The sequence below is a fragment of the Garra rufa genome, chromosome 18, assembly GCF_049309525.1.
Source record: "Garra rufa chromosome 18, GarRuf1.0, whole genome shotgun sequence".
In the NCBI taxonomy this organism is placed as follows: domain Eukaryota; kingdom Metazoa; phylum Chordata; class Actinopteri; order Cypriniformes; family Cyprinidae; genus Garra; species Garra rufa.
In genome coordinates this window covers 13,272,886-13,380,169 of record NC_133378.1, presented here as the reverse complement: position 1 = coordinate 13,380,169, position 107,284 = coordinate 13,272,886, and the positions used below count along the sequence as shown (strand labels likewise).

Below are 107,284 nucleotides of genomic sequence, written 5' to 3'. Positions count from 1 at the left end.
CTGTTTTGGACATCAGATGTTTGGTCCGGTTATTACTGTCAATCATAGCAATGACTCGTGCATATTTAGCTGATTTACTTGTGTATTGAAACGGTATACATGGACGTTTGGTCGTCTTAGACGAACAACACTTTTCTTCGATTGTGAATGGATTATGTAGAGAAAACGAACAAAGTACGCTCATATTATGGCACAGTACAGTTGACCGGAAATTACTTAGCTGGTTTGTCTAAACAAGGAAGTAACTCGTGCATATGGTCAATTCGTTTCTAACCCCTGATTTTAGACAAGCATACATGATATCATTTATATATTATTGCTTGAATAAACGTTTAAAAATAGTGCTAGAAATGTTATAATTAAGGAAATTAAACAGACCTAAACATTTGAAAAATGTGAAAAATAATAAAAATGTGTTTCAACGTTTCAATAGGTAAAACAGGTGTCAAATAAAAGTACCGGTGTTGTATTTTGGTGCGGCTGGAGAGCGCGGGTAGGTAGATGCTGCGGTTGTAGTCCACTATTTTTTTTTTTTTTTTTGTTCGGCAGAATTTGTCCAGTCGTGACTCACCAATCGTTAAGTGTGTTGTGTATTAAGAGTGACTCAGTCATTAGGTTTGTGCTCCTTTCCGATTGTCAAAGACTAAAATCGGTTCCAGTCGGTGGAAACAGTCGTTAAGTGTGTTCAGGTCAGTCTTAGAATGTTTCTGCTAGTTGTGTAGTGTGTCCCCAGCTTAAGAAACCTAAACGTTTTCTGTCCCTCAATTGAAAATCCATAAGGACAAACAAGAACAGTTAATTTTCTATTTACCATATTTGATGATTTTATCTTTTGTTGATTTTAATTGCTTCCATTGTCCTCTTTTGTAAGTCGCTTTGGATAAAAGCGTCTGCTAAATGGCTAAATGTCTAAATGTAAATGATGTGCCCAATTTATGCAAGTCATTAATGTTTATATGAATCTCCTCAATTCATATGGATTACTTTTACAATTTCTTTATGAATCATCAGCATTTTGGTGCACTTTATGATACAGCTTATCCACTGGCACATCTTACCCCACCCTGCCCTCTACACAGTTAAGGTCAAAAGTTTATATATACCTTGTAGAATCTGCAAAATGTTAATTATTTTACCAAAATAAGAGGGTCAGTACTTTTATTTAGTACTGACCCGAATAAGATATTTCACATAAAAGTCATTTATACAGTCCTGAATAACTATTATTTTCTCTGACATTTCTGTTATTTTATCTGAATGTTTTACAACTGTGTTTTTCTTTTTTTTGTGAAAGTTGTTCTTGAGTCCCCGTTTGTCCTGAACAGTTAAACTGCCTGCTGTTCTACAGGAAAATCATTCAGGTCCCACAAATTCTTTGGTTTTTAAGCATTTTTGTGTATTTGAGCCCTTTCCAACAATGACTGTATGATATTGAGATCCATCTTTTCACACTGAAGACAACTGAGGGACTCATATGCAACTATTACAGAAGGTTCAAACGTTCACTGGTGCTCCAGAAGGAAAAACAATATATTACGTACTGGGGGTGAAAACTTTTGAACAGAATGAAGATGTGTACATTTTTTTTTTTTTGACTAAATATCATATGTTTTTTATTTAGTACTGCCCTTCAGAAGCCACAGATGATACTTACATGTTTCCTCAAAGACAAAATAAGTTAAATGTACTCTGATCTTCAAATTCTAAAAGTTTTCACCCCCTGGCTTTTAATGCATTGTTTTTCCTTCTGGAGCATCAGTGAGCGTTTGAACCTTCTGTAATAGTTGCATATGAGTCCCTCAGTTGTCCTCAATGTGAAAATCAAAAATTGTATCTCAAGGGGTTCAAGTAGACAAAAATGCTGAAAAACCAACGGATTTGTGGAACCTGAAAGATTTTTCGCTGTTTTTCGCTCTTTCGCTGTCATTCAGATAACATCACAGTATTAAGAATCAACTGTGTACAAACTTTTGAACGGGATCATTTTTATAAATTCAACTATTTTTTTCTCTTGTGAACTATATGCAAACATCTTTTATGCGCAATATCTTATTCAAGTCAGTACTAAATAAAAAATAACATGCATTTTGTATGATCCCTCTTATTTTAGTAAAATAACATTTTGCAGATTCTGCAAGGTGTGTGCAAACTTTTGATCTCAACTGTACGTCTTTATAGGTTCTCACACAGATGATGTTTAAACATAATATTTATTTAACATCTTAACTTTTTAACAAAACAGAAGGAGCCAGAAAAGGGCAATAAAATACCACTGGAAAAATCCCTCAGATTTATAGTTGGGCCACATTTTTTGACAGCGACAGATTATTCACAGTCGTGTAAAACTTCAGTGAGAGTTTAATTGGACAATTACTTTGTGTAAAACCGCTACATAGTTTCAGCAGTGCAATCTGAGCAGGACTGACAACACTGCTTTATACACTAGCATGACAGTAGCTCAGACAATTTTATAGCTTAACTGCAGTAACAGCCTGTTTGATCTAACAAGTTGTGGTAAAGTTTGTGAGAACATGGCTGTTTTTTGTATTGCACTGGAAGAAAATAATTGCACATACTCCCAAAATGCTCTAAATGCTTCTTTTATCTATATAGAATTGAATACAACTAATGTTCACTCTTGATGTTAAGGTTGCTACTGCCTCTTTTAATGGCTTCGATATATGTGGCTTTATGTGAGTAGCTGTAGTGTAGCCAACTACATTTCAAAAGAGTTAGAAACTACAAATTTGTAAGAATTCAAAGCGGTTAAACTAATTTATTAGTAGCTTGTAGCTTGGAAAGATAGTGTTTCAAAGTACCTCAACACTGGTTTTACATCACGTACTGTGACACATGTGGCGCCGTGTTTTCATCATATCGGATGAAGTAGCAGAGAAAATTTGACAGTTTTATTATTGAGCGTTTGTAATTTTCAGCGGAAACTGACTGGCTAGGGTTCACAGTAATTTGTACCTCCTGATTCCCTGTGAGAAATCGGACTGAAATGTTCAGACGGACTGAAATGTGAACATTTTTCACCCAAAGAGCAGAATTGTGTTTAGCAGCGGAGTTATTCAAAACCCCTCAGAAGTTTAATTGCGTTTCCATCTGTCCGAGTGTAAGTGTGTGTGTCGTCCTCTGTGGGTTGGGTTTAGGATATTTTCAAGGTCACACACCAAGAACAGGCAACTTAATACCACCCAAGAGTTCAACAATCACCCTCAACGGTCCATTAAAAGACCTCAGATGTGTTCTGGTCATTACGTCCATACACTGAGCGTTCAATTCTGGCCTGGTCTGTCAGTGTGTTGTACTTTGTGGTTACTAAACACAATTGGTGACACTGAAAGTTCACTGTTTGAAAGTTATTGTTTTGAGCCCTCAAAGAGCCCTCATGTCATTTCAAACTTGAATGAAACTTGGAAGATATGTGAGAAATGCCTCAACGGTTTAGTTTGTCAAAACAATCAAATTAAATGGTAACCAAAATTGTTTGGTTCAAAATATCTTCTTTTGTGTTTCAAGAAGGGGTGTGGACGATTAAAATGTCTCCGATATGCTTTTGAAAAAATATCGTAGTATCGTGCTACAGTGTGCCTCCGTCTTAATATACTGTACAACACGACATACATTCACTCACGAGACACTGCACTTATTTACAATCACAAAAGTACCTTATTTGCATGTGCTTTAAAGCCTTGCCGGTTAAATAGTGTTATTTCGCCCGCGCGCTGTTCTGGAACGCGCTTCATAAGGGCGTACACCTGAAGCGCGCTAAAAGCCTGTCAAACAGCACCTGATTACTGGACTATCTTTCGCATCTGATTCGCTAATACTGTCAAAAACACACAAGGTTTACATATAAACACAGTTGGTTATGTCTAAAATGAATGTAAACAGCTGAGAGAAAAACGGACATGCGCCTGTATATATTAGATGCGTGCAGCTCTTAAAGCTTCAGAACTAAACATGCTGCCGATTGTCATTAAAGGGGCAGTTCACCAAAAAATTACTCGGATGCAGGGGCGTAGCATCTGGGTATGCAGGGTATGCAGGTGCATATGGGCCCGGGCAGATTAGGGAACTTTTAATTGAAACGAGGGAACGACTAGAGTCCTGCACAGGCCCAGCCCTGGCTCGAACCTTGTCCTGGTCTGACAACCTATCAGAACAGAGCCCGTATTGCAGCCATTAAAATAGTGAAGTTTTGGATTTTAATGGCAAAGTGATTAGATTTTGTTTCGTTTCTTTATTAAGTTAATTTAGAAATATGTTTGGAACATTTGATGTTTGTTAAATTCAGCTTTTGTTTTTTAAAGTAATGAACAAGCGGTCAGCGGCATTGAGTTGAGCATGTTTGATCAATTTAGCCTTGCCTAAAATAAAATCTGTAGACCTAGAGCACTTGATGCATTTCAAAATATTAATTTAAACATTTAACCTAGATAAATGTGCCCTGTTAGATGCATATTCAACCATTTGTGCGGAGAGTGGAAGCTAAAGCGCGCTTTGCAGGACATCAAAGCGCCAGCGCAATCAGTTGCATTTTTTTCTTAATAACAGTGGAAACCTAAAATACGCCATCATTTTTGCACATAAAGGTAAGAGTAATACATCATTCGGAACTGCAAGTCTACTTTTATTTGTGTGCACTCACAATATCAACAAAACGTTGTGCTTTTGTAAAGTAGCTAAATAAAACAAACATGCGCTTTCTGCCTGTCTGGAGGAGGAGCACTTCACAAAAATGATCCAGAACTTAGCGAACATTTGCCTCACAGACATGATAAATATATCTATAGAATGCCTTAAATTACTACTTTAAATACTAAAATGAAATAATTCATGTAATAAAATCCCCCCCCCCCCCATAAAAAAGAAATATAGGCTTGAACTCAGTTAACTGGCTGATTTATGAGAAAAATAAAACAATGTTGGCAAACATATGTGACCCTGGACCTTAAGTCGCTGGGGTATATTTGTAGCAATAGCCAAAAATACATTGCATGGGTCAAAATTATTGAATTTTCTTTTATGTCAAAAATCATTAGGAAATTAAGTAAAGATCATGTTCCGTGAAGATTTTTTTGTAAAATTCCTACTGTAAACTTATCAAAATGTAATTTTTGATTAGTAATATGCATTGCTAAGAACTTAATTTGGACAACTTTAAAGGTGATTTTCTCAGTATTTTGATTTTTTGCACCCTTAGATTTCAGATTTTCAAATAGATGTATCTCGGCCAAATATTGTCCTATCCTAACAAACCATACATCAATAGAAAGCTTATTTATTGAGCTTTCATATGATGTATATATCCCAGTTTTGTAAAATTTAACCTTATGACTGGTTTTGTGGTCCAGGGTCACATATAGGCTTGTTGGCTTTTCTGAGGTAGGCTAAATATTGTTTCTATTATTATGACTTATTCACAAGATGTTTTATTGACGTTTTTTTTTTTTTTTACTCTGATAATTTTTTTAACATGCCTTCAAATATTTTTTCCATGTTCATTTCGTTCTGCAAATATTAACACAGAAAAGATCGTTGATTCACATGCTGCTTGATCTGAGGCGAATATAGTTTTCTTACTACAAATTAAAGATCGTAAAAACACATTTATTGTTTGTATTTTATCATAAAATTGACAGAATTTATATAGAATTTGTATATTATGTGTATATGTGATGTAGTCTATCGTTGTTCTTATTTTGTTATTTAAAAATAACAAAGATTTGTATCTTCATCCAATTTAGCATAAACATCTGCCATTCTTTTTTTATTTTATATTTCACTACCTTGTAAGGCTTTGGTTTTAAAATAGGGAAATTAGTTTGGCTGTGCTGCTCAGACAACTTGCAAAATAGTAAAACAAACATGACAAAGAATCGTGATAAAATCGTGAATCGGGATATTTCTGAAAAAAATTGTGATATGATATTTTTGCCATATCGCCCACCCCTGGTTTGAAGTGACATGAGAGTAATTGTTGAAAGAAATACATTTTTTTTTGAGATCACATTATTGTTTTGTATTATTTGTACTTACACCTCATACAATATTGGTGTGTTTTCAGGTTCATGAAATATTTGACTGTACTGACTGTGATAAAAAGTTCATCTCCACGAATCAGTTGAAGCGACACATGATCACACACTCTGGTAAACAACACACACTCACATACAAGTAATGTACAGTAATTTGTGGTTTATTAAGAAGGTGTTGGTGTTGTATTTGTAACGTGTGTGTAGAAAAGCGTCCGTACACCTGTGACATCTGCAGCCGAAGTTTCAAGCGTCTGGATCAGGCCACTGCTCATAAGATCATCCACAGTGAAGATAAACCCTACAAGTGTAAGCTGTGCTGGAAGGAGTTTGCCCACCGCAACGTCTACAAGAACCACAAAAAGGTACCGATCTCTGTTTGTGTGTGAGTGTTTGTTTTTGACGTCTTGAGAGGCCTTCGTTTCAGTTCAAAGTCAGGCAGAGCAGCAGAATTAAACAGGAAAGACAGATGGTTGGACGGACAGAGAGACCGATAGATCGATCTGACAGATTTTTGGCTAAATAAACTGCTGGCATCTTATCTTAATGGTGATCTGGAGCCCAATCAGCCACTGTGGAGCCTAATCAAAACCTTCAGCCTAACCCTGACCTGTAATGACCTCATGTGGCCCCTGACCTTTACACCCTGCAGATAACATTAACCCCAAAACCCCACACAGCTCTGAACGGAGAGAGTGTGTGAAATAGAGAAAGAGAACAGAAAGCACGTTTCAGATCTAGAGGGATAACATTTACTTTCTTAATAAATGACTCCAGTCCAGACTTTTAAAATGTATTAACTTTCTGTGCTTCTGAAATTACCTTTTTGCAGATTTAACCAAGAATCCCTTGTTTGTCCTGAACAGTTAAACTGCTTGCTGTTCTTCAGAAAAATCTTTCAGGTCCCACAAATTCTTTGGTTTTTCAACATTTTTGTGTGTTTGAACCCTTTCCAGCAATAACTGTATGATTTTGAGATCCATCTTTTCACACTGAGGACAACTGAGGGACTCGTACGCAATTATTACAGAAGGTTCAAATGCTCACTGATGCTTCAGAAGGAAAAACTATGCATTAAGAGCCGGGGGTGAAAACATTTGAACAGAATGAGGATGTGCACATTTTTTTTTTTTTGACTAAATATCATGTTTTTCATTTAGTACTGCCGTTCAGAAGCCACAGAAGATACTTCGTTTTTCCTTCTGGAGCATCAGTAAGCATTTGAACCTTCTGTAATAGTTGCATATGAGTCCCTCAGTTGTCCTCAGTGTGAAAAGATGGATCTCAAATTCATACAGTCATTGTTGGAAAAGGTTCAAATACACAAAAATGCGGAAAAACCAAAGAATTAGTGGGAACTGAAGGATTTTCTTGAAGATCAGCGGGCAGTTTAACTGTTCCAGACAAACAAGGAACTCATGAACAACTATCACTAAACAAAAAAAAAAAAAAAAAACGCTGTGGATCATTCAGGTAACAACACAGTATTAAGAATCAAGCGTATGTAAACTTTTGAACAGGCTCATTTTTAAAAATTCAGCTAAAATGTTCTCTATGTAAACTTTTTTTTGATTAATTTGTGTTTTGAAGATGAATGAAACTCTTACAGGTTTGGAGCGACATAAGAGTGAGTAAATGATGACAGAATTTTTTTTTTTTTTTTTTTTTTTTTTGGTGAACTAACCCTTCAAGTGCACAACAACTTTGATAGATTTAATTTCCCCCACTTTCCACTCTAATTTTTTTCACAGTCCCCCTACACCCTCATTTGCGGCCCCCTTGTTTTATAAACCGCTGTTCTATGTCTTTGCCTGGGTGTTGCTATGTGGCTTCTAGGGTGTTCTGGTTGATTAATTGGTGGTTCATACAACCCAAGTCAGTATCGTCCACCAGAGAAAAGTCTGAAAAAGTAACACAAACCTCGACAAGCCATGGAAATATGTCACATTATGGAAGTTTAATGTATCATGAATGGTGTTTCATGTTATTTTTAATTTATAAATAAAACCTTTGCCTTCTTAAAACACTTCTCTGACCTGTTTTTCTGTCTGCAGACTCATTCAGAGGAGAGACCTTTCCAGTGTGAAGAGTGTAAGGCCTTATTCCGCACCCCGTTCTCCTTACAGCGCCACCTCCTCATTCATACCAGTAAGTGTGTGTTTGTATGATATCAGACAACTCTCCAAACACACATGCAACACGGGCACTCTGTATTTGTGTGTATACAGTGGTGTAAAAAAGTGTTGGCCCCCTTCCTTATTTTTTTTTTTTATTTTTTTGCATGTTTGTCACACTTTAATGTTTCAGATCATCAAACTAATTTAAATATTAATCAAAGATAACACAAGTAAACACAACATGCAGTTTAAAAAAAAATAAAATATTATAAAGGGAAAAAGAAAATCCAAACCCACATGGCCCTGTGTGAAAAAGTGTTTGCCCCCTAAACTTAATAACTGGTTGGGCCACCCTTAGCAGCAACTACTGCAATCAAGCGTTTGCCATAACTTGCAATGAGTCTGTTACAGCGCTGTGCAGGAATGTTGGTCCACTCATCTTGGCAGAATTGTTGTAATTCAGCCACATTGGAGGCTTTTTGAGCATGAACCGCCTTTTTAAGGTCATGCCACAGCATCTCAATAGGATTCAGGTCAGGACTTTGACTAGGCCACTCCAAAGTCTTCATTTAGTTTTTCTTCAGCCATTCAGAGGTGGATTTGCTGGTGTGTTTTGGATCATTGTCCTGCTGCAGAACCCAAGTTCACTTCAGCTTGAGGTCACCAACAGATGGCCGGACATTGTCCTTCAGGATTTTTTGGTAGACAGCAGAATTTATGGTTCCATTTATCACAGCAAGTCTTCCAGGTCCAGAAGCAGCAAACCAGCCCCAGACCATCACACTACCACCACCATATTTTACTGTTGGTATGATGTTCTTTTTCATGAAATGCTGTGTTACTTTTACGCCAGATGTAATGGGACACACACCTTCCAAAAAGTTCAACTTTTGTCTCGTAAGTCCACAGAGTATTTCCCCAAAAGTCTTGGGGATCATCAAGATGTTTTCTGGCAAAACTGAGATGAGCCTTTATGTTCTTTTTGCTCAGCAGCGGTTTTCGTCTTAGAACTCTGCCATGCAGGCCATTTTTGCCCAGTCTCTTTCTTATGGTGGAGTCATGAACACTGACCTTAACTGAGGCAAGAGAGGCCTGCAGTTCTTTAGATGTTGTTGTGGGGTCTTTTGTGACCTCTTGGATGAGTCGTCGCTGTGCTTTTGGGGTAATTTTGGTCGGTCGGCCACTCCTGGGAAGGTCCACCACTGTTTCATGTTTTCGCCATTTGTGGATAATGGCTCTCACTGTGTTTCGCTGGAGTCCCAAAGCTTTAGAAATGGCTTTATAACCTTTTCCAGACTAATAGATCTCAATTACTTTCTTTCTCATTTGTTCCTGAATTTCTTTGGATCCCAACATGATGTGTAGCTTTTGAGGATCTTTTGGTCTACTTCACTTTGTCAGGCAGGTCCTATTTAAGTTATTTCATGATTGTGAACAGGTGTGACAGTAATCAGGCCTGAGTGTGGCTAGAGAAACTGAATTCAAGTGTGATAAACCTTCATAAACAAAACCTTCATTTAAAAACTGCATGTTGTGTTTACTTGTGTTATCTTTTATTAATATTTAAATTAGTTTGATGATCTGAAACATTAAAGTGTGACAAACATGCAAAAAATTGAAAAATCAAGAAGGGGGCCAACACTTTTTCACACCACTGTACTCATGAATAAATGTAAGCAGCTCAAAGCAGACTGACAAGAGCCCCTCCATTGGCCCCCAGCGCCCCCCCACCCCCGAACCCTGAGCTCTGTGACTGCGGGTGCAGGGGCTCGTGGAGCCGACTGGTCCGGGCAGGATGAACCTCAGCGCTGCTCTGCCCGGTCTAGACTGATCACACTGAGATTATTGAGCTGGAGGAATTTCCTGCTGTCCTCCCCAGAGACACTCTCTCACACACACACACACACACACACACATATATATATATATATATATATCACTGAGAACTACTGGGCTCACACTCTTTTATGTATCTGGAGGACGGGGTTACGCAGAGAGAAACAAAGTGTTGTGTGGGTTTGGATTTGTGAGTGGTTACTCTGATGTCGGCTGTATTTACAGTATGTGCGTATGTGTGTGTGATCACTTACGGCCCACTGTGACATAATCTGATCCATCTGTGTCAATATTTGCTTTTGAAATAAAGCTGTTTTTGTGACCATCTATTAAACACACATTATCGTTTTTAAAAGGCCCGAGTGGCTCAGTAGGGTAAGTCCTCCACAAATATTTCACAAACACCCCCCTGATTGTGTGTGTGTGTGTGTGTGTGTGTGTGTGTGTGTGTGTGTGTGTGTGTGTGTGTGTGTGTGTGTGTGTGTGTGTGTGTGTGTGTGTGTGTTTGTAGTTTAGATCTTCATCAGGGCCTTTTGGCAGAGTGTCTTTTACACTTAATCAAAGATCAATATTTATATTGCAGAAGCTATTCACAAATCAACTCGTTTTTGTTATTTTTGGTTTTGTTGTTGACCTGACAAGACCGTAATACCCAGTTACTTATAAGAAGGTATCACACAAGCTTATGAACTCTGATATGTGTCCAAATACTGACAAAACCATCTCAAGAATGCAAAGATCCCTTATGAAATATAAGTTTATTCAAGTGTGCTATTAGTATACTTCTTTTAAACTAATATAGGAATGTATACCTTCAGTCTACTTTTTATTTACTTCTCAGAAATGTACTTAAAATGACATTTAAGTATGCTTGACTAAGTATATTTGAGCTATACTTGTGCTCTGAGAATCCGTGTTTTCATTGTTATACGCTAGGGGCACTGTTATATACCTTTAGTACAGAATTTTTTCTAAAACACAAGTGAAGAAGAAACCGAAACAACAGATTGTCGGACATAAAACAGCATCAAAACCATAGATATGTAAAACTGTTTTTATTATCATGTAGTTTTTAGCTTTTTGTTTAAAATGTTGTTTATTTTTTAATTATGAAACTTACTCACATTCAAGTGTTTATAAAAAAGAATACATGAAGCTAGAATTATTATTTTTTGTTTACAAGCAGATACCCTGTTCTTTCTTTTGATGTTTTGTATGTTCAGATATTTATATAACAAAATATATACAAATGAATACCTAAATAGGGACATAGTAGTATACTTAAAGGATGATGTAAAGTTCACTAAAAGAAAACTTACGAGTATACTTAGAGTATAAAACTACTAAACTAGTAGTTTACTGAGACTGTACTTCAAAATGTACTAAAATGCATAAAAAAGTATTTAATTAGTACACTATCAGTATATATCCTATAAGTTCACTTTTAGTATACTTGCAGTAAAAACTAAAAACATAGATGTAAACTAGTTGTGTACTCAGGTTTACTACTGTTATACTTAAAAGTATACTTGTATATACTAGAAAGTGGGCCAATTTAGCTTCAAGGAGTATTGAAATAGTACACTTCAAAGTATACTACTAGTACACTGATATTTCTATACTTACTACATAAAGTACACTTAAAATATTCTTGAACTTTACTTTAAGTATACTAAACTTCTTTTTTGTAAGGGATTCACTGGTACAGAAAAGAAGGAAGATTAACATCTCATATGATGACAAGGCTGGCGTAGCCGTTCTGCTTGCCCATTAATTTTAAAAGAATTTAAAGGTTTTTATAACCCAGCATTCAGTCTGTTCTGCTGGTGATTAGATGCGGTGACATGTTGGACTCGATTCAACCATTTATAGACCAGAACTAGAGTTTTGGCACAGATTCTGCGTGTTTGTTACAGAAGACATTGTTTGAGCAGAAGAACCTCTATAGAGCTTTTCACAACACATATCTGCAATTTTGTGGGATTTGAAGAAAGTTTTAGAAGAGCAACAGAAAAGAATTGTGACCTTCTCTGAGAGATAAACATTTCACTGCTTTTCCTACCTGATCTTTTATCACTCCTCTTTAAACCTTTTCCAAAACAACAGGAAATAGAGGTCTGACATCCTTTTCTTCCAAAGCAAAAAGTGGCTCATAAAAGGATAATGGGACTCACTTTGTGTCCGAAAGTGGGTTCGGACACAAAGCGAGTCCCCGGTTAGGCTACGCTTTTAAATGGGGTACAATGGCCGTGAACATTTTTCTAAGGGAGTCTGGGTGTGACGTTAGAATGGGATGCTTGAATCACAGTGGCGCTGTGACTGCAATCGTATGCCTTTTTCTGCTCTTCTCCGTCCAGGTGAGAGAACGTTTAAGTGCGACCAGTGTGACGCCACCTTCAAGCGCAAGGACACACTCAACGTGCATATTCAGGTCGTACACGATGGCCACAAGAAGTACAAGTGTGATCTGTGCGAGAAGGCCTTTGTTACACCATCTGTGCTCAAGAGCCACAAGAAGGTGAGTTCATAATTAGAGACATTTGGTACTAAAATACAGAATAATCCAATAATAATGTTTGTCCTGAACAGTTAAACTGCCTGCTGTTCTTCATAAAAATCCTTCAGGTCCCACATTTTTTTTTTGTTTTTTTAGTGTGTTTGTGTATTTGAATCCTTTCCAACAATGACTCTATGATTTTAAGATCCAAATTTTCACACTGAGGACAACTGAGGGACTCATATGCAACTATTACAGAAGGTTCAAACACTCACTGATGGTCCAGAATGAAAAACAATGCATTCAGAGCTGGGGGTGAAAACTTTTGAACAGAATCAAGATGTGTACATTTTTCTTATTTTGGTTAAATATCATATTTTTTTATTTAGTACTGCCCTTCAGAAGCTACAGAAGATACTTAACATGTTCCCCTAAAGACAAAATAAGTTAAATTTACCCTGATCTTCAATTTCCAAAAGTTTTCACCCCCTGCTCTTAATGCATCGTGTTGCCTTCTGGAGCATCAGTGATTGCTTGAACCTTCTGTAATAGTTGCATATGAGTCCCTCAGTTGTCCTCAGTGTGAAAAGATGGATCTCAAAATCATACAGTCATTATTGGAAAGGGTTCAAATACACAAAAATGCTAAAAAAACAAAGAATTTGTGGGACCTGAAGGATTTTTCTGAAGAAAATCGAGCTGTTCAGGACAAACAAGGGACTTATCACTAAACAAAAAAAACACAGCTGTAGATCAATCAGGTAACAACACAGTATTAAGAATCAAGTGTGTGTAAACTTTTGAAGGGGCTAATTTTTTTATAAATTCAACTATTATTTTCTCTCGTGGACTATATGTGAACATCTTTTATGTGAAATATCTTATTCAGGTCAGCATTAACTAAAAAAAACAACATGCATTTTGTATGATCCCTCCTATTTTGGTAAAATAATTAACATTTTGCAGATTCTCTAAGGTGTATGTAAACTTTTGACCACAACCGTGAACTGTATTTATAACATGTTTTGTAAGATTCACCTAGTGTATGTTTTATGGAACAACTGCAATTTCAGTATAAAAAGCAGTTATGCTCTTTTCTGATATAAGCACATATATTTCTAACAATTTATTTTTCATCTGAACTTAGTTCACATATAATCCAGCACATTAATGTTTCCAATCTGTGTTTCCACACACGGTGAAACTGAATTCCATAATCATCTTATATCCTGCATATTGTATAACCAGCATTCACTCCAATCATAACGGAGCAAAGCTCGATCATGATTTATTGCCCCATTTACACAGAGGATGATTGTATTCACATGCCATCAACTTCATATTTAATTTCATCTCAGATTTATACTTCAGTTAAAACACTTAATATGAACAGCAGCACAGTGACACCAAACGCCTATATGGTTTTTAAAGCCGTGTATGTGATTACAGTTGAGATAGCATGGGCTGAATTTGACATTGTGTCATCTAATTTCAGACAGGACTGAAATGTGACCTGCTGCTGGCCCAAGAGTAAAGCAGCTTTATCATATTCAATTACTTTCTGACAGAATAAGGAGAATAGAGGCCCAGCTGCACATCAGATACACCATCACTAAGATGATACTCTTAAACAGGAGTTATGATCATGAAATCAAAATCGACTGTGCACAATTCACCAGTGAACACTATTCCAAGGAAAAATATGTTGGTTTTCAACTCTACTGAGAGTTTGAATGCCATTTATTGATTAAAGGGTTAGTTCATCCAGAAATAAAAAATAGACCATGATTTACTCACCCTCAAGGCATCCTAGGTGTATATGACTTTCTTCTTTCAATTGGAGTTGCATTAAAAATTATCCCTGCTCTTCTAAGCTTTATAATGGCACTGAGTGGGTGTTTCTGTCCAACAGTTCAAAAGAAGTCCAATAAAGTGAATCCATCCATAATAAAAAAAAGTGCTCCACACGGCTCCAGGGGGTGAATAAAGGCCTTCTGTAGTGAATCGATGTGTTTTTGTAAGAAAAATAGCATATTTAAAATGCTCCGCTGAGAAGTGACGAATGCAGAAATGCAGAGGAGAGAGCCAAACAAAACAACAGACAAAATTAGAAATTCAAAACGAGGATTTGTTAAAAAAAAAATGTCAGAGGATTTCGATATAAGCCAAGAGGAGACTGGTTTTCCTTTGCTAAAGGAAGGAAACTTTTTGTGTGTTTGTAAGAAACAAGTTCATCATTAAGACATTTTAACCTTAAAACTGTTGCTTCCGTATTAAATATGAATCCATAATCCATACTATTGTTTCCTCCAATGAAACCTAAGAGTGTAAAGGTGTGATCACATTCCCTGCGAATGACATCTAGTAATTTTCAATAGGAATCCACACAATCCCGAAATCTGTGAGTGCAAAAGATTTCAACACGTTTTACAGCAGATTCAAAAGGGAAAGCTGCTTGATTTGAACGTGACTTCTGCGTGCATGATTCATCAATGCACTTTGTTCCAAAGACAAAATGTGAGTCTTCTTAATCTTTTAAGCAAATGTTACAACACTCCTGGCATCTGTAAGGACTTTCGTGCTAGCATAACTAAGACCACATGGGAGGAGAAAATGTCTAAACAAAAATAGCATAGCTAAGCACATTTCACTTACATTACAGTATACTATTTGTAAAAGAATAGTGAACCCAAAAATGTAAATTACACAATTTATTGACTGTCATGTCATTTCAAAACCTCTTTGAACGCCTACCAAAGTAATTGCATTGTAGAAGGTTCTGACTGTGTGGGAATGGACTGTATCAAGCTCAGTGACAAAATTGTAATCTTTGGGTAAAGTATTCCTTTAATTATTTATTTTGTTTTGTTTCCTTTCGGTCCTTAGTTAGGGCAGAAGTGGTATCATACGCTACCTTACCTTGTGTTTATCACTCCTTCCTTATAATCAGTCTCTCTCTCTCACACACACACACACACACACACACACACACACACACACACACACACACACACACACACACACACACACACACACACACACACACACACACACACACACACACTCACTCACTCACTCACTGCCATGATAGATAGATTTCGGTCTTTCTTTTCTTAACATTTTAAGCAAAAAGCTCTTTTATCCTGATGGAGTGTGTGGCAACTGAAACTTTACTGTATTATTACAGGATTACATTTGTGAGTGAGTGAGTATTTGTGTAATATAGTTATGTAAGATATAATATACACAGTTAGCTGGTCATTATTGCAGAATAAAGTTTTTTTTTTTAATATATCTGATGCTCACTAAAGCTGCATTTATGTTACTAAAATATAGTAAAACAGTATTTTTTTTTTAAAATATTACAATTGGAATTATCTGTTTTTAAAACAGAATTTTCTTTTAATATATATTAAAAAAGTAATTTGTTTCTGCGAGTTAAAGCTGAATTTTCAGCCTCATTACTGCAGTCTTCAGTGTCACATGATCCTAGAAATCATTCTAATATGCTGATTTGCTTGTTAAAAACAGAAATCTTTATAATAATGTAAATGACTGTCACTTTTGATCAATTTAATGCATTCATGAGGAAAACAAATGTTTATTCAATTTAATTTGCTTAGTTATTATTACATAAGAAGAAATCAGAGCATGAGAAAGATAAGAAATGTGTACAGTATAATACAAATCTATATGTGACCCTGGACCATAAAGCCAGTCATAAGGGTCAAATTTTTTAAATTGAGGTTTATGCATCATCTGAAAGCTGAATAAATAAGTTTCCCATTGATGTCTGGTTTGTTAGGATAGGACAATATTTGCCCGAGATACAACTACTTTTTTTGTAAAAAAAAAAAAAAAAGTTGAAAAACTTAAAATTTTAAGTTTACTCAACTAAATATCCACATTTTCCACGTAGTACAACTTAACATTTCATGTTGACTAAACTTAAAATTTTAAGGCAGCACAAACACTTACTTTTTAAAGTTGAAACTACTTTTTTCTACAGTGTATTTTAAAATCTGGAATCTGAGGGTGCAACAAAAATCTAAATATTTAGAAAATTGCTTTCAAATTTGTCCAAATGAAGTTCTTAGCTATTCATATTAATGATTTTTGGCATAAAATAAAAATAAATCAATAATTTGGACCTATACAATGTAATTTTGGCTATTTCTACACATATACCCATGCTACTTAAGACTGATTTTTGCTACTTAACAGTGCAGAATGCCACAAGTGACAAATTAGAATCAAGCATTGCAGGAAGCTGTGTAACAATCATATACATTTCAGTCATAGTACAGTCATAAAAAGGACTGTTGAAGTGTTTTACATAATGTTAAGTGGCGTGTCCAGCACCGTGACGCAAACAAACCCTAACCTAATGGTACACAGACGCATCTGGTGGACATGTGTGAGCGTCCGTGAGTGTGTACAGGTTTTTACACAACATCACGGGAGCATTTGGAAAAATAATGGTGTTTAAAACTGTCTTTCTACACTTTATGAGTGAGTGAGGTAGACGGGGGGTCAATATAGAGGGAGAGGAAAGGAAGTGATGGAGGTGAGGATGTGGAGATGGGAGGGGAGAGATAAGAGGCGGGAAAGGAAGTGAGAGGGAAAAGGGAGGAAAAGAGGAAAAAGATAAAGAGATGGAGAAAATAGCAGGAGGTGGAGGAGCTATTCCCTCTAGCGCTGTTTACATCAGCTTTGTGGGAATATGGCCTAAAAATGATATGATTCATATGTTTTCCTTAGACTGCAACAATAGCCTCATGTTAATGCTATGAATGCATGAGTATATACATTCTTAGCGGTTTACGTAAGTGGTGGGACCCAAATAGGAAAATTATCTCATCATTTTACATAACTCATACTGGTTTAGAATGACATTTATTGTCATTTTAAACTAGATTGACTTTCTTTAAAAAAAATCACATGCTCACAGGTTTTCACTCCGTTTACACATAACAGTTATAGTGGCCATGGATGTTAAGCCCCCAAAATGAAAAACGCCATAAATGTGACTCATGTACTCATTTATTTAGGTCTTCTAAATCCATATGGCAGCTTTGCATGAGAAAAAAAAATCCAAAATGTAACCATGTTATTCAGGGGTTATATTCACCCTAGGTGAGCTGAACTCAAGAACAAGAGCAATGAATCGTTGGATTATTTTCAGTCAACCAGTTGATCCAGTTTAGAAAACAGGCTGAATTGTTTTGGAATGTTTGACATCAGTTCAGTTCTCTAGTTCTAGCTGTTGGTCAAATTAATTTATTTTAGATGATTTTAAATCAGTTTACCTCAATTCAGATCACTTCTGTTTAAATCAGTTCAGATCACCTCAGTATAAATTAAATCAGTTTAGATCACTTCACTTCAAATGAGTTCAGATCACCTAATTTCCAAATCAGTTTAGTTCAAATCTTCTCAATTCATATCAGTTCAAATTATGTCAGTCACTTGAGTTCAAATCAGTTTAGGTCAGATCACATCAATTCAGTTTCATTTCAGAGAATTTTACTTGAGAACAGTTCAGATCACATAAGCCCAGTTCACATAATTTCAGAACAGTTCAGTTCAGCTCAGATCAGTTCGGTTAGAATTAATTTAGATCGCCTTAGTTTAGAAAACTCAGTTCAGATCTGTTTAGTTCATCAGTTGATTTCAAATCAGTTCAGATCAACTAATTTTGGATCACATCAGTTCAGACCATAATTACTTCAATTCATTGGTTTATTTCAAATCAGTTCAGATCACTTCAGGTCTTCAGTTTAGATCAGATCACTTCAGTTCATCAGTTTATTTTAAGTCAGTTCAGATCAACTCATTTTGGATCACATCAGTTCAGATAACATCACTTCAGATCAACTTATTTGGGATCACTTTAATAAATTTGAGACTTCAGTTTAGATCAGATCAGTTCAGATCACTTCAATTCATCAGTTTATTTCAAGTCAGTTCAGATCAACTCAGTCTGAATCACATCTGTTCAGATTACAACACTTTAGGTCCAGTCACCTCAGTTTAGATCACTTTTGTTTTCAGATTAGTTCAGGATTATTTCAGTTCATTGGTTTATTTCAAATCAGTTCAGATCACTTCAGGTCTTCAATTTAGATCAGATTAGTTCAGTTTAAATAAATTCACGTCACTTCAGCTTCAGATCTGTTCACATCAGCTTAGTTCAAGCTCAGTTCAGATAACCTGAGCTTAGATCACTTTAGGGGCCGGTTGCATAAAAGGTTTAGACTAGTCTTACATTTTTTTTTCCTTTAGGAATGGCAATTCTTTTTTAAAATTCAGTTACATTAAATCGTAGATTCAGTTCAGATCAATTCAGTTTGGATCATTTAATTTTCGATCTCTACTGCTTCGATCATTTCACTTAAGAACAGTTCAGATCAAATAAGCTCAGTTCAAAACACAATTTCGGAACAGTTCAGCTCAGCTCAGATCAGTTCAGTTTAAATTCATTTAGAAAACTCAGTTCAGATCGCTGTAGTGCATCAGTTTATTTCAAATAAGTTCAGATCAACTTATTTCGGATCACCTTAATAAAGTTGAGACTTCAGTTTAGGTCAGATCACTTTAGTTCATCAGTTTATTTCAAGTCAGTTTAGATCACCTCAGTTTAGATCACTTTTGTTTTGAATTAGTTCAGGATTACTTCAATTCATTGGTTTATTTCAAATCAGTTCAGATCACAGGTCTTCGAATTAGATCAGATTACTTCAGTTAAAATATGTTCCCATTACTTCAGCTTCAGATCTGTTCACAAAATAAGACCAATTACTCATTTGTTAACTGATAGTGGGTCAAATTTGTATTTAAAGGCACAATATGTACGTTTTTTTATGTATTAAAATATCCAAAAACCACTAGAATAGTGTTATATATTTTTGCTGACTTGTGTACTTACATTATCCCAAATGATTCGAAGAATGTTTAAATCCAGAGAAATAGGCAATTTAAACTAGTGTAATGGACCGTGCCATTGCATCACCTGCATATGATGTACACCCTTGATTTTCCAGTTTTATTTTGTAGAAAACATGGAAACCCCAAAGACACTTTAATATGTTATGCATTTTATTAGACAGGTGATAAATGCACAGAATAGCATTATAACAGAACTTTCAACACACTCAAATGCACCTACTATAATAACACAACGCTGCTTTTTCTACATACGTATGAATGGAAGGAACGGAAGCACTTGACTGTGGCATACAGTAATAAAAGCTCCGCTGCTTTTGAGCCGTGTATTGCACTCATCCTTCATTAGCAATTGCTCCAGCGTCCTCATTTCGCTTCCAAGACTTTCAGTCCCACTCTGCTTCATACTACAGTAACCTTAAAAAGTCTTTAATATATTAGCTCATTCGTGGACATGATTTCTGCCCCAAGTCTCGACAGATTGCATCGGCTGTGGGGATAAAGACAAAAACTCCCATGATTCCACACTCACAGCGTCACCAAACTACGCATTTGTTTCTTTGTTTGTTTTGAATAAGCACCCTCTAGTGGTGAAAACATGTTGTGCCTTTAAGACAGACTTTTAATGTAGAGGCTAAGTTTATGCAACTGGCCCCAGATCACTTCAGTTCAACCAGCTTTTATATAACAGATTGTCAGGAATTTGTGATGATTAATAAAACCACCAGTGTGAGAAGCCCAGATGCTGATTTTTCATCAAAGATGAATCATACACAAGTTAGATGATCGTTCTCAAATGTTAACACTGTTGTATTGTGCTTATCCCTTTTAGACCCATACAGGAGAGAAGGAGAAGATCTGTCCATACTGCGGCCAGAAGTTTGCCAGTAATGGCACACTGAGAGTGCACATCCGCAGCCACACAGGTAAGTAGCTTCTCATACAAACGTACACTGTCTGCTGAGCTTTCAGCATTTACTGTACCCCAGCATTTAGTTTACAGTGAGGGAAAACAATTATTTGATCCCCTGCTGATTTTGTATGTTTGCCCATTGATAAAGAAATAATCAGTCTATAATTTTAATGGTAGGTTTATTTTAACAGTGAGAGACAAACACATTTAAAAGAAGTTATAAATTGATTTGCATTTTAATGAGTGAAATAAATATTTTATTCCCTTATCAATCAGCAAGATTTCTGGCTCCCAGGTGTCTTTAATACAGGTAAAAAGCTGAGATTAGTAGCACTCTCTTAAAGGGAAAAAACAAACACACAATAACTGTCAATCCCCCTCAGTCTGGGGCTCTATGCAAGATCTCACCTCGTGGAGTTTCAATGATCATGAGAACAGTGAGGAATCAGCCCAGAACTACACGAGAGGATCTTATCAATGAGCAGCTGGGACCAAAGTCACCAAGAAAACAATTGGTAACACACTACACCGTGAAGGACTAAAATCCTGTAGCGCCCGCAAGATCCCCCTGCTCAAGAAAGCACATGTACAGGCCCATCTGAAGTTTGCCAGTGAACATCTGAATGATTCAGAGGAGAACTAGGTGAAAGTGTTGTGATGAGATGAGACCAAAACCGAGCTCTTTGGCATCAACTCAACTCGCCGTGTTTGAAAGACCCCAAGAACACCATTCCCACCGTTAAACATGGAGGTGGAAACATTATGCTTTGGGTTTTTTTTCTGCTAAGGGGACAGGACAACTGCACCGCATCAAAGGGACAATGGACTTCGCCATGTACCGTCAAAACTTGGGTGAGAACCTCCTTCCCTCAGCCAGGGCATTGAAAATGGGTCATGGATGGGTATTCCAGCATGACAGTGACCCACAACACACGGCCAAGGCAACAAAGAAGTGGCTCAAGAAGAAGCACATTAAGGTCCTGGAATGGCCTAGCCATCTGTGGAGAGAGCTGAAGGTTCGAGTTGCCAAACATCAGCCTTGAAACCTTAATGACTTGAAGAGGATCTGCAAAGAGGAGTGGGACAAAATCCCTCCCGAGATGTGTGCAAACCTGGTGGCCAACTACAAGAAACGTCTGACCTCTGTGATTGCCAACAACGGTTTTGCCACGGTTTCGGCGATACTTATTCCACTCATTAATATGCAAATCAATTGATAACTTTTTTGAAATGCGTTTTTCTGGATTTTTTTGTTGTTATTCTGTCTCTCACTTTTCAAATAACCCTACCATTAAAATTATAGACTGATCATTTGTCAGTGGGCAAATGTACAAAATAATTGTTCCTCACTGTATCTTTCCACAGAGATTAGTTAAAACTCGGTATCAAACAATACTTTAGATGCTTATTTCATGTCATGACAACAGACTATGAGTTCAAGAAAAAAAAAAATATTGCATTAGGAAGATATATTGTATACCACCCCACAACAGGAGATGCATTGCATTTGGCATGTTTCTTTGTCTCCATCTTTCTCTTTTTGAACATCTCAGCGTGGACATGGTGACAGAGAGCATGTTCATTAAAGAGCCTTTATAGTGGAGAGCCCAACATTCCTGTGTGCAGCCATAACAACAGACTACAACACACACACACACACACACACACACACACACACACACACACACATATACATATATATATATATATATATATATATATATATATATATACAGTATAAGAACTTGTTTTCTAACCCCAACCCTACACATTGTTCAACAAAGCCAACACATGCCCAGTGGAGTAAAAACACTGTATGTTCCGTGCTGAAATGCAGTAGACATGGTGAGAGTGAGTGATGCGCCTGAAAGAAAGAAACACTCTTTGTAGGCATCCAGCATTGTGACTCCTGACCTCTTCTGCCTGTAAATCTGACTTGCTGTGCTTTCAACCGCACTAGTATTATTTGCTGGTCTGCTTTTTTTAAAGAGGCACATTCTGAAAACATCAGTGTTGTGCGGTATCTTTGTCTACCTGGTCTTGATAAGACGGCCACCACTAAAAAAGAACATGATTTTTACTAAATAAAGAATAGATTAATCACTTTTATTTATATAAACATATTTACATATAGTAATTATCAATATAATATATGCCAAAACCAGAACTTGTTTGGTAAGCAAGATCATTTTTTGTGTAGCTTAAGACATCATTGCATTACATGTGTTGAAAGACCAAAACCACTGATGAAATCAGCGATAGCAGGAAAACAGATTTCTGTGGTAGTTGTGTCTTCCTCTGTCCTTCCCCCAGCTCACCTTTTCTCCACGGGGTTAAAACCCCACGTTGACAGCCTCTCTGGTGGTTCAAAGGGTTAATCTTAAGATTGTTTGTTTGGTTTACCTGCTTGATTAGAAGCTTGATTCTGAGTCTTCTGCCAAAGTTAAACTCAACCCAGTACTTCCTATAAATGAAATCATACCTAATTAAAACATCTAAACCTAATCATAAACCCAGCCATCTGTTTCTCAGATCCGCACTTAAGCTCAACTAAACACAAAACGTTAATTCCACCCGCACATTAACCTCCAAAAAGCTGTTTTTACCTCTTTTTAATTTCTGCGGTGACAGCACGGCCTCTTCAGACACCGCTGAATGTACCATGTGTGTGATCAAGGCTGTTTATTTGGTAATGCCAGGTTTGGATTTGACAGGGCACAGAACAAATCACGCTATGTCTGGCTGCTGAGGAATAATGCAAATCCACCTTCGCTGAACTCAACGTGTTGATGATGTCATCATTGGACGCCACATGGGATTTCACTTGTTAGCCAGCATGTTATACACAAACTACCTTTAAAAACATATAGCCTCACCTCATTTCAATTTTATAACGCCACAACTGTACCACTAAACAGTGCTATGAATGATTTTATTCTTTTCAGCTAATGTATCATACAAGATGTCCATATGTCTTGTGACCTATATTGAAAAGTCTTTTGAAGACTCTGAAAAACTTGTAACCTGCAGTTAGTACCTCAAAAAGCCATTTTTATTAATTTAACCCCTATTCCCACCAAAACAGTTTTGGCTAGATTGTTACCCTGGACCACAAAACCAGTCATAAGGGTCAGTTTTATGAAACTGACATTCATACATCATCTGAAAGCTGAATAAATAATTTTCCATTGGTGTATGATTTGTTAGGATAGGACAATATTTGGCTGAGATACAATTATTTGAAAATGTGGAATCTGAGAATCCAAAAAAAAAAAAAAAAAAATTTAGAAAATCGCCTTTAAAGTTGTCCAAATTAAGTTCGTAGCAATGCATATTGCTAATCAAAAATTACGTTTTAATATACTTCGGGTAGAAAACTTACAAAATGTCTTCATGGAACATGAGCTTTACTTAATATCCTAATGATTTTTGGCATAAAAGACAAATCAATCATTTTGGGTCACAGTTTATGTATGTAGGTTGATTCAGTGATACAAAATAATATTTTTTTTCTTACTTTAAATAGACATGAAAATGCACTTAAATGCTTGTAATTCATGAACTCTTTGGGATACAGGCCTAAGGTTGTTTTCGGAAGTGCTGAAGTAGACACATTAACAAAAAAAAAAAAGTTTACTGCACTGAAAAAAATATATTTAATAAATATTTTACAAAACATTTTGGAATCTAAAATTGATAAAAAAAATCAAAGCCATTTGTCTAACTAAGTTATGTTCCAAATTTGAAGTTGATATCACAAAAATGTAGATGTTGTTAGGCGCTAAACCAAAAATTGCCACCCAAACTCCAATTCATTTTTTACATATTTATACATTTCTGTCACAATATTTCTTATGTCACAAACTAGTTAAAAAAAGCTGAGCGTTAACAATTTAAAGGCCCATACACATCAAACTGACATCAAAGAACTAGCACTGACAATAATTGTGGTTTTTGCTCACATCACTTGCGTCAGGGCTAAACATTTGTGCTTGAAAACATGGCAAAGACTACAGCCACTGGCCAACTAGCTTTTTTTTTTTTTGCATCTGTTTGAGAAGAAATAACTGTCCATACCAGCAGGTGGCAGTAGTCTGTATTCGTTATTCAAAAAGAGAAACCAGAACTAACCCTGCGTCCCAATGTGCATACTATCCACCCTATCTGCCCTAAATAGTATTGAAAATTACTACTATCACATAGAATTTAGGATGGATAGTATGCACATTGGAACGCAGACTAAGACTGTTGATATAAAAGATGAGAAGAGCCTGCATGTGTAAAATCTTGACTTAACCTCTTTGATTTCATCACTTCCATGTTTTCTTGTGCACTGGTTTGCTAAGATGAACAGCCAATCAGAGCGATCTCTCTCATTAATGGCATCCACTGCCAATTCAACATGTTGAATTGGCCTAAAAGCCGCTGATAGGGACTCAGGGATGGGCAACTTCGTTTAGTTCCAATCCTGATGAAAACTCAGCTTTCTATTTGCCCTGAACACATTAATAAGCTTATTTAGGTGTGTTTAATTAGAGTTGGAGCTGATCTACTCAGAAAAGTGTCCCTTTTGTTGTGACTTGTGTCATTGGTGCAAAACACCCTGCAAAACTAGACCGACTGATGCTCAACACCAACCCAACATTGGCCCACCTTCGGCTTGATGGTGTCATGGCCGTAAGATTGCCAAATACAGTACAGGACATCAAAGCGGATGGAGACTGGGCTGTTTTAAGATGGAATGGGTGTTTCTGTTTAAAGGTTGAACTAAAAACACTGTCCAAACAGATCCAAGGACTCCGGCGTGAATGGATGTTCTGTTTGCATGTATGCATTAGTCTTAGTTTGCACGCTTTGCTGGGTTAGCGTGGTGCCATTGGCAGAAGGAATGCAGGAGGACCTAAAGGAAACACTTATGGAATGTGAAGGGCTGAATGACATCATGTGAGGTGTCAAGGCCTGGAAGAAGCTAAAGTTGCCATGGGTTTACATCTCATTTACGCAAAACTGAAAAGAGCCATTGTACAACCGTGATGTGTAAGCGGTGTGTGTGTGTGTGTGTGTGTGTGTGTGTGTGTGTGTGTGTGTGTGTGTGTGGAAAAGCCTATGTGTTTGCCCTTAGGACAGATCAAGCCACATTAGTCTAGTGCCCTCATCAGTGAAAGTAGTTCAGCCATGAGGTCAGTGCACATGCTATTGATAGTTGTAGGTGAAAGTGACACAAAACATTAGCAATGATCTGAACATTAACGTTTCCATAAAACTACGTCCCGTCTCTCCTACATCCTGTTTGGTATGAATGAAGCCCTGAATCTAGCATGCCATTAGGGATGGATTTAGATGTAGATTTTCTCAACTGTCTTCGAAAGGAATTGTTCAATTCAGTTAGAAGTAATATTCAAATCTGGTAGATGTTTTTAAACTGTTGTTAAACAGATTTAAGCTGCAGTGTAGCTATTAATATTTTGAATTAGCTTTTATTTTTATACTGCATTGTATTTTTTTTTTCTAAAAGGTAACCATCTGAGGAATCATTGTTAAAACAAAGTATCAACATTGGACTAGATTTTCAGATATAAAGAATCCCTGAGCCTTATATTAAAACTAAACCAGAGGTGGCCTTTTTCTTGCTCAAACGCTACATGATTATGTTATTTATTTAAAACAATAGTCTAATTTACCAGCCCAAATTACATTATTTACTGATATCTCTTTCTATTTGATGTTACTTACAGTTATTAGATTATTTCTTTACTTGATTTCCTTTCTTTTAGGAAGAAGCTAGTTTTGACGTCATTATTGCCATTTGTTGTAATAAAATGATCACAAGTATGTCTCAAACCATCATATTCTTTGTACCTGTAAGAACTTTTTTGCAAGATGTGAAATATGTATCGGCATGTACGTTTCGTGACATATTCGATGTGAAATGTCCACTGACTGGCGTTAAAAGAGTGTTTGAGCGTACATATAGAACGTTTTATGTGATGTTGGTATTGCATTTTCACGGCATTCGTACCCAATGATTCCGCATACAAGTCCAATTCCGTGCCAGGAGCTACCGAGCAAGCTTGTTACGTCTGGAAAGTTAAACATCCCTTACAAAAAAGAAGTTAATTCAAGTGTGCCATTAGTACACTCTAAAAAGTGCTGGGTTATTTTTGTAAACACATTGCTGGGTTAATTGTGCTGGGTCAAAATTCTGGGTTGTTTGAGGCACTGTAAACACACAGTTGGGTTGATCATGCTGGGTCAAATGGACTATAAGGGGTTCTTTCACTATGAACACCTGGGTTGGGTTATTTTGACCCAACCGGTTTGTTTATTTTTTTCACTTCATCGAACATTCTGGATTCTTCACTCGTCTCGTCGCCAGGCGGTCACGCACCTCGCAGCAAGCAGGATTATAAGGTAAATTAATATTTATGATTATATAATTATTTACCTCTATTTTTAATAAGTAGTGTTTTAGAGCACACTGATTTCACTGTTTAATGCCAAATTTGATATGTCGCTGTGCGGGGTTGGCATTTTATTCCGTGAATGACGACCGTTGTAACTTAAGCAGCCTAGCGATGTACTTTTTTGCCTCAACAATCGCTTTATTGTTATATAAAGTGTGTGTAGTGTTATTTGTATAACTTACAGTATACATATGGCCTTTATTTTAACGCCTTATGGAAAGAGTAGGTCAGAAATACGGGGGTAAGTTCCTTTACTGTCTGCATACTGTATGTATGGCTTTGTAATGTTTTGTCAAAATTAGATAATTTCATACAAAAATTGATCTTTTAAGGGCATATTTTTTTCAAGTAAATGTCTGCGACGTGCCGAATCCAACGATAGATACATATGTTTTATGTTGAGCATTTTCGCGCTTTTTTCCTTGAGGTAACTTATCTGCATTAGCTAAAACGCTATGTCCCTTACTTTAATAATGTTAAACCACAATATGACTGGTATGTACTATTGTTTATTACTTAAATGTAATGTTGTCTTAGCTACAGTATGTAAAGTTAGACTGAATCTCTCGTGGTGTATGTGGCCGTTCACATGTCGCGTTTTTTGCGCACTGAAGTTAATAGACGTTATGCGCAACATTCTTCCGGGTTCTACAAAACAGCCTTAACTACTTCCGGCCGTCCGCTACTGGTACAGCGAAGATAGGGACGTTCTAAAACACTTAACGTGAAAAACGCTTAACGTGGCTTAAAAAACGACCAGGAAACCCCAAATTTATGTCAAACCTTACTTCTAACAAACACTAACTACTGTCAAAAGAACGAGCCCTTATTCCACAGATAAAGTGAATAATATCACGTTAAGCGTTTTCTCCCCCATTGAAGCCCATAAGGAGACAGCTTAACGTGGTTTAACGTACCTCAACAGCGATCAGGGAAGACCAAATTTATGTCAAAATGTTACATTTAATAAACACTTGCTGCTGTCAAAAGAATGAGCTCTTATTCCGCATATAAAGTGAATATATCACGTTAAGCGTCCCCCATAGATAAGGAAATAACGTGGCTTAACGTATATAACATTAGAAATTTCTGGAGAAAATGTGATGGTACGCAAAGTTGCTCCAAATTCATGACTTCTTTATAATAAGTAAAATTTGACAGAAGGTACGCTAAACCAGCCTGAGTCCATGCACTATGGGGAACGCGTAGCTTGATATTATTCTCTTTATGCTGCTCGTTCTTACAAAATAAGCTGCTGTTAAAAGAATGAGCTCTTATTCAGCGTATAATGTTACGCGTTATTCCCCATAGAAAAAAAACAAACAAAAAAAACACGTTCTGCTGTCAAAAGAACGAGCAGCATAAAGAGAATAAAGTTACGCGTTCCCCATAGAAGTCCATTATAAGGACTCAGCTTAGCCTGGTTTAGCGTACTTTAACCACGTCTTCTGTCAAATTTTACTTATAATAAAGAAGTCATGAATTTGGACCAACTTCGCGTGCCATCACATTTTCTCCAGATATTTGTAATGTTTTACGGTAGAGAAAAAAATAAAATATTCATTCTATTCTATTGGGACAATCGACCACACAAAAACGGAGCTGCGGTTGGCAACAATAGATTTATTTTTAAACTCTGCTGCCAAGCAGGGTGAGAGGGACATCACTGCATCGAATTGTTTTTGTTATTTCTAGGAAGGGGAATTAACGCTTAACGTGATATTATTCACTGTATATGCTGAATGAGATCTCATTCTTTTGACAGCAGCAAGTGTTAATTATATGTAACATTTGACATAATTTTTTTTTCCCAGTCGTTGTTAAGATACGTTAACGTTAAGCTTTTTTTGTAATGGAATAGGGGAGCGATTACTTTATATGCTGAATAAGAGCTTGTTCTTTTGACAGCAGCAAGTGTTTATTGTATGTAACATTTGACATAAATTTGGTCTTCCCTGATCGCTATTGAGGTAAACCCACGTTAAGCTGTTTCCTTATAATGGGCTTCAATGGGGGAGAAAACGCTTAACGTGATATTATTCACTTTATCTGTGGAATAAGGGCTCGTTCTTTTGACAGTAGTTAGTGTTTGTTAGAAGTAAGGTTTGACATAAATTTGGGGTTTCCTGGTCGTTTTTTAAGCCACGTTAAGCGTTTTTCACGTTAAGTGTTTTAGAACGTCCCTATCTTCGCTGTACCAGTAGCGGACGGCCGGAAGTAGTTAAGGCTGTTTTGTAGAACCCGGCAGAATGTTGCGCATAACGTCTATTATTTCAAATGTAGATGCCAATATACGCTCATAATGGAAGCAGAGCCATATAAAAAGAGAGTTGCGACACTCCCATAGGCTTCCATAGGAACTGAGGAATGCGGAAGTAAAGCGTGTCATGGAGCGGTCAATAGTTCCAAACAACCAATAGCTCCTCCATTGAAGCCCATTCATTTCAGCGCTTCTCAAGCACAGTCGCAAGTATATTGAAGAAATTATTGCATTTCTTTACATTTTAACGCATCAGTTGACCTCTCGAAAAACTGGCCAATAGTGGTGTTTTATGAAGCTAGTTATAGTTAATGTTTATCGTTAAAAAATCAACAGTTAAACTGTAAATGCAGCTGGATAACGTGAGAAACACCGTAATAGCGACCATAACCAGATACTAGTTGTCATATTTTTATGTTTTTAGTCTTTCTGCAATCTTTCTCTCACTGTAGGAGGTTGAATGAGTTTCAGTGAAGACTGCATTCAAGAAACACGATAAAAATGTATGCTGAATGCAATTCGTTGCCTTGTGTTTTTTTTAAACATTATTTTCATCTTTTCTATTATGTTAAATGCCATTTTTGCTTGCCTTTTATAATATTCACTTATGTTGTATATTTGAATATCATAAAACAAGAGTAAATTACTTTTTTTTAATTTAACATTAAATCATTAAATCGAAACATACTGTATGATCATGTCCAAATACACATGCAGATGTATTTAACCTTAAAGATTACACTAACTGTAATCTAAATACTATATTAGAAAATGTTATCTTTTAAATGGTCAGGATCATTATTGCACATATTAAGTACAAAAAAACCTCCTCAAAATATTTACTAAATAGAACTTAACTATATATATTACAGTTATTTAATTGAATAAAAGTTACACTTAAGGTGTTTGGTCACATTTGACTGCAATTATTTCTCTTTATCACTCCCCAGAATAAAATGCGATTGTAAAGCGTATTCAGAGAAGTTATCAATACACAATCAATGCACATTATGTGTTAATAATTACTCGAAATTGCTGCAAATATAGTAAAACTGCTGTCTATCCTATTTAACTCCATTCAAACACATTGACAGCGCGGAGCTCGTTGGAACTATTGAGAGCTCCATGAACCACGTGACCGTGCGGCGGCGAGATCAAAGCGTGTCGCAACTCTCTTTTTATATGGCTCTGAATGGAAGCTCGTTTTTTCCAGGCGCGGGACATGGTTGCTTAGCAACGGCAGACGCCATGTGAGAGCAAGCTGCGTTTTGGAAAGAATGAGAAACTGATGAGAAAGCGACGCCTCTTGCGTTTTCACGCGTTTTTAGGCGCGGCATGTGAACGGCCCCTTACTCTTCCTCTGTTTTAGTGAATGCCTGTGTTGCATTACAAACTAGGAGACCAGTATAAACCTTAAACTAATTGAACCACATTTGTTTTTCAGATTTGATCAGATTTCACAAGACTTTAGGAAGCTATATCCAGAGTCAGACTTTTTGAAGACTGGGCTACAGTTGCAGACCTAATTCTTGCCAGTGCTCAGCAAGGTGCATTCCTGGGTGACATGACTTAAGGTAAGCTTTTTCTTATAATATGTCAATCTGTAAAAACAATATGCAACTGTATTTGACACACATAAACTGGTAAATACAATGGTACAGTAACACTTAACTATTTGCTTATTAGCTTGTATATTGGCTGTTAATTAGTACTTATGAAGCACATACTGATGCCTTATTCTGCATGAGCATATTCTAGATCCCTGAATCTGACCCCATACCTAAACTTAACCTGCAGTAGTTGAATGAGGGTGGGAATTAATTTGCATTATTTAAAGGAATGAAGAAATCTTCATATGAAAGTGTTTCAGTTTGTTGTTTTGATTATAAAATATATTTCACAGTTTGCATATTATTCCTATGGTTTAGATGCTAAAGGGGAAAGTGCTTTCAAAGTCCTGCCCACTCTGGATAAAAGGTCTTCAGACCCACAACCACGGAATCCCGGAGGCCATTCATTGACGTACAACCTGTAAGTTTTGTTTTACATTTTCTGCTCTAATAAGGGTGTATATATATATAAACACAGTGGTGGCCAAAATTATTATAACAGTAGTATTTTCACCAGCTAAAAAATGATTTTAAGTCAGTGTTTATCTTTTGCTGTAGTGTGTCAGTAAGAAATATCAGTTTACATTCATTTTGCCTTTAATTAATCCAGTGAGGTTTTTGTTTGCACAACAGCCAATCCTCCACACAGAGATCTGATCTCATCATCATCCAGTCTGTCTGGAATGACATGAAGAAACAGAACAAACTGAGACAGAATCCAGAAGAACTGTGACAATGTCTCCAAGATGCTTCAAGAGACCTACCTGCAAAGCTACCTGAAAAACTATGTGCAAGTGCACCTAGTGTAGGGCAAAAGCTGCTTTAAACGTAAAAGGACGGTCAAACCAAATGTTGATTTAATTTAGTTAATCAAGGTTAATTGATAAAGAACATTTATTTATGACATTATTTGTGACAGCATCATTTTATGACATTTTTAGACAAGTGCTTAAAACTTTTAACAGTACTGTAGCTTTGCAGTTAGGTCTCTTGGAGCATCTTGGAGACGCTGTCACAGTTCTTCTGGATGATGATGAGAACAGATCCTGTGTGGAGCACTGGCTGTTGTGCAAACAAAAATATCACTGGATTATCACAATTAATGGCAAAATGAATGGAAATGTAAACCGATATTTCCTACTGACACACTACAGCAAAATATATAAATCACTGACGTAAAACCTTATTTAGCTGGTGAAAATACTAGTGTTCTAATAATTTTGACCACAACTGTATGAAAAGTTGAGAAGCAAAATGAGCATTTATTTCATGCCTCTGTGTTTATGTTCATAAAATACACTTAACTTAAAATGTTAGTTATGTTGCAAGACTAAATGGCGTATAATTAACAGGTGGGGACCAACATGGTGGATTTGAGCCTTGGGATGAGACAACAACATTTCTAGACCTTCGCCATTGTTCCAGGCCATGCCATTGAAGCGGACTTGTTGCCTGGGAATTTCTCCAGCTTGCAGTATATCATATTGATGGACATAAGTCTTCATGTGTGAAGTTTTTGAGGGCAAATTTTTTTCTTGTAACATGTTTTAAATTGTAAGAATTGTCTGGTGGACTCTTTTGTTTGGATTAGTTTTAATGGCACGATGTTTGGAATGATTCTAATGTGGTAATAATTCATTTTTGAGTGTTCTGCTGCTGCAATGTTGACATAAAGAATAGGAATATATTGTGCCTTGTTTACAGTTTTGTGATTAAAGGAAACTGATCTACTAAAACCGTTATTTGTGTCTGTAAGGGTTGGACAAAATGTGTGACAGCTGCACCTATTTGAAAACTGTATTAAATTGAAAACTCATTAAATTGACATTTACAGATGCATTTTTTTGTGTTGTGTAACTGTATTACAGAAAAACAATAATAATTTTACATTCTTTTGTGATTTATATATTATTATTGGTAAATATAAAGGTAGCAAGGCAATTAGACAACAAATAACCCAATATTTAGGTAGTTTTTAACCCAGCAACACAGTTAATCTGACCCACTGGTTGGGTCAAATAAACAACCCAGCATTTTGGGTCAAATGATTTAACCCAGCACTTGGGTCAAAACAACCCAACGCGTGTTCTGTCCCATAGTTACCCAGCAGCTGGGTTATGGTTGGGTTATTTTTTAACCCAGCACTTTTTAGAGTGTATACTTCTTTTAAACAAAAAATAGGAAGGTATACTTTCAGTCTACTAAAATGACATTTAAGTATACTTGACATATACTTAGAAAAAGTCTAAATATATTTGAGCTATACTTGTGCTCTGAGAATCCATGTTTTCATTGTTATATGCTAGGAACGCTATTAAACATAATTTTCAAAATACAAGTGAAGAAGAAACCGAAACAACAGATGCTTCTACATGTAATCTAATACAATCGTCAGACATAAAACAGCATTAAAACCATAGATATGGAAAACTGTGTAATGTTATGGAATAAAATATCGACCCATGAAGAAGTAATAATGACTGTCAAGCTTTGGGGTGTTGATCAACTCCATCTACGTTTGGATTACAATGAATAGTCTTTTTGTCCAAAATGTTGTTTATTTATTTTATATTTTATTTTATTTTAGATCCCACAGGTATGTTTTCGTCATGAGATCAGGTAGTCAAGTCAAGTTGGTGCTAAACTCCGCAGGATGTTGGCCTTCCAGGACCAGGATCGGACGCCCCTAACTTAGGTCTTCAGCCCTGCTCCTGGGGACCAACTGTCCTGCAAATTAAATTTTCAACCTGCTTCAGCAGGTTCAAGTGTGTTTGATTAGGGTTGTAGCTAAACTCTGCTGGAAAGCTTGGTCGTTAAGGGACGGTGTCCTGCATAGTTTAGCTCCAACCCCAGCTAGACACACCTGAACCAGCTAATCAAGCTCTTACTAGGCTTACTAGAAACTTAAGGCAACTTAGAGCTAAACTCTGTAGGACACCGGTCCTCCAGAACAGAGATTGGGCATCCCTTTCTTACAATTTAAAAAAAATATGAACTTGACAACACTGTTAGACAGTAAATTGTATCACTGTGGTCTCTTTTTGTCTGGTGTGAAACATACACTCTTAAAAATAAAGGTGCTTTAAAAGGTTCTTCACAGCGATGCCATACAAGAACCATTTTTCGTTCCACAAAGAACCATTCAGTCAGAAGTTCTTTAAAGAACCATCTCTTTCTTACCTTTTTATAATCTGAAGAACCTTCTTTCACCACAAAGAACCTTTTGTGAAACAGAAAGGTTCTTCAGATATTAAAGGTTCTTTATGGAACCATTTAGACAAAAGAGCATCGTGAAGAACCTTTATTTTTAAGAGTGTAGCCATCATGTTTTCCTCTGTATCATTCACTTTTGTATTAGAGAACAGAGTCAGGGAGGTACAACACCAATACAGATGGATTACAATCATCTAAAAAGCAGGAGTTTGGGGTTCCACACTCGCCTCATGGGCTGCTCATTGTCCGCCTGATTAATGTTGCACACAATAACGACAAAACAACAAAAATAAGCTTTCTTAAAATCCAGTCTGATTCCAGTCTGATTGACTGGCTTTTCATAATTTCCGTTGGTCAGGCTGCACCGTGCACAGGTTTTAATCAAGCCACTGGAAAACAAAGTCGTGTTTACAGGATACCGATCTTAGAACGAGCGTTTCTCAGGAAGAACTGATCCCTGGATTTGTTCGAGATTGCGAGGTTCATGGCGTGAAATCTCTAAGCGGCATTACTTAGTTATTATTGCTTTAGTTACACAACATATTCCACATTGTCAGACAAATGTCCATAAAAAATCGGTGCTTACTACTTCTGGACAGATGGAAATTCTGACCACAAAGTTTAAACACTATTTCCAATCATTTCTTTGATGTTGTGTGGAAAGTCATATGTAAATAAGCTAAACTTTCTTCAGTGCTGTGTGGAAATTTGTAAACAAGCTAAGCTGTAAATAACACTTAAAAACAAATCAACAACGTAAGTTGCTGCTTAACTGCCCTTACCAAAAAGAAGTATACTTCAAGTTTATTTTATGAAGTATATTTATAAGTGTACTTTATGTAGTAAGTCTACAAATATCAGTGTTCTAGTAGTATACTTTTAAGTGTTCTATTTCAATACTCCTTGGGACTAAATTGGCTCGCATTCTAGTATATAAAAGTACACTTTAAAGTATACTTTAAGTATGACAGTAGTAAACTTTGAGTAGTTTACATCTATGTTTTCAGTTTGTACTGCAAGTATACTAAAAGTGAACTTATAGGTATACTGATAGTTTACTAATTAAACACTTTTTTATGTATTTTTAGTACACTTTGAAGTATAGTCTCAGTAAACTACTAGTTTAGTAGTTTTATACTGTAAGTATACTCGTAAGTTTTCTTTAAATGAACTTTACATCATACTTTAAGTATACTACTATTTTCCTATTTAGGTATTAATTTGTATATATTTTGTTATATGAATATCTGAACATACAAAACATCAAACGAAAGAACAGGGTATCTGCTTGTAAAAAAAAAAAAAAAAAACATTTTATTCTAGCTTCATGCATTCTTTTTTTATAAAGACTTGAATGTGGGTAAGTTTCATAAATAATAAATAAATAAACAACATTTTGAACAAAAAGCTAAAAAAAAGACTATTCATGATAATCAAAATGTAGATGGAGTCGATCAACACCCCAAAGCTTGACAGTCATTATTACATCTTCATGGGTCAACATTTTATTCCATAATGTTACACAGTTTTCCATATCTATGGTTTTGATGCAGTTTTATGTCTGACGATTATGTTAGATTACATGTGGAAACATCTGTTGTTTCGGTTTCTTCTTCACTTGTGTTTTGAAAATGATGTACAGAAGATGTATAACAGCACCCCTAGCATATAACAATGAAAACACGGATTCTCAGAGCACAAGTATAGCTCAAATATACTTAGACTTTTTCTAAGTATAAGTCAGGTATACTTAAATGTCATTTAAGTATATTCCTGAGAAGTATATAAAGCACATTTCGGAGAAGTAGACTGAAAGTACACTTTCCTATTTTTTAGTTTAAAAGAAGTATACTAATAGCACACTTGAATAAACTTCTTTTTCGTAAGGGATGTTATGGCTAATAAATTGATTGAATCGAATGAATTGGTTCTTGGCTAGAGTGCGCTGCAAAGTGGACCAGATTTTATGTCGATTAAAGGCTAAAGGAGTTTCACTTGATTTAAAACAGGGTTTCACTTGATTTCCATCCGATAAATGATTTCACGCAACAATTAAACCTTGAGGAGGCAAAGTGGTACTATCTCAGGGCTGGAGTGACATGTTTATGGTGCTCAGATGTGGAAGGATAGCAGTATGAAATGTTACAGCACAGCTGTAGGAAGTCCTGCACATGTATCTTGTAATGCTAAAGGAAGCCGAGGCACGCGCTTGTGTGTGTAGTGATGGGTAATTCTTTGGGATGTTCTCGCTGCAGGAGGTTGTGTCCTCACAGTAGTCTAACAGTGCACACTTAGACAATCTCACACACTCACACACACACACTGTCCATCCACATCTGGAAAGTGAAACCCATCCACTCCAGTAAGACTATGTATGTGTGTGATATAAACATCTCTACTGAACTGCCTACTGCTGGATCCAAACAACAGAAGAAGAGCAGCTTTTTCCACTTGAATGAATTCAGATTCAAGATGTGTTTGGGAAATATTTTTCCTCAGTTACTGTATCTGCCACTGTTGATTGATTTGACGACAGCGCTGGGAGTAGGGCTATGCAAAACTACGCTTTCTCAACACTGATTAGTTGGAGGGTTGTTTGAATTAGGGGCTCCCCGAGTTTTTCATGCTAGGAAAAATAATGGTCAAGCTCAACCCACCAAAAGTGTGTTATACGAATAAGAAAACACACACATTTGCTCTCTCTCTCATTTTTCATTTAATAATAACTACAATTGCCTTCGTTTATTTAAAAACGTAAATATTTCGTTGTCACTGGGTAGGTCTACTTTTTAAATTTCAATGCATTGCTCTTTATTGATGTACTCTAATGATGCATTGGTATTTATTGAGAATTAGCAGTAAATGAATCATTTGTTGAATCAGTAGAAGTAGGTCAGGATTCATCAGAAGGATTCATCAAACTGTTTTAACATAATTATGCTGGTTTAGGATAATGTCCAAAATAGACACATTAGAAGTGTTTTGGGAGCTGTTCAAGTAGCTGGATGTAACAGAATAGAACGAGACTCCTGTAAAAACTCATGAGATACTAAAAAGTGGACAAATTTTTAATATTAAATGGTTAATTCCGAAGGGACTTCATTTAGCGATGCAACTGCTTTGAATTGAATTGTACCTGTTAAAGGGATAGCTCACCCAATAATGAAAATTAGCCCATGATTTACTCACTTAAGCCATCCTATATGACTTTCTTCTTTCAGACAAATACAATCTCCTGGCTCTTCCCAGTTTTATAATGGCAGTGAATGGCTGTTGAGATTTTGAAGTCCAATAAAGTTCATCCATTCATCATAAAAAGTGCTCCACACGGCTCCAGGGGGTTGATAAAGGCCTTTGCATTTGTGTAAGAAAAATATCCATATTTAAAGCTTTATAAACCATAATCTCTAGCTTACGCTAACTGGTGTACATGCGTCCATGAGAGAGTGGTGTTCCAGCGGATGATAGGTTGTAGGCGTAGCATAAGCTCTAGTGAGAAGTGACAAATTAGAAGTACAAAACAAGGATTTGTAAAGAAAAATGTCAGAGGATTTTGATATAAGCTAAGAGGAGACTGTTTTTTTCTTTGCTGTTAACAAAACATGGTTGCTGTGAGACTAGCATATTCTCACCAGAACTTCCGCTCCACTGGAACACCATTCTTTTGTCAACGTGTGTACAGCAGTTAACAGAAGCTAGAGAGTAGGAGAGGTTCACTTCCAGAACAAAAATTTACAGATAATTGACTAACCCCCTTGTCATCCAAGATGTTCACGTCTTTCTTTCTTCAGTCGTAAAGAAATTGTTTTTTGAGGAAAACATTTCAGGATTTCTCACCATACTTCTATGGTGCCCGTGATTTTGAAATTCCAAAATGCAGTTTCAATGCAGCTTCAAAGGGCTCTAGACGATCCCAGACCAGGAAGAAGGGTCTTATCTAGCGAAACGATTGGTTATTTTCTAAAAAAAAAAAAAAAAAGACAGTTTATGTACTTTTTAACCTCAAATGCTCATTTTGTCTAGCTCTGCATTTCAGGATTTCTCTCCATATAGTGGACTTCTATGGTGGCCACGAGTTTGAACTTCCAAAATGCAGTTTAAATGCAGCTTCAAAGGGCTCTAAATGATCCCAGCTGAGAAAGAAGGGTCTTATCTAGTGAAATGATTGGTTATTTTCTAAAAAAGAGAAATATATATATTTCAATTTATATACTTTTTAACCTCAAACGCTGTCTTGTCTAGCTCTGCGTGTACTCTGTGTATTCCAGTTCAAGACAGTTAGGGTATGTCGAACTTTAAAATTGTCCTACATCACTGCAGAAGTACAGACCCAGTGTTTACAAAGTAAACGTGCAAAGGAGATCAAACGCCCTTTACAAAATAGATAAAACAGCGATGTAGGACGGTTTTGAAACTGGAGGAGAAAATGAGATGGGAGTTTTTCGACATACCCTAACTGTCCTGAACTGGAATACACAGAGTACATGCAGTTCTAGACAAGACAGCATTTGAGGTTAAAAGTATATAAATATATATATTTTTTTTTAGAAAATAACCAACCATTTCGCTAGATAAGAGCATTCTTCCTCGGCTGGGATCGTTTATAAGCTGCATTTAAACTGCATTGGAAGTTCAAACTCATGGGCACCATTGAAGTCCACTATATGGAGAGAAATCCTGAAATGTTTTCCTCAAGAAACTGAATTTCTTTACGACTGAAGAAAGAAAGACATGAACATCTTGGATGACAAGGGAATAAGTAAATTATCTGTAAATTTTTGTTCTGGAAGTGAACTTCCGATTAAGGTTTATAAAGTTTTAATATGGGTATGTTTCTTACACAAATGCATTGATTCTCTTCAGAAGGCCTTTAGTTAACCACTTGGAGCCGTGTGGAGCACTTTTATGATAGATGGATGCACTTTATTGGACTTCAAAATCTCAACAGCCATTCACTGCCATTATAAAGCTTGGAAGAGCCAGGATATTTTTCAATTAAACTCAGATTGCATTCGTCTGAAAGAAGGAAGTCATATACACGGGTGGCTTGAGGGTGAGTAAATTATGGGGTAATTTTAATTTTTGGGTGAACTATCCCTTTAAGACGTGTGAAAATTTGGTGTGATAAACTTTTTGATTTGAATGAATGACTGTTAAAGGAGTAGTTCACTTTCAGAACAAAAATTTACAGATAATGTACTCAAGCCCCTTGTCATCCAAGATGTTCATGTCTTTCTTTCTTCAGTTGTAAGGAAATTATGTTTTTTGAGGAAAACATTTCTCCATATAATGGACTTCTATGGTGCCCCCGAGTTTGATCTTCCAAAATGCAGCTTCAAAGGGCTCTAAACGAACACAGCTGATAAAAGAAGGGTTTTATCTAGCAAAACAATCGGTTGTTTACTAAGAAAAATTAAAATTTATATACTTTTTAACCTCAAATGCTCGTCTTGTCTAACTCTGTGTGTACTCTGTGTAGAGATTAAAAAGTATATAAATTGTAAATGTTTTTAGAAAATAACCGATCGTTTCGCTAGATAAGACCCTTCTTCCTCAGCTGGGATCATTTAGAGCCCTTTGAACCTGCATTTAAACTGCATTTTGGAAGTTCAAACTCGGGGGCACCATAGAAGTCCTCTATATGGAGAGAAATCCTAAAATGTTTTCCTATATTTAAGGGTTCTTTAAAAAATACAAAGCACACATTGCTTCACCTACTTCATGCATGCAGCCTCTGCGTGTGCACATACTCTTTGGTGCGCATGATGAAATGAGCGCGGGATGGGAGAAAAGTGCTGAAATGGAAGATTTGGTCGCAAAAAGAAACGCAACGTCGGTCATATGGAAGTATTTTGGATACAAAAACGATGATGCTGACCAAAAACAGGTGCTTTGTCGGGAGTGCCTGGCAGTTGTTGCCACAACTCGCGGAAACACTACGAATTTGTTTGACCATTTAAGTCGGCACCACAAAGCACTGTGTATGACGAATGCAAAACCAGATCAGATTGCCGTCCAAAGCAAAAAACTATTTCGGATGCGTTTGCCAGTGTGACGCCTTACGAGAAGGGCTCTAAGCAACAGAAAGATGTCACTGATGCTATTACATTTCACCTTGCGAAAGACATGGTACCAATAAACACGGTCACCAAGCAGGGTTTTACAAACATGATCCGCTCGCTTGACAAGCCTTATGTTATGCCGTCACGCACTTATTTTTCTCAAATTGCCATCCCAGAGCTGTACAACAAATGCAAGGCACAAGTGGAATATTATGCAGCAACAACCGCTTCAATGAGTAAATTAATGCATACAGAAGCACCAAATAGGTGTATTTGAATATTTATATTTACTTTATGCAGCAGTTCTGAGAAAGAAGCCAATTTTTGTATAGAGTTGTTGAAAAGTTTAATCTTTTTTGTTATCTGATGAGCAACACTTGTTTTACTTTGGCTAAACAAAGTATGCAAAACTAAAAAAAAAAGAATCTTCTGACATTTTTTTTTTTTTTTTTTCAAATTTTGTGACAAAATATATTTACTAATCTGTTTTCAAAAAAGAAGTTGAATAAAATGTTAAATTACTTATTTCGTCACTCATGTTAATTCCTTAATGTGATAAAGAAGTGTCCTCTTTTCATTCTCAAAATGAGTTCCCTTCCATCAGGGTAAAAGCAACATTCATTATTAATTTCACAACATATTAGAGCAGGGGTTCCCAACCTTTTTTACTCTGGGGCCCCCCTCCTTCTCCGGACAATTTTGCAAGGCCCCCCTATGCCTGACATGTCCTCTTATACAGTGCTTCCGCAGTAAAGAAAAAATATTTATTTTGAAACCTTTTTTTATTAACCAAAACATTTGTTTTGCCTTATTATTCTTCTACTGCATGTTATAAAAAAACTCAAAAATCAAACAAACTTTAAATTAAAACTTAAGTTTACCTTATAATCTTTAAAGAAAACCTCTGCTCAATTCTAACTTTTAAAATTATTTTACTTAAGACATTCTTTACAACTTCAGAGTACTTTTTCTTAAATAAGTGAACCTGCCGTATAACAGGGAGATACCAAAAGACCACTAAACCTATCCCTTTGAACTTGACTGACTGAATATCTACTGTTTGTATCCATTAAAAAAATAATACACAAATTCAAAATACAGCAAATACATTCTAAATCTGTTGAAACACATCGATGTGAAGGTTTGGGATCAGTGAACTCTGTCAGTGCGCGCCTGATGCTCATAAACACCGAGCCTCACTCCTCTTCTATGGGTGAGCATCCATTATAAAACACTCAAAGGACAATAATTTGGACAACTAGGCAAATGTTTGAAATTTCACGCAAAAATAAGATAGGGATAAGAGCCCGAGAGCGCGCATAGTTTGTGAATCAATAGCGGACTTGCGTGTCTCATGTACGACTTTGACATACACGAGTGTTACATTAGGCACGCGCAAGTTCGTTATTATGACACTAATCATTTTTACCTTTACATTAGAGCGACGGTTTGCTTCATGCATGCAGCTGAGAGATGAAACAGTAGTTTGCGTACAGCGTTTGGAAGTTTTGAGCCGCCATTTAGTCTGTATTTAACAGTGCGATGAGGCTTGCTGTGCCGAGTCTGAAGCAATCGATCACAGAACACGAGAGAGGCTGTGCTTTTATTATTTTCATTTAGCGTATTAATAATGAAATTAAACAATTATAGGATAATATTTAAATTAATTTTAAGATATCTCGCGGCCCCCCTGGAGGATCACTGAGGCCCCCTAGTGGGTCGCGACCCCCCGGTTGGGAACCGCTGTATTAGAGCCTTGATTTGCCTGAATTGACAGTGAATAAGGTGAGTCAAACTGTTTATGAAACAACCCAAAATAAGCTTTAAAAAGTATTTTATTTCAGGGTTTTGATTATACTTTTACATTTTTTTATTCTTTGAAAATGCTTACAAAATTATCCCAATTATTTTTGAATTATTATTTGATTTTTAAGCAGTTCAAAACACCTGATGAACATAAATGAATTTGTACACATCGCAATATATATCGCAGGAAAAAAAATATATATCACAATGCAATTTTTTCCCAATATCGTGCAGCCCTAATTTCTTTACGACTGAAGAAAGAAAGACATGTTGGATGACAAAAGGGTTGAGTACATAATCTGTAAATTTTTGTTCTGAAAGTGAACTACTCATTTAATGTATCACCTCGTACTTTCAAAGAGAAAATGTGAATTTTCATTCATCCCATCTGCTGTTTTTGTTCACATTAGTCCAAACAGATAAATCGCATGTGAAACCCAGGCTGAATGTTTTCGCTAAATGAACATATCTTTAGACTGTCATCATGCAAAACCCTTCGCCAATTAAGCAAAACACTAGATTCATATCATTTCTATCACATTCAGCCAAAATAATCCATCTTGACAGATCTCAGTGTGTATAGGACTACGTGCATGTACATGTACTGAATACAGTGCGTACATGGTAATGTTTAAGCATGTGTGGCGGCCGCAGCATTAGTTGTGGAGGTCTGTCAGTAATCACCAGGTCAAGTGTGAAGTGATTGGGTGTGTCTGTGACTGATCAAAGTCAATCACTTATAGGTCAAAACCGATCAATATTGTATTACTGCACCGTTCCAGTCTGCGGGTCCGTACCCGGCGGCATTCAGGCCTGCATTTCAGTCGGTGTGTGTATGAATGTGTTAACCTGCTTTGAACGTTGAAATGAGAAAGAGGAAGCCAGGATGGAGTGTGTGATAGACAGGCCTAATGTCTTTCATACCCAAGGCCCTGAGCTACAAAGATCTCCCCGTAACACCAGCACAATGCTTGGCATGTGACAGGGACAACCATCTGTTCACCAGACACACACACACACACTCTCACACGAGGGGGGTGCCAAACGGATCGATTAGCAGACGGGGGTGTCTGGGGCCACAGGGGACCGCCGGGGATCTGGAAAGAGAGCAGAGACACTCGGGTCACACAAAGACGGTGTCGCATTACAACACATGCTAAATCAGTTAGCGGCTTTTCCGCACACACACACACCAGGGATTCAGATAGTGATCCTTTCGATAAATCAAAGTAACAAGTCGATTTTCACAGTTTTGGAAGCAAATGCATCAACTCACCGCTACAACACTGAAGTGTTTTAAGTTTTTTTTGTGTGTGTGATATTATGTGGATGCTTACCAGCCCATGTCAGAAGAGACCACCCTGATGTATTTTGTGATATTATGTTCTCTACATATGGCTCAGGTGATGCTTGGGCAATTGTTTTTTACCCATATGTATCATGTGCCAGTCAAGTCACTTTTAGTAGTAGAAGTACACTTACTTTTTTTGTTGGATAGGGACAATACAAATAGCATGATTCCAGCCAAAAGAAAAGAAAAATATGCCTTGTACATAAAGAGTATAGCAAATGCTACTTGGCATCTCGGGCCCCAATTAAGCCCCATAGATTAAAAAAAATGCCCACATATACAGTGGTGTGAAAAAGTATTGGCCCCCTTAATGTTTTTTTTTTTTTTTTTTTTGCATGTTTGTCACACTTTAATGTTTCAGATCATCAAACAAATTCAAATATTAATCAAGGATAACACAAGTAAACACAACATGCCGTTTTTAAAGGGAAGGGAAAAAAATCCAAACCCACATGGCCCTGTGTGAAAAAGTGAAAAAGCCGACCAAAATTACCCCAAGAGCGCAGCGACGACTCATCCAAGAGGTCACAAAAGACCCCACAACAACATCTAAAGAACTGCAGGCCTCTCTTGCCTCAGTTAAGGTCAGTGTTCATGACTCCACTATAAGAAAGAGACTGGGCAAAAATGGCCTGCATGGCAGAGTTCCAAGACGAAAACCGCTTCTGAGCAAAAAGAACATAAAGGCTCGTCTCAGTTTTGCCAGAAAACATCTTGATGACCCCCAAGACTTTTGGGAAAATACTCTGTGGACTGACGAGACAAAGTTGAACTTCAAACCAACAGTAAAATATGGTGGTGGTAGTGTGATGGTCTGGGGCTGTTTTGCTGCTTCTGGACCTGGAAGACTATGTTACGATAAATGGAACCATGAGTTCTGCTGTCTACCAAAAAATCCTGAAGGACAATGTCCTGCCATCTGCTGTGACCTCAAGTTGAAGTGAACTTGGGTTCTGCAGCGGGACAATGATTCAAAACACACCAGCAAATCCACCTCTGAATGGCTGAAAAAAAAAAGAAGACTTTGGAGTGGCCTAGTCAAAGTCCTGACCTGAATCCTACTGAGATGCTGTGGCATGACCTTAAAAAGGCGGTTCATGCTCGAAAACCCTCCAATGTGGCTGAATTACAGCAATTCTGCCAAGATGAGTGGGCCAAAATTCCTGCACAGCGCTGTAACAGACTCATTAAAAGTTATCGCAAATGCTTGATTGCAGTTGTTGCTGCTAAGAGTGGCCCAACCAGTTATTAAGTTTATGGGGCAAACACTTTTTCACACAGGGCCATGTGGGTTTGGATTTTGTTTTCACTTCATAATAATAAAAAAAAACTTAATTTAAAAACTGCATGTTGTGTTTACTTGTGTTATCTTTGATTAATATTTAAATTTGTTTGATGAACTGAAACATTAAAGTGTGACAAACATGCAAAAAAAAAATTAAAAAAAAGTCAAGAAGGGGGCAACACTTTTTCACACCACTGCACTTATACATAAAATAAATAAATAAATAAAAAACTCACACATCTACTGACTTTAGATGTGGTCACATTTTCATGAAAATTTTAAAAAGGGCCATTGTATTTTGTCAATATCGGTATAAAGAACAGCTCATGCAGAAGTCACTTCCAAAAGAAGTATGTTTTTCTGTTTTCCAGTGCAACAAATTTGCATGACCAACTTGAATAAGAGTAAAATTTTTGTGGAGAACTTTTCCAGCCTCAAGCAAAACTCCTATTGCAATCGTACACATTTCAATTGAATTGACTGGATTTCACCCATGAAATTTTGCAGAGCATCAGTAATCTTGCAAAACAAGTTCAGAGTGCTTTGACTTTTATTGTATATATATATATATATATATATATATATATATATATATATATATAAACACTGAGACATTTCCAAAAATATTTTATCATCCACATAATTTTAATTTTGGATGAACTATCCTTTTAAATTAAGGACGTATATATTATATATTATATATAATATATTTACTTTTTTTTTTTTATAAATTGGTACTAAGTTGGTTAGCAACCAATGTTACCTTTTAAATTAAAATTGTATTTCTTTATTTCTTTATTTAAATTCATCAATATTAGTTGATGTTGAATATTTTATAGTGCAAGCTCATTTCCCCAAATTTTCAAATCACTAGCACTAGCATAATTAAATACAGCTAAATGTAATTTTTAGTAATTCTCAAAAAAATATATAATGTTACATTATGATGTTGTTTGATTTTAGTTTTCAGACAAAATAGTACAGACTTTTTATCTGCCATTTATCTCTCAGGCTTCACAGATGATAATTGCAGCTAGAATTTTAATATCAGTGCAGCACTTAATTAAATCCAAATGAAATTCAGTCAAAACAATTCACCCCTTAAAATACCTTTATTCATTAACTTATTAATTATTCATTAATTTATTTAATACATTTATTTCATACTAAGTGTACTTCAAATGCATTAACATATTTACATCTGACATCCCAAACAAACAAAAAAAAGTGCACTTCCATAATGTACTTAATAATATGTAGCAAATGTGCTATTTTGGGACACCATAAATATGAACTGAAATGTATTTTAACAACAACAAAAAAGTATTACCACATGTAGTACACTTGAACCCACTAGTGCAAGAGAGATGAGAGTTCTAGTGTACTACAAGTAGTAATTAATGACATTTATAAAATATGTTAAAAGTACATTTTAGTTCATATTCCTGGGGTCTCACAAATAGCACATTTGAGTACTTAGATGTTCTAAAGATTATCTTAAGAAGTACTACAGCATATTTTTTTAGTATATTAAATACAACATTAGTGTGTGAAAATAGACCACTTCACATTACATTAAACGGTACATTATGGAAGTGCACTTACTTTTCACCTGGGATATCACTTAAGACTTACTGATAACTTTATTTGAAGTATTTTTTATTACACAATGCACATTTCTTAATATTTTACCTAAAATGTGTTTTAATATCACTATTAATAAGCATTTTATGATCCGTGTATAATATCAGTCTTTAAGTATTTTTCAGTATATCTTTAGCGGGACCTCAGAACTACTTCCACACAATGGAAGTGCATTATGGACAAAATTAGTTGTTCTAGTTTAGCAGACTTTAATTATACCAGTTTAGTATAACAAAAGTACAATTGCAGGAGATTTTTATTAAGCACATCGTTATGCAAATGTATTTGTAGTGTACACTCTTAAAAAAGGTGCTTTAAAAGGTTCTTCACAGCGCTGCCATAGAAGAACCATTTTTGGTTCCACAAAGAACTGTTCAGTCAAAGAACCATCTCTTTCTTACCTTTTTAACCTGAAGAACCTTCTTTTGCCACAAAGAAACTTATGTGAAACAAAAAGTTCATTCAGATGTTTAAAATTCTTTATGGAACCATTTAGACAAAAAGGTTCTTCTATGGCATCGTGATGCACCTTTATTTTTAAAAGTGTATTTAACACAAAATAAATGTATTTCAAATACAATTTCATCATTTTTTTTTCAGTAGGGACAATTCACACTCTTATGGACAACTCTCATTCTTAGGGACCATTCGCATAAGTCACATTTTTTGCGTTCAAAAACAACTAGAGCGAAAATTTAACAGAATGAAGGCTCTTTAAAAACTGAACTGCAAAAACCTGAACGCTGAACACCTCTGCACATTATTTAGTGGATCTAAATGCTGCTTACACATCACAGTTGAATCAGTGTAGACCAACACCCAAAGGGAAAAAGTCGCCAGATAACGAAGACTCCTGTTCTAAGACAGCATTGCATCAGACTGTGGAAGAAGAGGCAGAACCTCAGCCAGGAACGGTCCTTCTTAATACCATCTGCCTCTGAGAGCACAGACTCTTTTTGTCCTGAGCTAATCCCTGTTTTACAGACCTGACAGATGCTCAAATCCCTCGACCCAGGGTCCGGGACTCAACACTATCTCGCTGGATTCTTTTCTAATGTCTTCTACAGAGACCAAGACAAGCTCTAACCCAAGACCCTACTTGTTACATAAATGACGGATCTCATTCTGATGTAACATCTGTGAAGTGCATTGACTTGTTTGTCAACACTCTGACCTGTAAACCGACACTGACGTTCTTGCTGAAAGTTGCAAACGGGTATCAAACCATGCAAGACTCATCAACTTGACTGCAGTGGTGATAAATAGCTTTACAGGGTGAGGACGTTTCCTGATGACAGAAATACACACCCAAGACCAAAACCAAAGGAGAAAACCAGAGATAGATTGGGATGTGATATGTGGTTTTGAGATGCAGCTGGTGAAGACCAGAAGATTTTCTTGCATGTGCATGTTCTGAAACCATTTATAGAAATGCGTTGTAGGATGTGGAAGGCGCCATTTTTCCATTATGAAGAGTTTGGTGGACTATTTGGGTTTTTGCACTCTGTATTACATCCAGGGAAGCTTGTCACCATCAAATCAGCACCATAACAGATCATTTGCATCGTCTCTGCAGACTCATTTGGAGAGCGCTCTCATGTTTAATGAACATCTTACATGTGCATTCCCCCTGAAGCTGAGCTAATTAACCTTATTATTCAAGGGGCAGCAAAAAAGTTTTCCTCACCAATCTCTTCGTTTATCTAATTAATCTACATAGGTTTTTTGAACCCAACAGTTATTCCCTCAAGAGGTTGCATTAACAAGAAAGCGAATTAGAAACTGGATTGTTGCTCAACCAGGACACACGTAGGAACACAGCAATTGGCATCTCTCTGAAGGCAGTGTCTTATTAAGTTATGTTTTGCCATTTCACGTTTCTCTGTGGGGCTGCCCCAATTGCCAGATGCATTACTAATTCCGAAGGGAGCCATTCTCCATCCAGAAAACCCTTATTTCATTAGCCCAGAAAGGCCCGTAATGAGAATAGAGCTTTGTTTCACGTGCCTGGGTTTCTCCCTCCGCTTCCTGCCGGTGACGGCTGGATCTCACGGTTATGCGAGCCTGATATTTTATGTCTTTTCCGCAACTCTCTAAATAATTCCTACACGACATGCCAGAGCAACAGAAGCCATGCCAGTGAGTTGACTTTTATCTCTCGCTGTTGCAGTTATACAGAGCTCTGGATTTTTTTATGCGGGAAATTATTTTGCTGACATAATGCAGAACTTGATTTGTACGCTGCATAGTCTTGATTTTAGAAATAAATCCATCAATCTGCAATTCGTAATATGTAATGAACAGTGTACTTAGTGTCTGCTTGGTTGAAAGGGGCGCTATTGGGGACATGAGCTTAAAATTATCTTCTAAGGACAGTTTTATATTGTCACAGAAACTGTATGATCACACAGATCTATATGTAAGGTTGCATATATATATTATATACAACTATATTCGCATACATAAAGCAGTAGATCCTATATGACAAGTATTGACACAAAATGTAACTATTACTGTATACTGTACTGTGAGTAGTGTATTGTGTTAATATACGCATTGAAATTAATAAAGCGTCATTTACACATGCTGCAAAAACCCATGTGAAACAGGCCTTAATCTATGGAGAGATGTCCCATTTTCATTTATTGCAAATTCAACAAGATTATTTAAAGTCTGACACTGTCTGATCACACATTACATTGTAGTGTCCATGTTGTAATTACACTCATAAGTGTTGGCACAAAATCTCTGAATTTTTTGCATGTTCTTTACTGATTATGTATTGAAAAAATAAAGTAAATAAAATAAAATAAAAAGAAACACGATTATTTAAAGTATAACACTGTCTGATTACACTTTACATTGTAGTGTCTGTGTTGTAATTACTCTCATAAGTAATGGCACAAAATATGCATTTTTTTTTTTTTTTTTTTGCATAACTTTACTGATTTTGTGGGGCAAAAAAAAATCGATGTAATTCTGTGGAATGGCTTTAAATGTGCGAAACTGTGTTTACAGAGCTAGGACTACAACATTGTTATTGGAATAAGGCATTCTAATAAAAAGGCATTCTTGATAAATAATTTTTATTTTATTTTATTTTATTTTATTTTAAACCTAGTCAGGGCATGTCACTAAGTTCATGTCAGTTATTAACTTGGCATATTGGTAGATGGCATTTGGTAACACTTTTTTTAAATTATATAGTATTTATTAATATGTTGAATTAGCTTTTATTTTGATATTATTAGTTTTCATGTTTATTTTAGGTTTTAGTCATTTGATCTATTTTGCCTTTTTTATTTTGTTTTAATATGTGTACTTATTTTTTTTTTTTTTTAGTTTTTTTAGTAGTTTTTTAGCACCTAGTAAGTTAGTTGTCATTTAAACATTTAGAATAAAAAAACAAGATTATTTAAAGTATGACACATTCTTGCCTTATTTCAGCAAAACCAGAAAAAAAAATCACATATAATTAATACATTTTAAATAAGAATTATTTTTATTTATTTATTTATTTATTTTATTTTATTTTTTGTCAGTAATGTTATTTATCAGGCATATTGCTGAGTTTTTGCAGTTTGTGGTAATATTAAGAAATTTGAATGATTTATGATCAATGTGGACATTATTTATTTATTAATTTTGTACAATAAACAGTTGTGATATCACTATAGTAATATCCAATATGAATTTTATGTTCTAAAGAAAAAAAAAATTCAGGACCATTGCATTTTTGCATATTTTCGTATTATTTATTTACTATTATATAGTAGTTATTTTTTTTATTTTTTTTTTAAATTAGCTTTGATTTTGATATTTTCAGTTTTCATGTTCATTTTATTTCAGGTTTTAGGTTATGTATTTTTCATTTTTTTGTTTTGTTTTTGTTTTAAATATTTGTACTCTTAGTTTTACTAAATTTAGCACCTAGTAAGTTGGTAAGTTAGTAAGTTAGTTAATGATATAATGAAAAATATTTCTATATTATATTTCAGTTTTCACTTAATGAAAATGATTTAGTTACACTGACTAGGACATTGTTATTGTAATACATTATCGTAATGTATAATATATTGACCTTGCAATGCAATTTTCATATTATGTTAATTAGTAGTGTTTTTCCAACTAAACTAAATCAGAAGTATTGCCTTGGGGTTCTAGTGCAGCGGTGTTTGTTACCTCACACCGATGGATTTTAGCGCTGCAATCATAACCGTTATGCTATCTGCAGCCAGGATCAGCTCTATCTAAAGCAGACCCACGTGTTTGTCCACTTTCTGATTGACAGCTTGTCACTCCACCTTTGTGCTGATACTGAGTGCGCTCAGATAGCATCTCTCCCATTCAGCTCAGTGACGCTTTGATCCACAGAGGGGCGGGGCTTAGCCGGCCCCACCCACTTCAGGTCTCTGCGGTTCAAGATGGTGGAGATAGAAACACAAAAACCCTGTGTTTGGTTTTACATTTCTGGAAAGGAAGACTGATAATCTAAAAACACACGAAGTATTGATTTGGAAATCCTGTTTTATATTTTAGGTTCCTTGTGGACATGTTATTCCAGACTTGATGTAGTCAGAGATCAGAAAGCATATATCTAGATCCTCTATGAGCCAAATCGTATATATATATATATATATATATATATATATATATATATATATATATATATATATATATATATATCCTATTCATAAAGATTAAAGCCTGCTCTGTTTGCATAAATATCTCATTGAAATATCAATATGCAGCTGTATCCGTGCATCCGGTCAAGCTGTACTTGATCTTGGGCTCAAAAAGGCATTTGTGATCAAAAACGTGGAACAATTTTTTACAAAAAATATCCAGCCTGAAGGTGCAGCGTTTAAAACCTCAAAGTAAGTCATCAAATCCGTCATATTTTGCTGGTTTCGTGCATGACAGATACTTTCTGCATTGAATCCCACAACATATTGGAGCCTTTAATATTATGCAGATTCCCGGAGTTCTGTGCCAGGCTCTCCGTTCCAAAGCCAAATTATGCCTGGCATCAAAACATTCTTGATCCAAAGAGGCAGAAGATTCCAGTTTTTCCAAGCTTTGATTCCAGTGGTGCAGAACCTTAGGAGTGATGATGAAGCCATAATGTGCCTTGATCACCAATTAGGGCGGTCATTTTCCAATGAAACACTCCTGGCACTGGAGCTCGGATGGGGATCAGTGGCATTCTTTTTAAAACCAACTGGCTTGAACAATGACGTAACTGACTGTGCTATAAAAAAAAATAGAAACAGCCCACAAATAAACATGCCACATCACAGTCTTTGTTTACGAGTCTTGCTTCTAGTCTTGAGAATGGAACCAAATAATTGAATTAAGTATCTTTTTGGTCACTGCTTCCTGGAAAACTGAGCTCTGTTTAATGCTCTCACAGCATGTTGCTGTAGTCCAGCATTGTATATAGCATGAAGTAAAATATTTTTCTTCTTCTCCGGCCATTAATAATTAACCATACAATGTCTGCTGTATTACATATTACATAAAAATTTCTAAGGCCTAAGTTAAAGGAGTAGTACTCACCCCCTTGTCATCCAAGGTGTTCATGTCTTTCTTTCTTCAGTCTTAAAGAAATGGTGTTTTTTGAGGAAAACATTTCAGGATTTCTCTCCATATAGTGGACTTCTATGGTGCCCCCGAGTTTGAACTTCCAAAATGCAGTTTAAATGCAGCTTCAAAGGGCTCTAAATGATCCCAGCTGAGAAAGAAGGGTCTTATCTAGCAAAATGATCGTTTATTTTCTAAAAACATTTACAATTTATATACTTTTTAACCTCTACACAGAGTACACACAGAGCTAGACAAGACGAGCATTTGAGGTTAAGAAGTATATAAATTGTATATATATATATTTTTTTTTTTAAATAACCGATCGCTTTGCTAGATAAGACCTTTTTTTTCCCTGGCTGTGATCGTTTAGAGCCCTTTGAAGCTGCATTTTGGAAGTTCTAACTTGGGGGCACCATAGAAGTCCATTATATGGAGAGAAATCCTGAAATGTTTTCCTCAAAAAAAAATATTTCCTTACAACTGAAGAAAGAAAGACATGAACATCTTGGATGACATGGGGGTGAGTACATTATCTGTAAATTTTTGTTCTGAAAGTGAACTACTCCTTTAACAGCATGACCAAAACACTGCTGAAAAACAGAATCTACTCCATGCTGTCACAACTTGGTTACCAAAAATGTGGAGAAATGGATGTACATCCACGGACATGCTGCTGTGAGCATGTAAGAAATACTGCTGCTGCACATATAACATGAAATAACCCCCATATATAACATACATGACAGGTGGAGCTGGGGAGGTGGAGGGTTTCTGAAGCGCACTGCAACTGCTACAGCAAGCAATAGCCAGCTATTTGAATGCTGAGCAGCAAGCTCATTGGCTGCTGATATGTAAAGAACCAATCAGCTGTGCCATGTGATTATGATGTCATTATGTCAGATTGAGTTAGAACCTGTGCCATTTAGAGTTTCATGACAGAACTTTGTATGAACTCAGAACTGGAAAAAGAAACAAAACAACCAAGAATAACATGATGAGAACGACGAAGAACTGAAAGAAACAAAGATTAGGAGTTTATTAAGGCAAAAGTCTTAGTTAAAAGTGTGTTAATAGTGGGAATTGGACCTTAAAATAAAGTGTGACCAGATCTGGATCTGATTTACATTACAACATCTTACTTTTTATCCATATTTATATCAACATCTGCATCACATTGCATATTTTTGCTCAGTTTGGGCCTCTGAGTAAGACTGAGGTGTTTTGTTCCTTCTTGAGCATGAACTGTATGTTCTCACTATATCATACTATATGAGCCTTATGGGTTAATAAACTTGCATTGAATCATGATTCATTAGTTTGTTCATGTTAAGCAGATGTGTTTGGATGTCTGTCAGTAAGGCTGATGTTTGTTTGTGTTTGTCTTTCTTCAGGTGAGCGGCCGTACCAGTGCCCATACTGTGACAAAGCCTTCAGCAAGAACGACGGCCTTAAAATGCACATACGAACACACACTCGGGTAAGACCTACATGCATTTATGCAATTATTTATTTACTGTACATCCTATATCTCTCTTTCATTTTTTTTTTCAAGGCTTAACTTTTAAAAGCAAAAAAAATAAGATCTATATGTATATATATATATATATATATATATATATATATATAGCTCTTGTGCCATATAAAGTGCACAACACAGGAGAATTCAACAGTCTTTAATAACAAATCTAACAAGAATAGTTAGGAAATAGCGGGAAAACTGCGACACAACAACTGAAACTATTATAAACAATACCGGACATGAGGGAAGTGAGGGCTTAAATAGACAGATGGTGAGTAACTGAAACAGGACAGGTGTGGAGAACTAATTATTGACCAAGGAGACTAACCAGCAAAAACCCTAGCAAAACCCTTGTTGGCAATCACAGAGGTCAGATGTTTCTTGTAGTTGGCCACCAGGTTTGTACACATCTCGAGGGATTTTTTCCCATTCCTCTTTGCAGATCCTCTTCAAGTCATTAAGGTTTCAAGGCTGACGTTTGGCAACTTGAAACTTTATCTCCCTCCACAGATTATGCTTCTTCCTAAGGCCACTTTGTTGCCTTGTTTTGAGTAATACCCATCCACGACCCAATTTTAATGCCCTGGCTGGCTTCAATGCACTGGCCCTGACGGTACATGGTCCATCATCCCTTTGATGCGGTGCAGTTGTCCTGTCCCCTTAGCAGAAAAAAAACCCCAAAGCATAAGGTTTCCACCTCCATGTTTCATGGTGAGGATGGTTTTCTTGGGGTCATAGGCAGCATTCCTCCTCCTCCAAACAAGGCGAGTTGAGTTGATGCCAAAGAGCTTTCACCCAGTTCTCCTCTGAATCATTCAGATGTTCATTGGCAAACTTCAGACGGGCCTGTACATGTGCTTTCTTGAGCAGGGGGACCTTGCGGGTGCTGCAGGATTTCAGTCCTTCACGGCGTAGTGTGTTACCAATTGTTTTCTTGGTGACTATGGTCCTAGCAACCTTGAGATCATTGACAAGCACCTCCTGTGTAGTTTTGGGCAAATATTAATAATAATATTTGCAAATAATCACACCAACTGTTGTCACCTTCTCGCCAAGCTGCTTGCCAGTGGTCTTGTAGCCCATTCCAGCCTTGTGTAGGTCTACAATCTTGTCCCTGACATCCTTGGACAGCTTTTTGGTCTTGGCCATGGTGGAGAGTTTGGAATGTGATTGATTGATTGCTTCTGTGGACAGGTGTCTTTTATATAGGTAACAAGCTGAGATTAGGAGCACTTATTTAAGAGAGTGCTCCTAATCTTAGCTTGTTACCTGTGTAAAGGACACTTAGGAGCCAGAAATCTTGCTGATTGATAGGGGATCAAATACGTATTTCACTCATTAAATTGCAAATCAATTGATAACTTTTTTGAAATGTGTTTTTCTGAATTTTTTTGTTGTTATTCTGTCTCTCGCTGTTAAAATAAACCTGCCATTAAATTTATAGATTGATCATTTCTTTATCAGTGGGCAAACGTACAAAATCGGCAGGGGGTCAATTTTTTTTCCCCGTCACTGTACAACTAAAGTGGAGATATATTTTTCGGTAACACTTTATAATAACTATCCATTATAACTAGTTAATAGACCATTAATAAACTGTTAGTTAATGAGTAATAAATGACTTGTTAAATAACAGTTAATAGTTTGTTAATTATTTATAACTGTGCCTTAAAGATAAAATTTTAAAGACAAAATTTCTGTAGCTTGAACTTGTTCCATCCATTTGCTGTTCTACAAGGTTTCACTGGTATTAGTAGACCGTTAAACTATGAACAACTGATCAGTAAAGTGTGAGTTAATATATTAGTTAAGTGTTAGTTATTAGCTTATGTATGTTAGTGGGACGTTATTCTAAAGTTGCAACTATTCCTCATTTACTAACAGTTAATAAATAAAGAATAGTTGCAACTTTAGAATAACGTCCCAATAACATATATAAACTATTAACTGATACTTAACAAGTCTTTAGTAAGTAATTTACTAACAGCTTGTTCATGATCTATTAATATTTTATTAGGTATAATTATAAATCATTAAAATACAGTTAACAAGTCATTTATAACTTGCTAACTAACAGCTTGTAAGTTATCTATTGGCTATCTATAAGGCATAGTTATAAATAATTAGCAAACTATTAACTGTTATTTGACAAGTCATTTATAACTCATTAACTAACAGTTTATTAATGGTCTATTAACTAGTTATAACAGATAGTTATAAATCATTAACAAACTATTAACTGTTATTTAACAAGTCATTTATAACCCATTAACTAACAGTTTATTTATGATCTATTAACTAGTTATAACGGATAGTTATTATAAAGTGTTACCAATTTTTCTTTTTATATAAATATATAGTGAGTTTGCTGTATATCCTCATGCTAAAATCAACTGTAAATCACATCTTTGTCACCTTTTTCACCCCTGAGGATATTTTTAGGTGTTTTTCTAGTGTCTAGTATCTGCACAGCGGATGTTTTTTCAACCTCTGTAGCAGCGGGTCATTAGGAAATGTCTCCTCACCACAGAACAAAACACAAGCAATACACTTACTTCAACATCTGCTTAAAAAGGCTACTGCCTAAAACACCTTGTTAAGTGTGTTTGCATGGCCAGACGTGTCCATGTGCGTGACATAAAAGCAGCTACAGAAACATGATTAAGACCACATTACACCACTCGTTTAACAGATGTGAGAGTTTAAATATTTAGCTTTTTACTTTTTTACCTCAGGGTCGCTGGAGAGGTGGACTATCCCTGATATTACTGTGAAGCCAAATATATGGATGAGGGCAGAGCAGTAGACAAAGTTTCTGAATTTCTCACCAGATGAAGAAGAGCCAGAGTTCATTGGTTAGTGCCAAGACCATGAGTGCCGCCCCAACAACTGCTTCTCAAACTATTTATTATCCACAGAGGTTATAACATTATTAACCTGTAACCAGATAATCAATTTTTTAAATGATAATGTAAAAAAGCCCAATAGTGATTAGGAAAATCGCTTAGCGGGAGCTAGCTTGAGACTCTCTCAATGGAATCTGCTTAATAGCAAGAAATGAAACATATTTTGGAAAGCCGTTCTCTGATGATGGATGACATGGCTGTTTGTTGTGACATCATTTCCTGAAATAACTGTATCACTTCTCCCATCTTTTCCCCAGTCATTTAGCATAGCAGTGTCCCCTATATTTATAACGCAGACAGAGTGGCAACATCAGCGCTAATCCATGAAAACCTAAGAAAGCAGAACAGATGCAGCACATCATTAGAACTCTTCGCCAAATTTGGAGCGTGATCCTGCAATTCTGCAGCATAACGTATGAGCTGTGGACTGACACACAACAGAAACACAGCCATTAAGACATCATGTGAAAACAGAGCATTGGCGAAGCAGTAATGAGAACAAGCAGTGACAGAACTGTGCTAATCCTCTTAAGTGACAGCTATTTCTTTCTGTTTGGGCCTCACTAAGGAGTTGCCCAATTTAAAACACTGTATTTCAGCTTCTTCAAATACTGCTTGCACTCCAGGTGCATATGTGCTGGAGTAGTCATGCAACATGTGTACTCAACAGTCATCACCACATAAACTCATAGTCATCTTTTCTGAGCAAGCATGCCTTTCTGCACACATGAGGTTTATTGTACACTCCTAAAAGTAAATGTGACCCAATTTTGGTTCCTCAAAGAACCTTTCACTAAACCTTTTTTTCTTAGTTTGAAGAATGTTTTAATAAACTGTAGAACCTTTTTCCACTATGAAGAACCTTTAGTGTAATGTTAAAGGTTCTTCATTGAACCAAAGATGCCAATAAAAGAAATAGTATTTTATAGAGTGCATAATGACTGTTAGTTATAAGTTATAAGCATAAACCAAAGCAGCTATCTGTAAGGTAAATCACAACATTACAAAGTCGAAAAAAAATAAAATAAAAAATTCTATGAACCATTGTGAATGACATAATTAACATCGTCAAATCAATAGTTTTAAATTTCTCCATTTGTATTTTGATTGTGTAAATAGAAATGCCATATTTTATGTTTATAGCATATTTTATTGTAACTGACTGTTACAAATTATTGGCCTTTTCAATAGCAGCGTGGCGCTCTTACTGAATCGACAGAGCCAGATATTAAATTAGGATATTTAATTCTCATTTTATTCTTCTTCCTTCATAAAAATTGAATCAGATCATCTTCAAACCATGCTGGCAAAAAAAAAAAAAAAAAGATATGGAATTCAAGTTGATAAGTGAAACCATTCTTGAACAATGTGTTAATAAATTTGACGAAAAGCATGACAAAGTGGAGGCAACACTATATCTCTGCAATGCTTTAAGCTATTCAAACCAATCTTGGTGCATATTATAACAACCATGACCTGAGGGGACCTACACCGTTTTGGCACAGCGCCACCTAGTGATCAGGGGATATGAAAAATAGCTATTTTGTCTTATATTTTCTGAATAGTTTGACAAAAAACCTCAAGACAATACAGAGTCGAATTATACCCAATTGTCCCATTTTAGGCAATTTGAATTTTGGGTAACACTTTTTAATAACGTTCAGTTGTAAGTCATTTATAAGTGGTTAGTTAATGATAAAATAATGATTTGCAAAACATTCATAAATGTTTAATAAGTGATATGCTAACAATTTGTGTATGTTTTGCTAATTCATTTCGAAGTAATTTACAAGTAATTAGTTAATGATGAACTAATCATTTACAAAACATGACTATGCATTCATAAGTGATTAATAAGTAATATGTTAGTATTTTTATATATGTTTTGTAGATTAAGTTATAAATCATTTACAAGTGATTAGATAATGATGAACTAATAATTTATAAAACATGATTATACGTTTACAAATGATTATTAAGTAATAGGCTAACAATTTACAAATCTGTCGTAATTTATCTTAAAAAAATAGCATATCATCAAATAATCAAAAAGATCCTTAGTGAGTGGTTAATACGTTACTAGTTAATATATTATTTGTCACTTAAAAATAATTAAAATATCAATCATTTAAATGTTTATCCTTCACTGAAGATCGCATCATGAATAAATCATTTACAAATCTTTCTGCATCCCCTAATCTAAAGTGTAAACAATTCATCAGTTGTAAATGTTTTACTCATTTTTCAAAGGTCTTTTACACAGTGTGTATACCCACCTGATGCCCACACAACCTGTAACCGGCAGGTTTGTAAAACATTTACAACTGATGAGTAGTTTACACTTTAGATTAGGGGATGCAGAAAGATTTGTAAATGATTTATTCATTATTTATTCATCAACAGCTTTTGAATACTTTGTAGTGTTTACTGCAATGTAAGTGCTGACTGGTGAGGGTAAAGATGTTTTCTTTGGCAAACATGAGCTGCGCCCCAAATGACGCACTATACACTCTGCACTTATGCACTAATGCACTATGCACCATGTAGTGTATGAATTATATAAGGTTATTTAGTATTTTATAACGCCCTAAACAAACTTTCACAGGAACCTCAATTTTTTTTTTTTTTTCATATCAACTTCAAATTTGGAATAACTTATTTAGATGTAAGACTTCAAATTGATATCAAATTTAGGATAAAACTTGTTATGTACAATATGTATTTTATATAAAATATAATAAAAATTGTACAGTCTATTCTCTTTACAGTAAATTTAAACTTCTGTAATTTGTTAATACTTTTTTTTTAATTCCACTTCTGCAGTAATCTGCTGATTGTTTTCTTTAAAAAGAGACCTACCTTAGATCCAAAGTGTTCATGAATTACAATTTCATGAATTACAATTACAAAAATGAGAGGGGGGGGGCAGTTAAGGGGTTAACTAGTCATTTTTAACCATTTACTAAGGATCTGTTTTAACAAAACAGACACAAACTGTTAGCATATCACTTAGTAATCATTTGTGAATGTTTTGTAAATGATTATTTCATCATTAACTAATCACTTATAAAAGACTTACAACTGAACGTTATTATAAAGTGTTACCGAATTTTGATATAAAATGCTATATTTCATGAATGCATTGGTGATATGTTGAATTGAACTGAATGCCCTTAAGTTTTGGAGCCACCTTGTGGGCAAAAATCAAATATATGTAATTATATAATTAATTTGACCTATTATGTGACTGGCATTGATAGATTCCATGGATCATGCCGAGAACACTGATACCAACTGACCCCTTTTTGAAAACCCGGCCTCCTTAGTTACTGTTGATGGACAACAATGGCGCTCTCACACTACACATCATGTTCTCACACAATTCAAAATACATTGCGAAGCAAAAAGAAAACTGAAAACACGCCAACAGATAAGACAGAGCCAGTTACATCTGGTATAAAACAAGGTCTCAGCTTTAAAATGGCCATTTTTTTAAATTCAAGCAATAAATACCGTTTACTTTAATGTGTCATGACAGATCACTGGATTGCCTTATTAGATCAGTCGTCACATGAAACGATCATCTTTTCTTCTTTACTTAAAGCAAGAAAAAAAACCATGAATGAACATCAGAATGTATTTTATTTCAACCACGGAAAGACGTCAATACACACAATTTTTCAAGTTCAAGTCCTCCAATGTTAATCTACTCTCCTGTCTGATTTGTTTGTCTGACAAAATGGCGTATTCAGCATTTCGATTGGTCAGATCACCTGTCAATCAAGCTGTTTGTGAAGGGTCAATTATGCCATGATTGGCTGAATTATCTGTTCGTCTTTTTGATTCATGTTGAAAACCTACTTTTTCGTACTCCTCCTAGACTATTCATCCGATTTTCACCAAATTCAACTTTATCTTCAGATCATGCTGGCAAAAATGTATGGATTTCTTGTCGATAGACAAAATGTTTACTGCAGAGATTCTAGAAAAAGTTTTATTTAAAAATCACTGGACTTACAAACATACTTAAAAACACAAGACCTTTCAGTGTTCATCCAAACACCTTGCTTTTTTTGTAGGTGGGTGAAGACAGCTGATTCTTGTCCCAAAGAATTCTCCCTCCTATGCTGAGACATACGTTTACTAAGCAGCTGTTTTGTCTCCCCAGTATAGAGATCTTTGCACTCCTCTGTGCATTTTACTGCATATACCAAGTTGCACTTATGATGTTTGGGAACCTGGTCCTTTGGGTGGACCAACATCTGTCTCAGGGTATTTTTAGGTTTAAAATACACCGGGATGTTGTGCTTAGAAAAAACCCTCCGGAACTTCTCTGACAACCCGGCCACATATGGAACGACGACGTGACTACTTCTAGGTCTTTTAATCTTGGTGTTTCCTGGTTTTGGGTCATTCTGTTTGTTCTTTTGTGCTTTGGTGAAAGCCCATTTAGGGTAGTGACATTGTTTCAATGCTTTTTCTATATGTCTCTGTTCTTTGTTCCTTGCCCCCTGGTTGGTGGGTATGGTCTCCGCTCTGTGTTGTAAAGTGCGGATTACTCCCAGTTTGTGCTCCAGAGGATGGTGAGAGTCGAACATCAGGTACTGGACGGTGTGGGTGGGCTTTCAATAAACCTCTACTTGCAGGTCTCCTTCATTCCCTAGGCATATGCCACAGTCCAGGAATGGGAGTTGATTTTTCCTCATCTCCTCTTTAGTGAACTTAATATAATGTCCACAGAGTTGATGTGGTCAGTGAAGGGGCCAATTTCATTGATCTTGATCTTCACCCATGTGTCGTCCACATACCTAAACCAGTGAGTTGGAAGGGCTCCACTGTAAGTCTCCAATGCCTTCCTCTCTACTTCCTCCATATAGAGGTTGGCCACAATGGGAGACACAGGGGAGCCCATAGCACAACCATGTTTCTGTCTATAAAAGACATCTTTATATTTAAAGTAGGTGGTATTCAAACATAGCTCCAACAGAGTGCTCACCTGGTCTGGGTTGAGTTGTGTTTTCTCCCTTAACATGGGGTCATGGCTCAGATGCCTCCTGACTGTCTCAACCGCCAATACTGTTGGCACGCATGTGAACAGGGATGTCACATCGTATGACACCATGGTTTCATCACCCTGCAATGACAATCCCCTGATTTTGTCCATAAAATCCATATAATTATTTATGTGGTGTGGAGTGTTACCAACCAGTGGGGCTAGTACAGTGGCCAGGTTCTTTGCAATGTTATATGTAGCTGAATTTATGCTACTGACAATTGGTCTGAGGGGGTAGTTGTCCTTATGTATCTTTGGTAAACCATACAAACAAGGTGTGGTGTCTCCTGGGTACAAGTGATAGTATAGCTTGCGGTCCATCACTCCTTGTTTTTCTAATGACTGTAGACAACTAATCACTTGTTTCTTGTATTTGCTGGTGGGATCTCTCTTAAGAGTTTTATATGTGTTGTGATCACTCAACAGGGTGGTTACCCTGGAGTGATAGTCATCTGCATTCAGCACCACTGTACATCTCCCCTTATCCGCTGGCAAGATAGTGATGTTAATATCCTTGCTTAGAGATGTCAGGGCCCTTTTTTCCTGTTTACTGAGATTGGGTGGTGGGGGTTTGGCTTTCAGAAGAGACATGGAAACCTGAGCACGGAGCTGTTCAGCCTCCTCCTCAGGGATATTATTGTTCCGGATAGCTGATTCAGTTGCAGTGATCATGTCTACCACCGGGATGTGATCAGGTGTTACTGCAAAGTTCAGACCTTTGGCCAAAACCTCCATCTCTGGGCCTGTGAGTTCTCTTTCAGACAGGTTCTTCACCCATTTGTCGGAACTCGCTCTCACATCTTCCTCAGGTGGAGTATTCTGTTGAATGCCTTGAATGTGTGAGCATAAAGAGTCAAACTTCTTAATTTTTAAATAAAACTTTTTCTAGAAGAAACTTCTACCTGGATAAATGAATCTCCACAGACTTACTGCAGAGATGTAATAATGTGCCCCATAGTAAAATAAATAGTAATATCAATCAAGAATGTGCTTACTATATGTTTAGGGTTAGGATTTGGTTTAGTGTTAATTACTTGTAATTTTGCCTAATTTACTTTTATATAAATACCTTTTTTTTTACTTTTTAATGTGTCATGAGAGATCACTGTATTGCCTTATTAGATATCTGTTCATCTTTTTGATTCATGTTGAAAATCTACTTTTTCGTACTCCTCCTAGACTATTCATCCGATTTTCACCAAATTCGACTTCATCTTCAGATCATGCTGAAGATAAAATACAGATTTCTTATCAATAGACACAATGTTTACTGCAGAGATATAATAATGTGTCCCTAGTAAACTAAATAGTAATTTTAATCAAGATTGTGCTTACAATATGATTAGGGTTTGGATTTAGTTTAGTGTTAATTACTTGTAATTTTGCCTCATTTACTTTTATTGCTATAGTAAATATATGTAATGTGTTACAAGTAACAAGTGTTACCAAAAAATCAATAACATTGCCTTATAAGAATAGTTCACCCAAAAATTAAAATTACCCTACTTGGTAAATATGACATTTTTTCTTCTTTCAGACAAATACAATTTCTACTTTAGACTAATTACTCTACGCCTACTTTCTACATCATCCGCTGAAACGCTACTCTATCATGAACACATGTGCGAAGTTAGTGAGTTAGTTAAAGCTAGAGATTATGGTTTATGAAGTTTTAAATATGGATATTTTTCTTGCAAAGATGCATCAGTTCGCTTTAGGAGGCCTTCATTAAACCCTTTGGAGCACTTTTTAAGATGGATTTGTGCACTTTTAGTGGACCCATCCATCCAACTTTATCTTTAACCTCATTTATTGCCATTATAAAGCTTGGAAGAGCCAGGGCATTTTTTTAATATAACGCTGATTGTATTCATCTGAAAGAAGTAGGTCATATACACCTATGATAAAGTATCCCTATAACTGGCTGCATGCAAAAACAGGATTGTGGGATTGTTCACAGGCAAGATGAAGGTACCTTGGTAAACTGACAAAGCTGCAAAGCATTATGGATCATCCACTATTGTCCATCTGTGCTAATGTATGTCGTAGTGCGTGACTCTTGACCTTTGCATATTTTTGTGGGGGTCGTGTTGCTGAAAGTCCCAGCTGACGGTTTTACTGCTGATCTGATGCAGCGATGGAGAACTCTCATCTTACACTAAATCTTTTTGTCTCTTTGTCAAACACACGTGTCCGCGCTGGCCCAAGCCCATATTGATTACGTCTGTCTCTGACAAACACACTCACACTTGATCCGCAGCACCTTGCATATCCTGTGTGGTGTGACCACACCTTGCCCTGCTCCATTTCCCAGGATCCTCTCTTCCTGTGTCCACCCATTCCCATGACAGCTGGGTGTTGGAAGAGTGAGAGGACTATCAGTGTATGCATGTTCACCACCCTGCTCAACACACACACACATTATCTCTTATACACATATCTGCTGTCACACACTTCTTTGTGTGTATTTACTTAGCTTCGGTTAGAATTGCCTATTAAATGGTTCATGCATTTATATTAAGCATATAACATACACAATTTTTATTCAAAAGGTTGAGGCAATGTTTTAAAAAGAAATCAGTACTTTTATTAAGCAAGCATGCATTAAAGTGATTAATCAATTTCAAATAATGTTCATATGAACGTTCTAAAAAATAGATTAAAATTTAATGCATTTTATGACGTAGATCAAATGTCTTTGTCAGGCATCTCATTTCCACTTTCTTATTTCACACATGAAAAGTGTGTGTGTTTGAGTGTGTTATTATGTCCAGGTGTGTTTTATTCAGTAAATATGTTTGTGTTTGTGGTGTGACAGCAGTGCTGTGTGTTTTCAGTCTGTTATATAAGTAAATGTATGCGTGTGTCCATGTGAAATGAGTTCCAGGTGTGTAACACATGAAAGGCACTTCATTTGTTTATCCCAGACCATCTTTGGTGTGTGTGTGTATGTGTGTGTGTGTGTGTGTGTAATAGGGATCTCTAGTTTCTGTAAACATACAGATGTATGTTCATGCCTGAGGGATTATTACGTCTTTCTCTGAATGTATCAGCTCTTCATTAGTCTCTTCAAAAACACAATAACTGTAGTCAATCCCTCTAACAGCACTCACTCAGTACGCCTTTAGATCCTAAATAGGAAAGTCCTGCATCAGGGCTGTCCAGTCTTGCTCCTGAATTGCCACCTTCCTGTACAGTATGAGCCCTTCACGTGGAGTCAAAAATATCTTAATTCTAATTTAAAAAACACATGAATATTACAGAAAATTACAGAAACACTGATAATATTATATAATATACAGTTGAAGTCAAATGTTTACATAGACCTTGCAGAATCTCCAAAATGTAATTTGTTTTACCAAAATAAGAGGGATCATACAAAATACATGTTATTTTTTTATTTAGTACTGACCTGAAAAAGATATTTCACTTACATTATAGTCCTCAAGAAAAAATAATAGTTGAATTTATAAAAATGACCCCTTTTAAAAGTTAACATACACTTGATTCTTAATACTGTGTTGTTACCTGAATGATCCACAGCTGTGTTTGTTTGTTTGTTTGTCTGTTTAGTTTGTTTAGTTTTAGTTCATGAGTTCCTTGTTTCAGAAAAATCCTTCAGGTCCCACAAACTCTTTTGTTTTTCAGCATTTTTGTGTATTTAAACCCTTTCTAACAATAGCTGCATTTCCATTACCCTTTAAATTGCGCAAATTTAAATTGCAAATTGAAAATACGCCTAATGGTAACGCGTCAACTGCGCAAAAACTCGCAAAAAAAAAAAAGGTTTTACACTTGCATGAGGTGGTTTTTCAGGCAATTCGAAAAAGGAATATTTTGCAAAACAGCAATGGATTTTTTTTTATGAATTTACAGGTCACATTCGATTAAATATAGCCAAAATCTTTTGGCATGACTTACCGCGAAAAGGAAAAATTAAGTTTTAGTCGCATAACATCGGTTAATGGAAACGCTGAGTTTTGTGCAAACCTGTAATCAAAATGCGCCTAGTGACTGTGTGATTTTTAGATCCATCTTTTTACAATAAGGAAAACTGATGGACTCATATGCAACTATTACAGAATGCTTACTGATGCTCCAGAAAGAAAACACTTTCAAATACACAAATGTTTTTGAGATCCATCTTTTCACACTGAGGACAACTAAGGGACTCATATGCAACTATTACAGAAGGTTCAAACGCTCACTGATGCTCCAGAATGAAACACGATGCATTAAGAGCCAGGGGTGAAAACTTTTGAACAGAATGAAGTTGTAAATTTTTCTTATTTTGCCTAAATACCTTTTTTATTATTTAGTACTGCCTTTCAGAAGCTACAGAAGATTCCTACATGTTTCCAAAAAGATAAAATAAGTTAAATTTACCCTGAACTTTACATTCCAAAAGTTTTCACCCCCGGCTCTTAATGCATCGTGTTTCATTCTGGAGCATCAGTGAGCATTTGAACCTTCTGTAATAGTTGCATATGAGTCCCTCAGTGTGAAAAGATGGATCTCAAAATCATTTCTGTATTTCAAATACACAAAATTGCTGAAAAAAAACAAAGAATTGGTGGGACCTCTTTTTTTCTGAAGAACAGCAGGCAGTTTAACTGTTCAGGACAAACAAGGGACTCATGAACAACTATCACTAAACAAAAAACAGCTTTGGATCATTCAGGTAACAATACAGTATTAAGAATCAAGGGGATGTAAACTTTTGAACAGGGTCATTTTTATCAATTCAACTTCTATATGCAAACATCTTTTAGATGAAATATCTTATTCAGGTCAGAACTAAATAAAAAATAACATGCATTTTGTATGATCCCTCTTAATGGTAAAATAATTACCATTTTGCAGATTCTGCAAGTTGTATGTAAACTGACGACTTCAACTATATGTTACAATTTAAAAGTAAACATTGTTCTTAAAAGAACATTTCACCCAAAAATTTAAATTCAGTCATCATTTACTCACCCTGAAGTTGTTGCAAATCTGTATGAGATTCTTTATGCTGCTGAACACACACACAAAAAATATATTTTGAAGAATGTTGGTAACCAAACAGTTGACGGTTGCCATTGACTTCCATAGTATTTCTCCAACTCTTTGGTTACCAAGATTCAAAATACATTCTTTTCAGTTTAACACATAAAAGAATTTCATATAGGTTTGGAACAACTTTTTTTTGTGTGTATTCACCATCTCTCTCTCTCTCTTACAGGAAAAGCCGTACAAATGCAGCGAGTGCAACAAGGCCTTCAGTCAGAAGCGCGGCCTGGATGAGCACATGCGCACGCACACCGGAGAGAAGCCCTTCCAGTGCGACGTGAGTTACACACGCAGACCGCATTGCATAATGCTGCATTCTAACACACAAGCACAGGCTCTTTTTATGTCTGATTCTGGCTAACTATCACACAACCGCTCTTGACGCACCGCAGCCACATCCCAGTGGAAGAGCGGAGAGAGAGGTGGCTTGTGGGTAGTGTGTGACGTTCAGCAGGGTTTAGTCTAAGACCGCTGGAAGAGCTAAAGCCGGTCTTGAGTTTAACCCTGCGGCCCACGCTGAGTCCACATAATCAGCACCGTGACGCGCATCAGACCACGATCCAGAACGCCCTCGCGGCACATAAACCAGAGAGTGTGTGTGTGTGTGTGTGTGTGTGTGTGTGTGTGTGTGTGTGTGTGTGTGTGTGTGTGTGTGTGTGTGTGTGTGTGTGTGTGTGTGTGTGTGATAGGGTGTTACTGTGGTGTCAAAGCCACAGTGAAAGGACGTCCTGCCAGGCGGACACAAGGACGAAACCGCCCTGCGCAAACTGACCCATCTCTGACCCTTCAGCGCCTTAAGACACACACAATCCGACCGGCCCCATTCCAAACCACAGCAGTTGTGAATCTTCTCACTGTCCCTGAAAAGACGTTTGTGTCCAGCGGAGAATCCTGCGTTGTCGTCTCTATTTCTTAGGACACACACACACACACACACACACACACACACACACACACAGTTTAGCAAATCAGGGCTTACATTAGTGTTTAAAGACTATTGAATTAATATATATGTTTCATTTTTAGTTTCTTAAAGGGACAGTTTACATAAGTCATGATTTACTCACTTTCATGTCCTTTCTGTATGAATAACAGACCTGTCAGGTTTTCCTTGCAATTACGTTGAAAGACGACTTGAGCTTTCGAGATTCAAAGAGGCACCGTAAAAAGCATCATAAAAGTGGTTCATATGAATCAAATTCCAGTCATGTGACTGCGCTGTGTGAAGGACAGACCAAAGTGAAGTCGTTCTTCACTGTTAGTCTTTCTCTGTAGTGAGTTGTTAACAGTTGCAACTGAATCACTGAGTTACTGAGTTTGAGACAAGAACCGGGTAACATTAACTCATGAGCAAATCGTTCAAAAATGCTTCTGGTGAACTTGGATTAACCTGTTTAATTCAAAGATTTGACTCCTGGTCTTACTGAGCATTGTTCAATAGTGTCACCATATCAGAAGGTCCAAAGAATTTATTGTCTTGCTTTATAATAGTTGGCCTTAAGTACTTTGTACTTATAACAAAAAAATAAGTACAATGTATATTGTATTTCAAAACACTTTTGTTGCTATTGAGATGGGATACGGGTAAGGTTAGAGACAGGTTTGGTGATATGAGTAGGTTTAAGGGTGGGTTAAGGTAAAAAAGGTGAAAGCTCAACAGTGTAACTATAAATGTGATTACATAAATAATTACAGATGTAATTACATGCAGGCATTTTTTTTTTTTTTAATTAAGTACAATGTAAAAACATGTATGTGCACAATAAGTGCATTGAATCAAATTATTAAATCTAATCTAATTTAATCTCAGTACATAGTAGTTAAAGCCACCTAATATAAAGTGGGGCTGAATTCAAACAAACAAACAAACAAAAATAAATACATAGGTTAGTAATCTTATTTATTTATTTATATTTTGTACTTTTTGTCCAATGAATCACATTCAAACTGTAGGCAGAAAATCAGAATTCATTAGCACTTCCTGAAGGCTGGGACGTCTTTTTTTTTTTTCACACAATCCAAAAAATCTGCACACTAGTGAACATATTTTTTAGGTGCATGTAATTTGATTATTTTAATTAACGTCATACTGTTTTTCCCATGTTTTAATTTTAACAGTAAACCTCTGTTTGCCTAAAAACAAAATTAAAAAGTTATTTTGATTACATTTTAAAAGACGAATTAGCTAGTTAATGTTTCATGCCTTAATTTGATTATCACATTTTTTTTATAATACATTTGCGTTAAATCATTAATCCAGAAAAAAAAAATAAACAACACAGTATGGAAGGAAGGCAGGAAGGAAAGGAGGGTTTCATGTGGCTCTTTTAATGTAGATTGTAAAAATTGCAATTAATATTCCATTTTTAAATTTTTATGAATTAAGTGATTAGACATGCTTTTTAATTGTAACATTTAATTACACCATTAACATGTAATGCAGACATATTAGAAAGGGGGGAGAGCAATTGCTAAATTGTTCAAATTGTCTTTTTAGTCAAATCTTAAGTAGCTGTCTGTTTTATATTTAGATTTTTCTGGTCCTCGAATCTAATAAGAGTGTGATATTCGAGTGATAACAGAACTTCAGCTGTTTAACAGATCGTATCGCTCCATTAGCATTTTTTTCTCACAGCGAGTGTCATGGTGGACACCTGAATCCACTATAATTGTAAAAATAATACAGTTTTTTTTGTCACAGAATGTAGTTTTAAGAGCTTTTTAGGTGAGAATGTGACTTGTTTATAGTTGAAATATGCGGTTTGTTAATAAAGATAATGTCTATTTGAAAATTTTCAGCGATGTGAGCTCCAGTGGCCATTCAGTGCTCATGAACCCACCAAGAGCAGCCTTACCTCAGCCAGATTTTCTTAAATTTACCGCTGGCTCTGATGTCTCTATAGTGATAAAACATGAGATATCATTTGTTTTGGGTAAATCTAACAGGCTGTCTTTTGTCTCATTAATTTATTATTTGTTCCAGAGCAAAGAGTTTTGGCTGAGGGCAAAATCTAATCACGTTATATTTTATATAACTTCAGTGCTGTATATCGTGTACTTTTGACTGAATTGCCTAGCAACCTTTAAGATGGCTGTTTATCAAATAGTATTATTCAATAAATAATATTTGATATAAATAATAGTAATATTTAATAATATGTTTAGTATTGGAAAAATGCTGTGTGTGTTCCTCATTGGACATTCAAACTAAGTTTTATTGTGAATATGAGATTCATCTGAAGAATGAATGCTCAATCAGATGCAGGTAATCACACTTGCTCAGCCAATCTCTCTCTCATAATACTCAACTACATATATTACACTGATTTTAATGCAGTAATACTATAAGCTTTTAATGAAGCAACTCGACATTCATTCATTGCTAGTTCTAAAGCAACATTTTCAAATTAGTAATGGAGGCTAGGTCTCAGCTGTGCAACTGTCAACTTTAGATTTGAATCTGTGGCGGAAGAAAGTAGTTTGCACAAAAGAGAGCTTTTAAAGACACTCTGTTGTTATTTCTTATGTATTTACACACTCGTTCCATCGAACTGTTGTATAACCGCAATATCACACTCACAATTGTGAGATATGGCTGTATATCGGCACACTATGATTAATATACATGATTTGATTGTGCGACAGATGTGAATGATTCCTCAAATCACGTAACATATTTTTCTCTCTTAGGCATTGTGTGAATCAGACAGTGATATAAAGATAGATACTCACTCACACATATGCAGTTTCCTCTCCGTCTGAAGCACTTTGCCAGCAATGAACACACTCCGCAGGAGACTCTTGAGGAATCTAAACACACACACACACACATTTCACTAAAGAAAATGAGAAACATTCCTCCTGTATTTATTTGATTTCTATGGCAAGCTGCAAGCGTGTCTTTTTAAGTTTTGACTGTTTTAAAGCACATAAGAGAATGAAATTGGCTGCTTCCTCATTTTTCTCTCTCTCTCTCTCTCTGCGTTTGACGTGACAAGTCTTTTAAGCCTGGAGTGATTTGGTCTGAAATCTGGCGCTCTGATGACGGTTGTTAGAATGGCTTCCATTGATGATGGCAAATTATCCCGGGACTTCTTTCATGCGCAGCATTTTTGAAGCGCGGCGTGCCAGAAACCATCCATACTCCAAATTCATTTATTTTTGACTCGCTTTCCCTGAGTATTTGACTGCATTTGAAGTGGTTTGTGGGGTGGTCGTGTCTGTCTTTCACGGCTCCTGTTGGAGTTAAAGAACAGGAACTTTGTGGCGTTACTTCGTGTCAAAACGAGAATTGAACGTTCTGAAACACTTTTTGCCACATTTTTTTTCTGAAGGAATTTAATGGGCTCAGATCTCGTTATTCCGTTTTACATTGTGATCGACGGAGTGTTTCAGATTTACTGAAACGCACTATAATTCGTAACAGAGGAACGTGGATTATTCAAACCTGTCATAAATGAATCACATATTTAAATGTATTTAAACAAGCTTGCAATTGTTCAAATTTGCTTGTTCTGTATGCTGACTACAGGATGAAAACCCTGCATTCCACTGCGTTTGCGTTTAATTATTTTTGCATGGTGTCCTGTTATGGCTTCTGTGTAATGGAATTAAACAAATGTGACAGGAAAGTTAAACTGGAGTGTGTTGTGTTCACAAAGAGCTTTACAAGTGAACCGCACCGCATGTGCTGCGGACGTCTGAGAGGCTCTGGGTTTATTTAGTGTGTTCACACACAAGCCAAAATTCATGCACTCTGCTCCGAGAGCCCTGAGATGAACGCAAGTGTTGGCCAGAAGTTGTCGAAAAAACTGAGAAAAACTTTGGATATTTTAACACTCTTCATGACAATGCAAGAAGTATAAATCTGTGGAGATTTGCTAGCTTTTGTTTCTCATCCATGTCACCTCAACTGCTGATATGCAGCTGTCTAGCTGACTCGTAAAAAATAAGACAAGCTATACAGCACACAAACATACACTTGCATGTATGGGCGGAATGAATAAAATATTGAATGAAAGTTAGATTTATTTTATGCCCCAGTAACAGTATACATTGCAATATACTGAGTTTTAGCTGGAAAATCACCCCCAAATGTGTTTAAAATATACCATTCAAAAGAATTATTGAGCAGCATATTAGATTGATTTCTGAAGGATCATGTGACACTGAAAACTGGTGTAATGTTTCTAAAAATTCAACGTTGCATTAGAGGAATAAATTATATCTTAACATATATTCACTTATAGAAGTGTAATTTTAAATTGCAATAATATTTCACAATATTACTGTTTTTACTGCATTTTTTTATCAAATAAATGCAGCGTTGGTAAACATAAAAATGTAGTGATGACTATTCAGTAAAAAATAAAAATAAATAATGTACTTTTTTAAATGTGGAATTTATTTTTATTTGGAACACAACCCAACAAAACTGTTTGTTTATTCATTTAAATACAAAAATAAAAAACCTCTGTAGATCTACCCAGGCTTTTTTTTTTTTTTTTACAGTATATTCAAATTGAAAAGTGTTACTTTAAATTGCAATATATTTCAGAGTATTACTGGTGAGAATTAGAGAAAAACAATAAAAATTAGATGACTATTCTGGGATAATCCAGTAAAAAAAATAAAAAATAAATAAATAAATAAATATTCATGCTTATATTCATATGTATTTTTTAATGTGAAATTTAGTTTTACTTGGAAAACAAACCAAGAAATGTTTATTAAAAAAGGAACAATATATTCACATAGAAAAAGTGTTACTTTACATTGCAATAATATTTCAGAGTATTACTGTTTTTACTGAATTTTTAATCAAATAAATGCAGTCTTGGTGAGCATTAGAGAAAAACAATAAAAATGTAGAGAAGACTATTCTGGGATAATCCAGTAAAAAATAAAATAAAATAAAATAAAAAAAACAATAAATAAATAAATATTCATGCTTATATTCATATGTAATTATTATTTTTTTTTATGAAATTTATTTTTACTTGGAATACAAACCAAGAAATGTTTATTAAAAATAGGAACAATATTTTTTTATATATTCACATAGAAAAGTGTTACTTTACATTGCAATAATTAAAGTTTTTACTGCATTTTTAATCAAATAAATGCAGCATTGGTGAGCATAAGAGAAAAACGATAAAAATGTAGTAATGAGTATTCTGGGATAATGCAGTAAAATAATAATAATTAATAAATAAAAAATAATAATAATGTAATGTGCATACATACTGCAAAAATGCTTGTCTTTTTTGTCTTGTTTTCAGCCAAAAAAATCTAAAAACAAAAATCTTAAATCAAGAAGGATTTTCTAGTCGAGTAAAAATAATTTTCTGGTTTTCAGAAAAAATTGTTAAAGTTAAGTGAGTTTTTGCTTAGAACAAGCGAACTAATTTGCCAATGGGGAAAGCAAAAAAAAAAATCTTATTTAAAACAGAAAACAAGATTATTTTTCTTACCCCATTGGCAGATTATTTTGCTTATTTCAAACAAAAAGCACTTAATTTTGGCTTGTTTTTTTCTGAAATAAATTTTTACTTGTCTAGAAAACCCTTCTTGATTTAAGAATTTGTAGATATTTTGGCTGGAAACAAGACAAAAAATCTAAGTAAGAAAAGTATTTTTGCAGTGCATAACATAAATACGAAATTAAAAACTAAAAAGCGAAATATTCATACTTACATTCATATGTAATTCTGTTTTTAATGTGGAATTTATTTTTATTTGGAACCAAATGAAATAATGTTTATTTATTTATAATAAAAACATTGCAAATCTTCGCAGGCTGTGCTATGATTCAGATTTATTTTTGGTTTGTTTTGTGTCATGGATACATCAAATGGTTTAGCATCTCTATAACCAGCGTTTCTACCGCCACATGGCTAGCATACCTCCATCCTCACATGTGCCCACAGCCATTAATATCTGCAATTCATATGACAGCAAGAGACTGAGACTAATAAGTCGTCCATCAAAGCATTAAATGCTTTTTCATGCTGTTTAAATAAAAAATTACATTCATTTTATGAAGAAAGTGACAGCTGCAATATCACTGTCTCTTCATGGAAATAAAGAATATTGAGTGTTCTTAGAGAGATCAAGTTGATTTATCATGTGAAATGGATTTGTGTGCCATTGGTGATGCATATTTGATAGTGTGTGTGAGTGTGTGTGTGTGTGTGTATGTGTGTGTGTGTGTGTGTGTGTGTGTGTGTGTGTGTGTGTGTGTGTGTGTGTGTGTGTGTGTGTGTGTGTGTGTGTGTGTGTGTGTATGTGTGTGTGTGTGTGTGTGTGTGTGTGTGTGTGTGTGTATGAGCCGCTGCTCTGACTGCAGGATTTAACTCAATGCGATTTACTGCTAGGTTTGGCTTGACTTTGCTAACTGGCTGTTTCTGAGTGTCTGTTGTGTTGGCAGTGTTGCGTCCAGTGGTTCTGCTTTGTGTGTGTGAAGGTCTCAACCAATAGCATATGGCAAACTTTAGAAGATTTGGGCCTGGCTTGCAGTTCTTTGGTTGTGTTTTTATTCATTGGGTTATTGGTTGTTTGTGTGTCTGCTCTGATGTATTGAGCGTTGCCTTCACATCCTCTCTGCGGTTGAGGGCCATGAAGTCATGCTAACACACAAAACATTACAGAATGGAATCTGTAAACAAGAGCTGTTTCGCGAAATGCGAAATGCCAAAATGCAAACCATCCTCTCATGGATCTTTTCATGGGTTATGTAACATAAATCCACTTATGACTACCAGACTAATTTATTATGTCCTGTCCTGAAAAAAACTCTTCGAAAGTCACAGCCACAATGTAGGTTTGCCAGGCCATTGCTTATGTGGTGGCTAAAGTGCTTTTTAGCGTGTTGCTAAATGGTTTCTGGATGGTTGCTTGGTGAATGATTACTAGTTTCAGTCAAAAACCCACACCATTTGTGACCATTGTTTTATGTCTCAATGATATTCTAGTCTCTGAATATGACCTTTCTTCAATGTAAGCCTATGTTAAGCGTCTTTAGCATTTATTTAGTTTTATTTATTAGTTCATTTCCATTTTCCATTGATGTATTGGCAATAATTGTTTGATTTCAAATACCTCTAATTTTTGTAGGAAAAAATGTTGGCCCCCTTCCTGTTTTTTTATTTTTTTGCATGTTTGTCACACTTTAGTGTTTCAGATTATCAAACTAATTTAAAAACTAATCAAAGATAACACAAGTAAACACAACATGCAGTTTTTTTTTTTTTTTTTATGAAGGGAAAACAAAATCCAAACCCACATGGCCCTGCGTGAAAAAGTGTTTGCCCCCTAAACTTAATAACTGGTTGGGCCACCCTTAGCAGCAACAACTGCAATCAAGCGTTTGCGATAAATTGCAATGAGTCTGTTACAGCACTGTGCAGGAATGTTGGCCCACTCATCTTGGCAGAATTGTTGTAATTCAGCCACATTGGAGGGTTTTCTAGCATGAACCGCCTTTTTAAGGTCATGCCACAGCATCTCAATAGGATTCAGGTCAGGACTTTGACTAGGCCACTCCAAAGTCTTCATTTTGTTTTTCTTCAGCCATTCAGAGATGGATTTTTGCTGGTGTGTTTTGGATCATTTTCCTGCTGCAGAACCCAAGTTCGCTTCAGCTTGAGGTCACCAACAGATGGCCGGACATTGTCCTTCAGGATTTTTTGGTAGACAGCAGAATTCATGGTTCCATTTATCACAGCAAGTCTTCCAGGTCCAGAAGCAGCAAAACAGCCCAGACCATCACACTACCACCACCATATTTTACTGTTGGTATGATGTTCTTTTTCTGAAATGCTGTTACTTTTAGGCCAGATGTAATGGGGCACACACCTTCCAAAAAGTTCAACTTTTGTCTCATCAGTCCACAGAGTATTTTCCCAAAAGTCTTGGGGATCATCAAGATGTTTTCTGGCAAAACTGAGACGAGCCTTTATGTTCTTTTTGCTCAGCAGCGGTTTTCGTCTTGGAACTCTACCATGCAGGCCCTTTTTGCCCAGATTCTTTCTTATGGTGGAGTCATGAACACTGACCTTAACTGAGGCAAGAGAGGCCTGCAGTTCTTTAGATGTTGTTGTGGGGTCTTTTGTGACCTCTTCACAAGGTGACCTCGTCGCTGTAATTTTGGTCGGCCGATCACTCCTGGGAAGGTTCACCACTGTTCCATGTTTTCGCCATTTGTGGATAATGGCTCTCACTGTGGTTCGCTAGAGTCCCAAAGCCTTTTCCAGACTGATAGATCTCAATTACTTTCTTTCTTATTTGTTCCTGAATTTCTTTCGATCGCAACATGATGTGTAGCTTTTGAGGATCTTTTGGTCTACTTCATTTTGTCAGGCAGGTCCTATTTAAGTGATTTCTTGATTGTGAACAGGTGTGGCAGTAATCAGACCTGGCTGTGGCTAGAGAAACTGAACTCAGGTGTGATAAACCACAGTTATGTTTTAGGGGGGCAAACACTTTTTCACACAGGGCCATGTGGGGTTGGATTTTTTAAAAATAAAAACTGCATGTTGATTTTTTTTTTTTAATTAGCCTTTATGGATGGATGGATAGATAGTTAGTTTTATTTAGATACTATTATTTTTATTTTTATTAATTTTAACCAAAATAATTTGTAAATGTAACTAAACGCTTCAATATCTGTTTTATATTCAAATGTATTAAGTAAAATTTAAATAAAATGTACAAACGAATGACTTTTCACATCATTAATGATTCACGCCATGTGACTGGAAGTCATTTCTTCATCTTCCCTTCCACCTCAAACAGAGAAGTATGGATTTTTTTTTCACTCATTTGTCCGCCAGACAAAAATTTTAAGTCCCTTAGAAAAATAATTGACCATAAATGGGGCAAGCGGTTTGGAAAATGGATGGATGGCTTAGAAAAATAATCGCCATTATTCATGTCCATAGTACAAACAGTGCAGGGCAAGTGAAAGTAATGTGACATATTTAAAACAAAGTATTCAATGAGGAAAAATGTAAGACCGGATTTTATCCATTGTGAATATTTTGGTTTGGTGAAGATTGAGTTTTAAATACAATAATGGAGCAAGACAAGAATGTGAGTTCACTAAAACAATGACTAACCGGCTTCAGTAGAAGAATAAGTTCATTGATCTTAATGAAAGATTGGGGGAAAACACATTTTCTTTAGAATAATTAGAACTGCACTGACCAAAAACATTTATTCTCCAAGAGTCATTTCAGAGTTTTAAACTGGGATAAAGACTACGTTGTGTTTCATTCTTTGTGTGTTTGTGTTTTTCAGGTGTGTGACCTGTCCTTTAGTTTGAAGAAGATGTTGATCAGACACAAACTGACCCACAATCCCAACAGACCAATGGCTGAATGCTCCCTGTGCCACAAGAAGTTCACCCGCAACGACTACCTCAAAGTCCATATGGAAAACGTCCACGGAGAGACAGAGGGATAGACAATCATGCACAAACATATTCATATTCACACAAGCCACATATATAACCATTATACAAAGAACACATACATACACAGGGTAGAAACAAGCATTGATTTACTTTAAGTCATTCCAAAGATCTGCTTTATCCTATACAGAACCAGTTTATTTCTGTTAGACATTTAACACTTTATCACAAGACTGATCAGTCTGATTAAATGGCAAAGCATGAAAATGTGCAATTGTACAGAGCAAAGTATATCCGTCATATTGATCCATTTTGTCTTTCTGTTGATGTTTGTCCTTTTGTATGTCAGTATCCGTTGTTTCAGATTTCATATGTTGAGATGTTGCGTGACCAAAGAGCATGACGAGCCAATTTTCTAAAAACCTTGTTGAGAGTAAAGTTTGTTGGTTTCAGTTGTTTACGTTTAACTGTATTATCCAATATTTATCATTTTGTATATTTTCAGCGTTCAGGTTCACATGAGGTTTGTATTTGATTGCCAGATTAACATCTCACGGTTGTAAGTTGGAAAGTTTGCATTTCATTTGGATGAATGAACGATTGAATCACTGCTATCTCTAATCTGGTCAGTCTGTTGTTTTTTTTGGTTAAATAAACATTTTTCCCGACCCTGAACCGTCCATCTGCGGGAGACTTTTTCCAGTGCTCTGTGGGATTCAGATGACGGTGCTTCTGCCCTGATCGCATTGCTTTAATTATAAACATTTGATTCTTGGTAAATGGTTGGTGTCAGAGAAATCGGATGTGCTTTGATACTTGATTAGACATGCTTGGTTAATGATTGTTCTCTAAAGTTGGTTACCAGTGGCTATAGCATAATTAAAGCTTCAGTGTGGTTTGGACAGAAAAGTAATTACTCATTAAGTCTTGAGCTCCAGAGCCAAATGCACAAATTATGCTTTTACTTCTTTACTAAACCTTTACCCCTTATGTAGGATGAAAAGTATGAGAATTTTGGGTATCTCATTTCGTCATGCCATAATTCAGAAAAAACTTAGAACAGACTGGAAACACTATATTTGTATATTTTTGGGGGGAATAAAATGTATAAAATCAAGCAAATCATATATGAACAAATCCCTCTACAAAAACCTTAAGGATATAGACAGGAATCAAAAAATTAAAGTTTGGTTACTGAAGTGGAGATTTATGGCTCAGTGTAGAAGAAAAAAACTAATTTTGAGAAAACAGCTTTTGTATTGTAATTGAAATGTATTGACACAAATAGATAAAGTGCTATGTTTTTTGGATGTTTTCTTTCCACTAGTCTGAAAATACACTTTATGAAAAACTAAAAAGCCCAAAATCTCAAACCTGATAGGTGCATGAAAAAACAGCGTTTTTGCCTGAAATGTATCAATTTTAATGCTACAAGCTACAAGAATACTTCTTTTTGTGCACAACGAAAACAAAAATAACAACTTTCTTCAACAATTTCTTCCGTGTCAGTCTCTGTTGCACGTTCTTTGTTGAATAAAGTCATAATTTTTGTTGTTGTCTTTGCACACAAAAAGTATTCTCATAGCTTCATAACATTACGGTTGAACCACTGTGTTCATTTTTGGGTGAACTATCCATGCAGAACAATAATAAGTGCTTTATAAGTCCTAATAAACAGCCAATAGGCTAGTAATGTTAATATGCATCTTAATAACCAACTACTAATCTAAAGTGTTATGGTCAGATTTTCTGAACTGTTAAAAGGTAAAAAATTCAAAACAGTTTTCAAAAACATTTTGTTAAAATGCTTAAATCCATACCTCGGGTCTTTAGTGACCCGGGACGTCATTCACTACCCTCTCCCTCCTTCATTTTTTTTTTTAAATTGAAGTCAACTTTTTTAGTGTTCCTCATTCTATTCATTATAAACAATATAATAAGAAAAATAATTAAATATATAAGAATATCTGTTTTCTGATTGATCATTTTGATCATTTTTTGTAAAAGTGTATAGGGTCGCAACAGACCCGAGGTGTGTAATAGTGCAGGTATATTTTTTGTGCGCAAAAATATGTAAATATCTGATGACTCAATACATGCAGTTCACCTTTATTCCTCGAAGTGCCGCTGTTTGATGGACAATAATAACGTGATGTTTCCCTCATAATTACCGCAGGCATAAATCAACAGCATATCATCAGCAAAAATTGAACTGGTTTGAATTTCTTTACTGCAGTGCAATTACTGAATGCCATAAAATATAAATGTCACTGTTATTTGATGGTGGATGTGGTGAATAAACTGCCAGCAATCAAAATATTGACTTTGAAGTAACTGAAAATGATAGTTTTGAGAATATGGTTGAGATTGTGAATATGAGCCAGCTAAAGACCTGAATATGTAATAATGATTGGCAAAACATTCATGCATTTAAATTAATGGTGAGGCATTTAAAATCAGACCTTTCCTCTACAAAGTATGTTGATCCAAGAACCATGTCCTGCCCATGTACAATAGTCAATTATTTGAAGTGGTTCAAAAAAGTTGTCCTAAGACAAGAACAGGTATTGTTTTGGTTTTAGGACAACTTTGATGAAAGGTTTTGATCCACTTTAAATGTTGACTACTTTAGATCATGTAAGCAATACACAATTTAATTGAACCCAAATACTGATGCAATAGAAATCTGTCTATTATCTCAGACATTTCCACACACTCTTCTACAGTTCTAGAGTCATGAATTACTGTAGTTCATTAACTCAGGTTGAATTTTAAACATGTGAGCTATTTAATTCAGGCTGAGCACATGAACTGTGTTCTCTAATTTCTAGATTATTCCAGAACTCTTTTGTTTTGAAGTAGAGATTGAATTTGTGTTGCACATGACGTTCCCTTTTGCCATTCCTCGCTTTTGTGTTTCTTTTGTGTTATTGTGACCTCTATAAGCATGTGGGAGAGAATTCTTGTTGGATTAAAAGTGTTGAGTTCAAATGGTCTATATCTCTAAAAAGAAAAAAAAAGTAGAATTAATCACTGCTAAGGATTTTCTCTTACCCACTTTTCAAATCATATCTTCGTTCTGGCTCATGTCTTGTTGGCTGAAATAAGTTTGAGATCATGAATAATCTTTAATTAATAATGCATACAATCCTACATCCCTCCGTCTTTTGTTTTCTCCTCGTTTCCTTTCTATGGTTACAACTGCCAGTGTTTTAGTCAAAACCAGTTTATGAGTACAACTCCAGGATAAGGCCTGAGTAGTTGAGTTCGAGTCCAGACCATGTCCAAGCCAAGACAGAAACCTGAAGAGGGTTGAGTCCAAGTCAAGAGCCCAAGTGTCCAATTCCATGACAAGACCAAGACCATGAAAATATGGAGTCTTGGACTCTAGATGGACTCTGCCTTCAGTGCTACAACAGTAGTTTTGCAAAACCCTAAACAAGAACAGTGTTCATCTGAGGAAAGCAGGAAGTCATTTCTGTCCAGAAAAAACATTACTGCATGTCTAAATTTGCAAAAGAGCACCTGGATGTTCCACCATGCTACTAGGAAAATATCCTGTGGACAGATGAAACTGAAGTTGAGAGGTTTGGAAAAAAACTAAGCACACCAACATCAAAACCTCATCCCACGTGTGAAGTATGTTGAAGGAGCCATCATGGTTTGGGTTGCTTTGCTGCCTCGGGGCCTGGAGAGCTTACCATCATTGACAGAAAAATTAATTCCCATGTTCTTCAAGACATTTTGATGGAAAATGTTAGACAATTTGTCTGCCAATCACAGCTCAGCAGACATTGAGTGATGCAACCAGACAGCCACCCAAAGCACAGGAGTAATTCAACAACAGAAAAGCTTCAACAAAAGAAAATACTCCTTCTGGAGCAGCCCAGAGTCCTGACCTCAACCTGATTGAGATGGTTTGGCGTGACCTCAAGAGAACAATTCACACCAGACATCCCAAGAATACTGCAGCACTGAGACAGTTTTGTTAAGAGGAGTGGCGCAAAATTCCTCCTGACCATTGAGCAGGATTGATCTGCAATTGCAGGAAGCTTTGGTTTCTTTGGTTTTGTCTGTACAATGATTAGCGGAGACTGCAGAGCAATTTTTTTTGAACAACTTACTACTTCATTTCAGAATTCGCTGCCCAAAAAACCTCATTTAAAAAAACGTGGTTGGCTGTTTCAGATGTTGTTCAGATGATTGTTTCCTGTTCAAGTGGCCATTTCTTTAGCCAAAATAAGCTGCAAAGTTGACCAGATGACCATATCTTCTTTCTGGCTTATGTCTTTTTGGCTTAAATAAGTTTTCAGTATGTAACTGGCTCTGATGTGTAAGCATGGTCATGATACACTCTAAGATGAAATATGAGATATTCTGTGCACACAATACTACATCCCATTTGTCTCTCAATTTCTGGTTCTTTTGGTTTTTTGGTTTATTTCTACTTTTTTGTATCTTCTGTCCTCGTTTTCATTTTTTTTCTCTTTTTTCTCTAGCATTTTCTACTATGAAGAATTATAAGGTGCCAACTAAAGACTTTATAAAGTATTTTCTTTTAGACAATCTCCTGACCGTGGTTACATCTCTGGTAACATCTACCAGAGTTGTAGTCAAGACCATCTCAATTCGAGTCCAAGTTCAGGTTGAGACATAGGTTTAGTGCAATGATAAGCGGAGCATCTTTTGAAGAATTTATTACTTAATTTCACAATTTTTGCTCAAAAACTGTGGTTGGCCTTTGAAATGTTGTTTAGGTGATTATTAAGTTGACCAGTTGACCATATCTTCTCTCTGTCTCTTTCTCATGTCTTATTGGCAAACTAAGTTTTGTTTTCTAAATTTCTCACCCTTTCATGTTTGATTTCTACTTTTTATACTCTGCCCTCTTCAGTTTTTTATTTTTTATTTTATTATTATGTATTATTGTTATTATTATTATTATTATTATTTTATTTTTTTTATTGTTTACATAATTTTCTAGTATGAAGAATCATAAAGCACCAGCTAAAGACTATGGAAAATCTCTTGACCATGGTAACATCTCTGATAACATCTACCAATCTTGTAGTTGAGACCAACTCTATCCAAGTCCATATCTTGTAGGATCAAGTAGGATGAATACCATGATTAGCAGAGACAAATTTTGAGACAAAGTTACTATTTAATTTCACAATTTGCTGCCCCAAAAAACTCAGTTTAAGTGTGCTTGGCCTTTTAAACATCATTTAGATGATTGTTTCCTGTTCAAGTGGCATTTCTTTAGCCAAAATAAGCTGCAAAGTTGACCAGTTGACTATATCTTCTCTCTGACTCATGTCTTGTTGGAAAAAAAATGGGTTTCCAGTATATAACTGAGCCGGAAGTGTAAGAGTGACCATGCTATAGAGGCTAAAATATGAGATGAACAAAATCTGGCATCCCTTTTGTCTCTCAATTTTTCTTCCTTTCAGCTTTTTAGTTTATTTCTACTTTCTATACTCTGTCCTCCTCAGTTTTTTTTTTTTTTTCTCTTAAAGGGAACCCTGGGAATTAAGACTTAAATTACTTAAAATAACGTAAATGATGTCTCTTGCTGAAATATGTAGTAGAAAACCCAAAATCCACATCGGTTTATACATATATTGAACTATGCTTTGACAACCTGTATTGTTAAAAGCACTATATAAATAAAGGTGACTTGACTTGACAACATTGTGTGGCTTTTGGTTGTAATTTTCAGTCGAATGGCAACAAGAGAAGCGATGTAAGTCTTCACTCTTCTAGTGATAAGAAGAGGAGAAAAGCACTCAGTGAGCTACTGGCTGTACCTATTGCTATTTTTACTGCAACCCAACTCAGAAAATAAAACACTGATATGATGACCACAGCTACTAAAAGAGCTTACAGGTGGTGATGGATGTAAGTGTAGACTTAAACCAAATGCTGTACCATCGATTGTCCCCACAAGGAGTCTAAACGCCTCTCAGATATCAAGTGAAATCTGCACAGAAAAATTCCTTCCGTGGCTTCGGCGTCATGACAGGCGTTGCCATGTTTACATCATGCCAGGATAGCATCTAGCGTTTCTTGGCTCTGCCGTTTGTAAGCTCTTTCAGTAGCTGTGGTCTACTAAAAGCCTCAAAGGCATCAGGGTTGAAGTGGAGAGAACAAAGACGCAGGTCTTTAGGATGTTTTATTCATCAAAAAGCATCTTTCTATTCTTTTTATCTCTTCTTATCACTAGAACAGTGAAGACTTACATCACCTCTCTTGTTGCCATTCGACTAAAAAATTACAGACAAAAGCTGCACAATGTTGTCAAGTCAAGTCAAGTCACCTTTATTTATATAGCACTTTTAACAATACAGGTTGTGTCAAAGCAACTTTACAGTATTAAATAGGAAAATAGTGTGTCAATAATGCAAAGGAAAATAACTCTAGCTGCTGCATTTTGGACCCGCTGGAGTTTGTTTATTAAGCGTGCAGAACAACTACCTAGTAAAGCATTACAATAATCTATCCTTGAGGTCATGAATGCATGAATTAACGTTTCTGCATTTGACATTGAGAGCATTGGTCGTAATTTGAAAATATTTTTGAAATGGAAAAATTTGTTTTTGCAAATGGCCCTAGTACCGAGCCTTGAGGTACTCCACACTGCACTTGTGATCGATATAATACCTTGTCATTCACTGCCACAAATTTGTTGGTGGTCAGATAAGTAAGATTTGAAGCATGCCAATGCACTTTCACTAATGCCAACATCATTTTCAAGTCTATTCTAAAGAATATTGTGGTCAATAGTGTCAAACGCAGCACTAAGATCCCGATAATAGAGGGACAGAGATGTTGTATCATATCAGTATTTTATTTTCCGAGTTGTGTTGAATCCAAAAACAGCAACAGGTAGTGTCAGTAGCTCACTGAGTCCAACCATTTGATTTCATTGAAATAATGGCACCTCCCAAAATACAAAATATGTATAAAATGATGTGGATTTTTTTTAAATAACGTAAATCTTTCATGGGTTTTCTACCACATATTTCAGTAAAAGACACCCTTTATGTTATAGTAAGCCATACAAGTCTTAATACGGGGTTCCTTTTAATAATTTTCTAAAGACTTTTAGAAAATCTCTGGAACATGGTAACATCTACAGTACCAGTGTTGTACCAGCTCAATTGAGTCCAATTCTCGAGTCCAAGATTAGAGACAATGTTTGAACAAATTACTACTAAATTACACAATTTTCTGCCCAAAACACTTCATTTAAAAATTTTGGTTGGGTTTTCAAACGTTGTTCAGATGATTGTTTCCTGTACAAGTAGCTTTTCTTGGCCAAAACCAGCTCCAAAGTTTGACCAGGCTTTCAGTCAGAAGTCAAAAGTCTGGTTCCGTGGGACGACGGCGTTAGTAATGTGGATGTGCTTGAGAACGACAGTGAACCTGTTGCCCTCAAACATGGCAAATGATCACCTCAAGTTCCTTCAATGGGCCGTTTCCAAACCACTTCAGAGTGTGGACTGTTTCTCTCACACCCGTTCTACATTTCAATTTGTCTTCAATCACAGAGTTTCATACACACGCAAGTGATTTACTCTGCATCATCTGCTTAGATGTGAGGGTGTGTGTGTGTGAGAAGGTTTTTGAAGTGGTGTGTGTGAGGCTTCTGAATCAGTATCTGCCGCATCCGCTCTAAACTGTGGGATCCATCTCTATCTCTCGTCCTCTGTTTATCTCTCCAGTCTTTCCAAAATGCCTACATTGACGCCTTACTCCTGGCTGAGTTCCCTCGGGAAAAAGGAGTTCCTGCGGCAACCCCCACGGGCGTGACGGAACATCCCGGTCCGTGTCAACCCACGCTGGCAGCCGAGTCCACGGCTCACGCTGACCGCAGACGGCAAAAACGTCCTGGAATTTTTTATTTTATCAGCGGTGATGGAGAACACCACGTCACACACACAGCATCACAGTGTGTATATATGTGTTTCTAATTATTCTCTTTATGAGTCTGCTGGTTTCCTGTACCCCTCAGTGGATGTGTATGTGTGTGTGTGGATGGTGACACTGGTCTCCACCCTGACTTCAGGAGTATCATTAACCTCTCACCACACAAACCGTCCAATCAGACGTTACCACCGTCACCACAGTAACAGGTAGTGTGGGATGTCGTCCCAAGCCTCGGAATGTAAAGTATGACTGTCCAGATTGAGTCCTGTGGCTCTGGAATCTAAGGAAAATAGTGTGTTTAATGTGTGTTTGCATGGAAAAACAGGGAGCGGTACCAAGAAGGGAAACCCAGGCCCATAACCACAGCGAGGAAGAGAAAAGGAGGCGATAAATCACACAGACAGTAGTTGAAATAAAAGAGTGTAGGGAATTTTGTGTGCTGCTTTTACCTGAGAGCTGAAGCCCCTAGTGGTGGGATAAAGAATAGCCATTTAAAACAGAACAGACAGAATGTGTGTAATGTTCAGCCCATGTCTGAAAGTGCTTACTCTACTATTATAAAACAGATTGTTTTGGCTCTAAAATGTGATTGGATGTTTCTAAAGCCAAAATTTGTGTGATACTGTCAACAGCATTACTAATATCCCTTACGAAAAAGTTTATTCAAGTGTGCTATTAGTATACTTCCTTTAAACTAAATATTTTAATATTGTAAGGTAATTTCCAGGCAAAGCATTATGAAATCATTTACTTGTGCCTCGATTGCAAAACAAAATCCTCTGAATAAACTTACAGTGGGATCCTTCTGATAGCTGTATAAAGATGCGAATGAGCTGTTTAAACCCAAACGCCTCAAAGCAAATGTTCTTTCACTTCATTTGTCCAACTGACGACAGACTTAAGTATTTGAACTTTCAGTAACATTTGTATACTGTATCCAGTGTAGACAAGATAGCAGCAGTAATTGTAATTTCTGTTTTCTTTTGATGTGATGTGACACTTACGGTAAGTAGGTGGGGCCTATGGTGAGAAGAAGACTTTATGTCAATATATTGCACTGGAGGCAGTGTTTATGCAAAAACTGCACCCGGGTGACGTCACCCTGCACCTTGGAGCCATTTTCTGAAGCTTATTACATATGCTTTTTTATTGATGATGAGAACATTTTAAGTTATGAAACTTGCAGGGTGTATTAAGCATACAAAGACCTCTTCTACGTCAAAAGATCAGGGGAAATTTGGTTTCTCATGCCATCACCTCTTTAACATTTTTATTTTCTATGAAGCACTGTCAAGAGCATGCCAAACTAACAGGTGGTGATATAGCCTTAACCCTAAACCCATGTTGGCCAATCAGAAGCCTGAAAAAAAGTTACTGGTTTGGGTGGACTAGCAACATGACTACATCCACCATTGCACAGACCTGCCTCACATAAACAAAGGAGATAGTGGTGCACAATCTGACGTCAAACATCGGAGATAACAGCGCACACTCTAACATCACAAGCCAAAATCTCTGTTTTCAACCGGCTATATGACAACACTGCAACCAGAATTTCTGAAAATCTACACTTTGGCAGGAGTTTTCAAAAAGGTTTGGTTTCAGTGACCTGATACTGCGTTTGTGTGTGGACAAACGGCCAAACCACATATAAAAAGATTTTAAAAATACCCATGTTTGTGTCGACAGGGCCTGACAGTTTCTGACAACATACCTAATATTGTTTTAAACTATAGTTTTTTCCTGACCTAAATCAGAAAGCTACTACGTAATTTCAGAATTTGCTGCACAAAAAAACTTTCCTGGATTGGGATGCTGCAAGGATGAGATTTTTGTAGGCCAAAACAACAGTAGGAAACCAGTTGAATTTTAACACTTCCACTTCCATCATCCTGAAGTCAGTTTTTTGTGATTTTTTTTTTTTTTTTTTTTTTTTTGTTAAATGCCTGAAATAAGGTGTGTGGTTCACACTCAAGCTCAAGATATTTTCACAGTTAATTCTACAGCATAAAATACATTACTAACATGCCCTTGTTATTTTTGCTTGTCTTGAAAAGACATTTTCTAACAAGTGTCTAAATGGGACTATACTGTACACTGTTTATCAGGGACATTCACTGTTTAAAAAAAAAAATAAAAATCTGGTCAATTCCATGCCCAGGATGATTAAGGCAATGCCAGATAACAATGGTGCTAACACATTATATTGACACTTTGGACAAGTTCATTTAGGGTGTACTTTTGTTTCCAGCTATTTTGACAATAATGGCTGTATGTTGAGTAATTTTCAGGGGACAGTAAATCTATACTGCTATACAAGCTGCACATTGACTACTCTAAAATATATCCAAGTTTAATTTCTATAGTATTGTCCCTTGAGAAGATATACTAAAATGGTTGGTGAAATGTGAGGGGTGTATTCACTTTTGTGACATACTGTATGTTCAGCTGAGATAGTGGACTCCCTCATATCACCAAACCTCATCTGGCTCCTCAGTAGAAGTGTATATGCATTTGTGCATTATGATCAGACATAACAGCTGAATGAAAGTGAATTCTCAGGTCTCCTCATTACCTCCACAGCAACTTTCTCCTCCTTAGATCTTTCCAAACAAAAACACAGCTTCAAACATGTCTGCTAAGACAATTACATCAGCAGAGACATCGAGAATACACACTGCTAGTGTCCTCCATCCAAACCATTCTTTAAGCTTTTTCTCCACGGCTCTACGTCAAGCCAAAGCAAACATTTATCCTGACGTTTTCCTATGGCTGTGTGATTTTATAGTGCCTCCATGTCTAGCCAACCATTGGGGAAATTTGTAAATTTTTCTCACTCAGATCTATTTTCGTCTCATAAAGAGGTGGGAGCTTGATTACCATCTTTTATGAACTAGGCAGATATGAGTAAGTTATTTGAATTTTTCATGTTTTATCTCTCATGACTTGGGTTGCCAGGCCAAGCACATAATCCCAGAGTCGGAATTCCATGCTTTCATCCTTCTACAAAAGAAAACAGAGCATATTGGAGTTTTCTCCCTGGTAGCGTCGTCAGAAAGCTGAATGAGGGAGGCAGCGAGAGGCCGTGGGGAGAGGGCCAGCCCGTCGCTCTGAGGATTATTAGTGGTTGCTGGAGAGCCCGACATTCCCATTCTGAGGGGAATCCAACTCCAAAGAGCTGCCATTTAATTCCACTCTCTTGGTATGGCTCCAGCAAACGCAGGGCGGTTTATCCTAAACCTACAAACACATTTCACAATGTTTCCCCACAATAAGAGAAGACAGAGAGAGAGAGAGAGAGAGAGAGAGAGAGAGAGAGAGAGAGAGAGAGAGAGCCAAAAGGGGGAAAATGATAGAAACTTGTTGATTGAATTTATAATATGACTCCGGTAAAGGCAAGAAGGAGAAATAAAGACACATCAGCACAGCGGTGTGGGGCAAAACCTTTAGGTCTGTCAGCACGCTCATCACAAACATCACAAAGTATATTAGCACTCCACCACAAACCTGTCCGCACTTGACACACATGTGCGTAAACGTATTGCCTTTCACACACTCTCCCGCACATGGACACACACACTGGCCTGTCCTCACTCTCCAGGCGAATGCTGACAGAAAAACACACAGGGAATGATGGGAATTGCATTTCACTGACAGAAAAGAGTAGTACGTATGAACTGGAGAACACATTTTCCAATTGGGGAGTGAATGGAAGGCATGTATTTAAGTAGGGTTAAAAAAATAATACATGAAATTATGTTATAGCAGAATAAACTATTAAATTTACACAAAGATTGATTGACTGACACTTTTTACATTTAAAAAAGTACATTTTTGGAGTTTGTTGCTGTGTGCTGTGAGGGATTGCTATTGTGTGTAAATGATGACCTGATCTAGTGAAGAAAATGTACTTGTTGGAACTTTTTCGCAAGATGTGAAATACATAGAACTAAGTACATATCACTGCAGTTTCCAACAGAAATGAACACTAGAGGCAGTAAAACAATGAGCATTTGTACACTTTGTACATAGTTAAATATGTTTTGCTTTCAAGATGTAACAAGCTTCCTCAGTAGCTCAGCCGGCACAGAATTGGACTTAGGATGCGGAAACCTTGGGTACGAATCCTGTGAAAAACATGACTTACAATGAAAGAGCTGAAAGAGAGATTGAAAAACAAGCTAAAACGGCATGCTTGCGATTGCGTTCACTTTTCGAGTAGGTTTAGGTGTAGTGCAGATGGTAAGTTATTTTAAAACGTCACAGAGTTATAGCGCCGCTTAATGGACATTTCAAGTCAGAACTGCAGTGACACATACAAAACCAACGGCACATAAAATGTACCATGTGTACGTTCATCTGTTCTGGGGGAAAAAAACAAACACTCTTTTAGTGCCACTCAGTAGACATTTTACATTGAATATGTCACAAAACGTACATGGCAGTACGTAAATTGCGTCTTGCGAAAAAGTTCCCACAGGTACAGTATCTCACAAAAGTAAGTACACCTCTCACATTTCAGTAACCATTTTAATATATCTTCTCAAGGGACAATACTATAGAAATGAACTTAGATATATTTTAGAGTAGTCAATGTGCAGCTTGTATAGCAGTATAGATTTACTGTCCTCTGAAAATTACTCACCATACAGCCATTATTGTCAAAATAGCTGGCAACAAATGTGAGTAAACCCTAAGTGATAACAGCAGAATGTTGTTTAACCATGCATAGCCACATGTCCTATCCATCATGTTTATGTTTTTATCTGCTTGACAGGACCATACAAACTTGTGTATCTTGTAATAGAGCAGTTAAAATTTGTGAATTAAGTACAATTCTCTCATACTGACCACTGGATGTTCAACATGGCATCTCATGGCAAAGAACTCTCTGAGGATTTGAGAATTAGAAATGTTGCTCTCCACAAAGATGGCCAAGGCTATTACAGGTTCAGTAACACCCTGAAACTGAGTTACTCTACAGTGGTCAGGGTCATACAGAGGTTTTCCAAGATGGGTTCCATTCGATCACAGGGCTTGCAAGGGTCGATCAACGAAGTTGAGCACTCATTCTGTGTGTCAGAAGCAGAACCTGGCTTCAAAAAACAGATGCATGAGAGCTGCCAGCATTGGTTTAAAGGTTGCAGAAGTAGAAGGCCAGCTTGTCAGTGCTCAGACCATATGCCGCACACTGCAATAAGTCTGTTTGCATAGGCATAATCCCAGAAGGAAGCCTCATCTGAAGCTGACTCACAAGAAAGCCCGCAAACAGTTTGCTGAAGACAACCTGTCCAAGAGCATGAATTACTGGAACCATGTCCTGTGGTCTGATGAGACTATAAGATAAACTTGTTTGGCTCAGATGGTGTCCAGCATGTGTGACAATGCCCTGGTGAGGAGTATCAAGAATATTGTGTCTTGCCTACAGTCAATCATGGTGGTGGTAGCATCATGGTCTGGGGCTGCATGAGTGCTGCTGGTTCTGGGGAGCTGCAGTTCATTGAGGGAAACATGAATTCCATTATGTACTGTATATTCTGAAGCAGAACATGATACCTTCCCTCTAGAAACTAGGCCAAACGGCAGTTCCCTTCCCGAGGGAACTCTCACTGCGTTCCCTAGGGGTCGCTGCAGCGTGACTCGTGTCTGAAGAATGCATATAGAAAAACTCCATGAAATGGCCGGCGACAGCGTATGACGTCACCGCGGCGCGCACGTCACTGCTGGTGCGTCACTACTGGGCGACACAGTATAAAGAGTCGCCGAAGTAAACATACACCCTCTTCGCTGTCTTCAGCCTTCTCTTTGTCTAGGAGTGCATATTCTCTCACCGGAGGCCTGTTTGTGACGTGTGTGGTAATCTGATACCCGCACTTTCACACTGCCCGAGCTGTGAGGGGAGAACACAAGCAAGATTAGCTCTTGAGAGAGTAGAATGCAATCGGTGCATTCATTGCTTGTTTGTAACGAGAGGCACGCTCTCATACCCACTTGCTACGACTCTCTGCTACGTGGGTGTGGTAAATTACAGCTCGTCCAGCTCCCGAGGGACTAATGGGCTTATCGCGAAAACGCAGTCGCAAAGGAGGGAGGTGAGTTTCTCTGTTCCTCATTTTGCATGAGTGTGTTTGCCTCTCGCGGCATTAACAGACGCATTCGCGGCGTCGCCTGCGGCTCCTTGCTTGTTTTATTCCCGAGGGAATTTTGGCGCCTGGGCGGAGTTTGTTTAGCTCCCACGGGAGCCGAATATGGGCTGCACGTCACGATTGTGGAGTTAATATACTGCCATAATACGAATGTATGTATGTATATACATATGCATGTTATGTATGCGTGTATGTGTATATATATATGTGTATATATAAAAGGGGGAGATTTTCCTAGACTAGTTTGACCATGATTATGGCAGAACAGTCTTATTAACTACAGCTGTCTGAGGCTAGCTGTGTATTAATTCTTCCTCCTTTAGGGCTGGAGGCTTTCGGTCGTTTTTTTACCTCTGGTAGTCCCTCCTACACACACAAATATCTGCGGATGTCTGTGTGTTGGCTTACTGATTACTCCCCTTTGGGGTTTTTTTAAAAAAAGAGAAAAACAGTTCTTTTTAAGCTCTTGCCTAGATGGTGCTGTCTCCCCTGCTAGGGTTTAAGTAGACAGCCCACTCTGCCGGTTTGGGCTGCTTTTAGGAGGACTAACCGGAGGTCTTTTACTGATCTGTTAGTTTTCCCAGGCTCATTGGCCTTTCTGGATTTATGTGACTTGGGCTAAGTAGATCACTGCCTTTAAGTCCTTCACTCCATGAAGGCCCAGGTCTGAGTCCTACAACATGAGCCCCCTGCACGTAGCGGTTCTTATGTCCTATAAGAACCTCCATTACCGATCGTCTGGATTTTAACTCCTTAAACAGGTTTTTGTTCAAGTTTGAGTTAAATGCAGGTCACTCATGGGTAAGTACGATCCATTTTTTCTTTTAATAAAGAAAAGGAACTTAATACTGTCTCAGGCCTGTGTGTTGTGTTTTTGCTTCCCAGAGAAAAACATGACGAGTCCACGGCGGATGCTCCCCCTCTGATCCTACGGATTATGGTTACGGCAGTGTTCGTCCTATCCACGCCACAGGTCGTGCGGTAAAGCACCCTCTCAGCATATGTTAGACATAGGACTTATGTCCTTTTCAAGGTAAGCTCCCTAAGTTTCTTTCTTAGGATTGCCCTTGGCATGTTTAACATTGTCCTTTGCAGGCCTTTTTTCTGAGAATCCCTCTTCCAGACTCTCTCTGTGGACTTTAGATCCTGTGAAGTGATCTTATCAGCCGAAGGTTCCAGCACCTCCTGAGTTTTGTCTCCAAGGAGCAATTTCTCAGTTCTCCAGTAACTAAAGTAGTACTCCCCTTTCCGCGGAAAGGGTTTATTCAGAGTACCGCTTCTCGCTGACAAACCAGGTTTTCTCTTTAGTAGCTCCCCTTTCCACGAAAAGGGTCCTCTCAGAGCTCTTCAATGACAGCAGCTCACCTTAATTCAAGGTTCGTCAGTAGCACCACTGTCGTATGGACAAATTCCCCTTTGGTTGGGCAGAATCTGTCATCAGGCTTCCTGAGTCAAGTATGATTGCTCCCCTTTTGAGAAAGGGTTCCACTTAAGAGCGCTGCTCCTGGCAGGAGGAGTAAGCTCCCCTTCTGAAGAAGGTTGAAATCCGGGCGCTGCCTCCTGGCAGGCGGGTTTTCCTCTCTGTTAATCAGGGTTAGGAGCCTGTCTGCGCCTGACTTCCGGGTCGAGTGTCACCTCCCCTTCAGGCTTTATGACTAACTAGGAGTTCCCCCTTTTCAGGACCTTGAAATGACTTTGGCTGCTCCCCTTTTTGCAGAAAGGGTCCTACTAGAACACCACCTTCTGGCGGGTGTTGGCATTTCTCCCTGTTTCTCAGGGTTTTGAAGCCTACCCTTAACGTGCTAGAAGCGAAGGCTCCTACGATTGAAACCTCTTCAGGCTGTTGGCAGCTCACCTTTTCAAGGTTCCCTCAAAGCAGCGCCACTGCCGCATGGTGAATTTTTCTCCCTTGACTAAGGAAGAAATAACCACTATCTTTTCTCAAGGTCCTGATTTGAGCACGTTCGCTCCCCTTCGCAAGGGTCCCGTTTTAGAGCACGGCTCCTAGTGGGATGAGTATGCTCCCCCTTCTAATGAAGGGTAATTCTTGAGCACCACTTTCTCCTAGTAAGCATCCATGTGGACTGGCATTAGTATGCTCCCCTTCACACTAAGGGTCCCTTCAGAGTATGCCTTTTAAGGACGGATGTTCCTCCCTGCAAGTCGGGGTTAGGGGTCTGTCCGCTGTCTGCGTCCACTATCATGATGGTCAGTAGCTCCATAATGAAACCCCCAAATGGGGGAAAACACAGTCTCCAAATCCCATTTTACTAGGGTAGTGTCCCACGCTAAACCCTGGGTGCTTTCTGAAATCCACAATAGTGGTAAGTGCACACGCAATCCTTGTGCACTTCCTAAAATCCACATAAGTGGTAAGTTCCCACCAAGTTTTTGGGTTCTTTTCTAAAATCCTATATGGTATGGGTTACGCGGTCCTCGTTCCCATTTTTTGAGTTGGTTTAAAACCCCGGTCTCCCTGGGCCCAACTTCACTCTATATCACCTTAGATATCTCCTGACCATCTGTTATCCAGGGTGCGTTATCTGAGGATAACCCCTGCTAGAACGGTCTCTGTCTTGGGACAGGCCTGTTAGTCACTATTTCTGAGTCAGTTCACTGAGGGAACTAGACTCAGTAGTACTGGCAGTTCCTGTTCTAGTTAAGTCTAAGTATTAACTTAGCCGTTCCTCCAAAGGAATCCCCGATTCCAACCTGAGCTGTGCTCTGGGTCCTTTGACCCATTCAGGTAAGTGAGTAACAGTTCAGGCTTTGGCCGGGGAGGTTACGTTCTGACAGCTGTCACCTCGTCCTATAGGGATAATTCTTCACAGAATTTACACTTAGTGCTCGCTACTATGCACTCCCCTCAGCATGGAGACGTGGGTATACCATTCCCCAATAGCGACCCCTAGGGGACGCGGTGAGAGTTCCCTCGGAAGGGAACATCGCTAGGTTACGTATGTAACCATGGTTCCGTGAGAAGGGAACGAGACACCGCGTCCCCTACGCTTTTTACCATGCCTCGGACGAGAAGCTTCAGACAGTGAAGCGGGTGTATGTTTACTTCGGCGACTCTTTATACTGTGTCGCCCGGTAGTGACGTCATACGCTGTCGCCGGCCATTTCATGGAGTTTTTCTATATGCATTCTTCAGACATGAGTCACGCTGCAGCGTTCCCCAATAGCGACCCCTAGGGGACGCGGTGTCTCGTTCCCTTCTCAGGGAACCATGGTTACATACGTAACCTAGAGACGTTTTCCAACATGATAACAAAACCCTTATAACAATACATATAAATGTATATACTATACATTTTTTTTTTTTTTTTTTTTTTTTTAGGTAAAATTAAAATGCCTGGAGAAAATAGAAGTTTAAAACTAATACAAACAATATTTGAAAACTTAAATCACTGTTTCTCTTTTCATATGTTGCTGAAACGTTCCCTGATTGATGAATCAACCATTTATGAAACAAAGAAGGCCCTTGTGACATTGTCTAATACAGAATGATGTCTTAGTGGCATCATCTTGTTTCCCAGACTCAAACAAACAAAGACTGAAACCCTTTAAGAGGCAATGCCCAACTAAAAAAACTCAAAACCAAATGGATCTGTCTAATTAAAGCCATTTAGCCTGTTAAACAGGGAATGTTTTGTCAAAAACAAAAGGGTTTGTTGAGTGAGAGCTGAATAAAGGAGAGACGTCTCCCTGAAAAGAGCAATGTTTGGCCACCATACACCATAGTGATAGTGACTAATCCTTAACCAAACCTTAAAGGCATAGTTCACCCAAAAACGAAAATTCTGTCATTAATTACTCACCCTCATGTTGTTTTAAACCTGTAAGCCTTTGTTCGTCTTTGGAACACAAATTAAGATATTTCTGGATGAAATCCAAGAGGTCTCTGAACCTACATAGACAGCAAGGGTCCTATCACGTTCAGGGTTAAATAAAGTTATTTTATTTTATTTGGTGCAACAAAAAGTATTCTCGTAGCTTCACAACATTACAGTTGAACCACTGATGTCACATGGACTATTTCGTCGATGTTCTTGGTACCGTTCTGGACCTTGAATGTGGTAACTATTGAGGGTCAAAAAGCTCTCAGATTTCTTCAAAAATATTTCTTAATTTGTTCCGAAGACCAACGACCAACATTAGGGTGAGTAATTAATGACAGAATTTTCATTTTCAGGTGAACTATCAATTTAATTCTAATATGACTCACTGCTTAAAGGAACACTCTTTTTTTAACACTTTTTTTGGAAATAGGCTTATGAACTACCCCCAAGTTAATAAGTTGAGTTTTACCATTTAGAAATCCATTCAGCCGTTCTCCTGTTCTGGCGATATCACTTTTAGCATAGCTTAGCATAGATTATTGAATCCTATGAGACCAATACAGCATCGCGTTCAAAAATAACCAACGAGTTTCGATATTTGTCCAATTTAAACCTTGACTCTTTTGCAGTTATATTGTGTACTAAGACCGGCGGAAAATGTAAAGATGCGATTTTCTAGGCCGATAAGATTAGGAACTACACTCCCATTCCGGCGTAATAGTCAAGGAAGTTTGCTACAGTAACATGACCGAAGCAGGCATTCCTAATCTTATCGGGCTAGAAAATCGCAGCTTTACATTTTCCGCCGGTCTTAGTATACGATATAACTACAGAAGAGTCAAGGTTTAAATAGGACAAATATCGAAACTCGTTGGTTATTTTTGAACGTGATGCTATTGGTCTAATAGGATTCAATAATCTATGCTAAGCTATGCTAAAAGTGATATCACCAGAACAGGAGAACGGCTGAATGGATTTCAAAACGGTAAAACTCAACTTATTTACTCGGGGGGAGTTGGAGAATGAGCCTATTTCCAAAAAAAGTGGAGCGTTCCTTTAAATGTTTAATTACACTGTAACAAGGACACTATAAAATAAAGTCAAAAACCTAAAACACTAAATAACAAGTTTATTGAAGTAAAAATGATTTTATAAATTGAATTAACTTAGCTCAGAAAGAGAAACATTTGTAAAAACATGTAGAATCTGATGTGTTTGAGGTGAGGTGTTCCACAGGGTTCGCAATTTGCCTTTTCTCTGTCACTTTTCTCCTTTCTGTTTGCATTTCGATTTCTTTACTTTTATTTTCCTTCACAGACAGCCACTTTTGTGTCACTCCTTGTTGCTATAACTGCGCAACCATCTTCCCCTTGACGGATGGATTCAAAGATAATACCCTCTAGTGTATGTGTACATGTGTGTTTCTGAAGAGGGGGGAAACAGAGTACTTGTCTGAGACCCCTCAATTAGTCACACTGAACCTGCTGGACCACACACATGCATGTGGACACACATACACACTCAATGAAATCAATGGCCTTGGTGTCAGTGCATACTAATATACCACAGCACATATCTGTCAGACAGGAAACCACAACTCATGTGGCCATCAGAGTTTGTGCACACACAAACACACACATTTCACATTTTCTCTGGTGTGTGGCTAGAACTCTGTGTCTGTGTCTGTCTCAAGGCTGCACCCCTCGAGCTGAGCCAAAAAACACTCAGGCAAATGCACACGAGGATGCTGTCTCTTTACCCATGGTAAACAGATCGCTTTATAACCTGCATCTGGTCAAACACATGGAAGGACAGGAGATTCAAAACCAGCGGAAACATCTCTCAATGCTTCTGCTCTCCTGTTGAGCATGTGATGATAAAACCTTTCAGTCCCAGTTAGGATACGGAAAAAGAACGACATATTATATTATTCATACTTTTATTCAGTAGTCCCATTAAATTGATTGAAATAAATGTTTCTGGAGCAGCAAATCAGCATATTAGAATGATTTCTGAAAGATCATCTGACACTGAAGACTAGAGTAATGATGCTGAAAATTCAGCTTTGATCACAGGAATAAATTACTATAAATAACACAGTAAAATAGAAAACTATGCAAGCCCGTTTCCACCACTGAATAAAAAAAAAAAGGTGATTGTGACTTAGCTCGCAATTCTGACTTCTTTTCTCATAATTGTTGGATATCAACTTGCAATTAAGGGATGACACTGCAGGCAAAAAAACATTTTTTTTTTTCATGCACCTCTAAAGATTTTGGCCTTTTTGTTTTTTTATAAAGTGTTTTCTCAGACTAGTGGAAAGAAAACATCCAAAATACACTGTTAAGTGTTTCTTTTATAGCACTTTATCTATTTGTGTCAATAGATTTCAGTTATAATCCATATTTTTAAAGGCCATTTTCTCAAAATGAGTATTTCCTCCTACACTGAGCCATAAATCTCTACTTCAGTTGCACTTACACACACCAAACTTTACTTTTTTTTTTTTATCCCTGTCTATATCCTGAAGGTTTTTACTGAGGGATTTGTTCATACATAATTTGCTTGATTTTATACAATATTTTATTCCGCCCACAGTTTTTAAAAATATATTGTTTTCTGCCTGTTCTAATTTTTTTTTTTACCTGAATTATGGAGTGATACAATGAGTGTCACGAATTGAGTCGTCCTGTCATCATAAACTCTTGCACTACACATCATGGACTTCATTCCCCGATTACCGCTCACACCTGCACCTCATTTCTAGGACTGCATTTAAGCCACTCTCACACTCAGCTTCTTCGCGAAGTCTTGTATTGCCCCGGCTGCATTTCTTCCCGTGTTTGTTTTCTCGTGTTTGATTCCTGGACTCCCTCCCGTGTTTGATTCTCGCTGCCAGCCCCGACCTTTCTGCCTGTGTTTTGACTACGATTTCTGCCTGCCCCTGTGTGTTTGTTTTGTTTTGTCTTATCTAATAAATGCTGCGAATGGATCCGCTCGTCTCCGACCGTCCTTGTGACAATGAGGTGTTCAAAATTCCCTCTGTAAAAACATTTGACTCTAATATGTCAAAAATTAAACAAGAATTTTGAAACTAACTTAATCCAGTGTTCAGATTTTTGTACTAGAAAATCATGCAAATTTGTACATATGTGACCCTGGACCACAAAACCAGTCTTAAGTCGCTGGGGTATATTTTTAGCAATAGCCAAAAATACATAGTATGGGTCAAAATTATTGATTTTTCTTTTATGCCAAAAATCATTAGGAAATTAAGTAAAGATCATGTTCCATGAAGATTTTTTGAAAATTCCTGCTATAAATACATCAAAATGTAATTTTTGATTAGTAATATGCATTGTTAAGAACTTAAAATACAACTTGATATCTTACAATTCTTTAATTGTAAGATATTTAATTTTTCTTTAAGACTTTTATAACTGTTTATATCTCACAGTTATGATACAGAAGTCAGAATGGCAAGATGTAATTGCAAATTGGTAAAAAGTTACAATTATCCTTTTCATTTTTTATTCAGTGGCAGAAACACTCTTTTATAGAAAACAGCTACTTCAAAATGTAATAATATTTTACAACATTTTACTGTGTTTTTGATTGAATAAATGCTTGGTGTTTATAAGAGATTTATTTAAACATTAAAAGTCTTCAGACTTTTAAATGGTATAAATATATATACACATGCTCTTAAAAATAGGTTCTTTATGAAAAGGTGTGTGTAATCCACAGTGTAAATGTTTGGGCTCTCTGAAGCTTTGTATACATTAATGTTTCCAGTATGTAGTATCCAGTCTCAAACACTTCATCCAATGCCAGCCTTGGTTAGTTTAAACTGATTACAGTGGCTCCACCATGAGTCAGAGAAGAGCTCATATCTCACACACTTACAGCCAACCTGATAAAAACCTCTTTCACCATCTGATGTGACCACATCAGTGTGAATCCCAGCTGGATCTAGGCCGCATCAAGACATTTGCCTGAAAGAGACTGTGTCCTTTGGGACAGACATGACAATGTGTAAATCTCAGGTTCATTCTGTGGTTTGTAACTGCTGGGAATGCTGGGAAATCAGCAGGATGGACCATCACGTGAATAACTAAGACTGAATGAAAGAATCTTTGTTTCTGTGAGGAGACCCTTAGAACATTTTATTGTTCTCTTTCATCCTTTCTGGTTTTTATCTTCTTTTTAATCACTCTTTTTGTTAGTCACTGCTCAGATTGGAACCTGACATAAGTCTGCATGCATATGGAAGACAGAGGCTTTGTTGGGAACTAAAATACAGCTTACTTCATAATGCACAGTATTGAATTTAATTCATGATAACTGTGATCTTGCAAGAGAACAATTCATAATGAATCTAGTATCACTTTGGTTTTTCCAGTTTTGGGTACAATGCCTTTATTATGAAAGCCCTTTTTGCCAATTAATAAAAAATAAAAGAGGTAATTAAAAGTTTTTATCTCACAATTCTAAAAAAAAAATTCTCGCAATTGTGATTTTTTTTTTTCTCCAAAATTGCTTATATCTCGCAATTCTGGCTTTATAACACACAATTTTGATTATTACGTCAGAATTGTGAGATATAAATGTACAATTCTGAGAACATACTGTATCAGTCTTTTTTTCCAGTAAAAACTGCTTTATAACTCGCGATTTTGAGTTCATATTTCACAATTCTAATTTATAACGGTTACATTCTGAGTTTGTTTGTGCTTGTTTGGTTCTGTTTTTGATCTGTTGTCTTTTCTTGTTTTGTATTGTAATACTCTGAGCAGTTTTCTAGTTTGGTAATTAGTCCATGCTCTCTTTTGTTCATTGTTTGTTTAGTTTCTATAGTTACTAATTGATTGAGTACTCAGTTCAGGTGCTGCTTGTTTAGTTCTTTTTTAATTGCTCTATCTATTTAAATCAGGGGTGCCCAATCCTGTTCCTGGAGATCTACCATCCTACAGAGTTCAGCTCCAACCGTAATCAAACACACCTGAACCAGCTAATTAATCTCTCAGGTAGCACTTGATAATTACAGACAGCTGTTGGAGCAGGGCTAGAACTAAAGTCTGCAGGTAGGTAGATCTCCAGGAACAGGATTGGGCACCTCTGATTTAAATCATCAGTTAAGGGTTTGGTATTGAATGTCTAAGTTGTTTGATATTAGTGTAAAAGTTTTGCTTCTGTGATCTACTGTGTTTATGTTGGTGAATTTTTTAAGTACCTCGGATATTTGCATTTGTGACAATAAGTTTCTATCACACAATTCTGAGAAAAAAAAAAACTTTATAACTCGCAATTGTGATTTTTCTTTGATGCAATTCTCACTTTATCTCGTAATTGTGAGGTTCTATCATGCAATTCTTACTTTAACTCGCAATTGCAAGTTTCTATCATGCAATTCTGAGAAAAAAAGTCGAGATTGTAAGTTTATATCTTGTAATTCTGACTTTGTAACTCACAATTTCAAGCTTATATTGTGCAATTCTGACTTTATAACTTGCAATTGTGAGTTTATATCACGCAATTCTGAGAAAAAGACTTCTCACAAGTCTGACTTTATAACTCACAATTGCCAGTTTATATCATGCAATTCTGACTTTGACTCAAAATTGTAAGTTTCTATCATGCAATTCTGAGAAAAAAGTCAGAATTGTAAGTTTATATCTCTTAATTCTGATTTTAAAACTTGTAATTGTGAGTTTATATTGTGCAATTGGGACTTTTAAACGCAGTTGTGAGTTTATATCACTAAATTGTGAGAGAAAAAGTCAAAATTGTGAGTTTATATCTCGTAATTATGACTTTATAACTTGCAATTTTGTTTATATCTCGCAATTCTGACTTTCTAACTCACAATCGCCAATTTATATTGTGCAATTCTGACTTTAACTCGCAATTGTGAGTTTATATCATGCAATTCTGAGAAAAAAGTCTGAACTGTAAGTTTATATCTCGCAATTCTGAGTTTATAACTCACCATTGCCAGTTTATATCATACATTTCTGACTTTATAACTCGCAATTGTGAGTTTATATCATGCAATTCTGACTTTATAACTCGCAATTGTGCGTTTATATCATGCAATTCTGAGAAAAAGTCAGAATTGTGTGCTTATATCTCACAATTCTGACTTTAAAACTCACAATTGCCAGTTTATGTCATACATTTCTGACTTTATAACTCGCAATTGCGAGTTTATATCATGCAGTTCTGACTTTATAACTCGCAATTGTGAGTTTATATCATGCAGTTCTGACTTTATAACTCGCAATTGTGAGTTTATATCATGACATTCTTAGGAAAAAGTCAGGATTGTAAGTTTATATCTCGTAATTCTGACTTTATAACTCAAAATTGGCAGTTTATATCATACATTTCTGACTTTATAACTCTCAATTGTGAGTTTCTATCATGCAATTCTGACTTTATAACTTGCAATTGTGAGTTTATATTATGCAATTCTTACTTTTTAACTCACAATTGCCAGTTTATGTCATACATTTCTAACTTTTTGTAATTGTGAGTTTCTATCTGTCAGGCATTTACCTCAGTCACCCCTTCAAACCACACCTCCCGAAACTCCACCCATCTGTTCCAACTCACCTGACTTCTAATTACTCACCTGATTCTCATCACCACGCCCTATATATACCTGGACTGTTCAGTTGCCATTCGTCTGGTCTATGGATCACATGCCTTGCGTTCCTCCAGACCCTACTTCTCCTCTACGAACTTTGTGCTCCTAACTGCTCCCCTGGATTCCACCATCTGTGTTTTCAAGGACTACTCAGTTAAGACTTCATCACTGCTTAATGTTTATATTCTACATATTCATCTTGATCAATAAACTTACCACAATTGTGTTACACTTATCCATGTCTCTGCCTCCTTCTGAGTGTGACAGAAGACCAGACCTCACCGAAATGAGCACAGAAGAAACCGCAGCACCAAACCAGCTCACCGAACTCGTAAATGCCATCAGAGCGGCGCTCACTCCACCTCCCGCACCGCCATCTGCCTCAGGAAGTCCCATGGCCATACCATCACTGTTTGCTGGAGAAGTGGCTGAGTGTAGCGTTTTTTTGCTTCAAGTCGATCTCTACATTCAGATGCAACCACACCAGTTCCCGTCAGAGAATGCTAAGGTAGCGTTTCTCATCTCTCTCTTAACTGGTAAAGCCTTTCAATGGGCAAAAGTGATCTGGAATGCTAATCCGATTATCAACTCATTTGAACAATTTACGAGCCATTTCAGGGAAGTTTTCAGCACAACAACTAGCGAACTTACCGTATCAGATCAACGGTTCCGGTTACAAGGTTCTTCTATCAATGATTACATGCTCAACTTCCGCACGCTGGCGGCGGCTAGTGGTTGGAATGAGATCACACTGCTGGGCGCCTATCGGTAAGGTCTCCATCCAGACATTCGTGCAGCAATGGCGCTGTACGATGATTCCATCGGCTTGGAGGCCTTTCTGCAACGTACCACCCGGGTGTCCCAGCGACTAGCCCGCCTGCCAGCCCCACCTAACCGCTCCTCAGTCCGCTACGGTGGCAGCTTCAGCTCCGGTACCAGAACCAATGGAAATTGATTCATCACGTCTCTCCCGTGCAGAACGTCATCGCCGGATCACATCTGGACTCTGTCTATATTGCGGAAATGCTGGACACCTTCTTCGTAACTGCCCTGTCAGACCCCCACGCCTGATGGTGAGTACTATTCATTCAGAAATAAATACTGCTCAACTCACACTAATTCCTGTGACCGTTCATACTGCTGAATGTACCCTCTCTCTGCTTTGGTTGACTCCGGTGCCTCAGGCAACTTCATCGCAAAAGAATGTCTAGACCTCCTTCATCTCCAGCCACAATGTCATCATCCTGAGTTTTCAGTTAAAACAATCCAAGGAAAACCACTCGGCATGGGCGGATTCGCCGTTCGTCACCTACAGTCACATTGCAGATTGGATTATTCCATCTAGAAGGGATAAAATTTCTGGTACTGGAGCATTCCACCGTGGATATCATCCTGGGCCGTCCCTGGTTACATCTCCATCATCCTGAACTCCGCTGGGACCCGTGCGACATCATTGGATGGAGAAAGCATTGTCTGAAGAACTGTATTTCTGAATTACCACTACCTACCTCTTCTCCTATATCAATAGCATCCACGAGGATTGAAAGTCCAGACGTTCAATCTCCAACGGAGATCCCAGCGGAGTATTTGGACTACCAGGATGTGTTCAGTAAGCAAGCTGCCACCCATCTTCCTCCACACCGGCTATGGGACTGTGCTATCTATCTGCTACCTGGCGCACAACTACCCAAGGGCCGAATCTATCCCGTCCAACCCGGAGTGCCAAGCAATGGAGGAATAAATCAGGGCAGCACTTGCTCAGGGATTCATCAGACCATCCACCTCTCCGGGCCGCTTCCATCTTCTTCGTGGGTAAGAAGGATAGAGGTCTTCGTCTCTGTATCGATTACAGACAACTCGATTCACAAATCATACAACAACCCTACCCACTTCCACTTGTCCCTGCCACCCTCGAGGAACTCTGTGGTGCTCACATTTTTACCAGGCTGGACCTGCGGAGTGCTTATAACCTTGTTCGTATTCGTGAGGGAGACGAGTGGAAGACAGCCTTTATAACACCTACAGGCCACTATGAATAACTTGTTATGCTTTATGGTTTATCCATCAGTCCCTCGGTCTTCCAAACGTTTATATTGACGATATTTTGATTTACTCCCGGAACATGGCCCAACATCGCCAGCACGTCCGTCAGGTCCTCCAAGTTTTACGTCAACATCATCTATATCTTAAGCTGGAAAAATGTGAGTTCCACCAATCCTCCGTGCAGTTCCTGGGCTACAACATCAGCCCCGAGGGTGTGCAGATGGATCAAGGTAAAATACTCGCCATCCAGAACTGGCCTCAACCTGGTACCATCAAAGAACTGCAAAGATTTCTAGGATTCACCAACTTCTACCGAAGATTTATTCAGAACTACAGTTCCATCACTGCTCCCTTGACCTCCCTCCTACGTGGCCAACCCAACCATCTCGGCTGGAACACCTCTACCCACGAAGCCTTCCAGAAGCTAAAGAAGATCTTCAGCACTGCTCCTTCATTATGCCATCCAAATCTTGAACTGCCTTTTGTCGTTGAAGTCGATGCATCTACTGTTGGAGTTAGAGCGGTGTTGTCGCAAGCGGCCGAAGATTCCACTCTCCTCCATCCCTGTGCCTATTTCTCCAAGAAGCTGTCTTCGGCAGAGCGAAACTATGACGTAGGGAACCGAGAGCTACTCGCCATCAAACTTGCCTTGGAGGAGTGGCGTCACTGGCTGGAGGGGGCCAAACATCCGTTTCTGATCATTACAGGCCACAAGAACCTCCAATATCTCCGTGAAGCTAAACGTCTAAACCCAAGACAATCTAGATGGGCTCTATTTTTTTTACACGATTCCACTACAAGATTACCCACTGTCCCGGCTCCAAGAACATACCAGCTGACGCTCTGTCCAGACAATTTTCCAATGAATCCTCCGACCCAGAACCCATCATTCCATCTCATCTGTTCGTTAGCCCCATCCAGTGGGACATTGACACCTGGATCCAACAAGCCACTCTCCAAGAGCCAGCTCCGCCGGATTGTCCTGAAGGTAAAATCTATGTTCCTAGCTCTCAACGTCAACACCTTCTGGACATAGCTCACCAGTCTCCGGGCTCAGGACATCCAGGTAGCAGACGGACCCTCTCGCTCCTTCAACCTCGTTACTGGTGGTCCAGCATATCCCAAGATGTCATCAGGTACGTCCAAAGCTGCTCAGTCTGTGCCACATCTAACACTCCTCGTCATTTACCCACAGGAAAGTTGATGGGGGTAGATTTTGTGACCGATCTCCCAGACTCGGAAGGTAACACCTGCGTGCTGGTGATAGTTGATAGGATCTCCAAGTCCTGCAAATTAATAACTCTGCGAGGACTACATCTATATCTTGGACTATATCTTGTCTGGAAAGCCTTCTTTAAATCACTTGGAATCTGTCAATCTCTCCTCAGGATACCACCCGCAGACCAACGGCCAGACTGAGAGGAAGATCCAGGAACTTGGACTTTACCTCAGGTCATACTGTTCCCAGGACTAACACAGCTGGAGCAGGTTCCTCCCGTGGGCCGAGTACGCACAGAACTCTCTCCGCCAGGATACTACAGGATTAACACCTTTCCAGTGCGTACCCGGTTTTCAGCCTCCTCTGTTCCCCTGGACGGAGGAACCCACAAATTGTCCAGCTGTTGACTGGTTTTGAGAGAGCGAGAGCGTGTGGGACTCAGCTCATCGTCATCTTCAAAGAGCCATCCGAAGACACAAGGACTTCGCCGATGCCAGAAGGAGAGCTGCTCCACTGTACCAACCCGGAGACAAGGTATGGCTCTCCACAAAAGACATTCGGTTGAGGTTGCCTAGTCCCCGCTACATAGGTCTGTTCCAGATCCTGAGGCAGATCAACGATGTGACATACCAGCTTCAGCTCCCACCCAGGTACAGAATTGACCCCACTTTTCACGTTTCTCTCCTGAAATCCTATTTTCCCTCTGCCACATACACCGCCAGAGCTGAAGCTGAACCTCCTCCTCCTGAGATCCTGGATCAACCATCTGTGTACACCGTCCATGAGATCCTGGATTCCCGACGTCAAGGAGGTCGTATAGAATATCTGGTCGACTGGGAGGGGTATGGCCCGGATGAGAGATCCTGGGTGGCCAGAGACGACATACTCGATCCTCAACTTCTCACCCATTTCCATCAAAGCCACCCGAATTGTCCTGCCCCTCGTGGTCGTGGCCGTCCTCGACGTCGTGTGAGGGCGTCGGGAGCCGCCCCTGGAGGAGGGGGTAATTTACCTCAGTCACCCCTTCAAACCACACCTCCCGAAACTCCACCCATCTGTTCCAACTCATCTGACTTCTAATTACTCACCTGATTCTCATCACCACGCCCTATATATACCTGGACTGTTCAGTTGCCATTCGTCTGGTCTACGTATCACATGCCTTGCATTCCTCCAGACCCTACTTCTCCTCTGCGAACTTTGCTCCTGTCTGCTCCCCTGGATTCCACCATCTGTGTTTTCAAGGACTACTCAGTTAAGACTTCATCACTGCTTCATGTTTATATTCTACATATTTATCTTGATCAATACACTTACCACACTTGTGTTACACTTATCCATGTCTCTGCCTCCTTCTGAGTGTGACACTATCATGCAGTTCTGAGAAAAAAAGTAAGGATTGTAAATTCATATCCCGTAATTCTAATTTCAATCTTATGTTGTGCAGTTCTGACTTTATAACTCGCAGTTATGAGTTTATCACGCAATTCTAAGAAAAAGTCAGAATTGTGTGCTTCTGTCTCATAATCCTGACTTTATAACTCACAATTGCCAATTTATATCATGCAATTCTGACTTTGACTCGCAATTGTAAGTTCCTATCGAGCAATTCTGAGAAAAAGTCTGAATTGTGAGTTTATATCTTGTAATTCTGACTTTAAAACTTGCAATTGTGAGTTTATATTGTGCAATTCGGACTTTAAAACTCACGATTATGAGTTTATATCACGTAGTTGTTTGAGGAAAAAGTCAAAATTGAGTTTAAATCTGGTAATTATGACTTTATAACTCGTAATTGTTTATATTGTGCAATTCTGAGAGAAAAAGAATTGAGTTACCAGTGTTAACTTAAAATGAAGCTGAAATCAAATAAATATTAGAACTTAAATGAAAACAAATGTTTAAAAGTACTAAAATTACTAAAACTGAAATACAAATATATATAAGCTAGATGGAATATTAAAATGGAAAAAAAAAAAAATAGGATAAAAGCACATAACTCTTCAATAAATTAAACTACAATTAAAATGAAACCTGAAAATAAACCAAACCGGTTGCACTTTATTTTAAGGTGTCCTTGTTACCGTGTAATTATATATTTAAGTTCTGAGTAATTTTTATTAACTACATGTACTTACTGTATGGTTAGGATTAAGGTTCGGTTTAGGGTTACTTGCATGTAATTATAAATAATTAACTGTTATTATAATAGTAAATACATGTAACATGTATTAAGTACACCTTATAATAAAGTTTTACCACAAAAAAATAATAATAATTGAAAATAGTAATATTATAATAGTAGATAAATAAAATAACACTGTCACACTGCAAATGGAAAGTCAGGTCAGCACATTTCACTCAGCATCTCTGTTGAATACTGTATGTTTTAGCAAACATTTAGGTCATCGGGATATTGCATGCAAAAAATGCATACTGTCCACTGTATTTGTACAACATACTACATGCTTTAAAAAATAGTATGGCATAGCATTCCATTCCAAACAAGAGAAAGAGAGAGATATTGTGTGCATATCTGAGTATGTATGTATGTATGCGGGTTGCCTGTATATATCCCTTTTTCAAACACAGGAACTTCTTCAAACTTTTCCTTCATCACCCGCTCATCTGCTCTCTGAACTGCTCCATTGAGCCGTGCAGCGTTTAGTGTGATAGGATCTCACTACGCACTTACACAAACATTTGCTCGCTCACACACACACACACGCTAAATCCATCTGTGGCTCAATGAAACTGTTTTCTCATTTACCCAGAGGAAATATTAGTGCTCAGAATTGCTCTTTCTTAGCTCAGAGGACTCCATTGAAATCTCACTTATGTTTCTTTGAAGTATTAACATCGTCTCTCCTAAAATC

At 37.1% G+C, this 107,284-nt stretch overlaps 1 protein-coding gene and 1 long non-coding RNA gene across 2 annotated transcripts; both read left to right on the top strand.

Moving 5' to 3' along the window:
• Positions 1 to 5,976: 5,976 nt before the first annotated feature.
• Positions 5,977 to 77,243, top strand: LOC141290522 (PR domain zinc finger protein 5-like). Its single transcript, XM_073822649.1, has 9 exons — positions 5,977 to 5,982; positions 6,077 to 6,161; positions 6,252 to 6,409; positions 8,099 to 8,192; positions 12,355 to 12,515; positions 20,272 to 20,365; positions 53,025 to 53,110; positions 66,339 to 66,443; positions 76,466 to 77,243. The coding sequence occupies exons 1-9, from the start codon at positions 5,977 to 5,979 to the stop codon at positions 76,628 to 76,630; spliced, it is 954 nt and encodes a 317-aa protein (XP_073678750.1). The 3' UTR covers positions 76,631 to 77,243.
• Positions 28,421 to 32,832, top strand: LOC141291633 (uncharacterized). Its single transcript, XR_012340353.1, has 3 exons — positions 28,421 to 30,650; positions 31,005 to 31,107; positions 32,039 to 32,832. It is a non-coding gene; the product is annotated as an uncharacterized lncRNA (long non-coding RNA).
• Positions 77,244 to 107,284: the final 30,041 nt, after the last annotated feature.

What these genes read in the sequence shown, in the direction of transcription:
- LOC141290522 (XM_073822649.1), top strand. An exon ending in ACACATGATCACACACTCTG is followed by an intron (nt 6,162 to 6,251) that starts GTAAACAACACA and finishes ACGTGTGTGTAG; the next exon opens with AAAAGCGTCCGTACACCTGT. An exon ending in AGAAGCCCTTCCAGTGCGAC is followed by an intron (nt 66,444 to 76,465) that starts GTGAGTTACACA and finishes TGTGTTTTTCAG; the next exon opens with GTGTGTGACCTGTCCTTTAG.